The following is a 127561-nucleotide window of genomic DNA, read 5'->3' as shown; positions in this document are numbered from 1 at the left end:
GCCATTTTATTTTTTACTTTGTTAATTGGTTGTTAATATGTTTCTAGTCCTCCTTATCACCATGGTTTGTCTTCAAGTTTGAACATCATCTGTTTGAAACTTTGGCAATTATTTTGGGTGATGCCTAACATAACTACTGATGTAATGTTGCCTATCGACAAAGTAATTCAGCTGTGAAATGGATGCCAAAGGGTATTGTTAGAAAGTTTCTAATGTTGCAGAGGAAGGCATTATTTTCTAGTAATTGCAACCAAACAGGCACTGAGTGTCCGGCTGTGTTTACACGGGCAGTCTATTTCTGATCTTTTGCCAATAATTGGTCTTTTGACCGATCAGATATTTTGCCCATAATTGAGCAAAAGATCAGAATTGGGCTGCCTGTGTAAACAAAGCTACAGAGGTCCAGACTAGTAGTTAGGCTGGGCTGGATACTTGGTCAAATCGGAGCGCTTCATCGGACCTTGGCCTACCGAACATCAATTTATCTGTTCTACTGTGTCTCCACTGAAGTATTGGTTCTGTTTCATTTGTAGTGAAATAATGATGAACCGTTTTGATATTTGTGCATGGCCTTATTCTGGTACAATGGGCTATTAACCTTTTCATCTTCAACCTGAAGTTTGCAATTCATGCAAGTCATTTATTTGACAATTTACTCAACACATTGGAAGATGAGGGACTGTTGGTGCAGACATTCATTGCAGTTTTATTCTATTTCTCATGTCAATGCCTTTTCTATGCAGTCAGATATTGTTTGTAGACCAACTTCTGCTTTTTTAATCTGAAAAAAAGACTAGTGCCTTATTTCAGAAGTTGAGTATTTTTGTTTTATATCTAGCCTTATTTCTCTAGTTATACAGTGGCTTCAGAAAGTATTTGCACCCCATTCATCTTTTCCACATTTTGTTGTTACAAAGTGGGATTCAAATGGTTTAATTGCCATTGTCCAAAGAAAATAATTAATGAAAAATCAAACACTAATATCTTGAATAAGTATTCACCCCCTGAGTCAATACATGTTAGACTCAACGTTGGTAGCGATTAAAGCGGTGAGTCTTTAAGAGCTTTCCACACCTGGATTCTGCAACATTTACCCTTTTTTTTAATAATTATTATTATTATATATATTTTTTTAAATAACAAAAAAAGAAAAAAAAAAATATTACAAAAATTCTTCAAGCTCTGTCAAATTGGTTGTTCATTCCTAGACAACCATTTCACAGTCTTGGTAATCAACTCCAGTGTAGACTTGACCTTGTGTTTTAGGTTGTCTTGCTGAAAGGTAAATTAATTTCCTAGTGTCTGTGGGAAAGCAGACTAAACCAGGTTTTTCTCTAGGATTTTGCCTGTGTGTTTTTTATCCTGAAGTCCTTAACTATTACAAGCATACCCATAACATGATGCAGCCACCACTATGCTTGAAAATATGGAGCGTGGTACTCCGAACATAACTTCTTTATTACATTTTATTTGCATTATTATTTTAGTGCCTTGTTGCAAACAGGATGCATGTTTTGGAATATTTTTTATTCTGTACAGGCTTCTTTTCACTCTGTCTATTAGGTTAGTATTGTGGAGTAACTACAATGTTGTTGATCCATCTTCAGTTTTCTCCTATCACAGCCATTAAACTCTGTAACTGTTATAAAGTCACCGTTGGCCTCATGGTGAAATCCCTGAGACGTTTCCTTCCTCTCCAGCAACTGAGTTAGGGAGGTCACCTGTATCTTTGTAGTGACTGGATGTATTGATACTCCATCCAAAGTGTAATTAAAAACTTCACCGTGCTCAAAAGTATATTCAATATCTGCTTTTTTATTTTTACCCATCTACCAAAAGGTGCCCTTTTTTTGGAAAACCTCCCTGATCTTTGTGGTTGAATCCGTGTTTGAAATTCACTGCTCGACCGTATGTGGGGTACAGCGATGGCGTAGTCATTGAAAAATCATGTTGCACATGCCACTTATGTGACTTATGCACATTTTTACTCCTGAACTTATTTAGGCTTGCCATAACAGGTTGAATACTTATTGACTCAAGACATTTCAGCTTTGCATTTAATTAATTTGTAAAATATATATTTTTTACTTGTGTGTAGGCCAGTGATGACATCTCAATTGAATCCATTTTAAATTCAGGCTGTAACACAACAAAATCTAGAAAAAGTCCAGGGGTATGAATACTTTCTGACGGTACTGTAAGCAAAGGGAATATGTCTATCACCCAGCTGGAACTCCTGTTTACTAATGTTGCCTGTTAGCTGGCATGGGAAGTGTTGTCCTAAGCACCACTTGGTGTTGGAATATTCGTGTGCCAATGATAAATGAATACATATCTGCTTGTGGAACGTTACGCTAAAATATAGTTTTATATTGTCTGTTCACCATTTCCTGTATATTAGGCAATAAGTACTTCTATGTTAATTCTGATGGAAAGGGGGAATATGTGTCTTGCTTGTGGGTCAAGGGCATTCTGCAGCTTTGCTATGACTTTGGACTAGTATGGTCTGGATACATCTTTAGCATGTACCTACGTCCATAGTATTAGCTCTGTAGGAGATGTGAGGGGGAAACTCCTTGACTCACGTATTCTTCCTATGTTTCATTTTCAGGGTGTATTAAATTATCTGGATGAATAAATAAATGCCTCTATGCTAATAAATGTGTACACCAACTTGAAATGTGCCCCTCATGCTTACAGTGAAACAAGAATAACATTTTATTTTATATGTAGTGTGCATTTCAACACAGGTCTCCATAAAGATAAAGTCCATCAGCACTACAGCAACACAGACACTACAGCATTCATCCTCAAAATGCAACATCTGTTTGAGGCCCCAGTATGTGTTGGACCCCAGTAAGACTAGCTGTCGCTAATGGGGATCCAAACTGCGTCTGGAAGGACGTCAGCACAATAACTGTTCTATGGAAGTTTCATGAAATGGGTTTCCATGGCCGAGCAGCCGCACACAAGCCTAAGGTCACCATGCGCAATGCCAAGTGTCCGCTGTAGTGGTGTAAAACTTGTCGCCATTGGACTCTGGAAAAGTGGAAACGTGTTCTTTGGAGTGATGAATCATGCTTCACCATCTGGCAATCTGATGTATGAATCTGGGTTTGGTGGCTGCTAGGAGACTGCTACCTGCCCCAATGCATAGTGCCAACTTAAGTTTTGTGGAGGAGGAATAATGGTCTGGGGCTGTTTTCCATATTCCAGCTAGGCCCCTTAGTTCCAGTGAAGGGAAATCTTAACGCTACAGCATACAATGATATTTTAGACTATTCTGTGCTTCCAACTTTGTGGTAACAGTTTGGGGAAGGCCCTTTCCTGTTTCAGCATGACAATGCCCCCATGCACAAAGCGAGGTCCATACAGAAATGGTTTGGCGAGGAAGAACTTGACTAGCCTGCACAGAGCCCTGACCTCAACCCGAATCGAACACCTTTGTGGTGAATTGGAGTGCCGACTGCGAGTCAGGCCTAATCGCCCAACATCAGTGCCCGACGTCTCTAATGCTATTATGGCTCAATGGAAGCAAGTCCCCACAGCAATGTTACAATTTCTAATGGAAAGCCTTCCCAGAAGAGTGGAGGCTATTATAACAGCAAAGGGGGGACCAACTCCAATGAGATATTCGACGAGCAGGTGTCCACATATCTTTGGTCATGTAGTGGATCTGGTGGATGTGTGTTCTTTAACCTTTCGGGATGCACAAGCTATTCGCTACACCTGCAATAAAATCTGATAAATATGTGTATGTGATCAATAATTTCATTTGAAATTTTATTTGTTATTGCCCCGTGCTAGTCGGAACTAGGCATAGCCGCAGGAAGTAGGTACGCTGAGGGTGTTGCAGCACCCCCTCAAAAATCAGAATAAAATATAAAAACTCAGCAAAAAAATAAACGTCCCTTTTTCAGGACCCTGTCTTTCAAAGATAATTCGTAAAAATCCAAATAACTTCGCAGATCTTCATTGTAAAGGGTTTAAACACTGTTTCCCATGCTTGTTCAATGAACCATAAAGAATTAATGAACATGCACCTGTGGAACAGTCATTAAGACACAAACAGCTTACAGACGGTAGGTCACAGTTATGAGGCATGAGGACTGCAGATTTTTGCCAGGGCAATAAATTGCAATGTCCGTACTGTGAGATGCCTAAGACAGCGCTACAGGGATACAGGACAACAGCTGATCGTTCTCGCAGTGGCAGACCACTTGTAACAACACCTGCACAGGATCAGTACATCTGAACATCACACCTGCAGGGCAGGTACAGGATGGCAACAATAACTGCCAGAGTTACACCAGGAACGCACAATCCCTCCATCAGTGCTCAGACTGTCCCCAATAGGCTGAGAGAGGCTGGACTGAGGGCTTGTATGCCTGTTGTAAGGCACGTCCTCACCAAACATCACCGGCAACAACGTTGCCTATGGGCACATGTGGTACCCGTCCTGCAGGCTCATCCTGACATGACCCTCCAGCATGACAATGCCACCAGCCATACTGCTCGTTCTGTGTGTGATTTCCTGCAAGACAGGAATGTCAGTGTTCTGCCATGGCCAGCGAAGAGCCCGGATCTCAATCCCATTGAGCACGTCTGGGACCTGTTGGATCGAAGGGTGAGGGCTAGGGCCATTCCCCCTAGAAATGTCTGGGAACTTGCAGGTGCTTTGGTGGAAGAGTGGGGTAACATCTCACAGCAAGAACTGGAAAATCTGGTGCAGTCCATGAGGAGGAGATGCAGCTGGTGGCCACACCAGATACTGACTGTTACTTTTGATTTTGACCCCCCCCCTTTGTTCAGGGACACATTTCTGTTAGTCACATGTCTGTGGAACTTGTTCAGTTTATGTCTCAGTTGTTAATCTTGTTATGTTCATACAAATATTTACACATGTTAAGTTTGCTGAAAATAAACACAGTTGACAGTGAGAAGACGTTTCTTTTTTAGCTGAGTTCATATATATTGTTGACCAATTCCGACACTCTCTCATTGACCTCCATACAAAAACTCCTCGCTTGATGAGCGAAAGAAACAAAACAATGACACCTGCTGGAGAAGATTTTTGGCCCAGTGAACAACTGTGATATGTGAGATTGTTGAGAAACGGCAGTTTTTCATCCATGTTTCTATGTCATCTATTAGTGGATTGCCAACCCGTTATGACATGTATGATGATGCAATCACTACTGTTGTGTTGGAGGTTCACTCACATTTGCAACAGAAAAGGTAATCCCTCCATGTTTCAGTCCATTTTCTTCTGTTTGGTGTCAAATGTACAAGACCCAGATTGCAAAAGAATGCCTGTTTACCTCCACCATTACCATGCCAACCTCATGCACCAGTGGCATGTTTTTGAAGAAAAAACAAAACAATGCTTTTCGAGAATTAACACTCACACTTTAACCCCCCCCCCCACAAGCTCTGACTTTGCTGATAGCTACTTTACTGATGAAAAATGTACTTACTATGACTGAGATATGTGGTTGTCCCACCTAGCTATCTTAAGATTAATGCACTAACTGTTCTGGATAAGAGCATTTGCTAAATGACTAAATTGTAAATGTGTCTTTTCTGTAGTATCCAACTCCTCTACATCTCCTGTGAGGTGTCTCAGCTGATCCAGTAGCACATAGTAGGGTCATAGGGTCACAAAACATGCAACAGGTTGTAAAGCATTATATCTGCAAGTGTTAGCCTATAGTGTTACCCACGTTACAAAACATACATGTTCAGATGGAAAAAGAACTCTATGATAAGAGCATTACTGGGAAAGAAAACCATCCCATTATTGCATAGTACTTTTGTGGCACAATTGCAGGTACACTACTTATACACCTAGTTTTAATTTAATTGCAAAACATACTACACCTTTGAATGGCAAGTGGTAATAACCACCATGATACCCACCTCCTGCCCTGCACCTCTATGATAAGAGCATCACAGAGAAAGAAAACCATCTCATAGTTTGTTCCGACATAATTAAATTATTTGCTTATCGTTCAAAACGTTTTTGTATTTTGATTGATAGTTACTGGACATACATTCGCTTATTAGACGTTTTAGTTTTAGCGCTCAATTCAATCACTATAAAAAGCAGCGTCACACTATAGACTCGTGTTGGTGGCACGTGAAACAGAAGTATCCATTCATGTTGATGCTTTGTGTCAAATATTGATACAACTGTAACTAAGTTGCTTCCCCTTTATAGTGGTGTTGGGTGGACCTGCAAAGGAAGTGAAATGTCTATGCGAGTCTTGCCTACACAGAAAGAACCCCAGCCCTGCCACTTTGATGAACAACAACCCAAAATAGCCATAACTGACCAGCCAGTCCAGCGGCATAGAACAAGTTCCAAACTGAGGTATGCCGTGTGTATTTGTGCCTAGTGCTCCAGTTTGCCACGTTCTGTAAAAATACACGACAATTTCAACCTTTTTGAGCTTGAGCAGATACGTCGATACGGGTGTGGGTGGGGTAAATTGTTTATCCTAGCAACGGGTTTCCGTTACACATGGCATTCATTGACAAAGTTTGGCAATTTACAATGGTCTTTCATTGAGTCCCAGCCAACTCCAGACATCATTTCAGGCTCAGGCGCGCAGCCTAGTGGATCAAGAGAAAGTGCGCGTGTGCCATAGCCTCTTCTGAATAAGTTGGACAAAGTTCTTGAGTTGTGATGGGAGTGATAGTATGCAGTAACTGAATAGTTTGCGTTCACTTTGTGGCAACTGTTGGTCTCCTAATAACTTAGTAATACATGTATCACTGCCTTCACAATTTATATTCTAATAGGATGGGTTTATCTCATTCTCTGTCGACCACAAGCCAATTCACTTTACTTGCCCTGTGTACTGGGGCTTCCAAGTGGCCTAGAGACCCTGGTTCAATTCCAGGCTGTACCACAACCGGCCGTGATTGGGAGTCCCATAGATTTTTACCTTGTCAGCTCGGGGATTTGATCAAGCAACTTTTTGGTTACTGGCCCAACATTCTAATCACCAGGCTACCTGCCTCCCCAACTATTCAAAATGTCCTTGTCTTCACCAGACGGTCCCGGGGGGCTGGAGGAGTGCTGGCTTCATGGTGAGCAATGTTCCGGAAGGTCAAAAAGCATCGCAGCAGCTCCCAAAGCAGTGAGATCAGTACCAAGAGCAAGGTGGATAATTATACAATACAATACAATGTCCTGGGCTACATTCCAAACCCCCAAAATGTGGATTTTCCCCTTCCATCAGCCCTAGATGACGCCCTTTAGTTGATCTGAAGACTGGATAGATGTTGGGCTCCTGAGTGGCGCAGTGGTCTAAGGCACTGCATCTCAGTGCTAGAGGTGTCACTACAGACCGTGGTTCGATTCCAGGCTGTATCACAACTGGCCTGTGATTGGGAGTCCCATAGGGAGGTGCACAATTGCTTTATGAGTTTGCTGCTGTGGAGTGAGATTAATAAACTAGCTTAGTATTTTTTTAAATATATATTTTTTGATTGAGCCTTTATTTAACTACACAACTTTTCCTAAACAACCGCTGAATTGCAGGGTGCAAAATATTACAAAAAATATTTATAATCATGCAATCACAAGTGAAATATACCAAAACACAGCTTAGCTTGTTGTTAATCCACCTATCGTGTCAGATTTTGAAAATATGCTTTACAGAGAAAGAAATCCAAGCTTTTGTGAGTGTATCAATCAATGCTAGAACAGCTAGCCCCAAATTAGCATGGTCACGAAAGTCAGAAAAGTAATAAAATTAATCGCTTACCTTTGATAATCTTCGGATGTTTGCACTCACGAGACTCCCAGTTACACAATAAATGTTCTTTTTGTTCGATAAATATGACTTTTATAACAAAAAAACGCCATTTGGGTTCCGCGTTATTTTCAGAAAACTACAGCCTCGTTCCGGTCCTGAAAGGCAGAAGAAAATTCCCAAACGTATCAGATTCAAAAATATTACTAAAAATATTTATAATCATGCAATCACAAGTGAAATATAGCAAAACACAGCTTAGCTTGTTGTTAATCCACCTATCCTGTCAGATTTTGAAAATATGCTTTGCAGCGAAAGCAATCAAAGCTTTTGTGAGTGTATCAATCAATGCTACAACAGCTAGCCCCAAATTAGCATGGTCACGAAAGTCAGAAAAGCAATCAAATGAATCGCTTACCTTTGATAATCTTCGGATGTTTGCACTCACGAGACTCCCAGTTACACAACAAATGTTATTTTTGTTCGATAAATATTACTTTTATAACAAAAAAAACGCCATTCGGGTTGCGCGTTATGTTCAGAAAACCAAAGCCTCGTTCCATTCGACGAAAATTCTAAAAAGTAACCGTAATGTTCGTAGAAACATGTCAAATGTTTTTTATAATCCATCCTCAGGTTGTTTTTAACAAACATAATCGATAATATTTCAACCGGACCGTAACCTATTCAATAAAAGAGAGAAAGAAAATGGAGAGCTACCCCTCTCGCGCGCAGGAACTAATCAGAGGACACCTGACTACTTTTGAAAAATCTCGCTCATTTTTCAAAATAAAAGCCTGAAACTATGTCTAAAGCCTGGTCACAGCATGAGGAAGCCATTGGAAAAGGAATCTGGTTGATACCCCTTTAAATGGAAGAAAGACGGGCCAGGAAACACAGATAAAAAATACTTCCGGGTTAGATTTCCTCAGGTTTTCGCCTGCAGAATCAGTTGTGTTATACTCACAGACAATATTTTGACAGTTTTGGAAACTTTGGAGTGTTTTCTATCCTAATCTGTAAATTATATGCATATTCTACGATCTGGACCTGAGAAATAGTCCATTTACCTTGGGAACGTTATTTAAAAAAAATAATAATAATCTGACCCCTAGCGTTAAGAGGTTTTAACTGATATAAGACACTTGTATGTACCTAAATGTTTAATATCAATAATTTTTATGATTATTTATTTGAATAGCGCGCCCTCTAATTTCACCGGAAGTTGTCGACAGGTGTCCTGCTGGCGGGACGCCTAGCCCTAAGATTATTAAGGGTAGAGAAAGCTTGTTGGACACTAAGAAAGCTTTGTTGTAGAGCATTTAACACAAAATCCGGGGAGGGGCCAGCTGAGTATAAGACTGTATTATCTGCATATAAATGGATGAGAGAGCTTCCTACTGCCTGAGCTATGTTGTTGATGTAAATTGAGAAGAGCGTGGGGCCTAGGATCGAGCCTTGGGGTACTCCCATGGTGGCAGGCAGTGGCTGAGACAGCAGATTTTCTGACTTTATACACTGCACTCTTTGAGAGAGGTAGTTAGCAAACCAGCCCAAAGTCCCCTCAGAGATACCAATACTCCTTAGCCGGCCCACAAGAATGGAATGGTCTACCGTATCAAAAGATTTGGCCAAGTCAATAAAAATAGCAGCACAATATTGCTTAGAATCAAGGGCAATGGTGACATCATTGAGGACCTTTAAGGTTGTGTGACACATTCATAACCTGAATGGAAACCATATTGCATACCCGGGAGAATACTATAGACATCAAGAAAGCCAGTCAGTTGATTATTGACAAGTTTTTCCAAGACTTTTGATAAACAGGGCAAAATAGAAATAGCCCTATAACAGTTAGCATCAGCTTGATCTTCCCCTTTAAATAAAAGACGAACCGTGGCTGCCTTCCAAGCAATGGGAACCTCTCCAGAAAGGAGAGACAGTCTTGGCGATGATAGGGCCAGCAACCTTAAAGAAGAAAGGTTCTAAAACATCTGACCCAGATGTTTTTTAGGGTCAAGTTTAAGGAGCTCATTTAGCACCTCGGACTCGGTGACTGCCTGCAGGGAGAAACTTTGTAGCGGGGCAGGGGAAAAGAGGGAGAAGCATCGGGGATTGTCGCATTAGAAGGGGTGGAAGATGAGGAAATGTTGGATGGGCAAGGAGGCATGGCTGAGTGAAATAGGACTCCTGACTTAATGAAGTGGTGATTAAAGAGCTTAGCCACATGCTTCTTGTCAGTAACAACCACATCATCAACATTAAGGGACATGGGCAGCTGTGAGGAGGGTTTATTCTCCAGGTCTTTAACCGTTTTCCAGGACTTCTTGGGGTTAGACCCACAGAGAGAGAACTGCTCCTTAAAGTAACTAACTTTGGCCTTCCAGATAGCCTGAGTGCACTTCTTTCTCATTTGCCTGAACGAGAGCCAGTCAGCCTGAGTATGCGTGTGCCGAGCCTTTCGCCAAATGCAATTCTTGATGTGGAGTAACTCTGCAAGTTAAGGGTCGAACCAGGGGCTGAACCTGTTTTTAATCCTAATTTTCTTTATGGGGCATGTTTGTTAACAATACCACTGAAAATATAAAAAATAAGGTCCAAGCGTCTTCGACAGAGGGGGGGAGATCAAGCTGATTCTATACCAATTTACAGAGGCCAGTTCATGAAGGAAGGCTTGCTCATTAAAGTTTTTTAGCAAGCGTTTACTGTATGACAAATCAGGACAGGTCGTTTCACTGAGCAGCCATTACGAACACAGGCTGTAAAACAGAGATCACAAAGGTCATTACAGAAAATACCAAACTGATACCTATCAGGATAATTTGTGAGAATAACATTGAGAAGAGTAGCCTTTTCTGGGCTTTGGGATTGGTAATAACCCATACCTTGTGGGATTGGTAATAATCTGAGAAAGATTTAGGGAGTCCCATTGCTTTAGGACTTGGTCAGGTGGTTTAAGCATGTCCCAGTTTAGGTCACCAAGCAGGACAAATTCAGACTTAGTGTAAGGGGCCAGGAGAGAGCTTAGTGCAGGTAGGGTACAGGCTGGTGCTGATGGAGGACGATAGCACCCAGCAACAGTCAACGAAGAGCTATTTGAAAGTTTAATCCTTAAAACCAGCAAATCAAATTGCTTGGGGACAGACTTAGTGGAGACAACCAAGCACTGAAGGTGATCCTTGGTAAGGATTGCCACTCCCCCACCTTTGGAAGATCTGTCTTGCCGAAAAAGGTTATAACCAGAAAGGTTTTTTATTTTTTTATTTAACCTTTATTCAACCAGGTAAGCTAGTTGAGAACAAGTTCTCATTTGCAACTGCGACCTGGCCAAGATAAAGCAAAGCAGTGCGACACAAACAACAACACAGAGTTACACATGGAATAAACAAGCGTACAGTCAATAACACAATAGAAAAAAAGAAAGTCTATATACAGTGTGTGCAAATGGCGTGAGGAGGTAGGCAATAAATAGGCCATAGTAGCGAAGTAATTACAATTTAGCAGATTAACACTGGAGTGATAAATGAGCAGATGACGATGTGCAATTAGAGATACTGGTGTGCAAAAGAGCAGAAAAGTAAATAAAAGCAATATGGGGATGAGGTAGGTAGATTGGGTGGGCTATTTAAAGATGGACTATGTACAGCTGCAGCGATCGGTTACCTGTTCAGATAGCTGATGTTTAAAGTTAGTGAGGGAAATATAAGTCTCCAGCTTCAGCGATTTTTGCAATTCGTTCCAGTCACTGGCAGCAGAGAACTGGAAGGAAAGGCGACCAAAGGAGGTGTTAGCTTTGGGGATGACCAGTGAGATTTACCTGCTGGAGCGTGTGCTACGGGTGGGTGTTGTTATCGTGACCAGTGAGCTAAGGCGGAGCTTTACGTAGCATAGACTTATAGATGACCTGGAGCCAGTGGGTCTGGAGCCAGTGGGTTTGGTAACAAAACGGATGGCACTGTGATAGACCGCATCCAGTTTACTGAGTAGAGTATTGGAAGCTATTTTGTAGATGACCTCGCCGAAGTCGAGGATCGGTAGGATAGTCATGTTTACTAGGGTAAGTTTGGCGGCGTAAGTAAAAGAGGCTTTGTTGCGAAATAGAAAGCCAATTCTAGATTTGATTTTGGAGATGTTTAATATGAGTCTGGAAGGAGAGTTTACAGTCTAGCCAGACACCTAGGTATTTGTAGTTGTCCACATATTCTAGGTCAGAACCGTCCAGAGTAGTGATGCTAACCAGAAAGGTTAACATCAGTATGCAAATCACTCTTCCTTAACCACGTGTCTCAGTAATGACCAACACATCTGTATTGAAGCTGTGAACCCACACTTTTAATTGATCCATTTTAGGTAATAAACTTCTAGTGTTAACGTGCAGAAAACCCAGGCTTTTACGAGATCAGAAATCAGTTAAGCAGATATCAGAGCACAAATCAGAATTGGGACAAGCAACAGTAGATGGGCCAGGGTGTACATGCACATTTCCAGATATCATCAACAGTTATACAATCAAGGCACGGCAGAGGACAGGGAGAGCTCTGCAGTGCTGATTTATGACATCTGAATGTGCGTCAGGTAACATGAATACAAAGCCAGCGAGAGGTGGTTAGAATAGGATGGGAGACCAAAAGTCTGCGTAACCAATAGAGAGTCAGGGGTCAGAGTCCCGAGTGTGGGAACAAACATAGCCTGTCCCACGGTTGGGTAAAGAAAGTTTGTAGTCAACAAAGTATGCAGGAGTCATGAGGAAAATAGCAAAATGCACAAGAAAAAAATTAAATATATAACGACTCTGAACTTACAATGGCTAGCCCCGAATCACTCACCCCAACAGGATCCACATGCAGTGCAGTGGAGACCAATGAATTCATGTATAATAACTATAACCACTCAGTTTGATTATGGTGATGGATTATGGTGATGGAGATTAATAATGTTATAGGGATGTGAGGCAGAGGCAGCCTCTGTGTCCTCCTTGACAAGTCCCTATACATGAACATTGTGTGTTCCTTCCAAAGCAAGATAGAAAGCTGCCGTTTGTGCCTAAAGATGAGATGGTACTGGGAGTGTCGAAGTATGGAGTCAAAGTGGCCTCCATGGATCAGTGTGTGATTGAGTCCATGTCATAAATGCTCTAGCGCGCCGCAACATTTTCTACTGAAAGGTTGACTTTTCTAGTTGGACCATATTGTTGCAACGTTTCCTATGTTGGACGCTTCTGCAGCACCACCCTCTCTACCTGATTGTCTGTCTGTGTTACGATGATGTTTGTAATGTGTATTATTGTTGTGGATCCTGTACAGGACGTTCTGCAGAGCCACCCTCTCTACCTGATTGTCTGTCTGTGTTACGATGATGTTTGTAATGTGTATTATTGTTGTGGATCCTGTACAGGACGTTCTGCAGAGCCACCCTCTCTACCTGATTGTCTGTCTGTGTTACGATGATGTTTGTAATGTGTATTATTGTTGTGGATCCTGTACAGGACGTTCTGTAGAGCCACCCTCTCTACCTGATTGTCTGTCTGTGTTACGATGATGTTTGTAATGTGTATTATTGTTGTGGATCCTGTACAGGACGTTCTGCAGAGCCACTCTCTCTACCTGATTGTGAGGATGCTGTGTTATGATGACGGCCTGGGGTCTGGGAAGAACCTGCTGGCTCTCAAGACCACCGACACCAAGCAGCAGGAGTGTAGCATCTGGGTGTACCAGTGGAGCAGTGCGGTGAGTGTCTGTGTAAGTGCACGTGCGTGTGTGCATGTATGTAACAGACGGACCATCCAGCATACAGTCTGTACTACGACCAGTGGAGTAGTTGAGATTAAATGCGCGAAAACACAGTTTACGCACCTTTTTAATTTTGCACAAGCGTTTACCTACCTTTGCAACTGAAGGCAATGCTGTGCAAGATAATTGTTTATCATGTGTGCAACAGTCTTCCTGTGTCTCTTCTTATCCATTCGTATAGCAGGAGACTGAAGACGCGGGCCTCAATGGTCCAGACAGACAAGTTGTTTTCATAATGGCCCGACTGTCAGCATCAGTCACAGTGGATAATCTCATCTGCCAAATGACTGAAAGTTATTTTATTAAGTTTCCCATTAAGCCAATGACTGAAATGTCATTCACTAAAATGCTGAATGACTGAAATGTTAATGATAGAAATTTGAGTGACTGAAAGGCTAAATGACAGTTTTTCATAAGAAGTCGATTTCCCTTCTCCTTTTCCCTGTCTCTGTGCAGGAACAAGGCCAGGCCATCTGCATGGTGTTGTCCGCCTCGACCGACTGTGTGCTGACATCAGAGAAGTCCTGAAGAGCAGTTGGTGCACTACATGTAAGGGACGTTGTGGAGACAGGCAACACCATGAACCAGTCGGGAGCCTGGAAACCATAGTTTAGAGCAGGGTCACACCAGTGGCGTAGCGCAGTTACGGGGGCACTCCGCAAGATCCGAGCAAGGCTCCCGCTCAACCCCAGCCATGGGGCAGAGAGAAAAATGTGCAGTTGTATAGCTAATCTCATGCTATTTAACACATTTTGCCATGAGGTTGAGAGAAAATGTTGCTGTTTTAGAGCTCAAGGATTCTTGAAAGACGGGACAATCTCAACTTTTTTAAACAACATTTTAAATATATATTTTGATAGACCAAAGTATCAGCTATCACACCATGTAAAGGAACAACCTATTTTATTTTGTTTAAATAACATGTTTTCATAAAATGCAACTAACTGGATTTATGTCTACTCTGTCAGACACCATACATGGCATTTCACTTTTACAATTATTATCCAACAAGTGTTTAAAGGCCTTGATTGTTTAATTCTAACATTTGATTATTCAAATATGTAATACAAATCTCCAAACTTCTTTTTGTTTTGTTTTATATCACTATATAATGCTCCAGGGCTAATTTAGTTAGCATTTTGGCATGTTTTTCTACATTTAGGACATTAACATTTATGAAGAAAACATTATCCCTTAGGTCTAGCACAGCAATTACTTCAATTGTTTAAGCATATGGTGCAGAACAGTGATTAAAATATTTGTGTCAGAATATTGACAACAAAAAATATATCATAAGGGCGTTAGCCATCAGTGACGGAGTTAACTTCTTCTTAATAGTTTTCACTTTGGGAAAAAATCGTGCCCAAATTAAACGGCCTCGTACTCTGTTCTAGATCATACAATATGCATATTATTATTACTATTGGATAGAAAACACTCTGAAGTTTCTAAAACTGTTTGAATTATATCTGTGAGTAAAACAGAACTCATTTGGCAGCAAACTTCCAAATAGGAAGTGAAAATTCTGAAAATGGGGCTCTGTGTCAGGGCTTGCCTATTCAACTGGCTTATATTTATGGATCTGTATGCACTTCATACGCCTTCCACTAGATGTCAACAGGCAGTAAAAGGTTGAATGGGGTGTCTAGCTTGATGTGAGGCCGAATGAGAGCTTTTGGAGTGACAGGTCCGCTCTTTTGTCAGTTTTCAACTGCGCACAGGGGAACTTCACATTGTCTTCTGAAATGCGTTACGTATACACAACGCAATGCTCCGGCTCTGATTTTATTGGATACATATGAGAAAAACATCATAAAGTAGGATTTTCAACCGAGTTTGACCAGTTTATTCGACGTTTATTGGGAATTTTGGAATTTTTCGTTCCAGGCGCAAAGATTTCTTGGACATGTGCCCTCCACATGGCTAGCCAAAGTTGCTAATTCGACAGAAGAAATGGACATTCTAAAACAAAACAACGATTTATTCTGGAACTAGGACTCCTTGCACAACATTCTGATGGAAGATCATCAAAAGTAAGAGAATATTTATGATGTTATTTCTTATTTTTGTGGTATATGTTGGCTCCAACAAGGCGGAGAATATGTGAGCGCTGTCTCACAATATTGCATGCTGTATGTGTACTAAAGTTATTTTTTAAAATCTAACACAGCGGTTGCATTAAGAACCAGTGTATCTTTCATTTGCTGCACAACATGTATTTTTTAGTAAAGTTTATGATGAGTTTTTTGGTTAGATTACGTGACTGTCCAAAATATCTCCGGACAATTTGGTGCATTATTTACTGAAGACTTATCTCTTCAGTAGATCATATGATTGAGTGTAGTCTGGCCCAGGAGTGTGAAGGTGAACGGAAAGGCTCTGGAGCAACGAACCGCCCTTGCTGTCTCTGCCTGGCCGGTTCCCCTCTCTCCACTGGGATTCTCTGCCTCTAACCCTATTACAGGGGCTGAGTCACTGGCTTACTGGTGCTCTTTCATGCCGTCCCTAGGAGGGGTGCGTCACTTGAGTGGGTTGAGTTACTGACGTGATCTTCCTGTCTGGGTTGGCGCCCCCCCTTGGTTTGTGCTGTGGTGGAGATCTTTGTTGGCTATACTCGGCCTTGTCTCAGGATGGTAAGTTGGTGGTTGAAGATATCCCTCTAGTGGTCTGGGGGCTGTGCTTTGGCAAAGTGGGTGGGGTTATATCCTTCCTGTTTGGCCCTGTCTGGGGGTATCATCGGATGGGGCCACAGTGTCTCCTGACCCCTCCTGTCTCAGCCTCCAGTATTTATGCTGCAGTAGTTTATGTGTCAGGGGGCTAGGGTCAGTTGGTTATATCTGGAGTACTTCTCCTGTCTTATCCGGTGTCCTGTGTGAATTTAAGTATGCTCTCTCTAATTCTCTCCTTCTCTCTTTCTTTCTCTCTCTCGGAGGACCTGAGCCCTAGGACCATGCGTCAGGACTACCGGGCATGATGACTCCTTGCTGTCCCCAGTCCACCTGGCCTTGCTGCTGTTCCAGTTTCAACTGTTCTGCCTGCGGCTATGGAACCCTGACCTGTCCACCGGACGTGCTACCTGTCCCAGACCTGCTGTTTTCAACTCTCTAGAGACCGCAGGAGCGGTAGAGATACTCTTAATGATCGGCTATGAAAAGCCAACTGACATTTACTCCTGATTATTATTTGACCATGCTGGTCATTTATGAACATTTGAACATCTTGGCCATGTTCTGTTATAATCTCCACCCGGCACAGCCAGAAGAGGACTGGCCACCCCTCATAGCCTGGTTCCTCTCTAGGTTTCTTCCTAGGTTTTGGCCTTTCTAGGGAGTTTTTCCTAGCCGCCGTGCTTCTACACCTGCATTGCTTGCTGTTTGGGGTTTTAGGCTGGGTTTCTGTACAGCACTTCGAGATATTAGCTGATGTACGAAGGGCTATATAAAATAAACTTGATTTGATTATGGCTACGTATTCACAATGTAAAACCAGGATTTGTAGCTCTAAATATGCACATTTTAGAACAAAACATAAATGTATTGTATAACATGATGTTATAAGACTGTCATCTGATGAAGTTGTCCAAAGGTTAGTGATTAATTTTATCTCTATTTGTGGGTTTTGTGAAAGCTATCTTTACGGTGAATAAATGGCGTTGTGTGTTTGGCTATTGTGGTGAGCTAATATAAATATATATTGTGTTTTCGCTGTAAAACATTTTTAAAAAATCGGAAATGATGGCTGGATTCACAAGATGTTTATCTTTCATTTGCTGTATTGGACTTGTGATTTCATGAAATTATATTATATGATATCCCTGTTGCGTTAGGCTAGGCTATGCTAGTCAGCTTTTTTGATGAGGAGGATCCCGGATCCAGGAGAGAGAAGCGGTAGAGGTTTTAACAAGCCACTGACGGACTTCACAACTGATACTCAAAACAGACATATTTTTGCCTCTAAAAATAAAAGTTAAATACAAAACATTTGTAAAATCTGGAAAATGATTTGAAAATCCCCAATAAAAACAACATTCCTGTCATATCTTTCAGCACTCTGACATTAGACAAAAATCAGATGAAGTTGATGGTTTACGGAGTTCACAAAATGTTTATTTTTGTACTTCATTCAAGTGGTATACACAGTAGCAATTTAGTTTTTCCTCAGTTGCTTTATAACTCCAAAACCTAATTAAATGTAACATATTTGAACCAAAATTAATATCCTATCGTAATCTATCAGGCAGATGGAGCTGACAGTTCATGGTTGTGACCATGGTGATTTCAATATTGTTTGTTTAAATCTATCAAAAGTTAACTTTACAGACCATTAATGGTCTTGTTGCACTACATGTAACGAGGACATGAAGAAGGGGTCCTTATGGTATAGATGACCCTGCTTAGGATTTTAGACAAATCTGACTGAGTTGACCAAATCTCCGGACACATCTTTTAGAGAAATATTCTTTAAAGCCACATAGGGCTAGTGCAAGAAACTACATAAGATAATTTTTCATTAAATATTATTTTTTTTGAGTTTGAAATTGGGATCCTTTGCTACAGACCAGGGCATTTTCAGGCATAGAGCCGACATGGAAATGAATAATATTGAAAGTATTTCGAAAATTCCTAAAACAAATATCTTCCTTATAAACCTCCCCTAAATGTGAACGTTAAGCTCAAATAACAAAAAGTTTCCCTGCTGGACAAGGATTGTCCCGACTTTCAAGAATCCCTAAGCTAATTTCCTGCTATTTTGCCACGAGGCTGAGAGAAAATATTGCAGTTTTACAGCTAATTTCTTGTAATTCTTAATGTTTTTGAAATGGCATGTGACATGCTATCTGGGGGCCCAAGGCCCCCTTTGCAGGGGTTGCGTACTACGCCAGTGGGTCACATGACTTACCCAGCATGCTCTGCAAAACCTCACATACACCATCCACCTGTCAGTTGACCATCATGAGTAACTTAATCTTATTTCATGTAAATACATTCCACAGTACAGGGACCTCAGTGCATGTCTCCGTCATGGCTGGACTTGGAAAGGATGTGGCTGTTTGATATCTAGGTCTTCGATGACATTAATACAGTATCCAGAAACTCCATTGACCTCCTTTACAAAAGGGGGAAAGTGGTAACCATGGTACACCAGTCACTATATCCACCATGGATGGAAGAACATACAAGACCATCATAAATATGCTGTAGACCCTCTTTCTTCCCTATCCCCCTCCCTATACACACCAAAGGGGTGGTAGCAGGACATGTGTTTGTGCCTCTCGTCCCTCTCTCCATACCTCTCCTATACTCCCTTACTCCTTGGTCCAGATGGGGTTGGATCAGTTAATACTGAATAATTAATGAAAATGTGTTTTATTTGATTCCTTTTTGTCCTTTAAAACAGGTCAGTTTGTGGCTAGACTGCCCGGTATTTCAGTATTCCCGTCATTCTCAGACTGACTTATGGGATGCATGCTTCCTTCCCAACTCTGGGTCCTCAAAGTTTATGAAGCATCCAGCCAGGCTCTGTGTTTGTTTGTGTGTGTAGGAATGACCATGAGGTACCAAATGACCCTGGTGTTATGCCGTGTTCGCCTGTGGTATACACATACCAGCCACAACATTACAGAGCTAGGTTACTCTTTATAGACTTAGGCCGGGATTCAATCTGATCGCGGGTTATAAGCATTGTGGCTTTAAAGACTATTTCCGATTAAGCCAACATATGCAGCGTTAACCGTAAAGGCAATGTTCGGCGCACACGGGAACATTGCCTTTAAAAACAGCGATGCCTCTAATCCGTGACGTGATTAAGGCGTGAGGCCAGGATTCAGAGTTCACTGTGTATGTAAACCTTTAGTGCAGTCGTATGGCTCCAGAACATATATGATAATAGCAGAAAGTTGAGAACCATGGACATAATAGCACACATGATTGGGCTATATTGGGTTTGACCATTCTCCACCAGAGGGAGCTCTTCATTCAGTGTACTGCCCACAAAGTTACCAACCTAGTAGTCTAGCGCTCTGGTTTTTCTCAAATCACCTACTACACATTTACACCCTGAAAACATGCTTTTAGAAGCGACAACACTATCATAAATACAAAATAAGTATTTGACTTGAATAGAGGGGAAAAACAGGAATTATTTTATTATTCCAGTTTGTTTTCCATTTATTTTGCAGAATAGGTTAGAGTCAATGCACTGATCCACAGTCAATGAGCGTGAATGGAATAGATTCTCTACTAGTCTACATACACACGGAACACCAGCTAGAACACAATATGGCAACCGCACTTTACCACAATGCATTAAGAGCAGGGCTGAGGTAAATTTGAATTGAATTTAACTTAAATAACAAATAAATGTTTAGAAAAACTGCTTCTATTGTCAATGACTTCTCAATAAAATGAGGAATAAAAGCTATTTAAAACATTTTATATTTTCTTATTTTAAATTAAAATCACTTCCTGAATTGACTGCCTTCAATTGAAATTGACCCCAGCCCTGATTAAGAGACAGTTACTGCCAAGGTTATTAACTCTTCTTTTATATTTAAATATCAACAAACAAAATCTATGTACATTAACAGATTAACCATTCTATTTCCAGTGAGTTAATATGGGGAGGCTTGTCATGTACATTTTCACATGCGACACCTCTTGTTGTCGCCTATCGAAGTTTATTCACAATCGAGGGAACTGTATGTCCCATTTGAGATTAAATGTCAAAACATGTACAGAGAGTTGCTCTGCAACCAAAACCAAACAACATAAAATGTAGGAATATTAAATTAAATAAAACATGTCTGTTCAGTACAGGAACTAGTATGTATATAAAACATGGGTAGTCTGCAACTACTGTGGTCCCAGCTAGTAATCAAGTTGTGTAATATGGTACAATCTAGTGCTGAGCACTATGAATCAGATTTAATACTATAGTAGGTGTGTGAGAGAGAGAGAGCGAGAGAGTGTGTAAAAAGTAGCTGCATTGTCCTTAACTGTAATCGAGCAGTGCCATCCCCCTTACAATGGCACCTCATCACAGGACAAGTTGTTTTTAGTACAATGACAACTGTGTGTGTCGACCACATCTACCTCTGTGTGAGAGCCATTTGGTAGCCTGCTGTCCATGAAAGATAAAAGGCACAGGACATCAGGAGCCATCACCCCATGAGCTTCATAAACCCCTCTGCTGTCTCTGTCAGAAATCAAACAGAAACCGGACCACTGGCTTTCACACACACTTCTGTCCCCCTTACCTCACCTCTCCTGCTGCGCTACACTGCCCACCCTCCACAGAAGCCAGAGAGGACAGACACATTTCCTGCTCTACTGCAGCAAACAACAAAAAGTAGAGTGTGAAGGCCTGAGGACTCAACCCAAAGATTAGCCACAGAGCGATGGAGGTTAACAACTTAAGTGTGATCTATGGAGCTAAGATAGTTATCAATTTTATAACGAAGCAATAAGGCCCGAGTGGGTGTGGTATATGGCCGATATAACACGGCTAAGGGCTGTTCTTAAGCATGACGCAATGCCTGGATACAGCCCTCAGCTGTGGTATATTGGCCATATACCACAAACCCCAGTGGTACCTTATTGCTATTATAAACTGGTTACCAATGTAATTAGAGCAGTAAAAATACATGTTTTGTCATACCGTGGTATACAGTCTGATATACCACGGCCGTCAGCCAATCAGCATTCAGGGCTCGAACCATCCAGTTTATAATGGCATCACACTGTAGACCATCGACATGGAGACAATGTGCTGTAAGTAACTGATATGGTTTCAAGCTGATATGCACGTGCACACACACACACACACACACACACACACACACACACACACACACACACACACACACACACACACACACACACACACACACACACACACACACACACACACAGGGTAGTGAGCCTGGGTTCTCCTAGGTGTGATCAATGGAGGTTTCCATATACTCCCAGAAACCGATCATTACCACGTTACAGGCTGTCCCACGTCAACCCCCCGTTGTTACCACGTTACAGGCTGTCCCACATCAACCCCCCGTTGTTACCACGTTACAGGCTGTCCCACATCAACCCCCCGTTGTTACCACGTTACAGGCTGTCCCACATCACCCCCCTTTGTTACCACGTTACAGGCTGTCCCACGTCAACCCCCTGTTCTTACCACGTTACAGGCTGTCCCACGTCAACCCCCCGTTGTTACCACGTTACAGGCTGTCCCACGTCAACCCCCCGTTGTTACCACGTTACAGGCTGTCCCACATTACCCCCCTTTGTTACCACGTTACAAGCTGTCCCACGTCAACCCCCCGTTGTTACCACGTTACAGGCTGTCCCACGTCAACCCCCTGTTGTTACCACGTTACAAGCTGTCCCACGTCAACCCCCTGTTGTTACCACGTTACAGGCTGTCCCACATCAACCCCCCGTTGTTACCACGTTACAGGCTGTCCCACGTCAGCCCCCCGTTGTTACCACGTTACAGGCTGTCCCACGTCAACCCCGCGTTGTTACCACGTAACAGGCTGTCCCACGTCATCCCCCTGTTGTTACCAAGTTACAGGCTGTCCCACGTCAACCCCGCGTTGTTACCACGTAACAGGCTGTCCCACGTCATCCCCCTGTTGTTACCACGTTACAGGCTGTCCCACGTCAACCCCCCGTTGTTACCACGTTACAGGCTGTCCCACGTCAACCCCCTGTTGTTACCACGTTACAGGCTGTCCCACATCAACCCCCCGTTGTTACCACGTTACAGGCTGTCCCACATCAACCCCCCGTTGTTACCACGTTACAGGCTGTCCCACGTCAACCCCCCGTTGTTAACACGTTACAGGCTGTCCCACGTCAACCCCCCGTTGTTAACACGTTACAGGCTGTCCCACGTCAACCCCCCGTTGTTACCACGTTACAGGCTGTCCCACATCAACCCCCCGTTGTTACCACGTTACAGGCTGTCCCACGTCAACCCCCCGTTGTTACCACGTTACAGGCTGTCCCACGTCAACCCCCCGTTGTTACCACGTTACAGGCTGTCCCACGTCAACCCCCCGTTGTTACCACGTTACAGGCTGTCCCACGTCAACCCCCCGTTGTTACCACGTTACAGGCTGTCCCACGTCAACCCCCTGTTGTTACCACGTTACAGGCTGTCCCACGTCAACCCCGTTGTTAACACGTTACAGGCTGTCCCACGTCAACCCCCCGTTGTTACCACGTTACAGGCTGTCCCACGTCAACCCCCCGTTGTTACCACGTTACAGGCTGTCCCACGTCAACCCCCCGTTGTTACCACGTTACAGGCTGTCCCACATCAACCCCCTGTTGTTACCACGTTACAGGCTGTCCCACGTCAACCCCCCGTTGTTACCACGTTACAGGCTGTCCCACGTCAACCCCCCGTTGTTACCACGTTACAGGCTGTCCCACATCAACCCCCTGTTGTTACCACGTTACAGGCTGTCCCACGTCAACCCCCCGTTGTTACCACGTTACAGGCTGTCCCACGTCAACCCCCTGTTGTTAACACGTTACAGGCTGTCCCACGTCAACCCCCCTTTGTTACCACGTTACAGGCTGTCCCACATCAACCCCCCGTTGTTACCACGTTACAGGCTGTCCCACATCAACCCCCTGTTGTTACCACGTTACAGGCTGTCCCACGTCAACCCCCCGTTGTTACCACGTTACAGGCTGTCCCACGTCAACCCCGTTGTTAACACGTTACAGGCTGTCCCACGTCAACCCCGTTGTTACCACGTTACAGGCTGTCCCACATCAACCCCCTGTTGTTAACACGTTACAGGCTGTCCCACATCAACCCCCTGTTGTTACCACGTTACAGGCTGTCCCACGTCAACCCCCTGTTGTTACCACGTTACAGGCTGTCCCACATCAACCCCCCGTTGTTACCACGTTACAGGCTGTCCCACATCAACCCCCTGTTGTTAACACGTTACAGGCTGTCCCACATCAACCCCCCGTTGTTAACACGTTACAAGCTGTCTTGAGATGGGGACAGTGGATCATCCCTACGTGAGGGCTCCTAGCATATTCCTGGGTTAGCACCATTTTGAATTAAGTTTTTCCTCCCACATTGGAAGTCCTAAAAAGTTTACATGTCTTTGACTACTAAGCAATTATGCGTAAAAAAGTCACCCTTTAACCATGCAAGGAGGTGGAATGTAAGCATAACGACTATATTCACATTAACGATAAGTGAAAGAAATCCTAAAGATCCACATTACTGTGTGTAGTCCCCTCTATCAGTTGTTTTTAAATAACTTTCTGTACAATTCACACAGAGGAAAACCAAGTAAAACTTATGAACAGAACCTTCATTTTGTCAATAATCCTCTTAATGTTGTGAACACTCATTACAATCATTGTTTTTTAAAATGTCAGAAGTCTAAACACAGTTTCCTCAAGAGCATCTGCGGGCTTGGTCTAAAGAGCAGTGATATGACGTCACGTAACATTCCCGGAGTGAAGGGTGGGTATGTTGTCATGGCAACACCCAGACTGTCCAGCCAAAGCATTGGGCAGCAACACTTGATTCTTCTGTAGTGTTAGCGCAGGCACAAGCTTGATGATGATAACGATGATGAACATGATGATTTCGTCCCACAAACCAGCAGACGTGGGGAGGTGGAGGTTTCCATCCCAGATCAGTGCCTGTGTTGACCTTTGACCTTCAGTCCATGATGAAGTGTATGAATGTGACGGGGAAAGCCCCCCTCCTCATTGGTTCTCCTTCAATGTGGCCCAGCTGGGAGAGAACAGGAGAGATGTACAACATCACACACTGATAACAGGGGGAAAAACACACTTGTGTTAGTAAACACTCACTAGTTTGCATATAGATTGAGAGATGCAGCATAACTACAGTGTTTTTAACTGCAGCATTTTCCAGCCAAGAGCCAAGTGGACTTTCAACACAGACATTCACCTCTGTGGACTTCTACTACCACCTTCTATACCAAACAAAAATACAAACAACATGTAAAGTGTTGGTCCCATGTTTCATGAGCTGAAATAAAATATTACAGAAATGTTCCATATGCACAAAAAGCTTATTTCTCTCAAATTGTTTGCACAGATTTGTTCAAAACCCTGTTAGTGAGCATTTCTCCTTTGCCAAGGTGATCCATCCACCTGACAGGTGTGGCATATCAAGAAGCTGATTAAACAGCATGATCATTACACGGGTGCACCTTGGGCTGGGGACAACAACAGGCCACTCTTAAATGTGCAGTTTTGTCACAAAAAACAAATGTCTCAAGTTTTGAGGGACCGTGAAATTGGCATGCTGACTGCAAAGAGTCCGTCCCATATAAAGAGTCCCATATACAAGTGACTAAATATGGTCATGTTTGCAGAGGTGGCTTTGGGAAAAACAAGTTACAGCTGGCCTGTCTTCAGACAACAGTTGCAGCTGGCCTGTATTCAGACAACAGTTGCAGCTGGCCTGTATTCAGACAACAGTTGCAGCTGGCCTGTATTCAGACAACAGTTGCAGCTGGCCTGTATTCAGACAACAGTTGCAGCTGGCCTGTATTCAGACAACAGTTGCAGCTGGCCTGTATTCAGACAACAGTTGCAGCTGGCCTGTATTCAGACAACAGTTGCAGCTGGCCTGTATTCAGACGACAGTTGCAGCTGGCCTGTATTCAGACAACAGACTTCTCAGAGGAAGGAAGGCAGGCGGGGGTAGGAGGAAGGTAGAGGAGAGAGAGAGATATGTCATTTGAAATGTCTTTATTCTTTTGGAACTTCTGTGAGTGTAATGTTTACTGTTAATTTCTATTGTTTATTTCACTTTTGTTTATTATTTATTTCACTTTCTTTGGCAATGTTAACATATGTTTCCCATGCCAATAAAGCCCTTGAATTGAATTGAGAGAGACAGAGATTTGGCCAGAATGAGGTCATGGCTTTCTACTGCTGACGCCACCATGGTTTCTGACACATGCTCATTGGCCGCTCTTGGAATTTGGAAAGGACCCGATTTGGACCATAACTGGGCCGGACGACTCTTACTGCGTGTGAATGATGACACAAACACACACCCACTCTCACCCTCTCCAGTTTCTAAATCCCTACACACAAATTCATATGCAGTAGCCATGCCGACCCAGTTACTACACACACAAACACTTTCAGAAAGTGAGCGTGTCCAGGAGCCTGATCTAGAGGTGATTCACACACACACACACACACACACACACACACACACACACACACACACACACGCGCACACACACACACACACACACACACACACAGAGAGAGAGAGAGCGAGACAGATACTCACCCACCACTCCTGGTCCTCCTCCCCGTCCACCACGATCACCTCCCCCTCAGAGAAGGTCAGCTCGTCTGGGTTGTCTGCCAGACAGTTATAGATGGCCTTTACTCGCTTGGGCCTCTGCTTCTGAAAAACACAGGTTCAATATGAAGAGAGACAGACAGGCATAGAAATATCATTACTAGAACGAACATTCCCATTCAAGTCAACCTTCCGTGACAGGTAGGCTGGTGGCCACATTGAATGGAACCATGATGTCAAATTGCTGTGGTCTGAGGGGCTTTTCCCATTCTAGTAATTCTAATTAAATGCAGACAGGCAAGTATACAGCGTGTTCTTTCAACAGGAGCATCTCCTGTATCTGCCACTTCTTTGGTATGTTTGACACCGTCTTCCATAGTGACTGCTGGAGGGTTGAATAGCGAACCACTGACACAGGACATAGTAAGCATCTGACTGGGTAAGGAGGGTAGCCATTGACCGCAGAGGTATCAGGAACAAGCACACACTTCAAAGTTTCCCTCCCTCTTAGTAGTGGTGTGCATACGAAGGAAACCACAGAGAAAACTGTTAAAGATGATGATATTCAAATGCACAGAGCGACAGGGACAATCAGACCAACTGAAACATAAGATCAGATACAGAAGTGAAAATCACTGTCCAATCAACAACAGGACAAACAACCATAAGGTCAACGGTAGGTAGGAGGAAGGAACTCACCGGATAGGTCTTCCTAGGCATGGGGGCCGGAGGCAGCGATTGACCTATCGAGTTCTGGGGGCATCCCGGCACTTCCTTAGCTGAAGGAGGAAGAGGAAATTACATCGTTGTGAAAACAAAACTGTTCCACACAACCTGCAACAGGCTGGAACTGACCCACAGTTGTGTTGTGACAAGGTAGGGGTGGTATACAGAAGATAGCCCTATTTGGTAAAAGACCAATCCATAGTGTTAGGTTGTAAATATCAGAGTAAGAAATTGACGGACACTATGAAAGCTCCAACCAAGTTTATTCACCCAAACGATCGAACAGCTGAACAGACAGACATATTTCCACCAGTGGTAGTATATATACCCCAATTTGGGTGACGTCATTCTATACTCTAAACATTACATCTCTATTGCTAGGCAGGAAATTAAGTGACGCGGGCAATAAACTGTTCCTTCTCCCTTAACGTGACCTGACCTCGACCCCCTTCATCACTAATCCACATCTCTCGATCCTTATCAGTGCCTGCCACATGTGACTATCTTCCCTCCACGAAGTACATTCCAAGCTTAATTACATCCAGCATAATCATTCCTCCTACAGATAACCATTCACTTCTGATGTAGACCCTAGACTATGGCACCCCTCATGTCTCTAGTAGAACTGATGATTAACAATATTTACAGTTTAGAAATCCCAACCCATCAATATTATGGCAAGAACAGCTCAAATAAGCAAAAAGAAACAACAGTCCATCATTACTTTAAAGACATGAAGGTCAGTCAATGCAGAAAATGTCAAGAACTTTGAAAGTGTCTTCAAATGCAGTCGCAAAAACCATCAAGCGCTATGATGAAACTGGCTCATGAGGACCGCTGGAAGACCCAGAGTTACCTCTGCTGGAGAGGATAAGTTCGTTAGAGTTACAAGCCTCAGAAATTACAGGCCAAATAAATGCTTCAGAGTTCAAATAACAGATACGTCTCAACATCAACTGTTCAGAGGAGAATACTAAAGGATACCAATTTGAAGAAGAGACTTGCTTGGGCCAAGAAACACGAGCAATGGACATTAGACCGGTGGAAATCTGTCCTTTGGTGTGATGAGTCCAAATTGGAGATTTTTGGTTCCAACCACCGTGTCTTTGTGAGACGCAGAGTAGGTGAACTGATGATCTCCGCATGTGTGGTTCCCACCGTGAAGCATGGAAGAGGTGTGATGTTGTGGGGGTGCTTTGCTGGTGACACTGCATGTTATTTATTTAGAATTCAAGGCACACTTAACCAGCATGGCTACCACAGCATTCTGCAGCGATACGCCATCCTATCTGGTTTGCTCTTTGTGGGACTATCGTTTGTTTTTCAACAGGACAATGACCCAACACACCTCCAGGCTGTGTAAGGGCTATTTGACCAAGAAGGAGAGTGATGAGTGCTGTATCAGATGACCTGGCCTCCACAATCACCCAACCTCAACCCAATTGAGCTGGTTTGGGATAAGTTAGACTGCAGAGTCAAGGAAAAGCAGCCAACAAGTGCTCAGCATATGTGGGAATTCCTTCAAGACTGTTGGAAAAGCATGCCAGGTGAAGCTGGTTAAGAGAATGCGAAGAATGTGAAAAGCTGTCATTAAGGCAAAGGGTGGCTATTTGAAGAATCTCAAATATAAAATATATTTTGATTTGTTTAACACTTTTTTGGTTACTACATGATTCCATGTGTTATTTCATAGTTTTGATGTCTTCACTATTATTCTACAATGTATAAAATACTAAAAATAAAGAAAAACCCTTGAATGAGTAGGTGTGTCCACACTTTTGACTGGTAAATTATTTAACTTTTTACACCCACCTGGTCTTTCGATGGACCCCGTTCGAGTCGGTCCTTTGCTGAAGCTTTTGGCGTTGCTGAAAACCACAAACAGTAGTCAGCTGCTGCTTATCATGTGCTTAAATTAACACATTTACCCCACAGTGCATTTCCACATGACACCGCATTTCCCCATGACAGCGCTTTCCCCTTTGACAGTCACAACTCAGACCTATGGGAGACTGAGTAGAACCATGTCGATGAGGAGCTCTGTCTTTTAGGAGCTCAGCTTGGAAGTTAATGTAGTGGTAAACCAGAAACCCTATTGGTGTTTTTCTCCAAAAGTAAAATGTCTTTGTGTTCATCGAAGCAAAACATGCTGCCTCAGGCAGTGTGTGTGTGTATATGCTCACCCAGATGGAGACTTGGGTGGTGGGGCTCTGCTGTGGCCATGTCCGGTCCCTGGTTTAGACTGCTGGTTCATAGCCTCCATCACACTCACTGTCTTGACCACGGGGGGAGGAGCAAGACCTAGGGAGACAGAGAGAGAAGTTACCCATCTCTTTCTCTTATTGAAACAGGGCGTATTTCTGTCCTCAGTGTCCGCTGCTACTTTTGCTTTAGCAACATTAGTCTTTGGATGCATATTAAACCAATTGGATTACAACAGAATTGATACAAGTTAAATTTACAGCAATATCCAAACCATGTTTAAGATTTACAAGCAGATTTCAGGACTGAGACTGGACCATTCAGGAACACATGGAAAGCCATTCTGGTGTGTCTTTGTCATAAAACTATCCCAGGGCTTTCAGAAGCCTACGGTGGATTTCTCCTCTTACTTTTTACCCGGGCTTAGCTCCTTTCATATCTATTTTGATCCTGATAAACTCCCCAGTCCCTGCTGCTGACAAGCATACCGATTAACATGATGCTGCCACCACAATACTTGAACTTTTGGGGTATTTGGATATGAAACGCAAAAATGATAATAAAAGTACAATTGGATTTGTGCCACAAATGCAAACAAGTTCTCATTTGAAACAGCGGCAAGGTAAACAAAACTAAAGCATGGATTTCTGTCATTCCTTGTCTGTAGACTGCTTACAGGGTAAGAAAACCTATAAACCATTTTTAAATTCCTTTTCCCTTTAACCATGATGTGTTCAGACAATGAGACCTAGGAGGTGAGGTGTGCCTACCAGTGGTTGAGGTGACCCGCATGGGGGGTACCGGGAGGTGCATGTTGGGGGGGTCTGAGGAGGACCTCTGTCGGCCCCCCAGGTCTATCGAGCCAGGCTTCCACCCAGAGGACCTTGATGACTGGACCATCCCACACAGACCTGGCATCTGGACTGCAGGAGGGAGGAGAGAGGAGGGGGAAAGCTGGTTCCTGAAGACGTGCATTGCTTGCTCTTCAGGGTTTTCGGCTGGGAATACACTCAGTGGCCAGTTTATTAGGTAAACCACCCCATTCTCGAAAATGGTTTACTCCTACAGACAGTGAGTCATGTGACCATGACTTGCTATATAAAGTAGGCATCGAGGCATTCAGTTACTGTTCGATTGAATATTAGAATGGGCAAAACAAGTGACCTAAGCAACTTTGAGTGTGGTATGATGGTCGGTGCTAGGCGCGTCGGTTCCAGTATCTCAGAAACGTCCGGCCTCCTGGGATTTTCCGTTCTGTTTAGGGTTTCCCGAAACAGGCAGATTACGGCGGAGTACAACAGTGGTGTGCAGAGCGCATAACTAGTCATTCCTTGTCACGGATGGGCTATTGCAGAAGATTACCACACCGGGTTCCACTCCCATCACCTAAAAACAAGGAGAAGTGCCTCCAGTAGACAATTTAGGAGTGGAAAAACATCACCTGGCCTGACGAATCCTGTTTCCTGTTGCGTCATGCTGATGCCAGAGACAGGATTTGGCGTAAGCAGCATGAGTCCATGGACCCATCCTGCCTGGTGTCAATGGTACAGGCTGATGGCAGTGGTGTAATGGTGTGGGGAATGTTTTCCTGGCATACGTTAGGGTCCCTTGACATCAATTGAGCAACGTTTTCATGTCCCGAAGAATTCAGGATGTTCTGGAGGCAAAGGGCACTCTGACCCAGTACTAGATGGGTGTACCTAATAAACTGGCCAATGAGTGTATATAAAGCATTTTGTGACAACTGCTGATGTAAAAAGGGCTTCATAAAATACATTTGATTGATTGAGGTGTGACACTGAAGCAGAACACAGAAAGACTGTCTAATCCTGGAATTAAATTGAAAAGACTGCCCAAAGTCAAGTTCACTGGAGAGGAGTTGTTGAGGGGTTATGCTCCTCGTGTGGTAACGGGCCTAAGTAAGTAAGTAAAGACGACATGTGCTTTGAATGTAAAGTAAGTAAGTTGAATTGAAACAAATTGTTTAGCAAGGTGGAATGTTTTCTACCGTTTTCAATGAGCATGAACCAGATTGAGTTCAAATTGCTTTCCAGTGATAGGAAGGGCTATTTTCAGTATGGGCTATGGAGTGCACTTTGAGAACTTTCACGAAAAGTAGCTCACTAGCTCACCCAGCAGCCGCCAATGTGATGGTCCCTGCTCCCTACCCAGAACCCTCTCTGCCCTTCAAATAGGTCAGAGCGCTACACGAATCACACAAGTCCCCATGGAACAATGCATTAATTAGAGAAGGCATCTACAGTAGATGACAGATATGTGGCCAAATGAGGTTTCCCTGTATTTGAACTGAACCCATTGGGCATGTATTATAAATATCATACTCCAAAAATGGCAAGGATGAGAGGTGAATGTGGGTTGAAAAGAGCTTGACGGGTCATTTGATATGGATCACGTTTATCAACTTCAAATCAGGAGAACTTTTTAAACATTTTGAATCTAAATCCGTGCTCAAATAGCATTTAGACGGATTCACTGAACAAACTAAACTGGTTCATAGAATTCTGAAAGTTTTGCCAAAGAAATACAGCTCTATATGGACAAACATCTACTGTATGCTAATCTTGGTTAACCTAGAACTAAAATCTAGCGTAATTTCTTTTACATAGTCTATCCACAAATGAATAACTGTATGCCACATCCACCTTGCTATAACATTTTAAAAAGGAAAAATAAAGTACCTATGTTTCTTGGGGGCAGAGGGGGTGCAGAGGTCATGGAGGGCCCCCCTGGCGCAGGAGGGCTGGCGTTGAGGATGGCACCATAGGTCTCGTTGGTGACTAGGTTGGGCATGTACCCACCACGCTGCTTGTCCCGTGCCAGGGAGGCCGGGCTGGGATGGAGGTGGGAGTTGGAGCCAGGGGTGTAGCAGCTGGCAGGGCGCTCCTCTCTCCGATGGGGGCTGGGCTGAAGGGCCAATGAGAGGTCAGGGGTCAAAAGTTATAGAAAGGTCATCATGGTGTGTGTGTTATGTATGTGTATATACTGTATGTACTATTATGTGTGTGTGTGGTGAGTTCATGGTGTGTAACTGTGTGTATAATCTGAAGAGGGTCCTCACCCTCACCTTGTCATCCAGGTCCTCATCACTCTCGTCCATGTCTTCATGGTGCAGACGCCATTCGTACTCTACGTGCACATGGGCGTTGAACTTCCCCGCCAGCGCCATGTTCAGCTACACACACACACACACACACACACACACACACACACACACACACACACACACACACACACACACACACACACACACACACACAGAGAGAGATCAATGGCTCATACAAAGCTAAAAGATAGGAGTCAGTGACTATCTTGCTAAAGAATTCACATAAACGCACACACAGCACTCACCAGCTCCTCACACTGCAGGTGCTTCAGTCTCTTCGCGATGTCCAGCGGCGTCTCCCCAGACTCACTAGCTAGAGGAGGACATCATTTTGGTCTATTAATTGATCATCCATTGATTTATACATTTACACAGTGCCTTCAGAAAGTACTTGCACATCCTGACTTTTTGAGATGTTGTGTCACTGGCCTACACCCAATACCTCATTACGCCAAAGTGGAATTATGTTTTTTATTTTTACAAATTAATAAAAAATGAAAAGCTAAAAATGTCTTGAGTCAAACTTTGTTATGGCCTAAATAAGTTCAGGAGTAAAAATGTGCTTAACAAGTCACATAATAAGTTACATGGACTCTATGTACAATAATAGCATTTATCATGATTTTTGAATTATTACCTCATCTCTGTACCCCACACATACAATCTGGAAGGTCCCTTTACAACAGTTACTGAGTTTAATGGCTGTGATAGGAGAAAATTGAGGATGGATCAACAACATTGTAGTTGCTCCACAATACTAACCTAAATGACAGAGTCAAGAGAAGGAAGCCTATACAGAATAAAAATATTCCAAAACATGCATCCAGTTTGCAATAAGGCACTAAATTAAAACTGCACAAAATGTGGCAAAGAAATAAACTTTATGTCTTGAATACGAAGCGTTATGTTTGGGGAAAATACAGCACAACACATCACTGAGTACCACTTAATATTTTCAAGCGTGGTGGTGGTTGCATCATGTTACTGTAAAGATGTGTCAGGCTACAAATGACCATCTCTTGTCAAAAATGTACAATTAAATAGTTGAGCCATTAATCGCCGTGTGCGTGTCATTTTAAGGACAACAACAAAAAACGTACATTTGAACACTGCAGGAGACTTTTCGCTTGTCTCCTTTACAATCTTCAATTAATTGTTTGATTACTTTCAGAGAACTGTCAAATATCGAAGATGTCCTTTTATCCGGTTTGAATGTATTGTGGGTGTGAAATTCCTGAAAAATGTACACTACATTCATACTACATGAGAAGTCGAAATGAGTATGATATCAGGGCATTTAAAGCATACTCAATTTTCAAAATGTCACATACTATTTTTTTGCATACTCAAACTACCTACTATTTAGGACGCTAGTATGGGTATTCGGACACAGCCCTTGTGTCCTCTTCACACTGCCCTGGAAATCAACACCTCATAGCCGAGCACTGACAAGTAACCCGCGACACAGTTAGCACCACTAGGCCACGACAGCATGAATTATGACGTTATCTACACCCAATTCACCAACCTGTCAACGCAATGCTAGCATACATTTAGGCTGCCAGGAGGTGCCTACTGCAGCTAAGCAGAGCCAAGCCACGTTTTTGTCAACAGCCATGTGTGTCACAACACAATCTCCCCTCCCTGTCTCCCTAAACTACAGAGCAAGATAGGCTGTTATACTTGGTGGACTGAAACAACGCGATTCCGTGGCACATGTTATTGGTATGCTTGTCATCGGCAAGGACTATGGAGTTTTTTTGGATAAAAAGAAACGGAATAGAGCTAAGCACAGGCAAAATCCTAAAGGACAACCTGTTGTAATCGGCTTTCCAACAGACACTGGGAGAAAAATGTACCTTTCAGCAGGTCATTGACCTAAAACACAAGGCCAAATATACACTAGAGTTTCTTACCAAGATGACATTGAATGTTCCTGAGTGGCCTAGTTACAGTTTTGACTTAAATTGGCTCGAAAATCTATAGGAAGACTTGAAAATGGCTGTCTAGCAATGATCAACAACCAATTTGACAGAGCTTGAAGAATTTAAAAAACAATAATGTGCACATATTGCGCAATCCAGGTGTGCAAAGCTCTTAGAGACTTATACAGAAAGACTCGCAGCTGTAATCACTACCAAAGGTGATTCTAACATGTATTGACTCAAGGGTGTGAATACTTACAGTGGGGCAAAAAAGTATTTAGTCAGCCACCAATTGTGCAAGTTCTCCCACTTAAAAAGATGAGAGAGGCCTGTAATTTTCATCATAGGTACATTTCAACTATGACAGACAAAATGAGAGAAAAAAATCCAGAAAATCACGTTGTAGGATTTTTTATGAATTTATTTGCAAATTATGGTGGAAAATAAGTATTTGGTCACCTACAAACAAGCAAGATTTCTGGCTCTCACAGACCTGTAACTTCTTCTTTAAGAGGCTCCTCTGTCCTCCACTCGTTACCTGTATTAATGGCACCTGTTTGAACTTGTTATCAGTATAAAAGACACCTGTCCACAACCTCAAACAGTCACACTCCAAACTCCACTATGGCCAAGACCAAAGAGCTGTCAAAGGACACCAGAAACAAAATTGTAGACCTGCACCAGGCTGGGAAGACTGAATCTGCAATAGGTAAGCAGCTTGGTTTGAAGAAATCAACTGTGGGAGCAATTATTAGGAAATGGAAGAGATACAAGACCACTGATAATCTCCCTCGATCTGGGGCTCCACGCAAGATCTCACCCCGTGGGGTCAAAATGATCACAAGAACGGTGAGCAAAAATCCCAGAACCACACGGGGGGACCTAGTGAATGACCTGCAGAGAGCTGGGACCAAAGTAACAAAGCCTACCATCAGTAACACACTACGCCGCCAGGGACTCAAATCCTGCAGTGCCAGACGTGTCCCCCTGCTTAAGCCAGTACATGTCCTGGCCCGTCTGAAGTTTGCTAGAGAGAATTTGGATGATCCAGAAGAAGATTGGGAGAATGTCATATGGTCAGATGAAACCAAAATATAACTTTTTGGTAAAAACTCAACTCGTCGTGTTTGGAGGACAAAGAATGCTGAGTTGCATCCAAAGAACACCATACCTACTGTGAAGCATGGGGGTGGAAACATCATGCTTTGGGGCTGTTTTTCTGCAAAGGGACCAGGACGACTGATCCGTGTAAAGGAAAGAATGAATGGGGCCATGTATCGTGAGATTTTGAGTGAAAACCTCCTTCCATCAGCAAGGGCATTGAAGATGAAACGTGGCTGGGTCTTTCAGCATGACAATGATCCCAAACACACCGCCCGGGCAACGAAGGAGTGGCTTCGTAAGAAGCATTTCAAGGTCCTGGAGTGGCCTAGCCAGTCTCCAGATCTCAACCCCATAGAAAATCTTTGGAGGGAGTTGAAAGTCCGTGTTGCCCAGCAACAGCCCCAAAACATCACTGCTCTAGAGGAGATCTGCATGGAGGAATGGGCCAAAATACCAGCAACAGTGTGTGAAAACCTTGTGAAGACTTACAGAAAACGTTTGACCTCTGTCATTGCCAACAAAGGGTATATAACAAAGTATTGAGATAAACTTTTGTTATTGACCAAATACTTATTTTCCTCCATAATTTGCAAATAAATTCATTAAAAATCCTACAATGTGATTTTCTGGATTTTCTTTTCTCATTTTGTCTGTCATAGTTGAAGTGACCTATGATGAAAATTACAGGCTTCTCTCATCTTTTTAAGTGGGAGAACTTGCACAATTGGTGGCTGACTAAATACTTTTTTGCCCCACTGTATGTAAATTAGATATATGACACTTAAACTGCATAGTATCTACTCATCTTCACATACAATTTATGACGTAATGTTTAGTAAAAAAGTATGCAGTATGCCACGACTGTAGCGTACTACTTTGCTACGGCTTCCCATCGATAACTGTGTAGCTAGGTTAAATATGAAGTTGTCGCTCAACAGTAGCAAGCTTATCGGCTATCCAGCTAAGTTCAAGTCCTACTAAAGCACGTAGCTAACGTAAGCTACAGTATTTAGCTAAAGTAAAGGCACGGCAGGCTGCAAATAATTATCTGTTTTCAAAAATGTACGATTAAATAGTTGGGGTCATTTTAAGGACAAAAAAACCCAATATACATTTGAACACTCCAGGGGACTCTTTGTTTGTCTCCTTTGCTATCTTCTAGTAATTGTTTGATTACTTTCAGAGAACTGTCAAATATCGAAGATGTCCTTTTATCCGGTTTAAATGCATTGTGGGAGTGAAATTCCTGAAAAATTTACACTTCATTCATACTACATGAGAAGTCGAAATTTGTATGATATCCGGGCATTTAAAGCATACTCAATTTTCGAAATTGTCACATACTATTTTTTCGCATCCTCAAACTACCTACTATTTAGGACGCTAGTATGGGTATTCGGACACAGCCCTTGTGTCCTCTTCACACTGCCCTGGAAATCAACACCTCATAGCCGAGCACTGACAAGTAACCCGCGACACAGTTAGCACCACTAGGCCACGACAGCATGAATTATGAAGTTATCTACACCCAATTCACCAACCTGTCAACGCAATGCTAGCATACATTTAGGCTGCCAGGAGGTGCCTACTGCAGCTAAGCAGAGCCAAGCCACGTTTTTGTCAACAGCCATGTGTGTCACAACACAATCTCCCCTCCCTGTCTCCCTAAACTACAGCGCAAGATAGGCTGTTATACTTGGTGGACTGAAACAACGTGATTCCGTGGCACATAAACACATTCCGGTCAACAGACCATGGCCCCCCTGTTCCTTTGTTAACTGTGTTGCTGGAGACCGATAATTAGCAGGATTCCCAAACTTACCAGTCTCTGTCTCGCGGTTTCTTTTTCTCTGTGTTATCATGGGTCAGTTTGTTTGGAGTCAGAGAGATTGGTCTGTTGTGAGAAAGTGGTGTGTCCGGGTCTTTTGGCAAATCAGGGCCCTCTGGGAACGATTCCCAAAAAACGTGACTAAGAAATACATCCGTGTGGAGGAAACTTGGTGTTTGTATGCATGTGTGTCTTCATCATTTGTTTTCTTCAAAGTTATAATTTCGGTAGCTATGAATTTCATCATAAATCAGTTTATTGGTAGACACTCGACAACAATAAACAAAGTCTTCACTAACATTTTGTGTCAAAGCTGTTTCCAAACCAGTCTTTCCCCAAAAGAGGAGTGATGTGATGGTCTCTTACCTATGTCAATGGAGGCCTTGCCGCGCAGGAGCAGTTTGAGGCACTCCATGTTGTCAGTCAGACAGCAGTAGTGTAAGGCTGTACTGCCTTTGGCTGTCTGCTTGTCCAGGTTCATACTATGGGGAGAGGAGACGGAGGAGGCAACCAGTGAGAGGTGGAGGAGTAACCAGTAGAAAGGGCTTAATTCATTGTTTTAGTTGTGTGTCAACTGTCTATGGTGACACCATTTACCAGACTGTAAGCAGTCACTTCTCTTAAACCTTTGGATGCCGTCTACCAGCTTTATCATAGGTTACAGTTTTAATACTGACCACTGCATCCTGTATCAAAAGGTTGGCTGGTCCTCATTAAAAGTACCGTAGATCACTTCACTATTCCATTTTTGTTTACAAAGCTCTACTATACAAGCTTTCGACTTACCTAACGTTGTTGTTAAAGTATAAAAACCTGAGTTACTAAACCTGTTCACAGGGTTGGTTAACTCAAGGCTCCTCAGTTCTCCACCGAACTAGATAAATCCGGCTCCACAATTTTGGAATCATTACATTTGGATTCCCTGGTGCCACTAGGGCAGTTTAACACCCTGATGATAAAGGAGTTCACCGAGGTGTGCAATTGTTTTAAATTAATGAATTGTTTATGGTGGCTGTGATGTTTGTTATTGTCTAATGTTATGTACTTATATTGTATCTTGTTATTCTATCAATTTTATATTTTCTAAATGAATAAAAGTGAATAAAATAAGCTAACATTAGCAGTTACTGGTCATGGCATGGTTATGTATGGCCAAATGACAATCATGTTTTTACAAATAGCTTATTGACGTTTTCCTTTATTCCCTTACCTGTTTTGAGTGAGGAAGTCAACGATATGGAGCGAGGTCCTGTCCACTAATCTGACCGCTAGGTGAAGGGCCGTTTCACCTTGTTCCTGTAACCACACACACAAGATCCAAAATGGCCATGTTGACACCTCAGCGACACAACAGGCACCAGAGCCAAAATGGAGGAGCTGACATCACAGAAACACTGGGACTTCGATCAAAATTTGTACATATGCTCCCTTTTGATAGTCTGCTTTGCTATTGGCAGTAGTAGCCGTAGTAGCCCTGAATAAGAGCCAGATGTTAGTAGTGAGTGATGATTAATGTATTATACAAAGCATTTACACTGCCAGGAGAAGTTGTTTTTCACAGCCCACAGAAGAGTATGAACTAAAATACAGCCATTTTAATTCCACTACAGTTGGACAAATGTTAATAAACAAAACCACCCCTCCCTATCCTAGCAAAAATGTGTTGGTTACAGTTGGGATTGATTCGAGACAGTTGGGATTGACTCGAGCCGAGACGTACTGTGATGGCCTGGAAAGAACAATGTCCGAAAAGATCTGCGCCAGCATGCTAGTGTGACAGGTATTGGTGTGTTAGGAAGGACATGTAGACTCACATGTCCGTTGGCCAGGGGGATGGGCTCCATCAGATCCACTCCCTCAGCATACACCTGGATCAGAGAGAAGATGTCCCGGGACTTGACTGCGTCACAGAGCGTGTGCAGCTTGGACACCCCGTCTGGACACTTCCTTCTGGCGAAACGCTTCTCTGTGTACTTGGCTGTGATGAAGTCCTTACGGGCTTGCCTGTACCAGAGAGAGACCATTCAAATGGGTACACCAAGTGTGAGTTAGAACTCAATACATCTAAAGAGGGATAAATTACATTTCTTATGTGTGTGCTCAATTTGACTTGTGTTGTACAACAGAATGCATTTTTTCTAAGGCTTATTGAATTAAAATGTTTTCAGTTAGGGATCCCGTCCTGCTTGCTCCATTCATAATAAATGGTTATGAGTGTCTTTGTGGTGACATGTTTCCAATAGGTCACTGTAAGGTCCCGGGCCCATCTGCTCCTACAGTCATTTTCACTGGGAGGGCAATTGTAACGGCATCCTGAGAAGTGGGCTGGGGGCTCAAACACCTCTCACCAGCCAGAAGAGGGATTAGAGAGAGAGAGATGGAGACGTGGTGGGAAGGGGAGACAGAGAGAGAGAGAGAGCGGCACTGAGAGCGAGAGAGAGATAGAGGGAGAGAGAGAGAGAGGGAGAGGTGGTGGGAAGGGGAGACAGAGAGAGAGAGAGAGAGAGAGAGAGAGAGAGAGAGAGAGAGAGAGAGAGAGAGAGAGAGAGAGAGAGAGAGAGAGAGAGAGCGAGAGCGGCACTGAGAGCGAGAGAGAGAGGGAGAGAGAGATGGTGAGAAGGCAAGACAGAGAAAGAGAGAGATGGAGGAAGACAGGGGGATAGAAACTGAAAAAGACTGATGAGAGAAGGAGAGGATAGAGTGTATACGTTTGAGGAAAGAGACAGAAAAAAACTATGAGAACTAGAGGGATGGAGAAAAACAGAGAGAGAGAGAACTTACATGTCACTGGCAGGGTTGGGTTTGACCACATCTTCCGCAGATAGACACGCCTCCATGATGTCGTTAAAGCCTGCATTCCCCACGTTCTTGGCCAGCTGCGTGGTAAAACACACACACAGTTTAGAGCTTACCAGAGAACAGAGGTCATAAAAGTACAAATGAACCTCCTAAAAGAGGGTTCTACAGTTTTTACTGTACATATTTATTTCAAGCTCCATTTCTTCTGCTCTGCCACTTCAACAAATGCTTAAATCAATGGTGTGTGTGTGTGTGTGTGTGTGTGTGTGTGTGTGTGTGTGTGTGTGTGAGAGAGAGAGAGAGGGGAAACACTGCATCCGTTCGTTTCCACCCATCTCCTTGTGGCCAAATAATGTGAAACGCTGGCGTCTTACCAAGGGAAATCATCTTAAATTAGCAACAAAAACATATCAGCCCCAAATGATTCATGGGCAATAAATTGCACCAAATTGATATTAAAAAGCCAGATAAAATGTGAAACATGCAAGGTGGAAGCAGCTTCAAGCCTCTGTTATCCTGTAATGTCTATCTATCCCAATGGAGCGCAGCAGAGGAAGGAGAGTTCAGTAGAATCAGGCCAGGGGCGTTAATATCCTTGGTGCTTGCCTACCAGCAGTAAATCAGCTGCACTGTGAAATAATTTTTACATCAGCTAATGTGTGATGGGCGAGCTATTGTTTTCCAATAGGAGGTTTTACTAAGTAAGCTAAGCGGATGTGTTTTGGTACCCCTTTATGAGCCACATGTGTGTAAATGATTTGAACTTTCCAATACGACTGCACCTAACTTCTCACTGTCACAGCACTTCAATGCCATAATGTGAAAGTGGACAAATAGCTGATTTGTGGAGAGAGTTCTGGCTCAAAATGGCTGCAGTGCATCAGCCAGATGGATGCTCCTAGCCATTAGTGGTGGAATAGCATGAGTTACCATCAGACAAGGCAGAGCAAAGCACTACGACACTTAGTGAAAATGGTGATGCTATCATGCTAGACTTGTTCATTCTTCTCACCAAGAGTTCAGAGGTGCTGAGGACGTCCAGCGTGAGGGACTGGATCCTGGAGTAGTGGACTCCCAACTCCCGGTGGATCCCAGAACACTCTATACACGTCAGGATGCCCAGGTTAGTGGAGAGCCATGTGGGGTCTGGGAGGAAGGGGGAGGAGAGAAAGAGAGACAAGGAGAGAGAGAGAGCGAGAGAGACAAGGAGAGAGACAAGGAGAGAGAGAGACAAGAAGAGAGAGACAAGGAGAGAGAGAGAGAGAGAGACAAGGAGAGAGAGAGAGACAAGAAGATAGAGAACATGTAAGTAGGTCACAGTGTCCTTGGTAGGGACTACCTGCATGTGCTTTGAGGGGAGAGCTATTTCTGATACAGGTTAACGACTGGCTGCAGTCGAACCTAAATAACTGGCTCATGGGCATTCCTCGTTCCCTACAATGTCAGTGTAAAGTGACTGCATAGAGTTGTTCAATAAACTTGACCTGAATACTTTGGTAACAGTGTCTGTGAATAACCTGTATAATTAATGATTTAATTAAAGTGACCTCTAGCACATTAAATAACACTTGCTATAACTATTTATAATAGCTCATGGCTCCTTATTACAGCCTTTATAAATGTACAACAGTTATAATGAATTAAACACAGGTGGTTTTGTGCACTAAAATTATGTGAGTGGTGTGTGTATATCCAATGTGTGTGCATGTATTAACGTGTGTTTCTCCCGGTCACTCACTGGGCGCTTTGCAGTCACAGCAGACATCGTTGCCAGTCATCCTCTTGACCTCTCCCAGGATGGCCTTGGTCAGCTCCTGGACGATGTTGTTCTCCCCAACGTGCTGGTCTCCCTTAAAAGCATTATTCAACGCTTCCTCCTTACTGTTCTGCAGCACAGAGATCCATCTGAAAACACACAGCACACAGGTGGAGGGGGAGTGTGTGAGTATGTGTGTGTGATAGAGTGTGTGTGTGTAAAGATTGGGTGAGGCCAAAGAAACCTGTGTGTGGAAAGATGCATCAGGGATAACAGGACACACACACACACTTCACAAAAAGGAAGGAACACAGACTTACATCTGACATTCTGGGTCATCCTCGGTCTGAAAGTGATACGTTCTGTCATCTGAGAGCGAGAGCGAGAGCGAGAGCGAGAGCGAGAGCGAGAGGGAGAGGGAGAGGGAGAGGGAGAGGGAGAGGGAGAGGGAGAGGGAGAGGGAGAGGGAGAGAGCAGTGGCTGGGTCAGAGACATAGTGGAATAAGATATTAATCAAAGATAAGAAAATGTAAGAACGGAGAGCAATTCCCTTAAGAGCCCATCCCAGCACCCGGCTGACAAGCCTGTGTGTACCAGGCCTAAATAAGAAACAGGAAACTCTTTCACAGCTGTCAACTACATACAGTACAGTAAAATAACTAGAGCTAACACAGCAACCAATAGGACAATATACGAGGACACCGAGGTTGGGATTTGAAGTCATGTGGAATCTACTCAAGACAGAGGTTTGTTTACCAAACGTCCCATCGTACTGCACTGCACACAGAAAGTATGAAACTTGTGAGTCATATTCATATTGTTCATAAGTCATATTGTGTACTCTTCAATTATTCTCCAACCTGACTGCTCTCTCCTGACTCCCCCCCCCCCCCCCTACAGAAGGCCAACACCGCACACAGAAAGGAGAGCAGAGAGCAGCATCTCTCTGTTTCCACCACACCAGAGTAAGCCCTTTCATAGTCAGTGTTGTGTTGCGCTGCTTCCCATTGACAGCAGGGTGACAGCCTGACAACAGCACTCATCTTGGCCCAGTGTTTACGAAAGGATGAAGTCACCACTCAGCTAAACTCAACGCAAATCCCCAAAACCTGACTGAAGAAAGAAGAGGGTGAATGGAGGAAGAAGAGGGTGAATGGGGGAAGAATATATACTAATTTTAGCTCCATCTCCCTTGGTTACATGAGATTACGTGAGAATACAGGGAACAAAGGAACGTGGATGAAACTCTTAAAAGGCTGCAGATTCGGAGAGGGTCGTGTTGAGGCACAAAGTATTGATTATCCTTCCTGCCCTCATTCCACGGAATAGCTGCGATTTCCTTTCATATAGAGCCCTATTGACGACCACTTTGCCTTTTTCTGTGAGTTTCCTCCCTGCACTTGTTTTTCTGCAGTAGATTTCTCTCTACTCAATAACGAGCACTGTCATTCTTTCCAACACAGCATCCCGTCTTGTTCTGCAATGTCTATAAGCCTGCATTTCCTTTATCAGATTTACAAATTATATATATATTTTTTTTAATTTAACCTTTATTTAACTAGGCAAGTCCGTTAAGAACAAATTCTTATTTACAATGACGGCCTACACTGGCCAAACCCGGACGACGCTGGGCCAATTGTGCGCCGCCCTATGTGACTCCAAATCATGGCCTATGAGGCACCGCAGTGCGCAGGGCAGGCCCTCTGAGAACACAAGGTTCGGTACCGCAGTGTGCAGGCCAGGCCCTGTGAGAACCCAGCAGGGTCCATTTGTAGAGGTATTCCTATAACACACAAAGGGAAAAGAGGGGGTAAAAGGCAGAGTAAACCTACGTGAGATGAGGTCAAAGCTCTTCTTCTCCTCTGGGTTGTGTTTCACCTGGCAGGTGAGGAGGTTGAGTTTTGCCGGCGGTCGGTTTGTCTGAAGGGGAGGGAGGGGGGAGGAGAGAGAGAGGAGGAGGAGGACAGGAAAGAAGAACATCAGAATCAGCAAACAGAAAGCATGAAGGAAACTACACCCTGCCACACCAAAAATACCTGTTAGGACTAGCAATGTAACAAAGCTTCACCCAGTGTCAATTTACCCAATTAATCCATTTAGCCTACATGAACTCACATTATAAATCATATACTATGAAACTAAGCATATTATGACGCCTAAAAATGCATCGCAATCACATACAAGTCTACCTGTGATTCAGCACAGCACTGCGACATCCCCATTCCCCCTTAGTTATTACAACATAACACCCCATTGCCCTTCCCCTTTAGTTATTACAACATAAAATAACACTACCTCCCCCTCTGTTATTACAACATAACACTACCTCCCCCTCAGTTATTACAACATAACACTACCTCCCCCTCAGTTATTACAACATAACACCCCATTGCCCTTCCCCTTTAGTTATTACAACATAAAATAACACTACCTTCCCCTCTGTTATTACAACATAACACTACATTGCTCTGCGCCCTTAGTTATTAGAACATAACATTGAGGCTCTCTTATGAAGTTTTCATAAGGAATATTTCCCCCTGTGTTAAGTTATGTTAGCATGGGCCGGTCTGTTGAGGAGTCCCTCCTTGACGGTGGTGCTCTGCAGTGGTGGATGAAACCCGGCCACGGTTTGTGCTCAGGGTGCTTCAAAACCAACCCTGATTCCTTCCCCTCCCTCAACCTGGCGTGTTTGTGTATGTGTGTGCCTTTTGAAAGAGGGAGAGCGAGAGAGAGAGAGAGAGAGCGAGAGAGAGAGGAAGATGACTTAAGACAGCGATGAAGTGAGAGAGAGCGCGAGAGAGAGTAAATCTAGTGTAATGGAGTGAAGTAGAGCCTGCTTTAGCGAAAGCAGAGTAGAGGAAATCAATAGACCGGTGAGTCCCTGGTGCTTGTAAAGTCACTCAGTGGGCTAGCCTGACAAGGCCTGTGTCCCAAACGGCACCAGAGCCCTGGTCAATAGTATGGCACTATCTAGGGAATAGGGTGCGATTTGGGATATCCAGGATATATACACTAAATATACAAAAGTATGTGGACACCTCTTCAAATTAGTGAATTTGTCTATTTTAGCCACACCCGTTGATGACAGGTGTGTAAAATTGAGCACACAACCATGCAATCTCCATAGACAAACATTGGCAGTAGAATGGCCTTACTGAAAAGCTCAGTGACTTTCAACGTGGCACTGTCATAGGATGCCACCTTTCCAACAAGTTCATTTGTCAAAGTTCTGCCCTGCTAGAGCTTCCCCGGTCAACTGTAAGTGCTGTTATTGTGAAGTGGAAACATCTAGGAGCAACAACGGCTCAGCTGCGAAGTGGTAGGCCACACAAACTCACAGAACAGGACCGCCGAGTGCTGAAGCGCGTAAAAATTGTCTGTCCTCAGATGCAACACTCACTACCGAGTTCTAACCTGCCTCTGGAAGCAATGTCAGCACAAAAACTGTTCGTCGGGAGCTTCATGAAATTGGTTTCCATGGCCGAGCAACCGCACACAAGCCTAAGATCACCATGCGCAATGTGTTGGCTGGAGTGGTGTAAAGCTTGCCGCCTTTGGACGTTTTCTGGAGTGATGAATCACGCTTCACCATCTGGCAGTCCAACAGAGGAATCTGGGATTGGCGGATGCCAGAACGCTACCTGCCCCAATGCATAGTACCAAGGGTAAAGTTTGGTGGTCTGGTTTAATGGTCTGGGGCTGTTTTTTGTGGTTCGGGCTAGGCCCCTTAGTTCCAGTGAAGGGAAATCTTAAAGCTACAGCATACAATCACATTCTACAAGCCCCTTCCTGTTTCAGCTTGACAATGCCTCGTGCAGAAAGCGAGGTCCATACAGAAATGGTTTGTTGAGATCAGTGTGGAAGAACTTGACTGGCCTGCACAGAGCCCTGACCTCAACCCCATTGGACACCTTTGGGATGAATTGGAACGCTGACTGCGAGCAAGGCCCTATCGCCTAACCTGACTAATGCACTTGTGGCTGAATGGAAGCAAGTCCCTGTAGCAATGTTCCAAAATCTAGTGGAAAGTGAGGTGTGGAGGCTGTTATAGCAGCAAAGGGGGGACCAACTCCATATTAATGCCCATGATTTTGGAATGAGATGTTCGACAAGTGTCCACATACTTTTGGTCATGTAGTGTATAACATTCTTTGAGGTGTACTAATACTAAAGCTACCACCATTTTAGCTAAATGAATCCAATGTGCTCCATTTTGGGCATGTCTGATGCCTGAGATGTTTGACAACCAGTGAACAGTCTGATTCGACAGAATGAGTGAGATTGAGTGCTTCATCTCCATTAAGAGAACAGGCTAGTGCCGTTAGCCTACTTTAAATGAATGCTAACTGGCTAGGACTAGGTTGTCTTGCCCTCTGTGTGTGCGTATGTGTCCGTGTGCGTGTCCGTGTGCGTGTCGGCACATTACTCACCGTCCCATGTGATATGGTAAGGTATCCATTCTTTACTGAACACTTTCTCTTCTGCCACACTTTCCTTAACCTAGGGAGGTGGGGAGGGGCACACGACATATTGTGACACACACCGACATAACACCCCAGTGCCAGTGTGACACACTAAACTCGACATGAATCCACATTGTAACTGAACAGACATGGTTAATGAATTATTAACGTCAACCACACCAGTGCTCATTAATATGTACATGCATAAGTCATGGAGTACAGTCTGGGCAGTGTATTCATGTCTCCGGGGAGAAGCTCAACCATAAAAATAACATGGAATATCGATTTCCTTACATGCTGTATCAGCAATAAGATAGGTCCATAAAGATGGCGGCCCCCATAAACTTACCACAAATTCCTTGTTTTGTTAAGTTTGCCGTATTGTACATTGCTCTCTGTTACTCTTTTTGTGTATGGTCATGAGCAGAGTATACATGATCAACATTTTTGCTTCAAGACGCCGGGATTTGAAAAACTGATTTATTGGCACACTGAACCATATTGCAAGCCATAGTTTAAAGTGGATAGTATTAAAACAATGACGTCATATCTGAATTCTGCCATCTTTATGCACGTTCGCCACTAATTACCGGAGAGAAATTTGTGTGTTTGTTTGCTCGGTCTGACCTTACATTTGGTTCTTTTAATGTTTTTTGAAGATGCTACATGTTTAACAGAAGAAAACGAGAAACTGACCCGTCACTCTTCTTGTAGAGGTTCCCACAGCGCTCGGTACCATGCTCCTTGTTGCCCTGAGGCTGGTGCAAACTGTAGGTGGCGCTCTGTCTCACCTGGGACTCCTTCAACAATACCGGCACACACACACACACACACACACACACACACACACACACACACACACACACACACACACACACACACACACACACACACACACACACACACACACACACACACACACACACACACACACACACACACACACACACACACACACACACACACAAGGATCTATGTACAGTAGGCACAAGACACCTCAGCCAGTGAGTTTGGGTGGGGTGCATCTCAATTGTCTACAGTGGCTTCCTCTCCTTGTACCTTTCCTAGCTCTAATCTGAAAATTACAGGATAGGAGAATATGGCGGCTCGGGATGCTGGCTGCGGCATGTGCTTTCACCCATCCACTGCTTTTAGTGCAGGTGAAAAGAGGAGACAAGGAAGGGGAGCATCTTTAGACTATTGAGATACTGCTACACTATGTACATAAGACAAGCAGAGCCCTGGGGTCATGCACTAGTGACATCACCTCGTCACAGAGCCGAGAGGGGGAGGGGCCAAGGCAAAGACCTTTGGAAGATATTCTAAAAGAAAGTCTTCAGGGTTCAGAATGTACTGTTACCGTCGTCAACAATTTAAAAGGAAAACAACAATTTCATAAGTACAGAGAGAACCTTTGCTTTTCAGCCCCCCCCCCCCACCAACTCTCTCTCTATTGGAAATGCTTGACAAAACACCACAACCAGATAGACAAGCACAGAAAGGAGGTGCAGAAGATAAACTTACTCTCCTAGACTTGGTTCACAAAGAGGCGGAAGCAGTGAAGTAAAGAACAGAACAGACAGATAAAACAGACAGTAGCCTAGTTCTCCACATAATAGCTAAAGCCAGGAAGTATACAAGTACATGTGGTAACTAAAAGTCACTTTGGAAAAAAGCATCCGGTAAAAGACAGTATTAAGCAAATCGTAAGAGTGCACCATATACCATTAATGGGTTCCTTTCAATGAGCTTGCTAAAGTTGACAGGGAGTGAAGGGGGCTTTGGTTATGTACATCAGGGTTTTGAACACCTAAATGCATCCCTAGATGAGATACAGACAGCTACATTAGTGGATGTCTAACTTTGGCTTGTGACAGTGAAAAGACTAGGCCAGTAGAGGATTTGGGCTTGTGACAGTGAAAAGACTAGGCCAGTAGAGGGCTTGGGCTTGTGACAGTGAAAAGACTAGGCCAGTAGAGGACTTGGGCTTGTGACAGTGAAAAGACTAGGCCAGTAGAGGACTTGGGCTTGTGACAGTGAAAAGACTAGGCCAGTAGAGGGCTTGGGCTTGTGACAGTGAAAAGACTAGGCCAGTAGAGGGCTTGGGCTTGTGACAGTGAAAAGACTAGGCCAGTAGAGGGCTTGGGCTTGTGACAGTGAAAAGACTAGGCCAGTAGAGGGCTTGGGCTTGTGACAGTGAAAAGGCTAGGCCAGTAGAGGACTTGGGCTTGTGAGAGTGAAAAGACTAGGCCAGTAGAGGGCTTGTGACAGTGAAAAGACTAGGCCAGTAGAGGGCTTGTGACAGTGAAAAGACTAGGCCAGTAGTGGGCTTGTGACAGTGAAAAGACTAGGCCAGTAGAGGGCTTGTGACAGTGAAAAGACTAGGCCAGTAGAGGGCTTGGGCTTGTGACAGTGAAAAGACTAGGCCAGTAGAGTGTTGCCGTGTGTGTGTGTCATTGGTGGGTGTTACCATTAAAGGTTGATAGAGGGGGTTCCTTTGCATCTGTGACAGCGGCATGGGCAGCGCCTTTCTCCATTTTGAAGTAGTCCAATTCTTCTTCTACGAGTCGGTAAACAAACAGATATGGTGCATACTGCCACCAGGAGTGTGTCGTCTGAACAGATATAAAGCCAAGGTTTGTATTTATAGCCACCTGTAGCTATGGAGGTTTGCTCAGGAGCAATGTTCCCTCAAAATGGCCACAGTTTGCCTACCCGGCGAGCAGCGCAGCTGAATCGGATGCACCTACAGCCAACAGCCCGGGGCGAATAAAAAAATAAATAGAAACACAAGGCTTTATCATCGCTAGGAATGCCTCGGAGATCGACCAGTCGATCGCGATCAACCGGTCGGTGACCACTGCTCTCGAAAGATGAGTATAATCTGGTGCATTTCTCTGTGGGCTGATTTTTCTGCGCGGCAGCCTCGGGGCTACTGTGCGCTCGCAGCTTTGAGGGAACATAATTGGAGTATAATTGATTGGCTGATCTCTTTTGATGACCTGGATGGAATTATGTGATCCTTCCTTAACCCATAGGAAGTCACACACAGTTGACTACTTCAAAATGGTGAAAGTCCTCAGTGGCGTTGCCCATGCTAAAACAGGCTATAGGCCCTAGAGCTGTCTAAGTCTATGGGTGTTACCTCCTTCTGCTCCACCTGCAGCGCTGACTTGAGAACGTCCCGTAGCTGAGTGAGTTGCTTCCTCTCCTCGTCCTGGGCCTGCTTTATCTGGAGAGGTCACAGCAAGGTCATACACAGCTCATACAAAGGTCACAGGTGTCATACAAAGTCACACAGAATACTTTTGAGGAATTCAACAGGAAAAGCAAGTTCTTACATACCCATAAAGATGTCAACAGTAGTCTTGAGGAACTCACCGTGTGTAAGTCTGTGGCTAGCTTCTCTATGGAGGGTTTGAGGTTGTCTACTGCTTTCAGCCCATCCTGAAAGAAACTAAAGAGAGAGACAAATCTACATCAGCCGTTTTCCCCACGAGGTGAGCATTTGGTCAAATACAAACTTTCAATGACTTCAGGACTTACTTGCACTGTGCATGGAAATATTTGATGAGATTCTGGAGTAGATCCACCCCTTTCTTGATCTTGATCTCATTCACTTTAAGAAGATACTGCGAGACAGAATTTCACGATGTCAGCAAACCCACCACTACATCTCTGGACTTGACTCAATCTGGCAACCCAGGCCTGAGCTCCACCAATCTGACAACCCAGGCATGAGCTCCACCACTTTCCTTACCCACCTCACACATCTGCAGCTGGAAGAACCTCCTCTCCTTCTCCATCTCCTCTGCTATCTCCGACCCGCTGATCACAGTGCGGATCATGCCGTGCTGCCGCGCATGCTCCTTCTTCTCCTTCTCGATCTTAGTGCTAAGACAGGAAGTTACATCATTCGGGGTCAAAGTGTGGCATTTCCAACCACAGAAACAAACACAAACGGACAGTACACCAAACAGGAAATATACAGAGGAGGGAAGGGGGAGCTGGGGGGGCCCAGCATTCTTTTCCATTTGCTAACTAGCTTAGCCTATTCCCCAATAAAAAGATGCAGCATTTGGCTCCTCCCATAAAGAAGCTTAAGGAGACTCAAGTGACGCCGGTTTTCCTTCAGGTTTGAGAGCAGACGGCCTCTCACTCATGCGTTTTGTTATGGGTGTTGGACTACGGTGATGAGGGCCTATCACTAAACCAACGTTAATGACTCATTCGTTTTTTGGCACCTCTGCCTGCATTCAGTCAACAGGTTGGATCATTTGGAAGCATCAAGACACAGACACAACAAGGCCATTCCAAACGAATCAGAAACAATAAACAAAATGAAAAACAGATCATATCAAAACAGACAGACAGAGAGGGGGGCATCAAACTGATGGCAAAGTGGTGTGTGAATGCATGAGCCAGTGCTGTGGTCTGCTCCTGTAAGGCTGCGTAACCACAATGTTAATACAGCCGTAATGTACAAATTACCTCGACTAACCTGTACCCGCACATTGACTTCGTACCGGTACCCCCTGTATATAGCCTCATAATTGTTATTTTATTGTGTTACTTTAGTTTATGTAGTAAATATTTTAACACTATTTTCTTAAAACCGCAGTGTTGGTTAAGGGCTTGTAAGTAAGCATTTCACGTTAAGGTCTACACCTGTTGTATTTGGTGCATGTGACAAATACAATTTGATTTGATTAGGGCTGTGATGATACAGGTATCACAATATTTTTCCCATGGCAAAAAAAACTAATATTAAGCAGATCAAACTCTTTGGTCCTTTAAAAACCTGCTGTGTAAAAAAGTCTGTCTATTTCAATCTGATTGGCCTTCAGGCCCGTCAATCACCCGCTGATGCCAACCAATCAGGGTGCTTGGATGCACTCCAGGACCCCGCTTCCTCACCCTATACAGAACCAATCAGTCGATATAAATCGACAACAATCATCAGAAATCAAACGACATGAATCAGACAGTGGGGCGCCGCCTGACCCACTAGTCGGTCAGAAGGTTCAAATTAACGTTTCATATCGTAATGTCCAAGTAGGCGGTAATGATCATTTTTATTGTGCTGTAACTGAAACTAGAAGAAGATCTTCTGATGTCCTTTCCCTTCGTCAAAGGTACGTAATGGATTTTTAAAGTGTTTTTACCCCGGGATAGCCCGCTAAAATGTCTTGAGTGCAATTCGATCTACAGTACATCTACACCACGATATGAAACGTTGATTTGAACCTTCTGACCAACTAGTGGGTCAGGTGGCGCCCCATTGTCTGATTCATGTCGCTTGATTTCTGATGATATCAGTCGATATAATCGACAACTTGGTTCTGTATAGGGTGGCTTCCTACAGATCGAGTAGTGTGTCCTTACATGCCATTGGGAGAAGAAGTGCTGGTGTCCATTGACAAACCAGAAGTACATAAACATCTTCAAATGAATGCAGCTGTGTCCGGTGTGTGTGTGTGGTAGTGAACAAGTTGGAGTAATGGGCCTCAAAATCACATTCTAACCAGACAGCACTATAGAGGCAAGAACCAAACCAATCAGCATTAGGTATATATCGGGTGAGGGCATATCCGTCCAACCACTCAGAAGAGCTCCAGCTAGATGTTTTTTCACATTCCTAGTTCTCGCTGGATTTAAATGTTGTACGTAAAATATTGTGTGCTATAGCTTTAAAAATAAATAAATGTGACTCTGGATGACAACATAATTATGTTTGTTTCCACCATTACGGCTGTTTTCCTAAAGAAGTTACATCCGCTTCGTGCTTTGATTCATTGCCGCGAAACTAACGAGTATCGCGATATTGGTATAGTGCCTAAATGTTTTTTAATTTTTTTATTCAACCTTTATTTAACCAGGTAAGCTAGTTGAGAACAAGTTCTCATTTACAACTGCGACCTGGCCAAGATAAAGCAAAGCAGTGCGACACAAACAACAACACAGAGTTACACATGGAATAAACAAGCGTACAGTCAATAACACAATAGAAAAAAAGAAAGTCTATATACAGTGTGTGCAAATGGCGTGAGGAGGTAGGCAATAAATAGGCCATAGTAGCGAAGTAATTACAATTTAGCAGATTAACACTGGAGTGATAAATGAGCAGATGATGTACACGTAGAGATACTGGTGTGTCAAAGAGCAAAAAAGTATATAAAAACAATATGGGGATGAGGTGGGCTATTTACAGATGGACTATGTACAGCTGCAGCGATCGGTTAGCTGCTCAGATAGCTGATGTTTAAAGTTAGTGAGGGAAATATAAGTCTCCAACTTCAGCGATTTTTGCAATTCCTTCCAGTCACTGGCAGCAGAGAACTGGAAGGAAAGGCGACCAAAGGAGGTGTTGGCTTTGGGGATGACCAGTGAGATATACCTGCTGGAGCGCGTGCTACGGGTGGGTGTTGTTATCGTGACCAGTGAGCTGAGATAAGGCGGAGCTGTACCGAGCATAGACTTATAGATGACCTGGAGCCAGAGGGTCTGGCGACGAATATGTAGCGAGGGCCAGCCGACTAGAGCATACAGGTCGCAGTGGTGGGTGGTATAAGGGGCTTTGGTAACAAAACGGATGGTACTGTGATAGACTTCATCCAGTTTGCTGAGTAGAGTATTGAAAACTATTTTGTAGATGACATCGCCAAAGTCGAGGATCGGTAGAATAGTCAGTTTTACTAGGGTAAGTTTGGCGGCATGAGTGAAGGAGGCTTTGTTGCGAAATAGAAAGCCAATTCTAGATTTGATTTTGGATTGGAGATTTTTAATATGAGTCTGGAAGGAGAGGTTCCAGTCTAGCCAGACACCTAGGTATTTGTAGTTGTCCACATATTCTAGGTCAGAACCGTCCAGGGTAGTGATGCTAGTCGGGCAGGCGGGTGCGGGCAGCGAACGGTTGAAAAGCATGCATTTGGTTTTACTAGCGTTTAAGAGCAGTTGGAGGCCACAGAAGGAGTGTTGTATGGCAATGAAGCTCGTTTGGAGGTTAGTTAACACAGTGTCCAAAGACGGGCCAGATGTATACAGAATGGTGTCGTCTGCGTAGAGGTGGATCAGGGAATCACCCGCAGCAAGAGCGACATCACTGATATATACAGAGAAAAGAGTCGGTCCGAGAATTGAACCCTGTGGTACCCCCATGGAGACTGCCAGAGGTCCGGACAACAGGCCCTCCGATTTGACACACTGCACTCTGTCTGCAAAGTAGTTGGTGAACCAGGCGAGGCAGTCATTTGAGAAACCAAGGCTATTGAGTCTGCCGATAAGAATACAGTGATTGACAGAGTCGAAAGCCTTGGCCAGGTCGATGAAGATGGCTGCACAGTACTGTTTTTTATCGATGGCGGTTATCGTTATCGTTTAGTACCTTGAGTGTTAATCTAACATCTACTGCTCTTCCAAAATACCTTAATCATGCAGTTACTCCTTCAGCATTGTGACTCGTGATGCCACACCAATTTGATTAATAAAGGCACTTAAAGAAGTCACAGTTCCTGCTGCTGCTCCACAAACATTTATCTGCCGCAGGCAAAGTCATCTGGGTTGTATTCAGTCATTTTGTGTGGCTTCCTTTTTTGGTCTGAAACTGTCATACGGAAACACTTCAAGATGAGACTTCTTTCATTAATAAAACCTCTACAAAGCTAACACATTAATAGAGCCACATGTAGCGCAGTCGCCACAAGAGCCATGAAAGACGGTTGACACAGAGATAACAGATCAACTGGAACTCAAACTGTAGGGACAACAGCAGGGTGCTTGCAAACAAGTTTAACCATATACACTCGTACCCGTATACAGGTTGAAAATGATAGATTTGGGCACTGATAAACGACTAAATCGGAACCCAGTGGCTGTACAGTAACATGCTCTACATGAGGTCACAGCTCTGGCTCTGCACGTCCCAGCGCTGCATGGGTTTTGACTGACAGACGTTCTGAACACCTCGCGCGACAAGCAGTTACACACCCCCATCCCTCATGCTAATTTAGCAACTTTTGCAAATGTTTTGTCTGAGTGAGGGAAATGCTGTAAATTAAGAGGACTTTATGTATTTTGAAAGATGATATGTTAATGATTCTAATAAATACAGCTTTGATGTCATATAAGCAAGCCAAACACCAGTGAATCAAAATGTGAACTTCCTATTTTCTTATCATAAAACTCATGTCATATACAATGTCAACGTTTATGATCACTGTGTTTGAGGTACAGTTACAAGATGACATGGCATCATACCCTGGGGTGTTCTGAACAGAATGAGTCTGTTTGTCTATTTGGAAGAATATTTGCAGCGGAACACACACCTGAATGCACTCAGGACTCCTTTCTATGCGCACCAAAAATATTATCCGTTTCCCTGAATTGCATTGTGAAAGCCTAACATTAATATCGTATTTTATAATTTAGCTAGTCATGTTGGCAATAGAACAGGCTTTCAAATGATGCTTTCTCTAATTTATATAAAGGCACAGCTAGGAGAGCTCAAAAAAAGCACCTTATAGTTGACTCTTCTTTGAATCATAAAAGTGCATTGAAATTACTTAGGAACTGTGCACACTTTGGAGAGTTGTGTGGCAACTTGGAGACATCAGGTAGTCCCTCGCACTCAAACTCTTGTAATTGTTTGTCTTATGTTGCACCTACCCCATATTATCCAGGAGTAGCCTTATCATGTTACTGAATGTATCCAGAGTATTTTCTGATTTTGTTATCAACAACGTAATTAGCGGTTGTGTCCTCACCTTTGGTCTAATCATTTTCCCATAATCTGGAAACTGTTCCCTTTCAATTGCTACCATGGTTATGCATGTTTTTTATTTGTCTTCTGTAAGAGACATTTAAATTTACCCCATCCTTATAGGACAATTCCCATGAGGGTAAAGGGTTAAGGCAGTCGGGGCCAGAGTAGAGTTTGAGGCAAAGAGTCTCATCGCTTGTGTCTGTGAAATATGAAAGGCGTTATAAATCCCAGACGAAGAGATTAGAGAGATTATGGAGATGTGAGAACCGATCGGATTGTGATCGGCAAACCTCAAAGAACATCAGAGCAGATGGGACAACGATGTTCTCGATCAAGCATAGTACTGCCCTCCATTGATAGCAGACTAGCAGAGAGGGGAGGGGGCATCAATGGAGGAATATAAAATGGGGTCAAAGACGTCAACATGGCATCCGGTTGAACTTTGAACTTGGTACAAAGTCAGTACTGTCTCGTCATCAGACTGGTGTTGGAGAAGAACATGTATTACCCTTTCAGTATAGAATGTCCTTAGCAGCTTGGAAAATATATCAGTGTGCTATAAAATGTCATATACCGCTGGCATGCAAAATCACAATGACGTCAGTGTGGATAGAGGGGTGTACAGAAGGGATGATTTGTTATTGAGGGTGTATTCATTAATTGATGACCACAAGGTGAGGTTGGTTGGGAAATGGTGATTATTACAAGCACAGACAAGGAACAACACAAATATCACATTGCATCTCATTCAACATATTGCCTATGCATTTGATGATCAAATTGGACTACACCGATGACAATTACTGTATACGGTCAAATGCATACTATTATGATAGCACCAATATCTAAAAGGTTATCAAAATGCTTGAACAGATTGCTACCATAGTATAAACTAATGGACCAAAAGACTATGGAATGACCATCTGATTGTCTTTCTACTCTACGCTAATAATGTGAATGGGCCAGAACCTAATTTCATATTGCTGCTAGTAAAATATTAAAATCCTTACACTTTCGTTTCGTAGTCTTTCCAGGCCTTATCAAAAGGCTTTTTCAGGTCCTGTGAAGAAAAAAGCAGAAAAAAGCAAAAAAAACAGGTGTCAACATTTGAACTTAAATTCAGAAACAGAATGTAGACTAATGATGATCAGATGAAGCAGATGCTAAACTACAGGACTGTTATGCTAGCACAGACTGGAATATGTTTCGGGATTCTTCCGATGGCATTGAGGAGGACACCACATCAGTCACTAGCTGCATCAATAAGTGCATCGATGACGTCGTCCCCACAGTGACTGTACGTACATACTCAACCAGAAGCCATGGATTACAGGCAACATCCGCACTGAGCTAAAGGGTAGAGCTGCCGCTTTCAAGGAGCGGGACTCTAACCCGGAAGATTATAAGAAATCCCGCTATGCCCTCCGACGAACCATCAAACAGGCAAAGTGTCAATACAGGACTAGGGTTGCAAAGAGTCGGAAACTTTCCGGTAAATTTCCAGAATTTTTCCAGAAAGTTTACCTGGGAAGTTAAGCCCTGGAATTTGGGGAATTTTGCTTAAATTCATCAATAAAGTTAGCTTATAACAGTGAACCTTTTTTGTGGGATACACATAAGGCAATTCTAGGTCTTGTGACATATTTTGGTTAAACAATCCACAATTCAATGGAATTGCAACCCTCTGCATGCACAGTGCATTCTTCCATCGCATGTGCAGCTGATTCTCAATATCTTGCACACTAATGAGATGCTATTGAGCCCACACTACTACACAGTCTGAGCCAAGGACTACATGCTTTCTGGTAAGTTTTGATTACAATACTGGGTGGGGTGAATATATTTTATATGACATACATGATTTTTGGTTAACTAGTAAATAGTAGCCTACAGCAAAGTGTGTTTAAATCATTTCTAACTTGTTAACAATTTCTGCTAGTTAGTTTTTGCTACCATGTGGGTTTTAGCTTGCTGGAGCCTGCTAACTGAGGAGTGTCAATGCATACATTTCCATACATGTTTAATTTTAAAACATTTATCTTACAAAAGGAGGAATTGTATTTTTAGTTTTTTTACTCATTTTATTTCTAATCCTTACAGGAAAATGCCACGGGCACTATCTGATGCGTGGAGACATTTCACTACAGCTAATGTAGAAGGAAAAGCTGTGTACAATTGCAAATGCTGTGCCAAATCATATGTGAAGAATCCAACAAAGATGCAGAATCATCTGGCCAAGTGTGTTCCCTCAGCGCTCACAACAAGCAACCTCTGACAAAAGTCCCTTTATTTCTATTCGAGGTAAAAATGATGAATCAGATACCTTATCGATAGCAACAGCTCATGGTCCTCCTGGATTCAGAAGTGTTTTTGACTCAATGGAGGAACGTAGTCAGAGAAATGCTGATGAATGTCTTGCTCGAGCTGTGTATGCAACTGGTTCACCTCTGATGCTCACAGGCAATGTGTATTAGAAGAGATTTATGAATGTTCTTCGCCCAGCATACACCCCTCCAACCAGACATGCTTTATCTACTAATTTGCTGGATACAGAGTTCAACAGAGTTCAAGTGAAGGTCAAGCAAATCATAGAGAAAACAGACTATTGCAATCATCTCTGATGGGTGGTCGAATGTTCGTGGGCAAGGAAAAATGTACTACATAATTTCCACCCCTCAACCAATATTCTACAAGAGCACAGACACAAGGGACAACAGACACACCAGTCTCTACATCGCAGATGAGCTGAAGGCAGTCATCAATGACCTTGGACCACAGAAGGTATTTGCACTGGTGAGAGACAATTGTGCGAACAAGGCGGCTGCTTGGTCTAAAGTGGAGGAGTCCTACCCTCACATCACACCCATTGGCTGTGCTGCTCATGCATTGAATCTGCTCCTCAAGGACATCATGGCACTGAAAGCAATGGATACACTCTACAATAGAGCCAAGGAAATTGTTAGGTATGTCATCAAGTTATAGCAGCAATCTACCTCACCAAGCAAAGTGAGAAGAATAAGAGCACCACATTGAAGCTGCCCAGAAACACCCGTTGGGGTGGTGTTGTCATGTTTGACAGTCTTCTGGAGGGGAAGAAGTCTCTCCAAGAAATGGCCATATCACAGTCTGCCGATATAGACAGCCTCATCAAGAGGATGTATTTTGAGAGAGAGAGTGGTAAGCAGCCTGAAACTCCTGAAACCTACAGCAGTAGCCATTGCATGGATTGAGGGAGACAATGTCATCCTGTCTGATGTTTAGACTCTGTACGAAGAAATTCGTACTGCCCTGCCCACGTCACTGTTGCTCCAAGCAGAGGAAACTGCAGTTCTGAAATACATCAAAAAGCGTGAAGACTTCTGCCTGAAGCCCATACACGCCGCAGTGCACATGTTGGACCCCAAGAATCCTGGCAAGAGCATCCTGTCTGGTGCAGAGATCAACAAGGCCTATGGTGTCATCACTACCGTGTCTCGCCACCTTGGCCTGGATGAGGGCAAGGTTCTTGGCAGTCTGGCCAAGTACACTTTCAAGCAAGGGCTTTGGGATGGAGATGCAATATGGCAGTCGTGCCAACATATCTCATCAGCCACCTGGTGGAAGGGACTTTGTAGATCTGAGGCTCTTTCCCCTGTTGCCTCCATCATCCTCCAAATCTCACCAACATCAGCCGCCTCAGAGCGCAACTGGTCCTTGTTTGGGAACACACACACCAAAGCACACAACAGGCTGACCAATACAAGGGTTGAAAAATTGGTGGCCTTCCGGGCCAAATTGAGGCTTTTTGAGCCTGACAACGAGCCATCCTCAAAACGATTGGAAAGTGACAGTGAGAATGAGGCCTCAGAGTCTGCTGTTCAAGAGGTGGACATTGAGGAGGTCCAGGGAGAAGACATGGAATCCTGAGAGGAAGACAACCAAAGCTTTAGTTTGTAGACCATCATTTTACAGATGTATGTTGAAAACGTTTTTGGGAGATTTGATGGATCATTGGGGATCATTCAATATTCCCCTTCTTTTGTTGTTCAGTGAAATCATTCTATGTGAAGAGTCAACTCATTTAATTAAAGTTCAATTCGTAACTAAATCGTTTTTTAAATTTCTATTGGAAGGATTTAATCATTTGCAATTATGTCTACTTATGATAAGGTAAAATGTTTATGTCTCCATATGATATGGTAAATATATTCAAAGCAAAAAACATCTACATTTAAATGGTATTAATATTCACTTGCAAATATTTGCGTTAATTCACAAATATTCCCGTTAATTCCCATGGAAAGTTTCCCCCTCTGAATATTCCCCAAAATGTGCAACCCTATACAGGACTAAGATCGAATCATACTACCCCGGCTCCAACGCTCGTCGGATGTGGCAGGGCTTGCAAAAACTATTACAGACTACAAAAGGGAAGCACAGCCAAGAGCTGCCCAGTGACACAAGCCTACCAGACGAGCTAAATGACTTCTATGCTTGCGTCAAGGTAAGTAACACTGAAACATACATGAGCTGTACCAGACAACTGTGTGATCACGCTCTCTGCAGCCGATGTAAGACCTTTAAACAGGTCAACATTCACAAGGCCGCAGGGCCAGACGGATTACCAGGACGTGTACTCCGAGCATGTGCTGACAAACTGGCAAGTGCCTTCACTGACATTTTCAACCTCTTCCTGTCCGAGTCTGTAATACCAACATGTTTTAAGCAGACCACCATAGTCCCTGTGCCCAAGAACACTAAGGTAACCTGCCTAAATGACTACCGACCCATAGCACTCACGTCTGTAGCCATGAAATGGTTTGAAAGACTGGCCATGGCTCACATCAACACCATTATCCCAGAAACCCTAGACCCACATTAATTTGCATACCACCCCAACAGATCCACACAACTGTACAAAAGGAACACCTATGTGAGAATGCTATTCATTGACTACAGCTCAGCGTTCAACACCATAGTTCCCTCAAAGCTCATCACTAAGCTAAGGACCCTGGGACTAAACACCTCCCTCTGTAACTGGATCCTGGACTTCCTGACAGGCCACCCCCAGGTGGTAAGGATAGATAACAACACATCCGCCACGCTGATCCTTAACACTGGAGCCCCTCAAGGGTGTGTGCTCAGTCCCCTCCTGTACTCCATGTTCACTCATGACTGCACGGCCAGGCACAACTCCAACACCATCATTAAGTTTGCCGATGACAAAACAGTGGTAGGCCTAATCACCAACAACAACGAGACAGCATATAGGGATAATGTCAGAGACCTGGCCATGTGGTGCCAGGACAAGAACCTCTCCCACAACATGATCAAGACAAAGGAGATGATTGTGGAATACAGGAAAAGGAGGACAGAGCACGCCCCCATTCTCATCGGCTGTAGTGGAGCAGGTAGTGGAGCAGGTTGTGATACAAACCTTATAAGAAAACATATAGGCCTATGGGCTAGGCTACATGAGGTGTACGACTATGATTCGAAAAAGTAATACAAAGAAATACTCAGTTTAAGGCAAGAAACAATGTATCATTCACAAGTGATAATATATAATTCACAAGTGATAAGCTAATAGTCACCCATCAGACTTTTCTCGATTTAATCTTGTCGTTACATATACTAAATAACGTGTGTGAAATGTGTTTTGATTTAGAATGGACCATTATCATGCACCAGTCTCGAAATAGGGGCGGGGGAAAAATGTCATCTCTGCACTTAAATAGTGAATGGAGGATGCTTTTCCTGTGGTTCATTTTCATGCCAGCCTGGCAGGCTATACTCCTGTTGTGAAGACAAGCAATGTGGCGAATATTTGCTTAATATTAGGAAAGTTGAGAAATAAATATTGTAAGCCTAAAGAAAGTTGATGGGACCCTACTTTTTTAAAGAGTCCATCACTCTTTTCTCACGCAATTTCATAGCCTATAGAAATGTTGCGCAACATGAGCTCATGGGCTCTCATGAAGTGTTTGATTCGATTTGATTTGATGTCAGAGGGATTAGAGGGACAATAGAGTGCTGAGTACCAGGCAGTTTGGTAGGCTACTAATGACCATCAGCAGCATCAGAGCTTGGAGAAGCCTAAATACCGTTACTAAACAGTCATGTGGAATTTGACTGCCTTCATGACTTGTGACCGCCGGTGTGCCAGTAATACGGTCAACGCAACAGTCCTACTCATGATTAAATGTTTTAATATTTCTCTTAACCACAATCCTTGGATGTTTCTTTGGAACCTTGGTGTTCATGGTTATGGTGACAATATTATGGTCTGTCCAGCCCACTGGCATTGATCTGGCTTTTAAGCATTGCAATGGTATATTACAGAAGATCAGATCAATGCACGCGTCTGAACGGTGACCTAACTTAGTAGTATCATTAACCAATTGTTTCAAACCACAGCGCTCGGCATATGTCATTAATTTAGTTATATTTGAAATATTATGATCCTTCCAATTTATATTAAAATCACCCAAGATAATTACATCTCTGTTGCTATCTGTGGCCTGCTCAAACGCAGTGCATAAGTAATCCAGATAGGACACCTTAGAGCTAGGAGGTCTATACACACATCCTACCAATATGGGTGCCTGGTGAAGCGGATGTACTTGAGCCCATAGTGCCTCTATTTGACATATATTGTCATCCCTCTTAAAGGGTATATGATTCTGAATGTACAGTGCTACACTCCCACCATTCCTATTCCTGTCCCTTCTAAGTAGACTATATCCATGAATGTTAATTTGGCCATCATTAACAGATGCATCCAAATGAGTTTCGGTCAAAGCTAAAATATGAATATTATTTATGTTGACCAAGTTAAAAAGGTATTTTGACCAAGTTAAAAAGGTATTTTGTTAGGAAGGCTAACCTTAGCTATACGCAGCCCTTTACTTGTCAAGTGAAGATCGATAGACCATGTATTTGTTATACTGTAGTTGAAGTTGTCATGACACAAACTCAGATTTGAACATTGGATTAAAATAGCCAGGGAGTTACTCAGTGTCCCGACCCTTTTTTTTGGTTTTCGCCTAAAATTTCTCCTAAAATGACATACCCAAATCTAAGTGCCTGTAGCTCAGGACCTGAAGCAAGGATATGCATAACTCTTGATACCATTTGAAAGGAAACACTTTGAAGTTTGTGGAAATGTGAAATTAATGTAGGAGAATATAATACATAGGATCTGGTAAATTATTTTTTTGTTTTTTTGTTTTGTTCCATCATCTTTGAAATGCAAGAGAAAGTTTCAGATTGATCCAGTGAAGCATTGCAATACTGCACCGTATTTTGTATCAAGTCTGCCCAAATGTGCCGAATTGGTCAATTGATACATTTTCGAGTACATAACTATAGAGAATGGTAATACAATATGGTATGGTATGATATGGTAATACAACATTTAAGTTTACAAACTCCCAGGAATGTCATACATGATGGTGGATCATTAGCTTATACACTAACTTTCACACATCTAGATGGCCGGGCGGGGAGTGTGTGGAGACAGCAGGGGTTCAAGCTGTAGAACCCAGTTCCTACATTTGAATATAAAAATGTTTTTTTAATCAAACAAAACTATGCTACAAGAGTCCCGATACAGTTGCCTGTTCATGTAAAGTTTATCCATCACCAAGGAGACTCGTTGGTTCAGGCAACGCTTTTCTTTCATGATGGGATACTGTTTATTTCTCCTTTCATTGATCTCCGTGGGGAAGTGATCATTCATTCCAAAATCAGTGTTTCTGAGTTCTCTGCCCCTGCTCTTCGCCATTTCCTTTTGCTTAAAATGTTCAAAACATGCAATAATAGCCCGTGGCCTTTTCCAGAGGCCTTACCCATTCTATGGACTCTGGAGGAAGGGACATTACGCACGACATCTGTGGGCACGACATAAAGTCTCAGACAGACAGTGTCCTTACAGCCTCTGCTGTTGTCATTCTCCGGTATCCCTGAAAAGATGATTGTCCCGCATTGATCGACACTGTACATCAAGCAAGGTTCTTTAAGTTGTTTGTTCTCCCTTTGCATTACCTCCACCTTGCCATGAAGAGTCCACAGTATCTTTCAGCACTATGTTCTGTTTCCTTAGATCATCAATCTGACATTGGCTGAATTTTAGACTGGCACGTAATGCATTGTTGTCCTCTCATAGTATATTCAAGACATCAAGTTTGGCAAGCCTTTCATTGATGGATTTCAACAAGTCAACATCCATATCCGGAGAAGAAGCCAGATGTGGAGGTCCTGGGCTGGCGTGGTTACACGTGGTCTGCGGTTGTGAGGCCGGTTGGATGTACTGCCACATTCTCTAAAACAACGTTGGAGGCAACTTATGGTAGAGAAATTAACATTACATTATTTGGTAACAGCTGTGGTGGACATTCCTGCAGTCAGCATGCCAATTGCACACTCCCTCAAAACTTGAGACATCTGTGGCATTGTGTTGTGTGACAAATCTGCACTTTTTAGAGTGGCCTTTTATTGTCCCCAGCACAAGGTGCACCTGTGTAATGATCATGCTGTTTAATCAGCTTCTTGATATGCCACACCTGTCAGGTGGATGGATTATCTTGGCAAAGAGTAAAATGCTCACTAACATGGATGTAAACAAATTTGTGCACAACATTTGAGAAAAATAAGCTTTTTGTGCATATGGAACATTTCTGGGATCTTTTATTTCAGCTCATGAAACATGGGACCAACACTTTACACGTTGCGTTTATATTTTTGTTCAGTATATTTCAGACTGACATGTCTTAATTTCATGTTCTTTTTTTAATTTTGGGATTGTGTGTGTATTGTTATTGTATCGTCAGACATTGCTGCACTGTGGGAGCTAGAAACATAAGCATTTTGCTGCACCTGCGATAACACCTGCAAAACGGTGTACGCGACCAATAAACTTAACACTGTTTCAGTGGCTGCACCACTGAACAGCTAAACAGATTTCCCATCGTAATACGGTAGCGTTCAACAGCTGTTCGATCAAACGCTAGATTATGCAACCCTTTTCCAGCCTGCACCAATGAATAAACAGTGATTAGGGACAAACAAAAACAGACATTAACGGCTGAAATTGTGTAATTTTCTCTCCATACACTGCAGCGGTGGCCATAATTGCTGCTTCTGAGGCCGATGAAAATACTGTTAAACATGATGAGATGGATTAACTGATTGTACTGCTAATTTGTTTCATTATTGTGGATTTTCTGACTGCATCCTGATCACTAACTTCAGAGAGCACTGGTTGCTACAGTGATGATTTTGCTACAGTGATGATTTTCTAAATGTTATTGCTCCTTTCTGCTGAAACCTTAAAATGTAACAGTGTTTTCAAATCATTATTTCAGTGGCCGCTATAAAGGCATTTTTATAGTGTCATTAACTGGAATTAAAAAAGGAGGCGATATAAAATGTGACGCATCCTGGAACAAAAGCGCATTTTTCTAAAGCTTTGTTACAATAAATGTACTACCGCATTATTACAATGAATCTGGAGCTATTTTGCCATCATATTAAACATATTGCCTGAATCTCATTTTTACAGCTCTAGGATGCATCCCAAATGGTACTCCCTGGTTTAATTTATTCTAGACTTCTTCACTACTGTCCTTATCTTAGTGAACATGGTCAATAGCCACCAGTGGCCTCTAAGGCTTCAAATGTGAAGTGTACTTTCCAGTGCTTCAGAATGGAATGGCTCCACTGTTGCGGAGGTGCACTAGTGGTAGGCCTACATGCCTGTCCAGTGAATTGGAATGTGACCTGTAAGGGCATTTTCAAGACCTCAAACCTAATCATAAAAATGACAGATTTCAACCTCAACCTGTTCTTGCTGCGGTCAAGAGCACCTGTTAAAAACCCATGATTTATGATGCTACCACTCCCTAATCTGTTCTTGGTGAGGAATAAAGGTGAGATCATTCCTTCGGCAGAGGTGCTAGGAGCTAAAATGCTCAGTGATCATTCCGTGTGGGCGGGTGGGTTTCACAACTCACTGGCCCACTATGGGGGGATCATCTGGTGTCACGTCAGTCGGGACTCAGGATCTACCCACTGCTTGTGTGTGTGTGTGTGTGTGTGTGTGTGTGTGTGTGTGTGTGTGTGTGTGTGTGTGTGTGTGTGTGTGTGTGTGTGTGTGTGTGTGTGTGTTCATAGATACAAAGGATCAGAAAGTTTAGCATTGGAAGGGATGACGTCATCCCAGTGTCCAGTCCAGTCCGTAAATCCCCATGGCTCTGGTGTTTGGTGGCCTCAGCACTTTCCACCAGTCTGTTTATGTTCAGTGTTTGGAGTTGGAAGGTGGGTTAGGTGGAGCCCAGTCAGCAACAATAACCTATACACCAAGTAAGAGGGCATTAGGCAGCACTTTGCCACAGACAGACAGGGAGTGTATGCTGTGTCATCGTTAGTTGTGTCCTATTCCAGTTTGGACTAAGGAGATTTCAGTAGTACTTCACATACAGTGTATGACGTTCCAACTGAAGTACCTAACCAATATGAATCTTGGCTTACTTTAAGCTTTCTAGGGCTGTCTTTGACTCAGTAGAAGCAGACTGGACCCAGGCTAGTGTAGCCAGAAACACTGTAACCTTGAACACACACCCACACATATGCATGCAGGCACATAGGCCTACACACACGCACGCAGGCAGGTAGGCATGCACGCATACACGCATACACACATGAATGCATATACGCAAACACACACACTGAGCTCACAGCGCCGCAGGTCAGGAGTGTATGAGTCATTCACCGTCCATACGGAAGTAACATCAAAATTCCAAAGTGAAAGGAAACCGAAAACGCAGGGGTCCTAACCTCATAACCCCACAGAGCAGCATGTCAAATCCTCAACATCCTTTCCCTGTTGAGGTGGGAACAGCAGGAAGAAGAGATGAGTGGAGCGTAAAACAGCCTCAAATTAGTTTTGAACTAAATGGTTATGGTGTGAAAGCCCTGTAATCTCAGCTCAATTACTGTCAGTCTCCCATAGGAACGGCTAAGTACCATCCCAGACCGCAGTCACTGAAAATATACGAGCCAATGTCAAGCTAATGTTGTCGACTCTACAAAGTGCTTTAACCGTCTCTACAAAGTGCTTTAACTCAACCCCCAGCCATACTTACACAATGCATTTACTGAACAGTATTCATGTTTGTGACATACTCACAATGAACATAAGACTATTGAATCTGACGTGGTCTCCTCTTGATGATATCCAGGTGATTTGGGAAATATAGCAATACAATCATGGGAGCAGGAAGGACAGGAGAGTCTGTTTTATGTTTGAGTCAGACTAGATGAAACCCCAAATAGGCTAGAGCGGTGTGTCTGGGATGGAGGGTCTCTCTCTCTCTCGCTCCCTACCCAACACTACTCAGGCTGGTCTAGAAGCCTTCCTCCTGCTCTCCACAGGTACTTCCCCTGGGAGAGGAAAGGAGGAATAATGATGAGAAAGTGATGGGGGATAGCGAACGGTACGCATTGCAAGCTGGGATGGAAAGTCTTCAATTGTCACTTTGTCTCTCACTCACACACACATACTTTCTCTCTCTCTCCCCTCCCTCAGTGGTAATGGATAGACAGGATAAATGAGTCAGAGCAGAGCACCATGACTAGCACCACATTAGCCCCATGTCAAGAGTGTAAGGAGAGTCCCCAGTCACCATGTCAAGAGTGTAAGGAGAGTCACCAGTCACCATGTCAAGAGTGTAAGGAGAGTCAACAGTCACCATGTCAAGAGTGTAAGGAGTCACCAGTCACCATGTCAAGAGTGTAAGGAGTCACCAGTCACCATGTCAAGAGTGTAAGGAGAGTCACCAGTCACCATGTCAAGAGTGTAAGGAGAGTCACCAGTCACCATGTCAAGAGTGTAAGGAGAGTCACCAGTCACCATGTCAAGAGTGTAAGGAGAGTCACCAGTCACCATGTCAAGAGTGTAAGGAGAGTCACCAGTCACCATGTCAAGAGTGTAAGGAGTCACCAGTCACCATGTCAAGAGTGTAAGGAGAGTCACCAGTCACCATGTCAAGAGTGTAAGGAGAGTCACCAGTCACCATGTCAAGAGTGTAAGGAGAGTCACCAGTCACCATGTCAAGAGTGTAAGGAGAGTCACCAGTCACCATGTCAAGAGTGTAAGGAGAGTCACCAGTCACCATGTCAAGAGTGTAAGGAGAGTCACCAGTGGGGTAGTGAGCAGATCTGCACCATTCTCCCTCTCTGTCAGTGTTCACAGTTCAGAGGCCTACCGCTTCACTCTCGGCAGTGAAGAGAGGCTCTGTACACATGTCTGATGTAGCCTGTCGATGCCAAAGTTACAACGGAGAGAGAGAAAGACAGAGGGAGAGGGCAAGGGACAGAAACAAGAGTGTCCTCCAAGAAAGCAAGAGTCCTTGGAGAATATATGAGTGATGAGAAGCCATGGGGTAACTAGGGACTACTGTAGCTAGCTAGCGACTAGGAGAAAGAGAGCGAGAGAGAATGAAAGAGGGAGACAGAGCGAGACAGACAAAAAGAGAGAAAGATAGAGGGTCATTAGTGCTAGTACACATCAGACAGTGGCACTTATGACCCACGTGGTTGTGGTGCAGAGGTCAGAGCAGAAAGTAATGAGTGCTGATGGGATTAGAGGCCTGGCAGACTGGAGGGGTGTCTGGGCTAGGCTGGGCCTGGTAGACTGGAGGACTGGAGGGGTGTCTGGGCTGGGCTGTCTGGGGCCGGCCTCCCATTGATATAGACAGGATTCTGACTGCATTCCTGCAGTATGCTGTCTGCCCCATCACACGCTGGCTGGCTGACTGGTTTGTCTTGGAGCTAGTAGAATGAGTGTGCTGGTCCCAGACTTGACATGTGTGATGGAGTGTAGTTAATGTGTTGGCTAGTGCAAGAGTGGTACGCTGTTTATAGTTTCCACCCCCAACACACACACAGGAAATCATGGGGTCTGAGGTCACACTGTACCAGCAGGAAAACACTCATCTCATACAGCTTCTCTGTTCTCTACCAGGTACAAAACATTGCTAGTACCTAGTAATTACCATCACACACACAGAGTTGTGTGAGTTACCACAGTCCAGCAGGGTAATAGGAGAACCTTTACCTTCATACAAATCCCTAAAGAGGGTGTCCGTGTCCAACAGAAAGACACGGCGGATAGTGTCCGTGTCCAACAGAAAGACACGGCGGATAGCGTCCGTGTCCAACAGAAAGACACGGAGGATAGTGTGAGTGTCCAACAGAAAGACACGGCGGATAGGGTGAGTGTCCAACAGAAAGACACGGCGGATAGGGTGAGTGTCCAACAGAAAGACATGGAGGATAGTGTGAGTGTCCAACAGAAAGACACGGCGGATAGGGTGAGTGTCCAACAGAAAGACACGGAGGATAGTGTGAGTGTCCAACAGAAAGACACGGAGGATAGTGTGAGTGTCCAACAGAAAGACACGGCGGATAGTGTGAGTATCCAACAGAAAGACACGGCGGATAGTGTGTGTCCAACAGAAAGACACTGAGGATAATGTGAGTGTCCAACGAAAGACACGGAGGATAGTGTGAGTGTCCAACAGAAAGACACAGAGGATAGTGTGAGTGTCCAACAGAAAGACACGGAGGATAGTGTGAGTGTCCAACAGAAAGACATGGAGGATAGTGTGAGTGTCCAACAGAAAGACACTGAGGATAATGTGAGTGTCCAACGAAAGACACGGAGGATAGTGTGAGTGTCCAACAGACAGACACGGCGGATAGTGTGAGTGTCCAACAGAAAGACACGGCGGATAGTGTGAGTGTCCAACAGAAAGACACGGAGGATAGTGTGAGTGTCCAACAGAAAGACACGGAGGATAGTGTGAGTGTCCAACAGAAAGACACGGAGGATAGTGTGAGTGTCCAACAGAAAGACACAGAGGATAGTGTGAGTGTCCAACAGAAAGACACGGAGGATAGTGTGAGTGTCCAACAGAAAGACATGGAGGATAGTGTGAGTGTCCAACAGAAAGACATGGAGGATAGTGTTCCTCACCCCTTTGACTCCTTTCAGGTCTCCTTTCAGCAGGCTGTCCAGAGGGAAGGTGATGATGTTGTTCATGTTCTGGAACTGAATGGACACAGTGGAGAGAAGCTTAGGTCAGAGAGGGTTTAACACAAGCATGGGTGAATAGAGATAACCAGAGCTGTTGCGTGCTGTTTAAATGTCCTCACCTTAGCTGGTTGTGTGTTTTCTGTTTGTGTATGTGTGTGTCGGTCTGTTTTCAATGTCCTTTTGTAAAGACATTACCTCTGTATACGGTACAACGGTGTGTTGAATTTCCTCTAAAGCTGACATCTACTGTGGAATTAAAGGGATATGCAGTGTTTTGGCAAGGGTGTGGTGGGGGGGTGCACTGCTACTAGCATTAGCTCAATTACATGCCAGCTGTTCCCATAGGCTTCCAGTCATTGAGACAACAACTATCCATTTAAAAGCGCATCTCAGCAGAAATGTGTATATATCTATCTATCGATATATATATTTACACACACATACATAGAGTATCAGTCAAAGGTGTGGACACACCTACCTACTCATTCAAGGGTTTTTCTTTATTTTTACTATTTTCTACATTGTAGAATAATTGTGAGGACATCAAAACTATGAAATAACACATATGGAATCAAGTAGTAAACCAAAAAGTTTTAAACAAATCAAAATATATTTTATATTTGAGATTCTTCAAAATAGCCACCCTTTGCCTTGACAGATTTGCACACTCTTAACATTCTCTCAACCAGCTTCATGACGTAGTCACCTGGAATGCATTTCAATTAACAAATCAAATTCAAATCAAATGTATTTATATAGCCCTTCTTACATCAGCTGATATATCAAAGTGCTGTACAGAAACCCAGCCTAAAACCCCAAACAGCAAGCAATGCAGGTGTAGAAGCACGGTGGCTAGGAAACAGATTTGTTAAAAGTTTGTTAAAAGTTCATTTGTGGAATATCTTTCCTTCTTAATGCGTTTCAGCCAATCAGTTGGGTTCTGACAAGGTAAGGGTGGTATACAGAAGATAGCCTTATTTGGTAAAAGACCAAGTCCATATTATGGCAAATAAGCAAAGAGAAACAGTCCATCATTACTTTAAGACATGAAGGTCAGTCAATGCGGAAAATTTCAATAACTTTGAATTAGAGGTCGACCGATTAATCGGCCGATTTCAAGTTTTCATAACAATCGAAATCGGTATTTTTGGACACTGATTTGGCCGCAACTTTTTTTTACACCTTTATTTAACTAGGCAAGTCAGTTAAGAACACATTCTTATTTTCAATGACGGCCTAGGAATGGTGGGTTAACTGCCTTGTTCAGGGGCAGAACGACAGATTTTTACCTTGTCAGCTCGGGGATTCAATCTTGCAACCTTACGGTTAACTAGTCCAACGCTCTAACCACCTGCCTTACATTGCACTTCACGAGGAGCCTGCCTGTTACGCGAATGCAGTAAGAAGCCAAGGTAAGTTGCTAGCTAGCATTAAACTTAATCTTATAAAAAACAATCAAATCAATCAATCATAATCACTAGTTAACTACACATGGTTGATGATATTACTAGTTTATCTAGCGTGTCCTGCGTTGCATATAATCGATGCGGTGCGCATTCGCGAAAAAGGACTGTCGTTGCTCCAACGTGTACCTAACCATAAACATCAATGCCTTTCTTAAAATCAATACACAAGTATATATTTTTAAACCTGCATATTTAGTTAATATTGCCTGCTAACATGAATTTCTTTTAACTAGGGAAATTGTGTCACTTCTCTTGCGTTCTGTGCAACAGAGTCAGGGTATATGCAGCAGTTTGGGCCGCCTGGCTCGTTGCGAACTGTGTGAAGACTATTTCTTCCTAACAACAACTTCGCCAAACGGGGGATGATTTAACAAAAGCGCATTCGTGAAAAAGGACTGTCGATGCTCCAACGTGTACCTAACCATAAACATAAATGCCTTTCTTAAAATCAATACACAGAAGTATATATTTTTAAACCTGCATAATTAGCTAAAAGAAATCCAGGTTAGCAGGCAATATTAACCAGGTGAAATTGTGTCACTTCTCTTGCGTTCATTGCACGCAGAGTCAGTGTATATGCAACAGTTTGGGCCGCCTGGCTCGTTGTGAACTAATTTGCCAGAATTTTACGTAATTATGACATAACATTGAAGGTTGTACAATGTAACAGCAATATTTAGACTTAGGGATGCCACCCGTTAGATAAAATACGGAACGGTTCCGTATTTCACTGAAAGAATAAACGTTTTGTTTTCGAAATGATAGTTTCCGGATTCGACCATATTAATGACCAACGGCTCGTATTTCTGTGTGTTTATTATGTTATAATTAAGTCTATGATTTGATAGAGCAGTCTGACTGAGCGATGGTAGGCAGCAGCAGGCTCGTAAGCATTCATTCAAACAGCACTTTTGTGCATTTTGCCAGCAGCTCTTTGCTGTGCTTCAAGCATTGAGCTGTTTATGACTTCAAGCCTATCAACTCCCGAGATTAAGCTGGTGTAACCGATGTGAAATGGCTAGCTAGTTAGCGGGGCGCACGCTAATAGCGTTTCAAACGTCACTCGCTCTGAGACTTGGAGTAGTTGTTCCCCTTGCTCTGCATGGGTAACGATGCTTCGAGGGTGGCTGTTGTCGATGTGTTCCTGGTTCGAGCCCAGGTAGCGGTGAGGAGAGGGACGAAAGCTATACTGTTACAATGGCAATACTAAAGTGCCTATAAGCACATCCAATAGTCAAAGGTATATGAAATACAAATGGTATCGAGAGAAATAGTCCTATAAATCCTATAATAACTACAACCTAAAACTTCTAACCTGGGAATATTGAAGACTCATGTTAAAAGGAACCACCAGCTTTCATATGTTCTCATGTTCTGAGCAAGGAACTTAAACGTTTGCTTTTTTTACATGGCACATATTGCACTTTTACTTTCTTCTCCAACACTTTGTTTTTGCATTATTTAAACCAAAATGAACATGTTTCATTAATTTGCCTTTTAAAATGATAAACTTGGATTAGCTAACACAACGTGCCATTGGAACACAGGAATGATGGCTGCTGATAAGGGGCCTCTGTAGGCCTATGTAGATATTCCATAAAAAATCTGCCATTTCCAGCTACAATAGTCATTTACAACATTAACAATGTCTACACTGTATTTCTGATCAATTTGATGTTATTTTAACGGACAATTTTTTTTTGCTTTTCTTTCAAAAACAAGGACATTTCTAAGTGACCCCAAACTTTTGAATGGTAGTATATATATATATATATATATATATATATATATATATATATATATATATATATATATATATAAAACAAATTACATATTTTTAGCAGCGGTGGGAACAATTTAGCAGCGGCAGGCCACCGCAACTAAATTAATATAGGGGAAACACTGCGTATGTGTGTCTGTGGAATTCCTACATGATGGCCTCAAAGACAATCATCCTGCTCTAACTGTTTATCCCCTGGGGTCAGAATGTAATCTGGAATGGGATAGATCAGTTTTCCATCACAGCTTCCAAAGTGCTACTTGGAGACCAAATATCTGCTGTATCCAATTTACTCAGATCCTGCTTTGACTCCAATACAAATTCAAACAACCCTAAAGCTTTATTAGAAACACCTGACAACCATTCTAGAGGATTTTGCCTCACAACAGGAACAACGTCAAATTACACAGAGCTAATTCACTGTTGATTTAATCTGTTTTGTCTCAAGAACTGACCACATGGCTTGCCAGGTAGGAAATAGATTGCCATGTTGGAGTCAGGATGGAATGGCTAATCTCCTGGCTTTGATTCCCGGCTGCCTCCACAATCAAATGTATTTATAAAGCCCTTCTTACGTCAGCTGATGTCACAAAGTGCTGTACAGAAACCCAGCCTAAAACCCCAAACAGCATGCAATGCAGGTGTAGAAGCATGGTGGCTAGGAAAAACTCCCTAAGGAAGAAACCTACACTTATTTAATCCCAAATTCCTCAAGATAGTAGTCTTATCATCAGTCAGAACAAATACTTAGTTTGAAGGTAAGCATTTCACTGTAAGGTCGACTACACCTGTTGTATTTGGTGCATGTGACAAATAAAATTAGATTTTAAGGTGCATAACAGAACAAAATCTCAGTCTTCATTCTCACCAGGTTTTTGAAGAGGGCGGTGAGCTCCTTGGTGAAGACAGAGAACTTCAGGAAGGCAGAGCCCAGGTCGGGGTCGTCCCTGTAGACACAGTTCTCCCCAAACTTCTCGAGGGCCTGGGTGTACTGCTCCTCATTCTCCACATGGGCTGACACACAGGAGAGAAAAGAACAAAGGATGACTACAGAGGACAAGGTGATAGAGGGGACTAAGGAAAATGGAAAGAAGAAATGAATGGAAAGGTAAAATGTACAGACAAGGACTCCCTCTCCCTCTCCTGTAGTTAATTCAGCCATAAACTTTACAAGGCACTGAGGAGACATCTCAGAGTGAGTGTGAGTAGTAGAACAAACAAGTGTATCGCTCTCTAGCACACTATGCAGAGTGGCAGCACCATTCCAATGTGCCATTTAACAAATCACTCTGCCAGCATGTTATTCAGGTATGTACTTACACACAGTGTTCTCAGCAGAAGAAGACACACACACACACACTAACTTTCTGATCTTTACATGGCAAAAATCAAATCTCACCCCAATTCGCATACCGCCCCAACAGATCACGCAATCTTTATTGCACTCCACACTGCCCTTTCCCACATGGACAAAAGGAACACCTACGTGAGAATGCTATTCATTGACCACAGCTCAGCGTTCAACACCATAGTGCCCTCAAAGTTCATCACTAAGCTGAGGACCCTGGGACTGCACACCTCCCTCTGCAACTGGATCCTGGACATCCAGACAGGCCGCTCTGAGGTGGGAAGGGTAGGCAACACATCAGCCACGCTGACCCTCAACACGGGGGTCCCTCAGGGGTGTGTGCTTAGTCCCCTCCTGTACTCCCTTTTCACTCACAACTGCGTGGCCGTGCACGACCCCCACACCATCATTAAGTTTGCTGACGACAAGACTGTGGTAGGCCTGATCACCGATGATGAGACCTGGCAGTGTGGTGCCAGAACAACAACAACCTCTCCTCTCAACGTCAGCAAGATAAAGGCGCTGGTCGTGGACTACAGGAAACGGAGAGCCGAGCACGCCCCCATTTACATAGACGGGCTGTAGTGAAATGGGTCGAGCGTCAAAAGATTCCGCCTCAGGAGATGGTATATTTCGCATGGGCCCTCAGATCGTCAAAAGTTGTACAGCTACACTATTGAGAGCATCTTGACTGGCTGCATCACTGCTTGGTATGGCAACTGCTTGGCATCTGACCGCAAGGCATTATAGGGTAGTGCATACTGCCCAGTACATCACTGGGGCTGATCTAGCTGCCATCCAGGACCTCTACACCAGGCGGTGTTAGAGGAAGGCCCTAAAATACGCACTATACACACACATACACATGGATTTTGTGTTGTAGATATGTGGTAGTGGAGTAGGGGCCTGTAGAATCAGATTCACAAAACAGATATAAATACAGCTTATAGAACAACGGGGACTGGGAAGAGACACACACAGGTACAGACACACGCACACAGGCTAGCACACACACTCTACACACGATCAAAAATTATTGCATTTTTTTACCCATTTTTCTCCCCAATTTCGTGCTATCCAATTGGTAGTTACAGTCTTGTCTCATCGCTGCAACTCCCGTACGGACTCGGGAGAGGCGAAGGTCGAGAGCCGTGGGTCCTCCGAAACACAACCCAACCAAGCCGCACTGCTTCTTGACACAATGCCCACTTAACCCGGAAGCCAACCGCACCAATGTAAGGACATCCCTGCCGGTCAAACCCTCCCCTAACCCGGACGACGCTGGGCCAATTGTGCTCCGCCCCAAGAATCTCCCGGACACGGCTGGCTGTGACAGATCCTGGACTCGAACCCAGGATCTCTAGTGGCACAGCTAGCACTGTGATGCAGTGTCTTAGACCACTGCGCCACTCGGGAGGCCCCCAAGCCATAATACTGTTAAAAAGTCAACCACATAGCTACCTGGACTATCTTCACTGACCCTTTTCTACTAACTTTTTTGACTCATCACAAACACTGCTGCTACTGGTTATTATCTATCCTGTTGCCTAGTCACTTTATTCCTAGTTCTACACTGGCTCTACACAACATTAAGAACACGTGCTCTTTCCATGTCATAGACTGACCAGGTGAATCCAGGTGAAAGCTCTGATCCTTTATTGATGTCACCTGTTAAATCTACTTCAATCAGTGTAGATGAAGGGGAGGAGACAGGTTAAAGATGGATTTTTAAGCCTTGAGACATGGTGTGTGTGTGTGCCATTCAGAGGGTGAATGGGCAAAATAAAAGATTTAAGTCCCTTTGAACGGGGTATGGAAAGTAGATGTCAGGCACACCGGTTTGAGTATGTCAAGAACTGCAACGCTGCTGGGTTTCATGCTCAACAGTTTCCCGTGTGTATCAAGAATGGTTCGCCACCCGAAAGACATCCAGCCATCTTGACACATCTGTGGGAAGCATTTAAGTCAATATGGGCCAGCATCCCTGTGGAACGCTTTCGACACATTGTAGTCCATGCCCTGAAGAATTGAGGCTGTTCTAAGTCCAAAAGGGGGTGAAACACAATATTAGGAAGGTGTTCCTAATGTTTTGTACACACTTTCCACACAAAAATATGAGGACACCCTTTGAAATTAGTGGATTTGGCTATTTCAGCCACACCCGTTGCTAACAGGTATATAAATCAAGCACACAGCCAAGTCCCCACAGCAATATTCCATCAAGTAGTGGAAAGCCTTCCCAGAAGAATGGAGGCTGTTATAGCAGCAAAGGGGGAGGACCAACTCCATATTAATGCCCATGATTTTGGAATGAGATGTTCGATGAGCAGGTGTCCACATATATTTGGTCATGTAGTGTATCTACCTCAATTACCTCGCACTCAGTACTGGTACCCTGTCTATACAGCCACGTTATCGTTACTCACTGTATATTTATTAATAAGTGTTATTACTTTTCTATTATTTCACCATTTTCTTTCTCTCTGCTTTGTTGGGAAGTGACCGTCAGTAAGAATTTCCCTCTTCCTTTACACCTGTTGCTTACGAAGCATGTGACCAATAACATTTATTTAGAATAATAAATAGCGGCCTTGGTTAGTGCACAGAGCAGTGTGTGGAATTCCATCCACTCCGATTCCCCCTATCTCCCCTCTCCAATGTTTCCCCTGCTCTCTGAAATTGTCTTTGGGATTGAAGAACACAATAGGACAGGAAGAGAGAGAGTTAGAGAAGTGTTGTCACACTGGAATGCCTCCAGAGCTGTGGCCATGTGGCAGGGGGAGGGGATGACCAGGGAACTGTGGTTACACTTGGCAGACAGAGTAACAAACTCTCTCGTACAGAGGTTAAAGAGGAATTACTCATGAACGTTACCATTCATTAGACTGTGGGAGTGTTACAGGCTACATTTCCTGAATGCTATGATTAAGAGCTGCTAAAAGACAAAAATGGCAGTTAAATGTAGGTTGATTCTAAAACTAAGGCTAAAGCTAATACATATATAGTAGGTGTTGTATTTTATTAAAAATGTGATTTCCTGTGTTTTATATATATTTCCACACGATGAGGTTGGAATAATACTGAGAAAATTGTGATAATAATGATAATGCCCTTTTAGTGCTCCCGTGTGGCGCACTAAAACAGACCCTGGTTCGATTCCAGGCTGTATCACAACCGGCCGTGATTGGGAGTCCCATAGGGCGGCGCACAATTGGCCCAGCGTCGTCCGCGTTAGGGTTTGGATGGGGTAGGTCGTCATTGTAAATAAGAATTTGTTCTTAAACGGACTTGCTTAGTTAAATAAAGGTAAAATATAAAAATAATGTGTAAGAGCTGTTTGGTGGGATGGAGACCACTCAGACAGTCCTAGCAAAAATTATTGCTTGAGAAATCTCTCTTTGCTAAGATGATATTTTGGTTTCTTTTTTACCATTTTATTTGAAAACATCACAGTAAGGTACATTGTTAACCAGAAATAAAACCTTTTTATAAAGGAGAGTCAAACCTAAGAGAGAAAGGCCACCCATGTGTGCGAGTGTGTACCCTATAGGAACAGGAAATTCACCTAAATCAAACGCAGCAACACCGTCACTTCAAGCTACGAAAGGGGAGTCCATAAAGCAGGCCTGACAGATGTCAGCTGCTAATTGAGGTGAAGAGGGATTTGAGGCACTGGTTGGGTGCAGGGAGCATTGCCATGACAACCCTGGAGTCTTTCCCTAGAGAACAGGGAGTGTGTATGTATGTGTGTGTGTGTGTGTTAGAGATTGTGAGTGTGTGTTTTACTGTGAACAGAGTCTGGTGGCCCATTAGCACACCATTCCCCTTCCATCTCTCAGCCCACTCTGTGTCAATGGTCAGGGGACCGACCACCTTGTCATGTTAGATCAGGGAGATTCCGCCCACCAACCAATCACCACCTGTGGCAGAGGCTACTCATACAGGGTGACAAATAGATGGACACACACAGAGAGAGACAGTAGAGGAATGTGAGGATGGATTCTACCTCAGGAGAATGACTCAGCGGAACTTAACTCCGGATTTAACCGGAGTCGTCCGTGCTCAGGCACGGATTTAACCGGAGTCGTCCGTGCTCAGGCACGGATTTAACCGGAGTCGTCCGTGCTCAGGCACGGATTTAACCGGAGTCGTCCGTGCTCAGGCACGGATTTAACCGGAGTCGTCCGTGCTCAGGCACGGATTTAACCGGAGTCGTCCGTGCTCAGGCACGGATTTAACCGGAGTCGTCCGTGCTCAGGCACGGATTTAACCGGAGTCGTCCGTGCTCAGGCACGGATTTAACCGGAGTCGTCCGTGCTCAGGCACGGATTTAACCGGAGTCGTCCGTGCTCAGGCACGGATTTAACCGGAGTCGTCCGTGCTCAGGCACGGATTTAACAGGAGTCCTCTGAGCTCAGGCATAGATGTAACAGGAGTCCTCCGAGGTCAGGCAGGATTTAACAGGTGAGTTGGAAGTCCTTTATCTCTTAAGGCTTCTTTCTCAACCTTTTTTCACCTAAGACAACATTTCTTTTAGCGAAACCACAGTGCTCTAGTCAAGTTACCTGAAGGGAACCTACAGTTTAATTCTTTTTGGGTTGCTGTTTAGGCTGTCCTTGCGCAACTCTGCCAAAAACAAATGTTCAAACACACGCACACCGTTAAGACATCAAACACAGCTGCTTTGTTGTGGGTCGCCCTGGCCTGTGTGTCGCCAGCGGGCCCTAGCAGGGCTTTTGTTTTGAAGTGGCACATGAGCTCAGGGCATCTCTCTGTGCCTTGACTATCCAACCCAGACACAGAACACGCACGGCCCCAGTGAAGACCCTAACCCTGACACAGAACACACACGGCCCCCGTGAAGACCCCAACCCTGACACAGAACACACACGGCCCCGGTGAAGACCCCAAACCTGACACAGAACACACACGGCCCCGGTGAAGACCCCAAACCTGACACAGAGCACACACGGCCCCGGTGAAGACCCCAAGGCTAGTCTCCTATTTACTGTAAACCAACCCCGGCAGTTAGACACCTCAGTGTACTGTGAGTGAGATACTGTGAGCAGTGTGTGTCTGTGTGTGAGAGTGAGTTACTGTGAACAATACATGCCACCCTCCAGTGCATTCCCACACTGTCTCGTCTCTTTCTGTCTCAGTCAGGGATAGTCAGTGATAGCATGACATGGAGGGTTGTGTTCTGTTGTTGTGGATGGATGGAATGACTTGGGTTCCTGTCTGAGGCTGGCCCTCAGGAAATGGTGGCCCAGTGTTTAACGGGAATCTTGAAAAGGAGGGAGGAGAGGTGGAGTGACACATTCACCCATAGATAGCTCTTTGACAATCAACACACACATACTGTAACTCTGCAACAACAGCAGCAGACACACCAAGGCACCTTCTGTGGATTATCTAACAGCAGAGGGTGGTGGGGGTGTCTGTCCTCGCACACACACACACGGTTAATCACAAGCTTACTTTGCTGGAGGTTTCACATGCCATTCTCCATGGAGGCTGAATAAATACTGCTGGACTTAACATCCTTTTAACGATATGGCCGCCGCAGACAAGGCTGTTAAGGTTTACCCAGAGGACAAACCATTGGAGAGAGATGGATTGTCATTAAGGGAGACCTCAGTGAGACAGGAGTAAAATGCATGCTGTGTGTGTGTGGATTGAGATGGAAAAAAGTGAGACTGCAAGGGGAATGACAATGACTTCATGTCTGTCTATGCGAGTGTGTGCTTCCAGTGTGTACAATGTATGGTATATTCATCATCCACAACAGAAGCTAGCCAGAAGTTAGCTAACGTTCGTATTCAGCTAACCACGGTTGGCGGTGATCAGCTATCCTTTAACTCGAAAACCCTCTTCAAAGGGGGGGACACTCTTGACCCAAACTGCTACAGACTTATATCTATCATACCCTGCCTTTCTAAGGTCTTCGAAAGCCACGTCAACAAACAGATTACCGACCATTTCGAATCCCACCGCACATTCTCCGCTATGCAATCTGGTTTCAGAGCTGGTCATGGGTGCACCTCAGCCACGCTCAAGGTCCTAAACGATATCTTAACCGCCATCGATAAGAAACGATACTGTGCAGCCGTATTCATCGACCTGGCCAAGGCTTTCAACTCTGTCAATCACCACATCCTCATCGGCAGACTCGATAGCCTTGATTTCTCAAATGATTGACTCGCCTGGTTCACCAACTACTTCTCTGATAGAGTTCAGTGTGTCAAATCCGAGGCCCTGTTGTCCGGGCCTCTGGCAGTTTCTATGGGGGTGCCACAGGGTTCAATTCTTGGGCCGACTCTCTTCTCTGTATACATCAATGATGTCGCTCTTGCTGCTGGTGAGTCTCTGATCCACCTCTACGCAGACGACACCATTCTGTATACTTCTGGCCCTTCTTTGGACACTGTGTTAACAACCCTCCAGACGAGCTTCAATGCCGTACAACTCTCCTTCCGTGGCCTCCAACTGCTCTTAAATACAAGTAAAACTAAATGCATGCTCTTCAACGGATCGCTGCCTGCACCTGCCCGCCCGTCCAGCATCACTACTCTGGACGGTTCTGACTTAGAATATGTGGACAACTACAAATACCTAGGTGTCTGGTTAGACTGTAAACTCTCCTTCCAGACTCACATCAAACATCTCCAATCCAAAGTTAAATCTAGAATTGGCTTCCTATTTCGCAACAAAGCATCATTCACTCATGCTGCCAAACATAGCCTCGTAAAACTGACCATCCTACCGATCCTCGACTTCGGCGATGTCATTTACAAAATAGCCTCCAATACCCTACTCAATAAATTGGATGCAGTCTATCACAGTGCCATCTGTTGTCACCAAAGCCCCATATACTACCCACCACCGCGACCTGTACGCTCTCGTTGGCTGGCCCTCGCTTCATACTCGTCGCCAAACCCACTGGCTCCAGGTCATCTACAAGACCCTGCTAGGTAAAGTCCCCCCTTATCTCAGCTCGCTGGTCACCATAGCAGCACCCACCTGTAGCACGCGCTCCAGCAGGTATATATCTCTGGTCACCCCCAAAGCCAATTCCTCCTTTGGCCACTTCTCCTTCCAGTTCTCTGCTGCCAATGACTGGAACAAACTACAAAAATCTCTGAAACTGGAAACACTCATCTCCCTCACTAGCTTTAAGCACCAGCTGTCAGAGCAGCTCACAGATTACTGCACCTGTACATAGCCCATCTATAATTTAGCCCAAACAACTACCTCTTCCCCTACTGTATTTATTTAGCTCCTTTGCACCCCATTATTTCTATTTCTACTTTGCACATTCTTCCACTGCAAATCTACCATTCCAGTGTTTAACTTGCTATATTGTATTTACTTCGCTACCATGGCCTTTTTTTTACCTTTACCTCCCTTATCTCACCTCATTTGCGCACATTGTATATAGACTTATTTTTCTACTGTATTATTGACTGTATGTTTGCTTTACTCCATGTGTAACTCTGTGTTGTTGTATGTGTCGAACTGCTTTGCTTTATCTTGGCAAGGTCGCAATTGTAAATGAGAACTTGTTCTCAACTTGCCTACCTGGTTAAATAAAGGTGAAATAAAATTTTAAAAAACACTTTACAACATGTGCATGCATGCATGTACTCAGTAGCTGTGTACTCATTATCATGGGTATGATGGCTGCCTATGGGCTCATCGTGACAAGGTTTAGCCAGAAAAACTGATCTGATCTACCCAGAGGCACAGCGGTGCATACAGCAAACACCATCAGCTAGACCAACAACTGTGTCTGAATATAAACCATCCAGATCAAACTGGGGATTAATAAAGCATGCATTTCTTATCTCAGCCTGTGGGCCATTAGACCAGTAATTGGGTGCAGGGTTGGGTTCAATTTGAATTGAAGGCAGTCAATTCAGGAAGTAAAATTACAATTCAATAATCGAAAAAAATGGCATGACTTCTCAATACTGAAAAGTAGCAGCTATTTATTTCAAAAGTTTTAAAATGCCCGAATTTTAAATTAAAAACACTTCCTGAATTGACTGTCTTCAATTCGAATTGAGCCCAACCCTGATAGGGTGACAGCTCTGCAGGCCCAGTGATAGGCAGACTGATAAGTGACACCAGGGAGCACTGTGGCGTAGCGAGGGTAAGCTCTGCTCCAGTTCTGTCAGTCAGACCGGGCTCTCCGCTGGGCCCCTGTCCTCCAGGAGGATGGCGCTACATTCCTGGTGAAGGAGGTAAGTTCTGATTTGGCTTTTATCATCTTCTCTGCTCTATGGTCACTACGACTGACTAACTGACTGACTGTTAATGACATGCAAAAGAGGTTGCCAAGATCAACTGTAACAGGTCAGAATATATGAGATGCTTCTTTCTGAAGAAACAATGCTTGTCCATTCGACAACATAGCTAGCTTCTCATTTTCTCAAAAGCTTGCCTTTTTACTTCCTTATGAGAAAGGAGGGAGGGAGAGATAAAATAGCTTGTCAGTGTTGCTGAAGGAACTTGTCAGGTTGATGGTTAATACAATGTACAAACTGCAGGAGTTTGTAGCAGGAGTCTTTGAGACATGATGTTTGTGTATGGAATAACACTACAATCCTGGGCATGTGAAGGTCGTATCTGTCAAAGCTATGGAGGGTGAGCAGCAACACAGATTAAAAAGATACAGAGCAAAGAGAGAGCGAGACAAACTGTCAGGGATGAATATTTCACCACAGGAGAGCGAGGTCCAGGCAACTTATTGAGATCGTGGGTAGGATAGGGAGCCTGGGAGAGATGTGTAGGTTGTGCTGAATAATGCAGCGATTTGACCACATCAAGGGAAGTCTGGGCTGGGCTCTGGCAGCAGAAGGAATGCCACTGTTCAGTTCAGTGCCTCCAGCCCACATTATAATACCAAGCAGAACAGACACAATGTCGCTTAGACCTCCTGACTGGACCATTCTAACACACAATCTCACTGACAACAATGTTGAGTTGTTGACATTTCTTACATTTTTCTTAAAAGGTCAAGGTTAGGATATATACCTAAGGTTACCTGTTGTTTTATCCAGAGCCTGACACAAGCGTTAAATATGCTGCTAGCTAGCATTGGAATCAACTTTACCACTAATTCTAACAATCCGGCAACAAGCTTTCACTGTTTATATTGGCACAGACAAAGTCTCTGCTATAAAGAAGGGCCAGAAAATCCAAGATCCCACAGCTCAACTAAGGAAAAAGCGTCTTAATTCACAACATTCATTCTCAGGAAGACTGGAAGGTCACCAAGTGTTCTACTCTTATGTAATCATCCTGTGTTCTGACTGAGGGTACATTCAGAAAGGGCCTGTGTAGATTAATGAATACGAGAGGGAGGTACAACTCAAAGATGTTAATGGTCGTTTTGTCCTAGATTTAGTTCTGGGTGTCTAGATTTGCTTTGTCCACTGATGGTTTTGTCAATTTGGGGTAAATATCAGCATTAGGTGCTGCTCATCAGGCAGTGTGAGTGGTGTTCAAAATAGATCAAGTAAAGATGGCTTTGTCTACAGATCAGAAAAGGTGACTCAAGATGAGAAGATTGAGTGACAAACCACAACGTGAAAGAACAGTGGTAGTGGAATGTCAAGGACGGATTGAAATCTAACGTGAGTGACGACTTCAGAACATTTTAATTCCCTCTTCATATCAATGACCAGAGCAGTACAAATACTTAAGATGATTCTACAGCATTCTTGACACTTGTATCTAATTAATTAACAAGACTACTTGAAAGACTGTACAGCCAGTAAGTCCAGACTTACTGAATATATCCAATATAGCTGTAACACGTCTGACAGCAGAGCAGAGCTGACAGATGTGTAATAAACCTTGGTACTGATGTCTTGACAGTATTTATTTTCTGAGGTGACCCAGTAGTAGAGGTGCATCTGGGAGGGTCACAGACTAAAGCCTTCAGGAGAGATTTCTCGCTCACCTCACCGGGCCTCAGATTTACTGCCGACCGGGCCCGTCTGGCCTCCGACGCCTTTCAAATCCAAACCTTCCTGTAATGCACTGATTATTACTGGACTGAACGTCTATGCAGATTTACTAGGTTTCTCAAAGGGGGAATGGTAGCCAATCAGTGGCGGTTGGCGCCGTTTACATGAGGGAGGACTAGTTATTTGTTTCATGAGCATGGCCTTATCTTAAATTATAGCATATTGGATAACAGTGATAGGTTTAGGCTACTACATTATACTAAAATTTTCCATATACTCATCATGAGGTTGCTACAACCTAGCCTATGAATTCAAGTTTACAAAGTAGGTGCACACAGGTTGAGAAAAATTTGAGGTGACATACAGTGACACATGGACAGACAGTGACACATTCAATACCACCTTGCACACTTGCCTGCATCTAGCTGATCTAGGGTGTAATCATTAGTCCAACGGTTGCAAACTAATTTGTTCTATTGGACAAATTCAGGTATGTTTATCCCTGTTTCGTTCCATGTGCTTACTTTTAAGAAACGTTTTAACAGAATCGACAGAATGAATAAACCCCTGATAACGTGGAAACTCAATTCACTTTCATAGCATTCACATTGTATTCCTTCTCGCATCTATGTGCTCTCCTCCTTTTCCCTTCGCTTGTTGACTTCGAAGCACAACACATTAGCTGTATGTGACCAGGTGAAAAAACCTTTCCAAGACAAACCATATCATAACCACTATACACAGCCTACATAGTTCTCACCATATTAGCTAAAGTAAAGTCATAGCCAACATAGCTAATAGAACTAACGCCTTAGTAAACCCGCTACAATCATGCAATAGCGTTACAGTTTAGAGTCAGTAAGCAGTTTAGCCCCTACACCGGGCACTGGTGGAAATACATTTGTAAAACCAAAAGCTTACCTTGACATGGAAGAGTTCCAGTGTTGTGTTGGATAGTCATAGCCAGCTAGCTAACATGGCACCCCTCTGTTTGAGCAGGGTGTTTGAGTAGGCTAAACTAGCTCGCTGCATTTGCTAGCTAAGTAAGTGAAATTTGAAATGCTTCTCCTTCATTTTGGAAGAAATGAATTTGTTCAAAACTGTTTGACTATTGTCTTTCTCTCTCTTTGAGTCAACTACTCACCACATGTTATGCACTGCAGTGCTAGCTAGCTGTAGCTTATACTTTAAGTTCTACATTCATTCTCTGATCCTTTGATTGGGTGGACAACATGTCAGTTCATGCTGCAAGAGCTCTGATAGGTTGGAGGACGTCCTCCGGAAGTTGTCATAATTACTGTGTAAGTCTACGGAAGGGGGTGAGAACCACGAGACTCCTAGTTTTTGTATTGAAGTAAATTTACTCAGAGGAGGACGGAAACTATCTGTCCTCCGGCTACACCATGGTGCTACCCCCGGTGCTGTTGAGGATACTGTAGACTTTCATTGCAAAACAGTGTGTTTTTATCAATTATTTGGTGACGTGAATATATTTATCAGAACTTTAATGTTTTTATTAAATTCACTGAGGAGGATGGTCCTCCCCTTCCTCCTCTGAGGAGCTTCTAATGTAGCACCTGAGGGGAATAGTGGGCACAAGCAACAATTCAAGCGCTAGCCGTGTTTACATTTTCCTGATACAGTACTGAGCAAAGCCAGCAAATTTACATGCAATTTGTATCTCTAACTTTGTCAGCAAATATTAAATTTCAGAAGCAAGGAGGAAACTAATCTATCGTGCGTTTACTGTACTCCAATAAAGATAATTACCCATAGGAATATGGATGGAACCCCTGGGGTTTCTGTTGTCCAAGAAACATTTAAGATTGTAACTATTAAGAAGTCCAAAAAGCCTCTTACCGAAAGTGATTCAAAGCTAAATGTGGTTTTAAAGAATTTAAGCCACTTGTTTTCGAGAAGATTCAGTCAACACCATGAATTCTATCCATTATGAAAATCCTTTAACGGATGGTGATACCACAGCAAATTATGCAGATGTTGCCTAGTAACCAACCACCAAAATTCAAATCCGGTCTTCAGTACAAAACGCAGGTTTTTGTTTGGTAGGCTAAAAAAAAAAACTCCCAGAGCCACTCACACCCTCACAAGCACTCACACAATGGGTGTGCCTTGCACAGCCGTTTCTCGACGGTCTGGGGTAGACACCCTTGAACAGAGGTAGCAGTGAACCCCCCCCCCCCAGAAAAGATCCCAGCTCAGCACAGAGAGAGAAACCATCCGTACACTCTCAGCAGGACCCTGTCATACAGCCCAAACACAAAGCGCTGGAAACACCCCACAGTCACAGCCAGCCAGAGTACACATGCTGATGAGCTCCAGGCCCACCCACCCACACCCAAAGCCAGTCCACCAGTGGCCCTCCTCCAGTACACATGGATTGATTCCTCAGTGGGAACCCTAGCATATTCAGCCTAGTGACCAGCATTGACAGTCAGCATTCCTGTTCTCTCATCCACACTCTAGTGTTTGGGGAACAGATGTGTATTTGTATTTATTAGGGAACCCCATGTGTTAGGGGTCCATCACATTAAAGCACTTCCATCACAAATCCACGAGTTTCCCGTGTACCATGATGCCTTGTGCGAATTATGGGCGTTATTTCCGGGTCGAAGTAAACAAAAGGTTTCTTCAACCATTCATTCATTCATTCATTCATAAAGAGCTTGCCAAACAAAAAATGATGTGGGAACACAACCTGACGGAGATCAAAAAGGGTAATATCAGCCGACATTTACACTCCGTAATTGATGGTTGGGAAGATGACGTGAAGAAGTGGCCTCGTATCACGTACGGTAGCATATTTACTTACTTTGTTGAATCTGTAGCTTGTGATGGTAAGGCGATGAGCAACTTAAAAAGTTTGGAGGCGTACCAATACCTACACAGTCACAAAGTCGTTCGGGTGTTATTGAAGCATGTTGGAGACGACCTTGTCTACCTAAAAGCAGACAGTGCCGAGTCAGAGCCTGCACGCATCTCATCACAAGGCGTGGGTACTAGCATCAACGACAGGTGTCATACAGACAGTGGGTTGCTCATGTATTGCAGTGCCAGGATGCTCTTGTAGTCATGCTGCAGCAATTCTGTGGAAGGTCAGTAAAGTAACGACCAAAAATGACATGAATGTGCAGGAGAACGGGTACTCCAGGAGAGGTTTGGGAAACACTGGGTTAGATATGAACTAAAAATATTTTCTTCAATGTAGGTTGAGAGTGCAGTCAGGCAAGGCGAAACAGGAATGGCATGCACTGATGTGCAAAGGAAGAGTGGAACTCAGGTGTGAGGAAGAATGTAGGGCTGAGGAAGGCAAAACATTCCTTTTAAACACCACAGACCCCACCACACATATTCCAGGCCCATCAACGTCGTCACAGGACGATTCCACAACCTCCCCCGACTTTTTAGGAACCATGCAGAGTTCACAAGCCACATCAACTCCTTGGTAATGGCCCCACTCAAGTTACAGAGCAGATGTAGACAGCAGCAGCAAGGCAGGCCCAAGCCAACATGATTCAGCCCACACGAACACACTGAACACAGCACAACACTAACCTGTAGGAAGTGCACAATGTTTTATGAGGCCTACATCAAATGATCCCCCGTACAAGCAGCTATATTAATGGAAGAAACCAAGATCCAAAGTGCTTCACAGCTACGGTATGATGCTAGGAAACTGTGTCTAACAGCCAGAACAGAGAAATGAGTCCACAAACGAAACACCACAGATCCCAAAAATGTGTAAATGAGCATTTGTACCCAACCTTCACTGGCAACCGTCATCATGAAGTGCTTTGAGAGACTAGTCAAGGATCATAACACCTCCACCCTACCTGACACCCTAGACCCACTCCAATTTGCTTACCACCCCAATAGGTCCACAGACGACGCAATCGCAACCACACTGCACACCGCCCTAACCCATCTGGACAAGAGGAATACCTAAGAATGCTGTTCATCGTTTAGCATTTAACACCATAGTACCCTCCAAACTCGTCATTAAGCTCGAGACCCTGGGTCTCAACCCCGCCCTGTGCAACTGGGTCCTGGACTTCCTGACGGGCCGCCCCCAGGTGGTGAGGGAAGGAAACAACATCTCCAACCCGCTGATCATCAACACTGGGGCCCCACAAGGGTGTGTTCTCAGCCCTCTCCTGTACTCCCTGTTCACCCACGACTGCGTGGCCATGCACGCTTCCAACTCAATCATCAAGTTTGCAGACGACACTACAGTGGTAGGCTTGATTACCAACAACGACGAGACAGCCTACAGGGAGGAGGTGAGGGCCCTCAGAGTGTGGTGTCAGGAAAATTACCTCACACTCAAAGTCAACAAAACAAAGGAGATGATCGTGGACTTCAGGAAACAGCAGAGGGAGCACCCCCCATCCACATCGATGGGACAGTAGTGGAGAAGGTGGAAAGTTCCTTCGGGGTACACATCACGGACAAACTGAATGGGTCCACCCACACAGACAGCATGGTGAAGAAGGCGCAATAGCGCCTCTTCAACCTCTGGAGGCTGAAGAAGCTTGTCACCAAAAACACTCAAACTTTTACAGATGCACAATCAAGAGCATCCTGTCAGGCTGTATCACCTTTGCCTGGTACGGCAACTGCTCCGCCCACAACCGTAAGGCTCTCCAGAGGGTAGTGAGGTCTGCACAACGCATCACCGGGGGCAAACTACCTGCCCTCCAGGACACCTACAGCACCCGATGTCACAACAAGGCCAAAAAGATCATCAAGGACAACAACCACCAGAGCCACTGCCTGTTCACCCCGCTATCATCCAAAAGGCGAGGTCAGTACAGGTGCATCAAAGCTGGGACCGAGAGACTGAAAAACAGCTTCTATCTCAAGGCCATCAGAATGTTAAACAGCCACCACTAACATTGAGTGGCATCTGCCGACATACCGACTCAATCTCTAGCCACTTTAATAATTGGATGTAATAAATGTATCACTAGTCACTTAAACAATGTCACTTTATATAATGTTTACATACCCTACATTACTCATCTCATATGTATATACTGTACTCTATACCATCTACTGCATCTTGCCTATGCCGTTCGGCCACCGCTCATCCATATATTTATGTACATATTCTTACACATCATTCCTTTACACTTGTGTGTATAAGGTAGTTGTTGTGAAATTGTTAGATTACTGTTAGATAATACTGCACGGTCGGAACTAGAAGTACAAGCATTTTGCTACACTCGCATTAACATCTGCTAACCATGTGTATGTGACCAATAAAATTTGATTTGAATACAGCAACAAAGCATGGCAAAGAAAATGAAGTCAATGTCATCACACTCCTGGAGAGCAGAGGGCATGTTGTGCAGAACAGAGGCCTGATGGTGCACCCTGACCATCCTTGGTTGGGAGCCAGCCCAGATGGGATCCTTGATGCAACACAGCTCCTTGAGATCAAGTGCCCCTTCAAGAGTTCCATGTCTCTGACAGAATTTCTGAGTCAGCCAAATGGTGACATCAAAAGCTTGGATGATGGACAGTACCTAATTCACCCCAATGGAAAAGATGGATACTACCTTCAGATGGGTAAAAATGTATTCAAGAAAATAGATTATTATTACAAGTATTGAACATTGTATTCAGAATTTTGTGGCAATGTGCTTTCTTATTCCTTCTTTCAGACACAAGTGACTATGATGTGCCTGGGCCTACAGAGCTGCAAGCTGGTTGTCTGGACACCAAGTGAGCACATAGAAGTGGACATTCCATTTGATAAAGACTACACAGATGCAACAGCTGCAGAAGTTCTACTTTTTACACAAGCTACCTCGGTTGGCTGATGATTTGGCTGAAAAGAAGATCCATCTCTGCCCAAAGTACCTGGAGCTCGTTAAGTAAATGGGGGTGAGCAGAAGATTAAATATGCTGGGCAAACACAATTCAATTAGTTTGAGCATACACTTACTTCATAAGTTTTAATAAATATATATATATTAAATAATAACATAAGATAGTAATATATTAGATAATCAATTCATTAAGAGATATACCTACACAAACACAGTGTAATGATCTCTCACCAGTATATTTTTCATAGGACAGAACCAGTTAAAATAGGCATGTTGGTACAGGCAGTTGTGTGAGCTGACAAAACAATGACAAAACAATGATTTAAAACAAATACAGCTAACAGTTGGAATATAAAAGAATGTTACAAATGCTGACAATGTTTTGCAGTTCATTAATATGAATAAAGTGATGTACATTTTTGGAATACATAAATGATCAGTGCATGTTGTTAGACATGTTGATTATGTTAGACATTGTTTCTATTTGATAGAAATAAGCTCTCCTCTCAGATTTACAAGAGCTGCACAGATGTTAAGTATGTTGTCAATTTTAGGGAACAAACTAATAGGCACAATTTGTGAGAGAATCTTGTACACCTTAAGTTAGAGGCCGACCGATTATGATTTTAACGGCGATACCGATTATTGGAGGACCAAAAAAAAGCCGATACCGATTAAATCGGCCGACATTTATTTGTAATAATGACAATTACAACAATACTGAATGAACACTTTTCTTTTACCTTAATATAATACATCAATAAAATCAATTTAGCCTCAAATAAATAATGAAACATGTTCAATTTGATTTAAATAATGCAAAAACAAAGTGTTGGAGAAGAAAGTAAAAGTGCAATATGTGCCATGTAAAAAAAAGCTAATGTTTAAGTTCCTTGCTCAGAACATTCGAGCCCTTACCTGGGCTCGAACCAGGAACACATCAACAACAGCCACCCTCGAAGCATCGTTACCCATCGATCCACAAAAGCCGCGGCCTTTGCAGAGCAAGGGGAACAACTACTCCAAGTCTCAGAGCGAGTGACGTCACCAATTGAAACGCTATTAGCGCGCACCCCGCTAACTAGCTAGCCATTTCACATCGGTTACACCAGCCTAATCCCGGGAGTTGATAGGCTTGAAGTTATAAACAGCTCAATGATTGAAGCATTGCGAAGAGCTGCTGGCAAAATGCACGAAAGGGCTGTTTGAATGAATGCGTACGAGCCTGCTGCTGCCTACCATCGCTCAGTCAGACTGCTCTATCAAATCATAGACTTAATTATAACATAATAACACACAGAAATACGAGCCGTTGGTCATTAATATGGTCGAATCCGGAAACTATCATTTCGAAAACAAAACGTTTATTCTTTCAGTGAAATACGGAACCGTTCCATATTTTATCTAACGGGTGGCATCCCTAAGTCTAAATATTGCTGTTACATTGTACAACCTTCAATGTTATGTCATAATTACGTAAAATTCTGGCAAATTAGTTCACAACGAGCCAGGCGGCCCAAACTGTTGCATATACACTGACTCTGCGTGCAATGAACGCAAGAGAAGTGACACAATTTCACCTGGTTAATATTGCCTGCTAACCTGGATTTCTTTCAGCTAAATATGCAGGTTTAAAAATATATACTTCTGTGTATTGATTTTAAGAAAGGCATTTATGTTTATGGTTAGGTACAGTCGTACAGCGATTGCGCTTTTTCCGCAAATGCGCTTTTGTTAAATCATCCCCCGTTTGGCGAAGTTGGCTGTCTTTGTTAGGAAGAAATAGTCTTCACACAGTTCGCAACGAGCCAGGTGGCCCAAACTGCTGCATATACCTTGACTCTGTTGCACAGAACGCAAGAGAAGTGACACAAATTCATGTTAGCAGGCAATATCAACTAAATATGCAGGTTTAAAAATATATACTTGTGTATTGATTTTAAGAAAGGCATTGATGTTTATGGTTAGGTACACGTTGGAGCAACGACAGTCCTTTTTCGCGAATGAGCACCGCATCGATTATATGCAACGCAGGACGCGCTAGATAAACTAGTAATATCATCAACCATGTGTAGTTAACTAGTGATTATGATTGATTGATTGATTGTTTTTTATAAGATAAAGTTTAATGCTAGCTAGCAACTTACCTTGGCTTCTTACTGCATTCGCATAACAGGCAGGCTCCTCGTGAAGTGCAATGTAAAGCAGGTGGTTAGAGCGTTGGACTAGTTAACCGTAAGGTTGCAAGATTGAATCCCCAAGCTGACAAGGTAAAAATCTGTCGTTCTGCCCCTGAACAAGGCAGTTAACCCACCGTTCCTAGGCCGTCATTGAAAATAAGAATGTGTTCTTAACGGACTTGCCTAGTTAAGTAAAGATGTAAAAAAGAATAATAATAATAATAATAATAAATAAAAATCGGTGTCCAAAAATACCGATTTCCGATTATTATGAAAACTTGAAATTGGCCCTAATTATTCGACCATTCCGATTAATCGGTCGACCTCTACCTTAAGATGCCTTATTGCTCGTTCCACATGAATACGGACATTAGCAATGCGTCGTGTGCGAGTGACCTGCTCATTTGTCAACTGGCATTGCTTGCGTGTAAATGCTGATAAGACCATGCGTACATTACGTTCCTCTAGCAAGTCCCTAATTGTGAAGCCACGGCCCCCCATCACCTCATCTCCAGCACGCAAATGGTCGAGAAACCCTGAGTCCTGTGTTATGAACCTATCGCTACATTTCCCACCATAAGCCTCGGAAATGAACATAACCATTCCTGATGGCGCAGTTGCTACTAGATATTTTACAGTATTACTGGCATAGCAGTGACTGTAAGATTCAGTTCCTGAGTCCAGATATTTAGCCTTCTGCAAAACACTTTCTGTGCAATCAATAACAAGTTGTGTTTGGGAAAAAAAATCGGAAAAACTAGTAGCCTTTATCATCTCACGAGGCAGCCATGGAATGAGATCCTTGGTGTGCTCAGCAATGACATCTATCCAGAATTTCAATGTTTTACTGACCTGACCGGGTGACCTTTTGAAGCGTCTTGCTAAATCAGCTATAACAAAGTTCTGTCTAAGTTTCAATAGTGTCAACAGAATTCGGTCTACAACCGGCACCGTTGATGATGTGGGGGCAAAACCTTGTAAGCAAGACACAAGAGTGTTGAATTCTAGTAGTGGAATCCCTGTGTACAGCAGACAGTCTGCATCATCTTTCAATGTAACATCTGCATCAGACAGTGACCTCTCAGGGGCTGGTGCAGTTATCATCACATGTGATGATAGGTCCTTTGGAGTAGTTGTGGTCCTCCATTGCTGGGTCTGACCACTGTGTTTGGGCATCATGGAAGGTCTTTGAAATAGGACCTGGTTCCTCAGAAACCTTCACCACACCAGGCTCATCTGCAGGTGATGATTAGTTGAATATGAATATAGATGATTAGTTCATGAGCTTATTTGATAAGGGTCGAGAAAAGCAAATACACTAATTAGGGGCACTTTTAAAAACATTTTAAACTCCCTGTGCCTTATAGCATTTATCAGATTATTCTCTACTGCAAGGTTTAGGTTTAATATTTTCAAAATAAATATTCTGTATATATTAGCTAGAACAGGGAATGAAATTAACACCTGCCAAATACAGGGTAAATGTTGGCTGTGGCAGGTAAACATTTCAGGTCACATGCCACCATGGCAGATAATTTATAATAATATAAATAAAATAATAACCTAAGAATAATCATGGATTAAGGTTCCACAATATGTACCATATTTCTAATGTGAGGTAGCTTCCCACTGACTCAGTGTTTACAATTATAAAGCGTTTAACATAGATTTCATAAGTGGCAGATTTAAAAAAAAAAGTGTCTGGCAGAAATTAAAGAGATTAATTTCAGACCCTGACTAGAAGCTATCGTAGTCAAATTCTAGTAACAAAAACTGAAGACACACACGCAATATCAAAACTAGTCGACATTCCTGTTCTTGTGACAAGTCTGTCAACCCTCCTGCTGAGGCTGCGTCTCTTCTCTGGTGGCCTCTCATAACCCAGAAAGAGTGTTGGGTGTGGGTTATCCTGCGTTGGTGTCTTATCAACAAAGTGAAACGAGCAAACATACAACTTTTGGGAGCTTTTTTAAGTTTACGTTTTTGAGCCAATTTCTTTACGCTTCGTCGTCATTTGGGAGGCGATGGAAACTGTACCATCTCTGACAGGAACATTCTGATTTAGTTTTATGTTTATGGTCGAAGCCCTCCAATTTAAGACAATCATTAAGTTTGTCTGGTTGTATGTACAACCACGAACAGCGCATGTTGTCCCCGGCTCCGTAACATTTCAACATCTAGCAAGTGAATATCTGATTATTGCTTATCCCAGTTGGCTAGGAAAAACACCGCCGGGCCAAACTCAGTACTTCGCTACTTCCCGCCGGAAGTGACACTCATAATAATTTCCCCAGTAACCTCCCCAGGAAACTTGTGGATAAAACAGTACAACATTATTACACCACTACATATCTACAATACAAAATGCATATTGCCACCATATAACAATATTACAATGATCGTGTGTAGAGTGTGTGTGCTAGCGTGTGTGCGTGTGTCTGTACCTGTGTGTGTGTGTGTGTGTCTTCCCAGTCCCCGCTGTTCTATAAGCTGTATAAGCTGTAAAGAACTTGTAGGTTCTTCACATAAAAATTTGGTTAAATTACAAAATAACAATGAAATCTGCCAAGTGACACATACATTTTTCATTTCATATAAATATAATATATTAATGTATGTTTATTACACACAAAAATATTCTTGCCACACACACACACACACACACACCTTACAGTGAAATGCTTACTTACAAGCCCCTAACCAACAACGCAGTTAAAAAATATATAAATAAGAAATAAAAGTAACAAGCATGTGTCTATGTTTGTGTTGCTTCACAGTCCCCGCTGTTCTATAAGGTTTATTTCTATCTATTTTCTAAATCTGATTCTACTGCTTGCATCAATTACCTGATGTGGAATAGACTTCCATGTAGTCATGGCTCTATGTAGTACTGTGCGCCTCTCATAGTCTGTTCTGGATTTGGGGACTGTGAAAGGACCTCTGGTGGCATGTCTTGTGGGGTATCCATGGGTGTCCGTGTGCATTACAAAAACAAGTAGTGATGAACACAATCTCTCCACCACTTTGAGCCATAAGAGATTTACATGCATAGTATTAATGTTAGCTCTCTGTCTCTCTCTCGCTCTGTGCTGCCCTGTTCTGAGCCAGTTGTAGTTTTCCTAAGTCCCTCTTTGTGGCACCTGACCACACGACCGGACAGTAGTCCAGGTGCGACAAAACCAGGGCCTGTAGGACCTGCCTTGTTGATAGTGTTGTTAAGAATGCAGAGCTGTGCTTTATTATGGACAGACTTCTCCCCATCTTAGCTACTGTTGTATCAACATGTTTGACCACGACAGTTCACAACCCAGGGTTACTCCAAGCAGTTTGGTCACTTCAACTTTCTCAATTTCCACAGTATTCACTACAAGATTTAGTTGTAAGTGAATGATTTGTCCCAAATACAGTACGTTTGCCAATCGGTTGTGCAGCCAGACTTATTGGCCATTCCTTTTTTCTGATCCCTCTCAACCATACAATTTTTCAATTCGTCATCAATCCATGGGGATTTAACAGTTATTACAGTCATGTTCTTAATGGGTGCATGCTTATTAGTAACTGGAATAAGCAATTTCAAAAATGTGTCAAGTGCTCCTCGTTACACACCACAGACCAGGAAATATTCTTTACATCATCAACATAGGCATCACTACAAAACGTATTTTATGACCTCATATACAATATCTTAGGCCTAGCCTTTGGAACTTAGGTTTTCCTAGATGTAGCTACATTCGGAAAGTATTCAGACCCGTTGAACTTTGACCTTTTCCACATTTTGTTAGGTTACAGCCTTACTCAAAATATTTACAACATTTTCTTCCCCTCATCAATGGACACACAATAGCCCATAATGACGAAGCAAAAAAACAGGTTGATATTTTTGCAAATGTATTCTAAATAAAAAAACAGAAATGCCATATTTACATAAATATTCAGACCCTTTCCTACGAGACTATTGATCATCCTTGAGATGTTTCTACAACTTGATTGCAGTCCACCTGTGCTAAATTCAATTGATTGGACAGGATTTTGAAAGGCACACACCTGTCTATATAAGGTCCCACAGTTGACAGTGCATGTCAGAGCAAAAATCAAGCCATGAGTTCGAAGGAATTGTCCAAAGAGCTCCGAGACAGGATTGTGTTGAGGCACAGATCTGGGGAAGGGTACCAAAAAAATGTCTGCAGCATTAAAGGACCCAAAGAACACAGTTGCCTCCATCATTCTTAAATGGAAAAAGTTTGGAACCACCAAGACTCTTCCTAGAGTTGGCCACCTGGCCAAACTGAGCAATCGGGGTAGAAGGGCCTTGGTCAGGGAGGTGACCAAGAACCCGATGGTCACTGACAAAGCTCCAGAGTTCCTCTGTGGAGATGGTTGTCCTTTTGGAAGGTTCTCCCATCTCTGCAACACTCCATCAATCGGGCCTTTATGGTAGAGTGGCTAGATGGAAGCCACTCCTCAGTAAAAGCCACATGACAAGCCCGCTTGGAGTTTGCCAAAAGGCACCTAAAGTCTCTCAGACCACAAGAAACAAGATTCTCTGGTCTGATGAAACCAAGATTGAACTCTTTGGCCTGAATGCCAAGTGTCATGTCTGGAAGAAACCTGGCACCATCCCTACGGTGAAGCATGGTGGTGGCAGCATCATGCTGTGAGGATGTTTTTCAGCGGCAGGGACAGGGAGACTAGTCAGGATCGAGGCAAAGATGAACGGAGCAAAGTATAGAGAGCCTTGATGAAAGACTGAGGCGAAGGTTCGCCTTCCAACATGACAACGACCCTAAGCACACAGCCAAGACAACATAGGAGTGGCTTCGGGACAAGTCTCTGAATGTCCTTGAGTGGCCCAGCCAGAGCCCGGACTTGAACCTGAACGAACATCTCTGGAGAGACCTGGAAATAGCAGTGCAGTGACGCTCCCCATCCAACCTGACAGCTTGAGACGACCTGCAGAGAAGAATGGGAGAAACTCCCCAAATACAGGTGTGCCAAGCTTGTAATGTCATACCCAAGAAGACTCGAGGCTGTAATCTCTGCCAAAGGTGCTTCAACAAAGTACTGAGTAAAGGGTCTGAATACTTATGTAAATGTGCTAGTTTTTTTGATGATGATACATTTACAAACATTTCTAAAAAACAATTTTTGCTTTGTCATTATGGGGTATTGTGTAGATTGATTAGGGGAAAAAACTATCGAATACATTTTAGAATAAGGCTGTAATATAACAAAATGTGTAAAAAGTCAAGGAGTCTGAATACTTTCCGAATGCACTAGCTTTTTGACTTTCTAAAATGATCGTCACAGGTGGCTCTGAACCCTGACTTTTCATTAAATGGACCTTTCGGTCACCCAGACCCTGACAGCTTTAACCAAAGGTAGCATTAACCGCTAACCGCTTGTCAACCTCCAGCCCATAGAGAGAGGTATGGTATTTTAACTGTAAATGAGCATAAACCTCTCTCACTCACCCAGACCTGAGGTGTAGATGGCCTTGACTGACTTCTTCATCTTGTACAGCACACTGCGGTCCACATCCAGCGCCTGGAGGGAGGAAAGGAGAGAGAGAGAGAAAGAGGGAAGAGAGAAAGGGGGAGGAAGGAAGTCCAGTTCTTGTCAGTTCAAAATCACAATTGAATCCATATGGCACACAAACTGCCGCATTGATTTTGCCGTGCTTGAATTACTTCCAAGGGTAATATTGGATGGCAGTAATGTTGTGAGCTCTGAGGTACTTTTATTTCCTGATTTAATGATTAAAGGATTGAGGGTTTCTCTTATCTCTGGCATTGATAGCGGTCCTCTTGCCACAGGCCAATGTGGACACAGGGAAAGGGGATACCTACTCAGTTGCACAACTGAATGGATTCAACCGAAATGTGTCTTCCCCATTTAACCGAACCCCTCTGAATCTGAGCGCCCGGGGAGCAGATGTTGTTGTAGGTTAACTGCCTTGCTCAAGGGCAGATTTTTACACCTTGCCGGCACAGGGATCCGAACCAGCAACCCCTCGGTTACTGGCCCAACGCTCTTAACTGCTATGCTACCTGCCGCCCCACAGGTGTGTGTGTGTGTGTGTGTGTGTGTGTGTGTGTGTGTGTGTGTGTGTGTGTGTGTGTGTGTGTGTGTGTGTGTGTGTGTGTGTGTGTTTGGGAGTGCATGTGTGTGTGTGAGACGAGGCAAGGCACAGCCTCCTGTCTGTCTGCAGGTGATTCATTATTCAAGACGATACTATAAATAGATCCAACTGATCTCCAGTCTGGTGGAAGAGGGGAGAGGGAAGGAAGGAGAGAGAGGAGTGCAGGAGGACTCCATAGAGACCACAGGAGGCCTGTTCAGATCGGGGACCAGTTCAGATATGGAGGTAGGTCAGGCTGATGCTGTCTCACACCAATGAGAAGACTATTCTATCATTTTTATTACACACACACACACACACATTAGTGCTGAGCGATTAACCAAAATGTTGATAATTTTTCTTTTTTTAAACTACTAATTGATCGACGTAGGTTCAACTACTTGAATTCCATTTTTATTTTTTTATTATTCTGTGAGCTCAATGCACAGAGTCTCTAGAGATCAAACAATTCAGGCATGATTTGATTTGTAGCAGGGAGTTGTAGTTTCCAACAGGCCAATGTTCTACACAGTTTACTGCAGAAAACGGGATACTTAACTACAACGACCATAATCCATTGTGCGGCTCCTGTACTTGCCCAGTCTGTTTCTTTCACGCCTGCTATTATTTCATTAATGAAATAATAAAGTAATCAAATAAATCAAATTTAATATACATAACATCTGCAATATTTTATTATAGTAAAGTACTGTGAATAAGTGATGGTAGATAAGTGACAAGCAGTCCTGGACAGTCACTTCCATCATGGGACTTTTATTAATTGTTTTATTCTGTGTTGTTACAGCATTCAACCCACATAATGCATAGTGCATTTCATGTTAAAAAAAAATCAATCGAAACCGAAATCTTTTTTTAAATATAAATCGAACTGAAACCTAACAGACCTCAAAAAGCACTAATCGCTCAGCACTACAAAGCATGCACAGAAATCAACTCACAAAGCTAACACACAAGCTAATTGTCTCACACACACTAATGCACTTACATTACACATACACGCTGTCTGACTCCAGCTGAGACAATGCACCACTGTAAGAAAGAAGAAACCGACCGATGATTAGAGGGTCACCGGGGGATTGGTTTTGTGCTTCACTAAGTAGGTCCACCCGGCGCCACTCTGCCCTTGTTCCCAATCTCACGGCATTCAACATATCATCATCTTTGCCTCAGTCTGAATCTACTAAAACTGCAAAATAACCCAGGCAAAGAAGCTACGTTCAGTTTCCACAGATAAACAGAAACAGTATTCCCCGCGCTACACTGCTAGCCATGAGAGAGAATAACTAGGCCTGAATCAGTGTTATGTTAGGAAAGGCTCTGTGATGTTTTATATCCAGAATGTCTCAGTATCTCCCAGTACTCAGGCCTGAGAAGTGCTCTGTGCTCCGTTTTGCTGGTTTTGTATTTCATGGAGTGGGCAAAAGCTGACGATGTGTTTATTCACATTTATCAGTGGTGGCCTCTTACTGACACAAGGAAGGCCACCTACAGTACCAGTCAAAAGTTTGGACACACCTACTCATTCAAGTTTATTTTGTTATTTTTACGATTTTCTACATTGTAGAATAATAGTGAAGACATCAAAACTACGTAATAACACATATTGAATCATGTAGTAGCCAAAAAAGTGTTAAAACAAATCAAAATATTTTATATTTGAGATTCTTCGAAGTAGCCACCCTTAGCCTTGATGACAGCTTTGCACACTCTTGGCATTCTCTCAACCAGATTCACCTGGAATGCTTTTCCAACAGTCTTGAAGGAGTTCCCACATATTGTGAGCACTTGTTGGCTGCTTTTCCTTTATTCCGCGGTCCAACTCATCCCAAACCATCTCAATTGGGTTGAGGTTGGGTGATTGTGGAGGTCAGGTCATCTGATAGAGCACTCAATCACTCTCCTTCTTGGTCAAATAGCCCTTACACAGGCTGGAGGTGTGTTTTGGGTCATTGTCCTGTTGAAAAACAAATGATAGTCCAACTAAGCGCAAACCAGATGGGATGGCGTATCGCTGCAGAATGCTGTGGTAGCCATGCTGGTTAAGTGTGCCTTGAATTCTAAATAAATCACTGACAGTGTCACCAGCAAAGCACCCCACACCATCACGCTTCACGGTGGGAACCACATTTGCAGAGATCATCCATTCACCTACTCTGTGTCACACAAAGACACGGCGGTTGGAACCAAAAATCGCACATTTGGACTCATCAGACCAAAGGACAGATTTCCACCGGTCTAATGTCCATTGCTCGTGTTTCTTGGCCCAAGCAAGAGAGCTGCGTCTTACCTAAACTTGACCTCTGAGATCTGGCCAATGGGAGGCAGTGCAGCGGCATTGCCCCGAGTTACGACATCACTGGGCCTACTGTGAGAGACCTTACTGACTTTCAATCCACAATCCACTTCTGGACGTTTCCCTACAATAACCCTCTCGGTCAGGAGACAATCCACATCCCACTTCTGGACGTTTCCCTACAATAACCATCTCTGTCAGGAAAAAAATAAAAAAATAAAAAAACTCCCATAAGTGCTCATCAAACAGTCATTTTGATCGTGGCTTTTAAGTCCTGTTTTCTCCAGAAGAGAGAAAAACAATTAACACAAATTCTAAAAACTTCATCATATTAGCTGAACACAATTACTCATCATGAGACGCTAACAAGATCTCCACCTGAGTATTCCCATTTAATCCTAGCTCCCTGTCCACCACTAGCTGAGTCACACAACACAGGCCTCCTAAGATTCTCCCAAGACAGCCTACAATCATTTACCACACAACATTCACTGCAAGTGCTGCCGCCTGCTGACTGTGTCAGTCAGGAGCTAGCAATCCTTTGCAGCAATTGCAGTTGTCAAACAAAAGACCATCAATATAGATGGAGTTATCCTAACCACCCTTCTTAAGATGCAGCTTTGTTTGAACAATTTGGTCCCAAGAGTTTCCCATTGACCATTCTACTGTAAGAAATGAGTCATTAGCCAGTCTAGTGTAAAATATGACTTGCATAAAACACAATATTATTAGCTCCACAGAGACCATCTGGATTCATAGACCAAAACAAAGTCCAGAACCCACACATAATGAAACTCTGGTTTTCAACCACACTGGAGGTATTGTTCAAAGCAAGCTATGAAACAAAATACAGGTCACAATATAGGTGAATCCCCTTTAAAAGTGGAACCTGGCCTCCCGAGTGGCGCAGTGGTCTAAGGCACTGCATCGCAGTACTAGCTGTGCCACCAGAGACTCTGGGTTCGAGCCCGGGCTCTGTCGCAGCCGGCTGCGACCGGGAGGTCCATGGGGCGACGCACAATTGGCCTAGCGTCGTCCGGGTTAGGGAGGGTTTGTTCGGTATCCTTGTCTCATCGCGCACTAGCGACTCCTGTGGCGTGCCGGGCGCAGTGCGCGCTGACCAGGTCGCTAGGGGTACGGTGTTTCCTCCGACACATTGGTGCGGCTGGCTTCCGGGTTGGATGCGCACTGTGTTAAGAAGCAGTGCGGCTTGGTTGGGTTGTGTTTCGGAGGACGCATGGCTCTCGACCTTCGTCTCTCCCAAACCCGTACGGGAGTTGTAGCGAAGAGACAAGACAGTAACTACTAACAATTGGATACCACGAAATAGGGGAGAAAAGGGGATAAAAAATATATATATATATGTGTGTATAAAAAAAGTGGAACCTGAGATGCAGAGTTGTGAAATGTTTTTCTCCATCCAATATCACCTTAAGCTCAAACACTCTCTTTCTAGCCCTGGTCTGGATATCTGCTTATATAAGTAGATATTTCAATTAGTCTTGTGAGGGTACAGGGTTTCCCAGACTCAGTCCTCGGGACCCCAAGTGGTGCACGTTTTGGTTTTTGACCTAGCACTACACAGCTGATTCAAATAATCAACTAATCATTAAGCTTTCATCATTTGAATCAGCTTTGTAGTGCTAGGGCAAAAAAAACAAATATGCGCCCCTTGGGGTCCAGAGGACCGAGTTTGGGAAACGTTGGTATAGTGATAATGCCCTAAACCAGGGCTCTCCAAACCTGTTCCTGGACAGCTAACGTCCTGCAGGTTCAGTCCAACTCCAGTCTAGGTGTTCTAGATTAGGGTTGGAGCGAAAACCTACAGGACGGTTGCTCAACAGGACCAGGGTTGAAGAGCCCTGTCCTAAACGTATTTCTGCTGACATCATCCCTCCCTAAGTATGCAGCAACTGTGGGACTTGTTATATTCAGAATGGATCTCCATTGATTTCTAGTTTCCTCTCTCCTTGAGGATGATACCACCAAGCAGTGACAGAGTTATTTAACCCAGGACAGAGATATAAATCAATCTGTAGCTCTATGTTACCTAGATCCAGGGTTTTATTACCTATGTCAATTAGGCAGTCTGAACACACAGAGCTTCCGCAGCAGTCAGTGGAGTCTTAGCTTTGCTCTATAGCTGCAATATCAAAGTGATATTTGATTGAAGCCATAGACATGGCTGGCAGAGGTAGGCAATCAACACAGCAAGGGAGGCCCCATAGGAGAAAGAAATTATACAAGCCCCTACAACAACTTGGGAGGTCTGGCAGCCGAGGTAGAAATGTGCCGACTAAGTCACTGTGGTGTGATGGGTTCAGATTCAGCAGACTACTAAAAGTAGCTGTCCTCTCTGGCAAGATGGTTGCCGGCTTTCTGGATAGGCACAAACCAAATGGACGGATGATTTAGAACGTTGGAGAGCATACCGCTTCTGGCTTTCGCCACGTGTTTTCACTGAAGGCAGCCAAGTCAACAATATGTTTGCGATAAAGGCTCTCACACCTACAGGGATGTACTGTAAAACACTAAGAAGATCATACCTACCTAGTTCATCCACAAAGCTAGGAGGCAAGTGTGATATTGATACACCGTTTGTGTTTTAAACTGCACATCAGAACTAGAGGTCGACCGATTAATCGGAATGGCCGATTAATTAGGGCCGATTTCAAGTTTTCATAACAATCAGAAATCTGTATTTTTGGACACCGTTCTTTATTTAACTAGGCAAGTCAGTTAAGAACTCATTCCTATTTTCAATGACGGCCTAGGAACGGTGGGTTAACTGCCTTGTTCAGGGGCAGAACGACAGATTTTTACCTTGTCAGCTTGGGGATTCGTTTTTGCAACCTTCCGGTTACTAGTCCAACGCTCTAACCACCTGCCTTACATTGCACTCCACGAGGAGCCTGCATGGAAGGCTGACTACCTGTTACACGAGGGCAGCAAGAAGCCAAGGTAAGTTGATAGCTAGCATTAAACTTATCTCATAAAAAACAATCAATCTTAACATAATCACTAGTTAACTACACATGGTTGATATTACTAGTTTATCTAGCGTGTCCTGCGTTGCATATAATCGATGCGGTGCCTGTTAATCTCTCATCGAATCACAGCCTACTTCGCCAAACGGGTGATGATTTAGCACTGTCGTTTCACCAAACATAACCATAAACATCAATGCCTTTCTTTAAAATCAATACACAAGTATATATTTTTAAACCTGCATATTTTGTTAATATTGCCTGCTAACATGAATTTCTTATAATTGGGAAAATTGTGTCACTTCTCTTGCGTTCCGTACAAGTAGTCAGGGTATATGCAGCAGTTTGGGCCGCCTGGCTCGTTGCGAACTGTGTGAAGTCCATTTATTCCTAACAAAGACTGTAATTAATTTGCCAGAATTGTACATAATTATGACATAACATTGAAGGTTGTACAATGTAACAGCAATATTTAGACTTAGGGATGTCACCCGTTAGATAAAATACGGAACGGTTCCGTATTTCACTGAAAGAATAAACGTTTTGTTTTCGAAATGATCGTTTCCGGATTCGACCATATCAATGACCAAAGGCACGTATTTCTATGTGTTATTATGGTATAATTAAGTCTATGATTTGATATTTGATAGAGCAATCTGACTGAGCCATGGTAGGCAGCAGCATGCTCGTAAGCATTCATTCAAACAGCCCTTTCGTGCGTTTGCCAGCAGCTCTTCGCAATGCTTCAAGCATTGAGCTGTTTATGACTTCAAGCCCATCAACTCCTGAGATTAGGCTGGTGTAACTGATGTGAAATGGCTGGCTAGTTAGCGAGGTGCGCGCTAATAGTGTTTCAAATCGGTGACGTCACTCGCTCTGATACTTGGAGTAGTTGTTCCCCTTGGTAACGATGCTTCGAGGGTGGCTGTTGTAGATGTGTTCCTGGTTCGAGTCTAGATAGGGGCGAGGAGAGGGACGGAAGCTATACTGTTCCACTGGCAATACTAAAGTGCCTATAAGAACATCCAATAGTCAAAGGTATATGAAATACAAATGGTATAGAAAGAAATAGTCCTATAATTCCTATAATAACTACAACCTAAAATTTGTAACCTGGGAATATTGAAGACTCATGTTAAAAGGAACCACCAGCTTTCATATGTTCTCATGTTCTGAGCAAGGAACTTAAACGTTTTACATGGCACATATTGCACTTTTACTTTCTTCTCCAACACTTTGTTTTTGCATTATTTAAACCAAAATGAACATGTTTCAATTTTTATTTGAGGCTAAATTGATTTTATTGATGCATTATATTACGGTAAAAGAAAAGTGTTCATTCAGTATTGTTGTAATTGTCATTATTACAAATAAATGAAAAAAAATAATATATATATGTAAATATTATTTTTTTATTATTATTTTTTTATTATTATTTATGTATTTTTATTTTTTATATCTTTTTTTAAATCGGCCGATTAATCGGTATCGGCTTTTTTTGGTCTTCCAATAACCGGTATCGGTGTTGAAAAATCATAATCGGTCGACCTCTAATCAGAACACTGTTTGAAGCTCACCGAACGCTTTTACGAAAAGCATGATCAAGACATCTTTGAAGAATTTAAAGAAACAAAGAAAATCTGTCCGTTTACTTAGCCTAGCAGGTGCTGGAGGATTAGCCAGTTTGCTAGGATCTTGATAATTGCTCACAACACATCTGACACATTTTGTAACACATCAAGTTTGTAGAATCGTTTGAAGCTGGAGCGTCAAAGATGGTCGGTTGACAACCACATAAAATCAATGCTAAATCGGTCATGAACAACATGTAACATACTTGCTAAATTACCCCATCTTCAAATCAATCTCACTGGCCAATTTATTTATTTTATTTATTTAACTAGGCAAGTCAGTTAAGAACAAATTTTTATTTACAATGACGGCCTACCCCGGCCAAAGCTCCAGTATGAGCATTTATATCGACAACAATGCTTTGATCAATCCGAGGTCCATTGAAAATGCCTTCACATTCACAAAACACACATAGCCCATCAAGCAGCATCACACCTCAGCAGACACTTTCAATCTGGAGAGAGTGCTCTGTCAGGAAATTGGGCGTGTGCACAGGGACAGACGGAGACATAATCCAAGTGCAGCTGAACACAACACAGCCCTCAATCACTCTCACACATTCACTCTTTCCTCACTGAGGCCGTCTTTCCTCCTCACTGAGGCAGTGTTTCCTCCTCACTGAGGCAGTGTTTCCTCCTCACTGAGGCAGTGTTTCCTCCTCACTGAGGCAGTGTTTCCTCCTCACTGAGGCAGTCTTTCCTCCTCACTGAGGCAGTCTTTCCTCCTCACTGAGGCAGTCTTTCCTCCTCACTGAGGCAGTCTTTCCTCCTCACTGAGGCAGTCTTTCCTCACTGGGGCATTCATCATTCCAACCAATGACGAATCAGAGTTCACCAAGAAAGAGTCCACTCTTTTGTATGTTCTGCTGTTTGAAGCAGCAGTTTCTATAATTAGAGGCTTTTAACCCAATGAGCAGAGAACAAGAAGGGATTTCCACCATTGGCCACTGTACTGTAGCATGATAGGACACTGCTGGGCCCTCGAATCTGTTCCAAGATAATACATTCATGCAAACTCAGAATGTTTCACAGAGGATAAACAAAGTATTTCTTGGGGATAATGAATTCCCTTGATGGTTCTGACGATGCCCTTGCTTCAGTTGAGAAGATTGAATGAAATAATTAGTCTTAATGCATGACATCAGGCTCCATCTGGCTCTCTCCAATCTGAGCACGCAGGGTCGTGACCGAACGATTGAGTCACATTATACTTCCCAGGACACAGAGAGGGCTAAGGTTTCAAAGCTCCTTGTCAATTTAGATAGATTCCCTCTAAATTTAAAATGCATTATCATCAGGAAACAGCCGGCCCGGAGTCAGATGACAAATTGGGCAGGCTACAGCATCTAGATGTTGCCATGTAACTTCACAGAGAGAAGTATTTTGAGTTGCGCAGAAATATAGCTATTTTTATAGAAAAGATGGCAGTAACAGATTTCTGAATTAATTCTCCAGTTATTAGCATAACCAGCAGTATGAGCTATCGTAAAAATGTTTTGCCAATGGACAAAATTGGGATCTTACTAGTGGATGTATTACCTTGCAATTACACTAACACTTCTTGAACACCTATAAAATCCTTGAACTATCTAATTGGCTATAAAATAATACGAAAACGACGAGCAAAGATCTTATTTTAAGGCTTTACAATTAAATCCATGACCATATTGGAATCCTATTTCCTCCAAACTACACTAACAACCTCTCTGGCTCCGCTACCATCCCACTTCCCCTGGCTGTCAGTGTCACAGCCATGACTGGAGAAAAACGCCAATTCCTGCCAGACAGCCATTAACCCCAGAATGGCTGACCAACACAGACCCCCACATCTGCTGTCTGGGCTTGGCTTGGCTTAGATATGAGCTGAGAAGGCGTGGCCTAATACCTAAAGCACTTGCACTACATTACCCACGGTCTCCCAAAACCGTCTACATTATCCACGGTCTCCCAAAACCGTCTACATTATCCACGGTCTCCCAAACAAAAACATGGAGAGAGACTAGCTGGGGAGGGTCATTCCTATTTCACAAGCTTTTCATAGAGCGTCCATTTTACAGTTTCTTTGTGGGTTTGGAGTAGATTTCAACCTCCCTTTCTACTTCTACTGTGTGTGAAACGAATGAGGGTGGAAGTCTTGGAATAACAACAGTGTAATGTTTTAAGTAGTTTTCCTAAAATAGATTTGTATTTTTAGGCTATGCTATCATCACATTGACTAGAGACTAGTTTTGTAACAAAAAAATAGCCTCTCTGTCAAAACACACAGAGACGTATTTTATGTCCACTGTTTCCAAGGCCAGGGGAGTAAGACTTGGGCAAGATGAGTAAAAAGAGCAGATGTTTCGGTGAATAAGGGACATGAGAAAAAGATATGTTGACAATCTGGGAACTTGTGCTTTCCCTCCCTGAGACGAAGGGCAATCAAAATGCCAGGATTAGATTAGTTCCTTGGCATAAAAGGCATTCCTTGATGATTGCATATTGTATAGTGACAGGGGCGAACCTACCTCATTGTTCTTGTCACGGTACTATTTGATGACGGCACGTCTAGTGGCTTGGACCCCAGCACACTTCAACCCGACCCCCACTACCACAGACTCCCACTCAGAGAAAACAAAGCAGTCATGTGGGGTCTGCACTTTTTAATCCACATAGCCTGCTCTCCTAGTATCGGCACAAAGTAGCCGGTCACGTCGCCACCACGCCTTTGAACTGCTGAGGAGCATGGGAGGGAGCAGGGAGGGACACCCACAAAACACGCCTGGTTCCCGTCTGGTATCACACAAATAAATCCCCTAATGCTGGAGTCATACAAGGAAACAGTTGGTGACGCGAGTTGAAACTTCGCCAAGATAGGGGGCAGTCTGGGGTAATGATCTAATTCATTGGGGGTACTGGGAGGGGGACTTTGATTCTAATCCAATTTTTATAGATGTTATAGTTAGAGCAAACTAACACCTTGAAAAGAAAGGAAGGACTGCTGTGGCATCAGTGTTTCTGCCTTAGGGTTTATTCTACACCACCCTGGTTTGTAAATGGCGTACAGTTATTACTGGATTGTGGGCCTCAGTCACTAGGCCTATATTTCTGAGAAATGTAGCAAGATTGGGGGTGGGGGATTAAACAAGGCAGAGGGGAGTCTGGGTAATGAAGTCTATATGTGCAGCTACGACTGTGGGGAGCAGGCTGAGGCCCTCCCGACACAGAGCATGCGATATAGCTGTAGATGCGCGGCACAGGGTGAGCGCTCAGCCTTCGGCCTCTCTGTCGAGAGGAGGACAAACAGAAGTGGGAAAGCGGCAACTCATTTAAAAACATATGACCGCACACACAACTCCCTTCTATAGCTTCCTGGCTGAAGTTGCGCAGTTGCGAGTGCATCCTGACAGCAGGTAGGAGACGAGAGGAGCTGCCTTGTGGTAAAGCTATTCAGAGCTCTAAAAGAACAAGACTGATGTCATTTAACTGAACTGAAATAATAAATAAACATCCGACGACTCAGAGCAGAAAACGTGCCTGAAAAGAAGAGCACAGAGAACTAAAAAAACAGCACAGCCTACTTCAATGTCCATTTCTGTGTGCTTTACTGAACTCAGGCCTATGCACTCACGATTTGGGTGAGAAATAAAAAGGAAAAAACCCTTTCAAGCACAACTTTAAGCAATTTGGAGCAACTGAGTAAATATCTGAACAGGTCCATTGCGCCATTAAGGGGACCATTAACAAGCTGTAGTTCCAGTGTTTGACACAGAACAGTAATGTATGCAGTTAGCCTGAGGGAGTGGGAAAGTCAGCCGGCTCAAATAGTCAGCGTCTTCACTGGGCATATTATGGTCAGTGGGAGTGCCTTGAGAGCCATGCAGATGAAGGTTAGCAGAGTGAGGAGAACACACAGCTCTCTCTACCGATGTCATCAAGACCCCGCAGCTTCTGACCAATGAGTGAGTCAAGTGAACACACACACAATAAACAGTGAGAATGAGAATCAGTGTACCAGCTTACATTGACAACCAGCTTCTTTCTCAAGGCCATCAGACTGTTAAACAGCCATCACTAACAGAAAGGCTGCTGCCTTGGGTTGTGCCGTGGCGGAGATCTTTGTGGGCTATACTCGGCCTTGTCTCAGGATTGGTGGTTGAAGATATCCCTCTAGTGGTGTGGGGGCTGTGCTTTGGCAAAGTGGGTGGGTTATATCCTTCCTGTTTGGCCCTGTCCGGGGGTATCATCGGATGGGGCCACACTGTCTCCTGACCCCTCCTGTCTCAGCCTCCAGTATTTATGCTGCAGTAGTTTGTGTCGGGGGGCTAGGGTCAGTTTGTTATATCTGGAGTACTTCTCCTGTCTTATCCGGTGTCCTGTGTGAATTTAAGTATGCTCTCTCTAATTCTCTCCTTCTCTCTTTCTTTCTCTCTCTCGGAGGACCTGAGCCCTAGGACCATGCCTCAGGACTACCTGGCATTACATTTACATTTACATTTAAGTCATTTAGCAGACGCTCTTATCCAGAGCGACTTACAAATTGGTGCATTCACCTTATGATATCCAAGGGCATAGCATGATGACTCCTTGCTGTCCCCAGTCCACCTGGCCGTGCTGCTGCTCCAGCTTCAACTGTTCTGCCTGCGGCTATGGAACCCTGACCTGTTCACCGGACGTGCTACCTGTCCCAGACCTGCTGTTTTCAACTCTCTAGAGACCGCAGGAGCAGTAGAGATACTCTTAATGATCGGCTATGAAAAGCCAACTGACATTTACTCCTGATTATTATTTGACCATGCTGGTCATTTATGAACATTTGAACATCTTGGCCATGTTCTGTTATAATCTCCACCCGGCACAGCCAGAAGAGGACTGGCCACCCCTCATAGCCTGGTTCCTCTCTAGGTTTCTTCCTAGGTTTTGGTCTAGTTTTTCCTAGCCACCGTGCTTCTACACCTGCATTGCTTGCTGTTTGGGGTTTGAGGCTGGGTTTCTGTACAGCACTTTGAGATATCAGCTGATGTAATTAGGGCTATATAAATAAATTTGATTTGATTTGCCTACAGACTCAAATCATTGGCCACTTTAATTAATGGATCACTAGACACGTTAAATAATGCCACTTTAACAATGTTTACATATCTTACACATCTCAAATGTATATACTGCATTTTATACCATCTATTGTACCTTGCGTATGCCGCTCGGTCATCACTCAACCATATATTTATAAACTCAGCAAAAAAATAAACGTCCTCTCACTGTCAACTGCGTGCATTTTCAGCAAACTTAACATGTGTAAATATTTGTATGAACATAAGACTCAACAACTGAGACATAAACTGAACAAGTTCCACAGACATGTGACTAACAGAAATGGAATAATGTGTCCCTGAACAAAAGGGGGTCAAAATCAAAAGTAACAGTCAGTATCTGGTGTGGCCACCAGCTGCATTAAGTACTGCAGTGCATCTCCTCCTCATGGACTGCACCAGATTTGCCTGTTCTTGCTGTGAGATGTTACCCCACTCTTCCACCAAGGCACCTGCAAGTTCCCAGACATTTCTGTGAGGAATGGCCCTAGCCCTCACCCTCCGATCCAACAGGTCCCAGAAGTGCTCAATGGGATTGAGATCCGGGCTCTTCGCTGGGCATGGCAGAACACTGACATTCCTGTTTTGCAGAAAATCACGCACAGAACGAGCAGTATGGCTGGTGGCATGTCATGCTGGAGGGTCATGTCAGGATGAGCCTGCAGGAAGGGTACCACATAAGGGAGGAGGATGTCTTCTATGTAACGCACAGCATTGAGACTGCCTGCAATGACAACACCGCCCCAGACCATGACGGACCCTCCACCTCCAAATCGATCCCGCTCCAGAGTACAGGCCTCAGTGTAACACTCATTCCTTCGACGATAAACGTGAATCCGACCATCACCCCTGGTGAAACAAAACCGTGATTCGTCAGTGAAGAGCACTTTTGAAGAGCACTTTTTGTCTGGTCCAGCGACGGTGGGTTTGTGCCCATAGGTGATGTCTGGTAAGGACCTGCCTTACAACAGGCCGACAAACCCTCAGTCCAGCCTCTCTCAGCCTATTGTGGACAGTCTGAGCACTGATGGAGGGATTGTGCATTCCTGGGGTAACTCGGGCAGTTGTTGTTGCCATCCTGTACTTGTCCAGCAGGTGTGATGTTCAGATGTACCGATCCTGTGCAGATGTTGTTACACGTGGTCTGCCACTGCGAAGACAATCAGCTTTCCATCCTGTCTCCCTGTCTTAGGGGTCTCACATTGCAATTTATTGCCCTGGCCACATCTGCAGTCCTCATGCCTCCTTGCAGCATGCCTAAGGCATGTTCACGCAGATGAGCAGGGACCCTGGGCATCTTTCTTTTGGTGTTTTTCAGTCAGGACACTAAAGAGGCCTTTCTACTAACTTTCCACAACTGTGACCTTAATTGCCTACCGTCTGTAAGCTGTTCGTGTCTTAACGACCGTTCCACAAGTGCATGTTCATTAATTGTTTATGGTTCATTGAACAAGCATGGGAAACAGTGTTTTAACCCTTTACAATGAAGATCTATGAAGTTATTTTGATTTTTACGAATTATATCTTTGACAAGGTCCTGAAAAAGGGCCGTTTCTTTTTTTGCTGAGTTTATATACATATTCTTATTCCATCCCTTTAGATGTGTGTGTATTAGGTAGTTATGGAAATGTTAGATTAATGTTAGATATTACTGCACTGTTGGAACTAGAAGCACAAGCATTTCACTATACTCGCATTAACATCTGCTAACTATGTGTATGTGACCAATAAAATTTGATATGGTAAAGACTTCCACTTATTAAAAAAATACAACTGTCCAAACACAACTCATAGGCGTTTGGTGCTTTACTACTCACTGGTGAAAACTACAAAAGGGAAACCCTTAGACCTGGACAGTCACCACCTGCCAGCAATAATCCTCACACTTTGGTGAGGACATAAAACGAAGTTACTAAAACCTGCAAAGAAAAACACAGGTTCGAAATAGAAAGCCAGGCAGTGCCGAATCCCTGGTGTAGGGCTAGGCAATATATCAATTGAATTTGATTAATTAGAATTTATGTTTGTGCGCGATATTCCAAATGCCTGTATCGCAATAATGACGTTTTTATGAGTGTTTATGTCTGCTTGTTCTCATGTTGTCATTTTGGTCTCGTCTCCTTCTGTGCTCACCTTCCCATTTACACCACAGATCTGACGAGATGCACATGTCTCCGCCATAACAACAGGAGTCTACCCAAAAGATCACAGAAAGCCCACAGAAACGCATTGGGCTTATTTTGGACAGATTTTGGTGTCCATTCTTCTATGGTTTACAAACACACACCACCAAGCCCCTGTCACTCACACAACAAAGATGAGAGATCACTTCTTCCTCTCTGACAAGCAGTTTCAAACTCGCTATTTGCATTTGAGGTTTGGTCCAACAGAATCAGAGACATTATTTTACTATCTATTATTATCTCTAATAGAGAAGTTACCTTTTCTAACAATACCCTTTTTATGGCTCAACTGCTCACATTGAGAGCAGAGCAGACACTACCAACACGGGAGTATCAATAAACATTGATTCTGGAAAATAAATGCTCAGTTTGTCGCGCGCGGCATTGCACTACCAAATACCGGTGGCAGCATTTTAGCTGTCTAGTGTGTGTTTTATAAATGTGCAATAAACCTAAAACACAATTATATAAAGAATTTGCAACTCGTTCTCATTTTGAGAAATAAGGTAGGCTACTTGATTTCAACATCTGAACACAGCGGACAGGCTAGCGTGCTGTTCAAACAGTTGGAGACAGCCAGAAGGGTGTGTTCATAACAATTCAACTGTTCTACCTTGTTAGCTAGCAAATGGACCCAAGTTGGCTAAAAACTTAAAATATAAAGATTAGCTGGACCTTGGTGTGTTTTATGGTTGGGGAAGGCTTATATTTAGCCTAGATATAATTTCACGAGCCCTGAATTCATTAGATTATTGCTGACTGTTTGAAATGCAGTGTATTTGGGGCCTCCCGGGTGGCGCAGTGGTCTAGGGCACTGCATCGCAGTGCTAGCTGCGCCACCAGAGTCTCTGGGTTCGCGCCCAGGCTCTGTTGCAGCCGGCCGCGACCGGGAGGTCCGTGGGGCGACGCACAATTGGCATAGCGTCGTCCGAGTTAGGGAGGGTTTGGCCGGTAGGGATATCCTTGTCTCATCGCGCTCCAGCGACTCCTGTGGCGGGCTGGGCGCAGTGCGCGCTAACCAAGGGGGCCAGGTACACGGTGTTTCCTCCGACACATTGGTGCGGCTGGCTTCCGGGTTGGAGGCGCGCTGTGTTAAAGAAGCAGTGCGGCTTGGTTGGGTTATGCTTCGGAGGACGCATGGCTTTCGACCTTCGTCTCTCCCGAGCCCGTACGGGAGTTGTAGCGATGAGACAAGATAGTAATTACTAGCGATTGGATACCACGAAAATTGGGGAGAAAATGGGATAAAATGTATAAAATAAATAAATTAAATAAATTTAAAAAAGAAATGCAGTGTATTTGACCTTTAATTGTCAAATAAAAACAGTTGTTTTTAGTTTTAAAATCAAGATATACACTAACGTCACTTAGAAATGTCCTTGTTTTTGAAAGAAAAGCAAATTTTTTGTCCCTTAAAATAACATAAAATTTATCAGAAATACAGTGCAGGCATTGTTAACGTCGTAAATTACTAATTGTGGCTGGAAACGGCAGATTTTTTTATGGAATATCTATATAGGCATACAGAGGCCCATTATCAGCAACCATCACTCCTGTGTTCCAATGGCACGTTGTGTTAGCTAATCCAAGTTTATCATTTTAAAAGGCAAATTGATTCATTAGAAAACCCTTTTGCAATTATGTTAGCACAGCTGAAAACTGTTGTGCTGATTAAAGAAGCAATACAACTGGCCTTCTTTAGACTAGCGGAGTATCTGCACCATCAGCATTTGTGGGTTCGATTACAGCCTCAAAATGGCCAGAAACAAAGAACTTTCTTCTGAAACTCGTCAGTCTATTCCATGAGAGACATTGCCAAGAAACTGAAGATCTCGTACAACGCTGTTTATTACTCGCTTCACAGAACAGCGCAAACTGGCTCTAACCAGAATAGAAAGAGGAATGGGAGGCCCCAGTGCACAACTGAGCAAGAGGACAAGTACATTAGAGTGAATTGCCCATATGTTTGGGGGGGGGGGGGGGGGGGAAATGGAGATATGATTTTTAGGCCATATTGCCCAGCCCTTCCCTGGTGTAGCTATAGGCTACATCAATAGATGGCTCCATTTGTGTCTGGAGAAACCACTTGCCAATAGAATGACCCTCTGCCCTGCAATTGACCACTTCAAAGATATTTCCCCTTCCTTTGTTGTCAATGGGGTGTCATATGGACACTGTCACATGAGAACCAACATTCCGCACCGCAGATTGGTTTATTCAACCATCGTTGACAAACTTTCAAGTTCGTCTAGTCTGAACAGATTCTCACAGGTTATAATGCACTTCGGGTTTGGGTGCAAGATGATTCTCAGAATTCATTTCAGCAACCACTACCTGTGAACACTGGACAAGATGCCTGGAAAGCAGAGGGATTTGGGCTTTTCAACATTTAGTGGCTATTTGAGACAGTGTGAGAAGAGCTGTTCATCTCAACATTACCGATTTACAGGGAACAATTGAAAAGATAAAGTGCCTTCAGAAAGTTAAAAAAACAGCATCGTTTCCACACAGACCCACTCTCTCCAAGATACTGTTGAGAGACCGTGTGAAGGTTTAGTGCAGAGCTGACCACAAGGAGGAACAGCTACAAAACAACCACAGCCAGATCTGAACACCTACAGGCTAAAGGCTATAGGTAGTCATCAATAAAACATGGCAATACGGTGCAAAGTGTTCGATTTGGCTGCTCCTTGCCCCCAGCTCCCCTAAAATCATTGAAAACTACATACCGTTCAAAGGATTGTTAAATAAATGTTAACTATTTGGTTGTAATATCATCACCTCTTGAAGAGCATGCCTTCAGAAAGTATTCATACCCCTTGACTTATTCCACATTTCGTTATGTTACAGCCTGAATTCAAAATGGATTAAAATGTTTTTTTTTCTCTCACCCAACTGAACACAAAGTGAAAACATGTTTTTAGAAATGTTTGCAAATGTATTATAAATGGAATACAGAAATCTATTTTACATAAGTATTCACACCCCTGAGTCAATACATGTTAGAATCACCTTTGGCAGCGATTACAGCTGTGAGTCTTTCTGGGTAAGTCTCTAAGAGCTTGACACACCTGGATTGTGTAACATTTTCCCATTATTCTTTTGAAAATTCTTCAAGCTCTGTCAAATTGGTTGTTGATCATTGCAAGACAACCATTTTCAGGTCTTGCCATAGATTTTCAAGTAGGTTTAAGTCAAAACTTTAACTCGGCAACTCCAGCGTAGTTGGCGTTGTGTTTTAGGTTATTGTTCTGCTAAAAGGTTAATGTCTCCCAGTGTCTGATGGAAAGTAGACTGACCCAGGTTTTCATCTAGGATTTTGCCTGTGCTTAGCTCCATTCAGTTTTTTTTATCCAGAAAAACTCCCCAGTCATTAACGATTACAAGCATACTCATAACATGAAGCAACCACCACTATGCTTTAAAATATGGAGAGTGGTACTCACTAAAGTCTTGTATTGGACTTGTATTAAACATAACACTTTGTAATAAGAACAAAAAGTGAATTACTTTGCTACATTTTTTGCAGTATTACTTTAGTGCCTTGTTGCAAAGAAAACAAAAAATGCTGAGTTAGAAAGGACACCTCTATCTTTGTAGTGACTGGGTGTATTGATACACTATCCAAAGTGAAATTAATAACTTCACCATGCTCAAAGGGAAATTCAATGTCTGCCTAAGTTTTTTTTACCCACCTACCAATAGGTGCCCTTCTTTGCGAGGCATTGGAAAACCTCCCTGGGCTTTGTTGTTGAATCTGTGTTTGAAATTCACTGCTCGACTGAGGGACCTTACAGATAATTGTATGTGTGAGGTAGTCATTCAAAAATCATGTTAAACACTATTATTGCACACAGAGTGAATCCATGAATCTTATGTGACTTAAGCACATTTTACTCCTGAACTTATTTAGGCTTTCCATAACAAAGGGGTTGAATAAATATTGACTCAAGACATTTCAGCTTTTCATTTTCAAAAAACATAATTACACTTTGACATGAGGTATTGTGTGTAGGCCAGTGACCAAACATCTCAATTTAATCAATTTTAAAGTCAGGCTGTTACAACAAAATGTGGAAAAAGTCAAGGGGTGTGAATACTTTCTGAAGGTGCTGTATACTACTGATGTGATGTGCTTGAAGATTGAGGTGACTGAGCAGTGAGGACAAGTGCAACTTCAATGATTGGTCATTAATAGAGTGATTAAGAGGTGAAAAGGTCAGATAAAGACAAACGGGGAGCTTGGCCAATCCCCATGGGTGCAGTAAACTTTTACTGACTCACACTCAAGACTGTTGGTTGTAGGTGTGACACAGTGACCCGCATTCACTCTCAGTGAGAATGTTCTGGTAGGCTGTACGATGAACAACTGTTGAAATGGAAATTCAGGACCTGATTATGCCCAGAGTATACCAACTGAGAATACAAATGTCAAGCTTTGAATGGAAAAAAAGAGCTTTTGAACTACCTAGGGTGGAAAATCAGGAAAGATACCCGACAACACCATTTTAAAGGAGTCTGTTTGACTTAATAAGGAAGTATTTAACAAAGTTTATAAATTAGCAGGGGACTGATGAAAGCTCAGCGTGAGGGAGGGGTGGGTAAATTAAGACCAAATGTGTCTAGCTCCCCATAAAATCCAGTCAGCATAAGCACCGTTTCTGGTCTGCTCGTATTTACCAATGTGTAGGCCTCATGGCGGAAACTTAGCAATGCCAAAAGCAAAGTGCCATAGTTGCATACAAGGAGCATTGAGGATGCTTGAGGGACTTGGAGTGAGACTGCGTTCACCTGGAAAAGATCAACTGGTGACTTTGGAAAACATATGGTCCAGTGTGCTGCGGAAGGAATATAAGTGCATGAGTGTATCTACTGTGAAAAATAATGAAAGTTCCTTTGAAGTCTGAGGACTTTATTACTTTTAAGGATTCAACTTAATTCCTGTCTCCTGGAGTACTAAGACAACGTTGCTCCAAAGTAGGCAGAGGCACTACTTTGACAGAACCACGTTAGGCAGAGACAATACATTCAGCTGTATTAAAGTTTGTACCCATCTGGGAACAGCTTAAATCTCTCAGCACATTTGTGTTTTTTTTTTCAGTTTTACAATATGTGGAAAGAATGGGTACATTGTGCATGTCCCAACTCTCCAGGGAGGCAGACCTGCTTGACAAGTGGATATAGTATGAGAAAGGACATTAAGGATATCTAAAACAAAGTTCCTGAGTTCCTAACCCGTCTTTTGTTGATTAATGTAGAAAATCTGTTGAAAGAGGCATAATTGCGAACAGCATATCCAGTCATGTAAAGAACAACCTAAATCTAGCCATTAATGACATTACTCATAGCCAGCTTCTCAAAGAGAGAACACATCTGAAAGCCCTTCCTCCATGAACCCACTGCAGTTTTTAAATTGTTTCTTTTTGGGGTTTTTTTGTTGCTACTTTTACCCCTTATTCTTCCCAATTTCATGATATCCAGTCTTGTCCCATGGCTGCAACTCCCGTACGGACTCGGGAGGCGAAGTTCGAGAGCCATGCGTCCTCAGAAACACCACCCTGCCAAGCCGAACTGCTTCTTGACACACTGCTCGCTTAACTCGGAAGCCAGCCGCACCAATGTGTCGTAGGAAACACCGTACAACTGGCAACCGAAGTCAGCTTGCAGGCGCCCGGCCTGGAGTCGCTAGAGGAGTCGCCGCTAGAGCGCGATGGGACAAGAACATGCCGGTCGGCCAAACTCTCCAATAACCCGGATGACACTGGGCCAATTGTGCGCCGCCTCATGGGTCTCCCAGTCACGGCCGGCTGTGACACTGCCTGGGATTGAACCCGGGGCTGTAGTGATACATCAATGCAGCAAAGCAGCTTAGACCGCTGCGCCACTCGGGAGGCCCTCCCACTGCAGTTAAGTGAACACGACAACCCAGCAACACAATTCAAATAATTTCTGAGGAAACTGCCCCTGTGCAGAGGCCATGGAACAAATCAATGAAGTAGTTCATTAATGAAGAGGCACGGCATGTCAGGGAACACTTAAAAAGGAGCTGTTCATGGCAATCTGTGACAGGCCCCCTGACGGTGGGCCTCCACACTCCCATGCACAACAAAGGCCGGTGCACTCCTAACCCCTCTCTCCGATCACACACCGTCCTATTTTCCCAGATTTCCTCGCACCCCCTTATTCCGATGAATGATCCTGTGTTGTGGCAGTGGTGGGGGGGATATTGTATCCCAACAGCCCAGGGTCACCAAGGGGAGCCCAGGCCCCAAATCGATTGGGAAAGTACCGTGACCCCGTCCCACATTTCCACTGTTTAGCCACATGGGGGGAGGGACTTCTCATCTGTAGGAAGGCCCCAAAGAGTGAGAGAGAGAGCCTGAGACTGGGAGATAACAGGGAGCCTGCTGTCCCTGGCTCCAGTTATGCAAGATACCTTACACTTCAAACACACACATTGGAGGAAACATGCTGGGTACTCTTAGGGTGACAAAAAAGAGGACTTTCCATAGTTTCCGATAGAAAGGTTGTGTGATACCAAATAAAATACAATTTTATTGGTCACATACACGTTTACCACATGGTATTTCTGCTTGTTTGCTCACTAGACTGTCAGAAGTGAGGATGTAGACAAAAAACATTGTCTAAAAAAATAAAAAAGACCAAGATGAAGAATGAAAAGATACAAAAAACAACAACAAAAAACACTTAACCAGCTTCCGATGTCCAGAAGGAACAACCGTAGGTCATTAACCAGTTCCAACAGAATCTGGCAGGGGATCATATTTACTATGGGGCAGGTTTGGTCCAAAGCTCTGAGGAGAAATGGTCTGAATGTGGTGATCCTTCCAACGAAATCATTTCAATTACACTAAGTATTAATAAGCTCCTTAAGAGGATGCAGGCCAAGGTGGCTGGCAGTCTGGGCAGCTCATTCATTGATTGTCTCTGCACACTTTATCCTTGGTGTCTGAGACCTTGTTAAAACTTTCCTCCATGCCACCTGTTCTGCGCTACAGGTGCTCACTCCAGCCCAGCCTGGTGGTTCCCACGGACTATGCCTAGGAATCTCTGAATAGATGATGGCGATGCCTTCCACTGGCCCGGGAAGAAAATCCCAAATTGTTTGCATATAGTCAATTTACACACAGGTCTGACACAAGTTTTGTGTGGACCCCAGGAAGAGTAGCTGCTGCTTTTGCAACTGCTAATGGGGATCATAATAAAATACCAAATCACAACAAATAATGAAGGGTTGTCGGACACACCATCAGGCTGCTCATCTAGAGGGAACAGGGTTGCAGGCTTCATGAGAAAACCTATTACTATTTGTCTGTAGATACAGTCAGGGGTATATTACTGTTAAACCTTCAGATTACACACCGCAGAGTGAAGCAGCCTGGGGTGGCTGGAAGATAGATTATATCAACAATCTTTTTATAAAGGATATAAATTGCATCCATTTCTCAGTATGCAAAGAGGAACCTGTTGATTGTTAAATATTCTGTGTAGCTTGGCAAATAAATAGTCTCTCTGAATGACAACAATGATGTTTGTTTGTAACATTAGGGCTGTTTTCCTAAAGAAATTAATGCGCTTTGTGTTTTTTTCCCTCGCTTCTTTGTAACCTTCATCCCATCCGCTATCCACTGCTTTTCACAATCTTGAATTGGGGAATTCAATTAGAAACCACCAAGTATGGAGTGGAGACCACTTCCTCATTGTTAACCAGATACATAGAACAGACTCAGCACATGAGATTAGAGCTGGTGCAAACAGTTGCCCCGAATGCCAGGGTCATTCGCCTGATACTTCCCAATAATCTCCATACAGAACCATGCAGTTGAGACCACATGCCCCACCAGAAGCATGCAGTTGAGACCACATGCCCCACCAGAAGCATGCAGTTGAGACCACATGCCCCACCAGAAGCATGTAGTTGAGACCGCATGCCCCACCAGAACCATGTAGTTGGACAAGATTGCTCACCAGAACCATGTAGTTGGAACACATTCCTAACCAGAACGATGCAGTTAAGACAACATGCCGGGATAAAATATCCAGAGGGTGCAGGAATGTATGTACAGAATGACAACAACAACCAATCCATGCAAAATGCTGGCTGTAAATGTCCATGATTCAACTGAGAAAAATGAGCAGTATGTATGGAGGAGAGAGACAGAGTCAATGAGCCTGGCTGGTCCAACATTGGACCCCTATTGTGATCGTGTGTGGGCCACTGCCATGCTCAGATTCCAGGAATGTTTCTCTGTGAAAGGAAGGCCCATGTTTGCACAATGGGTGCAGTCGGGGAACATGAAACATCATCCAATTTACAGGCCAACACAAAGGATAGGCCCAATTTATGCAACACGTGTGGGTTTCACACTGATGTGCTATCCTGTAACACACATTTACCTTTGAGTAGGAAACTGCACAGTTTGTTTGCAACCCATAAATCAGAAACGACTGACAGCTGAAGTTCCATAAAACCAAAAGAACAAGAACAGTCATATCAAAGCACTATGGATTATTCAACCGTTGTTCAACGCTGATAGTCAGTCAGACCAGCAATTTAGTACTTGAGGCTTCGTTCCCATTGTGACTGTGGCCAAAGCAAAGTAACTTCTGCACAGTCAAAGAGACTTCATAGCTCAAAATGAGAATGTATGTGATCAGACAAATATAAAGCAAGTCTCTTGTAAAATTACAACTAAGGCAGGTAGAACAAAGGCATGGAGAAGTTGCCTCATTTTACAGCAACCCAGAGGGGCGTTAATGACAAGGGACAAACATCCTCTTAGTGGACCAACTGTTTTTATAGTTGTGGTTTTTAGGCCACGGTAATCCGAGTAACTATTTTAGTAGCTCCACCTCTGCTGGACACATTAAGCCCATTTATTTGGAGATGAGAGACAAAGCTTTTACAATCCACAAGCTTAATTAAAGTTCTGTCCATTGTAATTGGTTTATGTAGAAATAAATCACACAACAGACTAGGTCCCATTAAGCCCTGTAAGTGGCAGTGTCTCCTAGATAGTGTGTCTCCCTGTGCTACACTGTGGGGATAGCAGGCTCATCTGAACAGACCTGGTCAATGCCATCAGTCCAGTCTGAGGATGAAGGGTGAGCATATCACTCATTCCAGAGCACTCATAAGAGACAAGCTATCATCACATAGGACTGGAATCGGCCCACGTGAAGCAGACGTCATGCCATCTGGTCCACAGATATTCACCCTAATCGCACCCCTCCCACAATTAATCTCTCACTCCAATAAGTACAGCCTTAGTACGAAAGTGCCTAGTTTAATGTGAAACCAAAACTTGGATGCCAAAATGTGTAGGCCTAAAACACCAAGCTGACAATTATCAAAGGCAATGATCAAAACTGAAATGGCAATGGTTTTTCTATATATTGCGAAACATTGCTGCACTGTCGAGATTTTTCAGTCCTGAAATACAGACTTGAGTAGGCTACATTCAGACAGTCCTCAACTGTCACTTCAAGGGCAAAATGGAGACGCTAGCAATTTTACAGCAAGACAATTCTCTAGTCACAGAATCAGTACAATGCTGGGAATCCAAAACAGCCCCATCAGATCTCCTTCGTGCACTCTAGACTGTGATGTCACCTAATGCCCATGTGAAAGAAAGCCTTTAGTGTATACAGAAAATAAAGCAGATCTTTATTGTTAAGCCATTAACATGGAGGGAGGAATAGGAATTGTCTGTTTGCCTCATTACATTTTAATAGGACGTTCCGACTGACATCTTTACCAGGACAAAGACATGCCGATGTCAAGCTCTTTCCAAAAGCCAATGACACATTGTTTGATTAGCTAGCTAGCTAGCGTCAAGCCAAATGGATAGGCTCTGAAATGAAAAGATCAGTTGATGTTTACTGGTCATGAAAGCATACAGTTACTTGCTGTATAACTCTGATAATAGAGCTAAATGTGGAATAATCTGAAATGTGTAGTTCTGACTATGCTTTTCAAGAGGTGATGATATTAAAACCAAATAGTTTATCAAATGTATTTAACAATCCCTTGGAAATGGCACGTAGTTGTCAACGGTTTTAGCGGAGCTGGGGGTCTTTTGAGATGTTTTATTGATAACGACCTATAACCCAGTGCATTTCCAGTTGTCACTAGTTACCACAGCCATGAAAACAAAATTGTGCTTTTTGGTCTTAATTTAAGGTTAGGCATAAGGTTACCAGTGTGGTTTAAAATCAGATTTATAAAAAAAAAACAAGTTGTAGACATAGGCAGGGCTTAGCCATAATTATGACTTTGTCGCTGTGGTAACAAGTGATGACCAGCTTTTCCTGGTCAGGTCATCAAGAATTAAAAAACTCCTGGCCCCACTAGGCCACCAAAAATCAATCCAACCATTTTGATCCAGATTTTTATTTATTTATCGAAACTGACACCAGGGAGCTGCGTTCCACCTTTAGGTGTCTGTAGAAAGATTAAGCACCAACAGGTGCCTGCCCCAGCAGACCTCCAGAAACACAACCCTTCTCTCTAATTCGGGTGTGTAGATAAATCAGTCTGAGCTTCCCTGGAATCAAAGCCTCAATCCGGTGCCAGGATGTCATTCTGACAACATGCACTCAAAGTTTGAGGCGTGTAATATTGAGTAATATTCTCTCAAGTCAAATAACATCTAAGAGAGGGAAAACGTACTATCATAAGGAGATACTGTCTGTATGTATGCATGAGGAGGACAAACTGACTACCTTTGTTTAGCATGAACCTACTGTCCCTCCTGCAGCATTTCATGAACATGGATGAAGATAAGCAGCACACCTTGCATGCAAACAATGGCAATAAAGCAGATTTGGAGACATGAACAAGGGCTTAGATGGGTCTCCTTTGACTGCCAGTCAGTATTATCCCAACACATGACTGCTATGAAATGTTGCATTTATGGATGACATCTTTATCTGTTCATGACTGGGCATTTCATACACAACATATAATGGATCCAGGGCAGGCACAATTAAAAAAAGATACCCATGTGGGAAATGCTCAGTCAGTGCTCTCATTAGGCTGTATAGGGTTAGGTGGTGGGGTGGGTTTTCATAGAACAAAGCGGAAGTGTTCTTTCTGTTAACGACCTGCAAGTTTGATGAAGCTTACCTGCCCCGGTATCTGTGCCGTTAGAGACCTCTCAAACGCACAGATACTGGGGCAAAGCTTACCCATCTATAAACCACAGGAAAAGTCCTATTCTCGGGCGTGGCCTATTGATGCAAAATAAATACCGAATTTATTGAACAGGTGCCACATGAATTGCAAAGCTCTTCTATTCCTCAATAGACATTAAAAATAAAAAATAAAGAAAATGTAGAGCGATTGTTTGCATGATAACTGTTTCCATTGAACTGTCCATGTTTTCGTGGGAAACTCTCGATATTGTCATCTGGGCCAAGATATTCGTTTTTGAAATCGTTGATTGTAAACTAATGGTCAAAGGGGATGTCCCAAGTAAACAAAGCGGCTAATACCGATTATGCGGTTCTATTATCCAATAAAAACGATGTGGCTATTATTATATTCTGTACATAACAGCAACATCAGAACGGTGTAAAATAAATGACGATTAGTAGCCGAATTGGAGAAAACAAGTTTCCACTTTCCTCTGTGTGTGAGAGCAATGCCAGAACAAATGGCTCTAGTGATTGATGAAAACGCCCAACAATTCGGGGAAAAAAGCCTACTGTGATGATATAGAATTTTGCCAGTTAGTTTAGGGTACCTTTATAACCGACATAGGTACTACAACTAGGTCTAAGTAATGCATTATAACCTTCGACGTGTCCGGTGATGCTACCGAATGTGGACCTTGAAGTAGCCTATAGGCTTTGGAATTCACCACACCACTCACCTCCTCCAAAGCAGTCACCGTACTCCTACAGTGGGACATTCTAGTGGTGAAGTTTGATGCAGTTGGCGCTTTATAATCTTCATTTGTCTCCGCCATGAACTCGGACACTGTAATTTGGTCCGGCATACTATATCCTTTAAGAAAATATATTGTATTCCTTCCTGTTAAACACCCGGGATTTAATTAGAATTTGAGAAAAGCTTACGTTTACAATAATATAAAAGTCTGATAAAATGCTCTCATGTAAACCATTGCTGGATGTGTGTTGTTCCCTTGTTCGCGCTCGAGCAGTCACACTGCAACAATGTTGCGCGCCTGATTGTAACAGTCGCTGCGGTAGCCTTTCCGATTCCAGATGGCTCGCGGTCACTGCTCTTCCCCGTCAATTTGGCGGGTCCCACTCGATTTGCAGGGAAATCCAAAAAGATTAAGCTTCTATGATTTTCTCTTCTGTAGGTGCCCTCTCTCTTCCGAACCTCAGATAAAGCCTGTGAACTTCTTTCCAGGCATGGGAAACAACGAGGCGTTCTAATGCAAGCTCAGAAATTGACAAAGGTGAAGGAGGGATTCAATGGATGTGCACTATCCAATGGAGATCACCAGCTGGTCAATTTGACCCAATCAGAGGCGATGGAAGGCGTGGTCTCTGTCATCATTACAGCGGCATCCAGAGGTTTTTTAAGGTAGATCAAAACTCCTGAAATAGCCTATATAAATAATATTGAATTTGTTTATTTTTATGTTTCCATCAATTTTAAGATTAAACTGTGTCAGACTAAGATCTATTTTCTTAATTCCTACGCACATTAAATTACAGTTAATTTATTGTTTTGACCTACTTCAGTCAATTCCATTTTTGTCATTTATCAGATGCTCTTATCCAGAGCAATTTACAGGAGAAATTAAGTACCTATTGACAGGTTTTTCACCTAGTGGGCTCAGAGATTCAAACCAGTGACCTTTTGGTGACTGGCCCAACACTTAACCACTAGGCCAGTGGTTCCCAACCAGGGGTACTCGGTCCCATGGGGGTACTTGGCCTATAAACAGGGAGTACTTGAGAAGACTCATGACACCATAGACCTACTGGTAAAATGCATGTGAGGGGATACTACATAAGTACTCCAGGCAGGGCAAAATTCAGTTGGTGGTAAAGTAACCGAAAAAGGTTGGGAACCACTGCACTAGGCTAGCTGCCACCTAAATGGACTATACAATGAAAGCTTGGGGAAATAAAATTATTATTAGCAACAGCTTGACATTCAAAGTCTTGGAAAGTCACTAGAGAGTGCATTATTAATTATTTTATGGTGCATTTGCAAAAGGGTTAGGCTATATCACCATATTTTCCATGCTGTTTGATGGTTAAAAATGTAGATACTTTTTATGTTTGGGGAAAACATGATCTCTTTGAATACAGTGTTAAATACAGAACATGCATATTTAAGTCTTTATCAGAAGAGCCTTCTTTTGACGTTGCTATATCAAACAATCCTGCCTGTCATATGAGAAAATAGTAGTTTAAAAATATGTCTATTTCTCTCTCGTTTCATTATTATTTTATTGTAGAATGTATGATAACACTAACTTCCTGTAGCACTTGCTTTCTTCCTGTAGGGCTCCAGAGAGCAGGTAGACTTTGTAATGTAAAAGCCTTAATCCTGATTGACTCCTTCTGTCATTTCAGTAGGCCTAATTCACCAAGAGGAGAAGGAGACGGATTGAGAGAGATGTAGAGAGATGGAAAGACCAATAGAGAGACAGACAGATAGGCAGGTAGGCAGACCGAGACAGAGACCTGAACACTTGGTTCTTATGACACGATGATCACTTCCAGTTTACTTCCTCGTCATGTTTCCTGCCTCCTCTCTCTGTCCACCTTTGGTCATGGAGGGAAGGCAGGCTCCCATTTTAAGAAGCATTCCTACAACTAATGTTAACACTGACAAGAAGTTTCTACTATGGCGATGGTAGCGTTGCACCCTGCTGCGTCGGAACAAAAGACTAATTAAAATGATAATTTAGTGGAGGATTACTATCTCTATCTCTGTGCACTCTACTAGAAAAGCATACACCAATTATATCTAGTCATATTAGTACTGCCATGATACAGTGAGCAGAGTATCCTCATGGGAGGAAACACTCACTTGTTTTTTAGAAAGTACAGCCAGAAAAAGATATTAAACTTTCATATTGCTTCCAAAACATTGTTGAGAAGTAAAAAAAATAATTTAAAAAAGTCTCTCCCACGCTGTAGTTTTCAGAGGGAGCTTGAAGGAGCGATTCACTCAGCTCCCAGTAGGCTTGTGTTTTTCCTGGGCTTTGTGATGAAGAATCTGCTGACGTTCCCTGGTTCATTCAACCTCGCCGGGGCCGCCACCATTTATAAATAGAGACCCAGCGGCAGGCTGGAACCCTGGGCAGCTTTTAAATCACAACACTGGGCTGCGTTCAGTACCCCCAACACATTATTTTAGCTGGGCAACGCCTCTCAACATGCTGCTAAATGAACTAGTTGATAGTGTGGAGGCTCGGGCTGACCCTCACTCCCAATGAACATCTGCCAGCCAGAGTTACAGCACTGAGGCCAAAGGTAGCCACATCCCACCTTGATTATTAACATGTTTTCACATTGTTGCACACTGGGATGTGGTTGAAAGGATCATCATTCACTCCTCTCTGTATGGGCTCGGGGTTCTCCTGACCACATGACCTGACTGGAAAACTCTGGGCCCTGGATGATTATCCATCCCTGTGCCCATCGAAAGTTTGAAAATGAAACTCAAGGACAGACTTTTCTTTTAGCCAACATAACATTCCACTAGGCACAGACGTCAATTCAACGTCTATTCCAAGTTGGTTCAATGTAATTTCATTGAAATGACATAGAAACAACGTTGATTCGACCAGTGTGTGCCCAGTGGGATGTACATATAGTCTTGGATTAAAACCAGTATCCATATTGTGATGCCTCAATGTTTTGTTGTTGGTTTTTACAGCCGAGTTGTTGCCAATTTGATGATCTAGTCACGTTGGTGGAGTTTAATTAAACAGTTGGTGTAAATATCATAGAAGAGTGTAATTGTCTTTAGGACAGCTGTTTTTTAGTTTGTGTTTCTTTACGTTATATGGAATTGTTGTACTGTATGTGTGTCTAGTTTTGTTCAATGTTGTGTTAGTGTATGTAAGTTGTTTTGTCTGAAACTTTGTTCCCCCTGCTGCTGTTGGACCAGGTCTCCCTTGAAAAACAAATTTTATCTCAATGAGAAAACACTGTATAAATAAAAGTTAAATTAAAAAAACTTTAAAAATGAAGTGCTTCGAAATCAGAAACTGTCAGTCTGCCTAATAAACTGAAAACAAGCTTGTTTATTAGTCAGTGGACATCCTCTGCCGGACAGAGAATAATCAAAATATCAGCCGCAGTGAATATCAACTCGGAAAGCCAACTGTGTTTATTACTGCAGATATCAATGCATGACATAAAGGTATTGGCACTGCTGGAGAACTTCTTTGAAATTAGAATTTCAAATGCACCTAACACAAGTCCAACAATCCCTTGATTCTGCATTTCATTTGACGTAGTGTATGCCAAGCGGCTCTCTTCTTTCAGAATAATCATACTACAGTGTAGAGATACATAATTCACGTTCATACAATATGGAGTATTACTTACACAGGAGCCAGGATCCAAAGACAGTTGCAGACACAGAGGACAGTAGCCCAAAGCAGACATAATTCTGTATTAAAGGTCTCTTGGATGTTCATGATTACCATTATGTCCTACATTGAAAAGGCCGACCCATGGGGTGGGGTTCTGGTACATTCCGTCTTCTGATTCTGGTCAGAGAAACACCACACATCCAATGAAGTTTCATTGACTTGGCACTTCCTTGTTATGGGAAACTAACATCATGCCAAAGCAATGATCTAGATGGTTGTAATGGCACTTTTTCCTAATTCCACTGCCGGGGCTTTATTCCTTCGCAGGGTTGTGTAAGTAACAGGTGAAAGAACCACGCAAATCATTTATCCACTTTCAAACAGGATTTGAACAAGTTGATGTTCGATCTGAAGAATATAACATTCCAGTACGTGCTCTG

The 127561-nt window shown here is 43.3% G+C and overlaps 2 protein-coding genes across 2 annotated transcripts; one reads left to right on the top strand and one right to left on the bottom strand.

Moving 5' to 3' along the window:
- Positions 1–7102: 7102 nt before the first annotated feature.
- Positions 7103–14080, top strand: LOC120059836 (integrin beta-1-binding protein 1-like). Its single transcript, XM_039008886.1, has 4 exons — positions 7103–7168; positions 12782–12871; positions 13340–13489; positions 14009–14080. The coding sequence occupies exons 1-4, from the start codon at positions 7103–7105 to the stop codon at positions 14078–14080; spliced, it is 378 nt and encodes a 125-aa protein (XP_038864814.1).
- Positions 14081–21183: 7103 nt separating this feature from the next.
- On the bottom strand, positions 21184–123951 carry LOC120060188 (arf-GAP with SH3 domain, ANK repeat and PH domain-containing protein 2-like). The gene is made up of 28 exons (XM_039009323.1): positions 123459–123951; positions 96728–96800; positions 72771–72916; positions 68597–68671; positions 55590–55639; positions 49583–49712; positions 49365–49450; positions 49200–49275; positions 48964–49050; positions 46515–46618; positions 45786–45855; positions 43188–43275; positions 41676–41724; positions 41338–41504; positions 40612–40745; positions 39582–39676; positions 38615–38804; positions 38011–38096; positions 37167–37282; positions 32189–32256; positions 31905–32012; positions 31519–31744; positions 29590–29742; positions 28801–28918; positions 28430–28485; positions 26591–26670; positions 25877–25996; positions 21184–24331 (listed from the first exon to the last, which is right to left on the bottom strand). Exons 1-28 carry the CDS (start codon positions 123582–123584, stop codon positions 24257–24259), a joined length of 2952 nt encoding a protein of 983 aa, XP_038865251.1. The 5' UTR covers positions 123585–123951; the 3' UTR covers positions 21184–24256.
- Between the last annotated feature and the right edge of the window lie 3610 nt (positions 123952–127561).

Source organism: Salvelinus namaycush, chromosome 15, assembly GCF_016432855.1.
Source record: "Salvelinus namaycush isolate Seneca chromosome 15, SaNama_1.0, whole genome shotgun sequence".
Classification (NCBI taxonomy): domain Eukaryota; kingdom Metazoa; phylum Chordata; class Actinopteri; order Salmoniformes; family Salmonidae; genus Salvelinus; species Salvelinus namaycush.
The sequence above is the reverse complement of the archived record's forward strand: the minus strand, read 5'-3'. Positions and strand labels throughout refer to the sequence as shown.

Excerpts from the sequence above, each read along its gene's own strand:
- LOC120059836 (XM_039008886.1), top strand. The coding sequence starts at position 7,103 with ATGTTCCGGAAGGTCAAAAAGCATCGCAGCAGCTCCCAAAGCAGTGAG. Across the intron at positions 12,872-13,339 it reads TGGCCTCCATGGATCAGTGT|GACGTTCTGCAGAGCCACTC; the intron begins GTGATTGAGTCC and ends GATCCTGTACAG. Across the intron at positions 13,490-14,008 it reads TGTACCAGTGGAGCAGTGCG|GAACAAGGCCAGGCCATCTG; the intron begins GTGAGTGTCTGT and ends GTCTCTGTGCAG.
- LOC120060188 (XM_039009323.1), bottom strand. The coding sequence starts at position 123,584 with ATGCCGGACCAAATTACAGTGTCCGAGTTCATGGCGGAGACAAATGAA. Across the intron at positions 72,917-96,727 it reads CATCTACACCTCAGGTCTGG|CCCATGTGGAGAATGAGGAG; the intron begins GTGAGTGAGAGA and ends CCTGTGTGTCAG. Across the intron at positions 37,283-38,010 it reads GACTTCCTCACTCAAAACAG|TATGAACCTGGACAAGCAGA; the intron begins GTAAGGGAATAA and ends CTCTCCCCATAG.